The 131748-nt window shown below is 40.5% G+C and overlaps 6 protein-coding genes and 1 long non-coding RNA gene across 9 annotated transcripts; 4 read left to right on the forward strand and 3 right to left on the reverse strand.

Moving 5' to 3' along the window:
- Positions 1–39343: 39343 nt before the first annotated feature.
- CUZD1 (CUB and zona pellucida like domains 1) lies at positions 39344–49177 on the forward strand. Its single transcript, XM_072870808.1, has 9 exons — positions 39344–39425; positions 41390–41525; positions 41693–41907; positions 43035–43185; positions 44654–44877; positions 45744–45916; positions 46583–46968; positions 47306–47574; positions 49005–49177. The coding sequence occupies exons 1-9, from the start codon at positions 39344–39346 to the stop codon at positions 49175–49177; spliced, it is 1809 nt and encodes a 602-aa protein (XP_072726909.1).
- Positions 49178–50521: 1344 nt separating this feature from the next.
- C8H10orf88 (chromosome 8 C10orf88 homolog) lies at positions 50522–55897 on the reverse strand. Its single transcript, XM_072871230.1, has 6 exons — positions 55617–55897; positions 55235–55438; positions 54133–54205; positions 53326–53532; positions 52100–52566; positions 50522–51068 (listed from the first exon to the last, which is right to left on the reverse strand). The coding sequence occupies exons 1-6, from the start codon at positions 55772–55774 to the stop codon at positions 50840–50842; spliced, it is 1338 nt and encodes a 445-aa protein (XP_072727331.1). The 5' UTR covers positions 55775–55897; the 3' UTR covers positions 50522–50839.
- Positions 55898–57432: 1535 nt separating this feature from the next.
- LOC140656038 (disintegrin and metalloproteinase domain-containing protein 9-like) lies at positions 57433–77089 on the forward strand. The gene is made up of 22 exons (XM_072871233.1): positions 57433–57517; positions 60284–60381; positions 61554–61630; positions 62285–62363; positions 63330–63406; positions 65008–65227; positions 65738–65803; positions 65884–65955; positions 66579–66751; positions 67249–67333; positions 68362–68483; positions 69366–69537; positions 70519–70608; positions 71142–71337; positions 71463–71568; positions 71768–71942; positions 72353–72433; positions 73034–73139; positions 74014–74146; positions 74583–74646; positions 75147–75199; positions 75570–77089. The coding sequence occupies exons 1-22, from the start codon at positions 57448–57450 to the stop codon at positions 75646–75648; spliced, it is 2394 nt and encodes a 797-aa protein (XP_072727334.1). The 5' UTR covers positions 57433–57447; the 3' UTR covers positions 75649–77089.
- LOC140656039 (uncharacterized) lies at positions 61571–77104 on the reverse strand. Its single transcript, XR_012043940.1, has 3 exons — positions 77029–77104; positions 71737–71926; positions 61571–65412 (listed from the first exon to the last, which is right to left on the reverse strand). It is a non-coding gene; the product is annotated as an uncharacterized lncRNA (long non-coding RNA).
- A 187-nt stretch (positions 77105–77291) lies between these two features.
- On the forward strand, positions 77292–80283 carry PSTK (phosphoseryl-tRNA kinase). The gene is made up of 6 exons (XM_072871232.1): positions 77292–77594; positions 77837–78125; positions 78523–78721; positions 79175–79250; positions 79754–79847; positions 80063–80283. Exons 1-6 carry the CDS (start codon positions 77292–77294, stop codon positions 80266–80268), a joined length of 1167 nt encoding a protein of 388 aa, XP_072727333.1. The 3' UTR covers positions 80269–80283.
- A 165-nt stretch (positions 80284–80448) lies between these two features.
- On the reverse strand, positions 80449–96694 carry IKZF5 (IKAROS family zinc finger 5). 3 transcript variants are annotated; one of them, XM_072871228.1, is made up of 8 exons: positions 96531–96694; positions 94272–94337; positions 93305–93399; positions 92799–92962; positions 92326–92508; positions 85754–86632; positions 81238–81290; positions 80449–80695 (listed from the first exon to the last, which is right to left on the reverse strand). In XM_072871228.1, the coding sequence occupies exons 4-8, from the start codon at positions 92929–92931 to the stop codon at positions 80573–80575; spliced, it is 1371 nt and encodes a 456-aa protein (XP_072727329.1). In that variant the 5' UTR covers positions 92932–92962; positions 93305–93399; positions 94272–94337; positions 96531–96694; the 3' UTR covers positions 80449–80572. The 3 variants fall into 3 exon arrangements, with proteins under 3 accessions (XP_072727329.1, XP_072727328.1, XP_072727330.1); XM_072871227.1 differs by lacking the exon at positions 96531–96694 and adding an exon at positions 96059–96155; XM_072871229.1 differs by lacking the exons at positions 80449–80695; positions 81238–81290; positions 96531–96694 and adding an exon at positions 96059–96155 and having other exon boundaries at positions 81338–86632.
- ACADSB (acyl-CoA dehydrogenase short/branched chain) lies at positions 96269–117204 on the forward strand. Its single transcript, XM_072871231.1, has 11 exons — positions 96269–96329; positions 101122–101281; positions 102213–102313; positions 103110–103316; positions 103776–103946; positions 106352–106477; positions 106879–106971; positions 109559–109648; positions 111162–111299; positions 111996–112095; positions 112778–117204. The coding sequence occupies exons 1-11, from the start codon at positions 96291–96293 to the stop codon at positions 112846–112848; spliced, it is 1296 nt and encodes a 431-aa protein (XP_072727332.1). The 5' UTR covers positions 96269–96290; the 3' UTR covers positions 112849–117204.
- The last annotated feature ends 14544 nt before the right edge of the window (positions 117205–131748 follow it).

Genomic DNA, 131748 nt, shown 5'->3' on the forward strand with positions numbered 1-131748 from the left:
TGATACGGACATTTGATGAAATAGGCTTCGGGACTCAAGTATTTTACCCCCTATAACCTCTAATGCAGGAGAGCAGTCAGTGAGTTGCCAGTGCTGCCATGGGCACCAAGGGGCTGGTACGAGTGACACTGCTGCAGTGCTTCCTGAAATTAAGGGTTCATGATCCCTGCTCTTTCAGCACCTTTTAGAAGATATTTTCACCCCTGAAGCCAAGTAAAAACAAGACAACCTGAAACCAGGAAAGCTCTTGGCTCTCACCTGTGGTCTGCGAGAAGCTACTTGGGGCTGGAAAGCTTTGTGTCCCACAGCAAGTGAAGGTCAGATGGTTCAGCCCTTACCCTGGAGCCTCTACCAGCAGACATGTGGGGAGAGATCAGTCCTTTGGGCTGTATTACATCTTCCCAGGCAAAAGCCACTCTGGACATACAGTCTTACTATTGCCCAAATGTCTGTAGAAGTCCAGGCTATGACTCCTCTCCTAGTGCTTCCGAATGTATCATGGTTGGAAATGGCAGCTTAGGGCTGATCTCTCCCTGACATGGTAATATGGAATAAACAATTCATGCCAATCTGTTATTAACAAATCTTTTCTTCCTGCAGGTTATTTACACTCCGTGAATTTCACCTACTGAAAATGACTCTCTGATGGAACTTCCTATGGATAAATCCAACTGTCCAGATAATTCCAGCTGGTGAAACTGTTCTACTGTATTTTAGCAGGTAAGGAAGTGAATTTGAGTGGAAAGAAATTAATTCAATTCCAATTCAAGCTTTTTTTGAAATACAAATTTTGATTTTGCAACAAGTTTTCCTACATCATCAGGAATTAACTCTTAAATAAGAAACTCTTCCAAAGTCCACATTTTTATTTCATCTTTTAAGTGTTCATGGAGAACCAGAGAAATCTGTTTTATTTATTATAGCAATCATAGTATGTAAATGCATAGTTCATTTGCTGTAGCATCCCTGTGAAGGAAGTTACCCCAAGGCCCCAAATTATATCTTGCTGGAACCTGAACTGCATTTTTTTGAAAGCTCCTAAAATGCGTGGGAGAGAGTAGTGATCTGTACTGAGATAATACAAGTAATTTTCTTAGTCTTCACAGACTGAAATTAATTGGTCCTGAGCACGGCTTTAAATGTGTAGCATGAAAGAGGCGCATAGTTACCCTACAGGAATAAGCTACCCTACATTTTAATGTTGCATCATTGTCTAGTTTTGTATTCCTGGCCACATGATATTGACTCTGGAACAGGAGGCAAGATGTTTTAATTACTCATAAATAATTATGTAAATGTAGATAGCAATGCTTGTTGAAATTAATCATCCATTAGCACTCTGGAAAAAAAAAGAAATGGAAATCAGATGAGATATTGCTGCTGGAAGCCGAGTTGAAATTCTGTTTCATTTCCCAATCAGCATTCATGAAATGTGCTTGATGAATATTGAATTACCCTGCTGAATAAATCTGCCTGAGGGAGGAGACACTTCCCAGAGAGGGCAGGTAATATTTGTAATAATTAAAGGCTCATCAAGAGGTTGCAAAGCAACTTATGGAGGAGGATCAACTGCTTTTATTCACACTGGTGAGTAAGGAAACAGCAATGCAAAGGAGACACTTAAGTAAAGTTACTAATAAGCTACTGGACATTAAAAAACCAAAAGAATAGAGGGTATCTGCTGACTGTACCGTACCTCCTACCACGGATCACTGCCACATAACTTGCAGGGTCAGCTCGCAGGATAGGGGATGCAGAGGCTTCATTCACACCAGGGGCAACCTACGGGCATGCACTGAAAAGAAAACATCTATTCCCAGTGTCTTGTAAGATGGTGTGAAATTAATTCATAATTCTGATTTTGGCTTCTTTATCCAGTGGATGGGCTTAAGCTGGCCTTTGAGCTGTCCCACAGTGCCACTCACCTCTCCTCTCTGGGGTGCTGCCCCCTCTGATACCCACCCTGCCTTGGCAGCTGCCTGGGGAGCTCCTAGGGAAGAGCTTCGCCATTTCAGCGCAGAGGAGCTGGAGGACACTGTGAAGACCACAGGAGCAAGGCAAAAATGGCTGAGGGCCTTTTCCGACCTTTTGCCCTTTGCTTGATTGCCTGTTTCTTTAAAGTGAATTTACTTATGCGTTTTTTATTTAGTTTTTTCTCCCGCTATCCCCATGAGGCATTCTTTCCTATGAGTCACGCACACCATAAAGAAATTACTGTTTGGCTCAAAGTTCTGCTCCCATGCCTGGAATCAACATTTTTTCAGTGAGAGATAGGAAATGAGCTGAATTTGTGGGTGATTCATTATTTACTATTTTGACCCGAGATGTGTTTTTACCCCTAGCTTTAGAAGAAAAGAAAATCATACAATAAAATCCCTGAAACCCAAGGCCAAAGCTACATGTGACTCAAGACACGAAACATGCTCTTTAATGATTTCTTACATCATATACAGTAATAATGCCTTATATCTTTTGACATTGATTTTACATTTTATCAGGATTATTGATGTGATTAATTTTATTCCAGAGTGGTATCTTAGTCATTTAAAAGACCTTTCAAGAATATATTTTCTCATATGGCTCAGAAACATGGTGTTGTTTATGCATTTATATTCTTTTATGTGTGCATGATACAACATAATAAGGCACTTTTTAAACACCTATACAGCCGGGGTGTAAAAATCATGCAGATACATATAAACAGAGCAGTCCTGGGCACTAAAGCCCATCTAAGCTCAGAAACCCAAATTTGGAATAAAACAGAATTCCAGATGATAAAAGAGTAAATCAGGCCAAAACCTGGCAACCAAAATCCAATGCAATAGCCAGAGGCAGAGCTCCAGAAGCCACTTCCATTGGGGACAGCTAGAAGGGCCCCAGCAAAAAGGTTAAGAATTGGAGGAACACGCGGAGGCCTTGTCATTGGCAGGGTTTTTAAGGGTATTTTAGTATTAGTTCCAGGTGGATTATAACCACTTCCAGTTGCCAGACAATTCCAGCAGTGCTATCTGCCTGAGCTCCAGCCTAACGGGCGGACCCCAAAGGCAGCCCAGCCCAAGCCACCAAAATCCTCCTGGAAGCCAAGAAGGTGAAACCTAACCACTGCTGCCTGTAGTAGGGATATTTGCAACGTACCTGGAAAGGTCGCGCCTGGGATCAAAGGCAATCACAGTCTGCCCAGAGACAGGATTTCTTGAACCATCCGACTGCTGAAGGTTTGCTGAACACCACAGTTTGCCCATTTTTCTTCAACGCCATCAGGTGGGGTATTGAAACATATTCTCTTTCCCTACAGGCTTGCCTCTTGGTATGTCAAACCAGTTGTGGCTTTGAGGGGTTGACCCCCCTCCATCTCCATCACAAACAGTGCTGATGTGCTTATGTGAATGTCTGAGGGTCTTGTCCCATGTGCATGGGTCACAGCCCTGCTCGGCTTAGGACCCACGGTGGGGCCGTAAGTCAACAGCATCTACGTAAACGCCATGAATCAGCTCTTCGCTTAAAGGAGAGAAAATAAAATCCAGACCAAGCTCTGAAAGCCTTGCTTGAACCCATTGCAAGTCACTTTCTAAAATTAGATTTAGACATTTAGGTCATTGTAACGCAGATGCTACCACCAAATTTGTTTGGACATAACTCACTGCGGCACTTTTGCCAGTAGAAACAAATTAGAAAATGCTGGCTAGCTCATCAAATCCTACTGATTTATTCATTTCAAACTAAAGCGGTTGCAGAAAGCTCTTAAGTAGTGCATCTCCATCCCTGGCACATATTTATGCAAAAGGCAATGATTTTAATTTTTACTGCAGGAAATGGAACACATCTGGGATCAAGAAGTCTCTTTTATGGGGGCCATCGCTTCAGGTGGGAGGGGAGGAGGAGGAAGAGGAGATGAGGAAATGAATTTCCCAGAAAAGGCCACGATATATTTTAAAAAAGATATAAGCTAAAATATTGTTCAGAATGATTTCTCTTGGTTGAAGTGAACGTTATCCGTCCAGTTCTCCCAGGATAGCTTCTGGATTTGCAGATGGGTTTTTAAAGTGCAGCTGGCTGTTCCAGGTTGACTAATATTCTTGCAGCCATGTAGCGATAAGTTTGGGTGGCAATGAGATTGCCTTTCTACCCTCCATGCAAGCAGACGGAGGAAAGCAGAAGCTATCAGTGACCTCTTCTCCCATAAAAGCTACCCAATATACACACAGTGTTGCCAACTTGCAATTTTTTCACAAGTCCCATGATTTTTAGTTGGGAGGAAGAATGTGTTTAAAAGTCCCACACCCTGGAAGCAGCTAAATCAGCATGTATCACCCTAAATTATCTTGAATCACAGAAAGCCGGGGTTGAACAAGCAGAGCCCCTAAACTATAATTTACAAACAACAACATTTTAAGCCATCCCACCATTTCTGGAGTCTGATTAATGAGTCTGAATGGCGGCGTGTACAACCAGCACACAAACAGCATCTAAGGTTTTCCTATTTCTGCTTGGCTGCGACCACTTTAAACAATTACTTCAGAAGAGTTTGACATCCAACTGGGCATATGCTGTGCTGCTTGTGGCAAGGAGACCAGGGGCCTGTTGACCATCATTGGACACGTCAGGGACAATCTCTTAATTACCAGACACGTTGAGGCTGTTCTAGCTGCAGAGATGTGCTGAGGCTTCCCTCCCACTCTTCATCAGGAGTAAAGGTGAGGGGATCTCTGCTCCCTGTTCAAAGGGACTGTCCTCAGCTCAATCTGCTCGAGCTGTTAGGATTCTTTAAATTAAAAGCAGGCCCATTTTTAGTCTTTTTCATCCTGAATGAGTGATTTTGGGAAGATATAGCAGATCTTACAAACCATGACACTACTCAAAACCCAACACAGAACTGCAGCGACTGAAGCTCTCACAAGCTCCTGCACAGGAAACGAGATCTCAATGGCATTTCTGTCTCATTTCTGAAGGAGCCTGGCCCTGTTCCTCTTCCTTTTCAGAACACAAACAATGTGTAGAACGGTATATACATTGCTACTGCGAGCTGGGGTTTTGTTCATTGTTAATGCAGTGAAAAATACAGACTTTTCACAGAGTTTTCTTTGTAAAGCCAACAGTTGGCTACGAGCAAATGCTCTGTAAGCACAGGACGCACATTACAGGGAAGAACGCTACTGGACTGGCAAAGTCAGGTCCACAAAAACAATGAAATGACATGATTAAAACTTCCTATGCAATCTTAATCCAGGGCCCTTTTGCATAGGCATTATAATAAAGCCTTATAATAAGTAAGTAAAGAACCATTTTTGTCATCGCATCCCTGTTTCAGAGCACAAAAGCATTCAAAAAATGAGGTGTCTGCATGTTCTGTCTTCTTCTTGTTGCCGACTGCATCTTGCAATATGCTGTTTAAACACTTTTTTGAAGTCATGATAATTAACGTCACCATCAGGTTTGCCATGGTTCTCATCCTGGTCTTGCCCAGTGAACATCGCAGATGTTTATTAATGATGTACTTTCATACCAATTTGAAGTGTGAAGATTTAACTCCTCTAAATTCCCCCCTTGGGGAACAAGGACAGAGGTAAATGAACACCCAAAGTGCCCACCTTCTCTGCTCAGCTGCTGTCTCAGACTTGGGGTTCTTTCAGAGGATTTAGAAGTATGTAGCGTTTCACTTATTTGACAGGCAACTTTAGCTGAGCCCAGTTACAACGAGTTATTGACAGCTCTGGAGCTCTGAATCAGAGCTCTCCAGAAAGTAGACCATGAATAACTGGTGACTATGTGGGAACTGATTAAGGCACCAGGTGTTACAGGCAACCCAGCCTCTTTTCCTAAACAAGCCTGATTCATGCCCAGAACAGGTCCATCCTCTGCAGGGAAACAGGCAGGTGTCACATAGGAAAAAGAAAAAGTAGTGTCACGGAACTGCTGTTCATTGGGCTGATTTATGTGAGGCTGATCTAAGGCTGAACAAGTGCCCTTTCGGGGTATTCTTAGCTCATTTTCACATTTTAATGTGCCTTTGTGTATTCCCTTATGCCTAGTTGTGGTAACCACACGAGGAGAGGCGATGCTATCCAGAGGGACTGGGTCGCCTTTAGCACATGTGCCACTACCCACTGTCAGAGGTACAAGAGTGCACGTTCTGGGTTGAAAATTATAAATATGGGAAAGACTCATCAAAAGCACAGCTATTATATAGGATTGATGCTGAGGAGGCAGAACAGATTTGTGTTTGGACACGAGACCTGGAGTGAAATTTAGCAGTATGGTTTGGAGGGGCTGGTTCAGAACAAAAGAGAAAGAGGATCTGGGGCTTTTCCAGCGACGCTGTTGCTGTTGCAATATTTTAAAAGGTCATAGTGAAAAATCCATTTGCTGGATACTCGTCTGGGTTTCCACCACGACTCACTGGGTGATCTAGCCCACATCATGTAATTAATTTGTGCCTTGGAATTCATGTCTGCTCAGGAGAGTGAATTTCAGAGCCTTTCAGTGCATTTCTTGTTTTTCTGAGGCTGAGATTTTCCAGTGTGGCTCCATCTTTCAGGTGTGGCACATTATTCATGTTAGACTTGAGGTGGGATTCAGTAAAAACCAGCCAAGCCAGAGACACAGTGCACCTCAAAGAGAAGGGGTGCTACGAAGCATTAATGCTTATTTACCTGGGAAAGAAGCAATTCAAACAACATGTTTTCCTCCAGAGTTAAGATGAACTTGCTGTTTAACTCCTTTGTTACCAAAGGCTGCTGAATTCCCAGGCAATAGCACTGCTGAGACAAATCACCATTTCCTCTTCAGAAAATGGAAGTGGTGTACAATTGTTCTTTTTTCTTTTTTCTTTTTTTTTTTTTTGGTGGGAAAAACAACTTCTAAGTTCCTTTACCACTTTCGGAGCTGAGCTACAATGGGGCCCAGCCACCCGTGACCTTTCACAACATGGGGGAGGCGATATGACGGAGTTACAGCTCGTTTCTAATTTGTAATGGTCCCTTTGCAAAACAGTACCTGCGTTTCCAGGACCCCAAATGCACAGCTACTTGGAAAAGCAAACGATTAATCTTTCTCTTTCACCTCCTTCAGAAGCTGCGGCAGTGGCAGTGTTCAGCCAACCCATTATATATATATATATATATATATATATATATATATATATTCTTTGCAATCAGAGCATTTAGATTGCTTTAAAATGCAGCAGCAAAAGGCAGCATATGGAAAATTCTGATTGAAAACATATGGGAAGTTGCATCAGAAACAGACACTTTTTTCTCTTGCCTTCTGCGGATGTTGATTTGCTCCACTAACAACTATTTGGGGAAATAGCAGGGAAAATACATTTCGTCTTTTGCTGAGCGCCATCTAAGCCTTGTGGATTGATAACTTCAGTATTACTGTGATCTCTACCACGTTCTGCCAGCTGAGAGACTTCCTTATCTCGAATCGCGTGTTTCCTATTAATAATTACTCAACCAAAGTTTAGATATGTATTATTCATAGCTTTTTTTTGAAGTCATTGACACCACCTGCACTGAACTCTGAAAACCAGTCCTGAATCAGCTTTCACAGATCTCTGCCAGATTTGGGTGTCACCAGATGGAAAATATAACTATTACAGTAAAACAATTTTTTACTTTTTTTCCTTCCTAGAGCTAATTGTTTTAATTATTTACCACTTCATTTCCTACTAGTAACCAGCTGCTGCTTCTTGCCCTGCCTGTAATCGTGTTTACTTGTTAATGCCAGGGACAGAAAGAGAAGCTACCGCTGTAAGAGTGGAAACAAACTTAAATCATCTTCAGCCCTGGCTCACACCTCGCACAGTCCCATTCATCTAACAGAGGCTATATGGGATTGTAAATCAGACAGGGCCCTACATTCTCACACCAACAAAAAAATCCAAGTGAGTCAACTATGGACTTAGGAAAGACTGTTAATGATTACAGAAGGCTAAATTGCTGGCATTACATGTAATACAGCTTTCTTTTCATTTACATCCCAGGCTGCTAAAATTCATCAGTGTGAACAGCAAAATCTTAAATGTACCTTCCAGTTCATGAAGAAAATAAAGGTCCAATTTAACAAGGGTGGTTTATGCAATTTAATTTTCAATTTTAATTTTTTCTGCCCACAACCAAGGGGAAAAAAAAAAAAAAAAGAAAAAAACACTGATCTGGCAAGAGCAGGATGCCCGGTATCACAGTGCCTGTGCTTGTGCCGGGTCCTGCTCCTTCCAGCGCAACAGAAAAAGATGGCTGCAAACTGTGCCGCTGGATTTATAAGAACACAAAGCTTTTTCTTTCCTTGCAGGCACTCAAATTCTGGCTTGTAACAACATAGGGACCTTGGATGCCAGGCTGGAAAGCCAAGCAGCCGCAGAAGCTCCCCATGCAGCAGGGCTGAGCCCGGGCAAGGGGCTGTGGCAGGGGGGTCCGGTGGGTCTTGCGGGGGGACGTGGTGCAGGAACGTAGCCTGAAATTACCTTTTCTAGCCCGTCTGTTGGTGCATTTGTCATTCCCTTTCGATCATTTTACTACACGGGATCAAACGCCCCATCTCACAGGGCTTGTTCTAACATTAGAACGCCTTAATAAAGACGTTATTTTTCACGTGTACAAATTTCTGTGATTTTTTTTAAATTCACTTGCTTAAAAATTGTTTCTTTTCTTCCCTTCCTCTTCTTCCTCCAATATCACTAGACTGAAGTGAGCAGCAGATACTACTTAGCCATAGTTTCGGTGATAGTTTGGTAACCTGGTACCTCCTTACCCTGGAAAGACTCACATCACGAAGACGATGAGATTCTCAGTTAGGTATGAGAAGAAGAACTTTGTTGTGGACCTCAGCTTCCCCAAATCCTTACATCTAGAAGAACTAGTTGCTCTCACTTTTAGAGAGCGTCTAAATGTACTTGTTACTCTTTTATGCTCCTTCCAGAATTTATACACCTTGAGCTGACAGCAGTACAAATAATTTCTGGCCTTAAAATTAAAGCTTTAAGAAAGACAGAGACAGACAGAATGAATAAAGTTTTAGAAACTTTCCAAACCATTTGTCAGATCATTTTTTTCCGTAGCAGGAGGCTGGCAGCAGTGACCTGTGCTGGGAAACGCTTAGTGCACCAGCGTGGCCTTGGTATTTGTAGGCTAATTTTTGTTTTGAGTATAACTCTTGACTCATGGAAAAATAATCTAAGTGTTTGGGGCTGGTTCCTGACTTGATCTTCCTTGAATTAATGACTGTCTGTTTCAAAGTAAGTGTGGAGAAGCTTTTATGATAATGTTTTTATCCTCTTGCTCTCTCCCTTGCCCGCTCTTCGAGAGGCAGAAGTCACTGGAAGTCAGCTCCCAGCAGCTGTTCGCTACGTGGGTGGCTGGGCTTTTCCAGTGAGCAAAACTCAGCCATCAGCTCTACCAGACTCCTGCTGCCACTCCAGCACTGCCATCTCCAAACATGAAGTGACATTTCATGTTAACAATTAATGCCAAGATGCGAAATGAAATCAGCCAGTTTTAACCACAGTGCTACAACGGCTGCTTTAGGCAAATGGCAAACATCCCTCTGAAAGTCAGTACGTTGGGAGGCACATACACCAAACAAAACCTAAACAGCTAAATTTAGTCCGGATAGGAAATTAGCTTGAGGTTAAGTAAAGTTTTCTGCTACTTTGTTTTGTTTTTAGATTACCCAAGAGATGTTCCTTCCTGGAAAGGGAAATAGGACAGAGATACATAGCTGTTTTTCAATCCCTTCGTTTACATGGACTCATTTCAAGTACATTTTATCGTGTGTTTGTGATTGAAACCTTACCAGCTCCTATTTTCAGATGGAAAGATTTGAAGTGCCAGCACCAGGTCTGTGTGCAGCACAGCTCCTATCGGTACCTCCCTCCCGGGCAGGGGGGCACCTTTCTTCCAAACTCTTACCTACTCTGAACACAGGAGGACAATGTAAAAGTCTATTTAAAAAAAAATTCCTTCACACCTAGTAGTTAGAATCGGTATTTATTGCAAAATTACATTCCAGAACAGATGAAAAATTACGAGCTCTGCTAAGTAACGTCTAAGCCAGAGGAGACAGAGCTCCTCAATCCAGCAACTCCAGCCAAAGCTCAGTAAAATCTAACCCACAGACTTTCTGGATTCATATTTTATCATCTACCCAAACATTTTTGCTTGGGCGTCATTTTGCTTAGAGACATGCTTCTAAAGCTAAATCCTGGAGCTAAGCAGCCACAACTGGCTGGCTGGCTGTTTGCATACATCAAACCAGATCTATAATTTCTGATATTTTTCATTAAAGACACCGGTTTTCTTTGTATACATGTAATTTTTTCCTACTTGTTTTATTTTGCAATAATCAGGGTAGAAGTAACTGTAGGAAGGCATACAGTTATAGGTTTATTTACTGATCCACGATACAAATCTAGTTGCTTAAGCAAACACAAACTGTTTAAACAGCTGTTTAAGCAAACATGAAGGATGAGGTGCACTGGAAAGGATTCTAAAAATGCTCTGAAAGTTGGGGGCTTGGTGGGGTTTTTTTGCTTAACAAGGCTATACCATTACTTCTTATAACTGCTGGGGAGGTGATGGGAGAGGAAGAGGACTCTTGGCACTTGTATAATGAGGTTTTTTTGTTGGCAAGCCTGCTACCTGCGCTGCTGGGCAGCCCTCACAGGGAACTTGTACTCCTAAAGCCTCCTGCAGCCCAGCCCCTGCAGTTCCAGGGGTGGCAAAAAACTGTGCACAGGGGGAAACTGGTCCTGGCCGGGGCTTTCCCCTACCCCCCTTTGCTGGAAGCACGGCTGGGTAGGGATCCATAGGGAAAAGTGGTGAGTAACTGCTTTGGTGGCACTGAGTGCTCGGGGACTTCCAGAGCTGTGGCAAGCCAGCTTAAATGGCAAAGTAGCAGAATCTCTCTTCAAAGGTTGCTATTTATTTATGCCAAAGTTATTCTTTCAGAGGAAGCAATAGGAACATACAGTTTCAGAGCAGGAAATGCTACTGTCTTACTAACACCGTGCATCAGAATACAGGGCGTGAGGGTGGTGTCGAGCTGGACAGGTGGCTGTTGAAGCCAAACTCTCCCCCTGGCACTCTTGCAGCTGGAGGGCTTACAGGAGATTGACTTCTTCCCAGTGCCTCGGATGGCGGGGTCCTAGCCAAGCATCGCCGTGCAGCGAGATGGGAGAATCATTTGCAGAACAGAAACAGAAAATGTTGGAGGTTATTCCTTGGAACTCAGATTACTGCTTTTTTTTATCGCATCCTTACAAAGTGCCTTGAAGTCCTGGTCAGATTTGGGCCATGTTGCGTCAGAAGACGGGTGTCAGAAACACCCTCTGAACTGCAAAGCTTTTACTTTCCTGTTGCATGTATAAAATAGCTTTGGTGGTACACCTTGGGATATAAGGTACCCTATAAATAAAGCTAAAAAGTAGATGAGGACAGAAAGACAGACATTTTTAGCTTAGCGGATAGACTGCTGTTATCCTTACATGCACTTCATAAATAATTTTTTGGCTTTCTGGAGGTTTCTGAAGAGTGCATTACTCAAAATATCCAGCTATTCCTTCTGAGACTGTGTTCACTGGCATCTTATGAAATGCTCACTGTATTTAATTATTATTTTTTCAAGTAGCTATGAGTTTTTTCCACTCTGTACAACATGTGCAAGGTCAATTCTCAAAATGATAAGAAGGAAGATGAAGCTGAGGGTCTTCTTGGCCATGACACCTTTCCATTGCATTTCTTGCCAACCTCCCTCAGGACCCTTGTCATGACAGTCTGGTTTCATCATAGCGCTTTTGCTCCTGATGAGGCAACCTGAATATGATGCTTTTAAAAAGGAAAGAGAAAAAAAAACAAGCAGAAAGTGATCACTGAAATTAAACACTGAGTCAGAATTGCATTATTAATTTCTTTTGCATGTTCTGGCTTAGCAAAAAGGTCTGTCCTACAGCTCCCAATACTCCATCTCCTTGGATCTTCCATGGAAAATGGATCTGCCACTGGAAAATGCCATTACAAAATGGCAGCACTTGGAACCCTTTTCTTTGTCAGGAGCAACCACTTTCCTTTCAGCTGGAGAATGCTGATGGCACGAGAGACCACAAAGATTTTGCCTTGCGAGCTGTGAGATTTGGTGTGGTGTTTGAACAGGCACATAAAGCTGAGAAACAGAAACAATATGGTACAAGTTTCAAGATTTAGCGTGTTTTTCAGAAGGTGCCAATATGTTACATGTGTAATGTGCATATTTCTGGAAAATTATGAATCACATACTTTTTTCCTGTAAAAATGACAGCTGTTTTCTAGGATGTCAAATCTGTAACTCCTTCCAAATAGCAAAACAAATTAAGTAAGACTAGCTAAACTGGTAGGGAGAATATTTTGAACAACGGGAAGTAGAGCAGATTGCGCCCCATTTTGCAGTGCATCTGTTGATGGGAAAGGGAAGAGGGGCCGGCTCCACGCCAGCGCCGTGCGGACAACACGGTCCATGCATGGGACTGATGCATGGTAACAAAAATGATTTCTCTTATCAGACAGCAGTTCATTCTGGTGGTGACTCAAAGGGGATTTTACTGAGTATGCAAGCTTCTTTAATACGCAATACAATTAATACATCTCCCTCTTGACTTTCCTCCTGTGTGCGTTGGCTTCAGGCTGCAGCAGATCAAGTGTCTACAGCAAACCAGGCGAGAGCTGTTTCGGTCCAGCTCCAAGTTGGCAAGGACCTTCCAGCAAACACTCTCCGTCCCCCTGAGCATGAAGGAGCCAAACGCCAGCAGTCCCAAAGAGCACGTGTTGTACAGACAGGAACAAACTTGTATATACTTGAAAAAGCCTTCATGGTCTTGCAGGGCTATAAAACATGTTGCGTGTTAGTTGCTTTGTGATACTTGCCCTTAGTATTGAGATTATCTGGTACCAGTGTTTTTCTTCCTTAATCTTCTTTTAGGAGCCAAATCACCACAAAGGAATAATTCCCATTTATGAACGCTTCTTTCAGGTAGAAGCAGATAAATACGAAGCTTCATCATACAGCTTTTACACTGCAGTAAAAATTCCCATAGCGAAAATGGCGTTTCTGCCTGTTTGTGAAATTACCTTCATTTAAAGGACTAATTTGATGTTGAGAAGAATGGCAAACAATTACAGCAATCGCTCTCTGTGGTGCAAGTACGTTCATGCTTTTTCTGCTTTCTGACTGCGAAGACAATATTTACATAGGCATACAAATTGTATCACGTATTGAAATAGTGCTAGAACTGCAAATATTAAAACTGCAATGACATTCTGTTGATATTTTAGACACTTGGTGATCAGGAAATGCCAAGGCATTGATAAAACAGCTGGCTGTCAGGTGTTTTGCAGGGCCCATCTTCAGGAAGTCACTTTCTGAACACCTGCAGACATGAAGTGTCAGGAAATTTATTTCATCGGCCCCTTGCTAACAAAGCCCCGTATCACCCAACAGGGCATGACAGAAGAGATCCATCCTGGTCCTCAATGTATTTTCTAATTCTTTTCTTTCTGAGGAGCAGGTAATGCTCTGGGAACATGAAGAGGAGCACAAGAAGTCCCTCTACCTTCAGCAGCAAGTTGAACGTTGAGATGCCGATGGAGAAGACTATCATAGTACACATGTTGTTGCCATTTAATTAGTCCCTTTCCTGTAAAGAGCCTGGCTTTAATTAAATGACAAAACAAAGTAAGAACTTTTCTCCAAGCCATTTTAAAATGCTCACTTCCTCCTCTGTGTTCTGCGGTTTATTAGATTTGAATGAGTAATGGGGCGGTTTCATTTGTTTAGTAAAATTAAAGTGGTCAGTAACAATTTCCTGTCTGAGCAAACCATGCGCTGATTAATAATATTGGTGATAGTGGTGAATAGGTTTTCTTGCCGCACACAGGTTGTGCTACCAGCCTGCTGCTGCTCGGGGGTTTCCAGAGCTGCTGGTACTTACCAGGCTCAATCTCAACCCTCACCAAGACAAAAGTTGTGCTACCAGGACTGGGCTGGCACAGGAGGAGTTCGAAAGGTGCCTTCAGAACTGAACACCAAAGCAGCGTGGAGGAGATAACCTCTTGAACCAAATCTGATCTTCCTTCTTACCCAAACATTTAATAATTTGCATTTGCAGGACCAAGTCTGGGTGTGGTATGAGCACTGGAAGCACCGGCGAGGTGTCTGGGTCTGGAACGTGCATCAGTCATTCAGGACGGCAGAGAAAGTGTTTGCCTGGTCCTCTCTGGCGTGTTTCCCAGTGTTGCTGGCAGGGACGGCTGTCCCTACCAGGGAATCCCTTCACTTTTCACAGAAACACATTCTTGTTTAATCTGCACATAGCAATTTTGCAGAACTCCCATGGATCCTGGGTCAAAACTGCACAGCATCCCATGAATTTGAACTAACAGCAAAAATGGTAGGGAAATCAAACACATTGTGCAAACCCCGGCATGGGATTCGGTATTTTTACTCCTGCTGAAAACACCCTGGAGAACTTTATCTCTGTTTATACTTGAAAAAAGCTGCATGTAACCAGGGGCTTCAGTCTCCCAACCTAAATTGCAATTACCAGTTGACACAAACAATATTTAGCAGTCCGTTTTCCCATATGCGTTACAGATTTTTGCCTGAATTTTATTCATTGCCTCTTCAGAGAGTCAGACACACAGACTGGTCCTGATCAGCTCACCCAACATCCGGAGTGAGACACGATCCTCTTGCAAAAGGCATTTGGAAAAGGATGAACTCTACTGCAGTTATTCTTGCTATATCTAAACACTGATATGGTATTTGTGGCAACTAAATGCTTACTGCACATAGAAGAGCTTGGACTCTGATATGACATATAAAAAACCTAAAAAAAATAGGCATAGTACATGAATTTTAAAATGTGGTGGCAGACACGGAGTACGACAGAAACATCTGGCTTGTTGCAACACCTATTGAGTCAATGACAAAAATGCTGTCTCCAATTATTGTTGTTCAGTTGATGACAAATACAGTGCCTTTGCCATTAGTAGGCATATACAAGGGCCTGTCAGCACGTAAGACTTCAAAACCCGACATCGACATCCAGCAGTTTGTTTAAAGAGTTGATTCAACACATCGCTGGCATGGTTTTTTGCTAGACTGACTTCTTCAGCCTTTGCCCATTGAGCCTCATGCCTACATATGACCATTAACTAACACGGCTCTTTCTAGAAGCTGCAGAGTGTTTCAAGGGTCACGGTTAGCTAGAGGGTTGATAAGCAGAGATTCTGTAAATAAAATACTTTGTGCATCAACACCAGTGCTTTCTACAAGGGATGGCTGAGCATGTACAGCCTCTACGAGAATCGTTCTACCCGAGGTTCAATTCTGGAGTATTTGAGTTCCCTTAATGTTTCCTGAAACTGGTGTCAAAAGGAGATACTTAGCGCTTCAAAGAAAATGTTGGTGGCATGTGGACTCAAACCCTCATGGAAAATGCTAATAGGTTATCTCAGGAACATAACACACTGAAGTAAGGTTTTCAGCTTAGAAAAAAAAGTAAAATGACTTCTGTGAAAGAAAAAGCACATACTAAGTAGGTATCTTAAAAAAACTTAAAAGAGAAGCATACTTCTTTCCTTAATCATACTTCCTAACGCAGATAACACCAAGCCTTTGCACAGAAAGGAAGTCAGAGAAATGACGCTGTTCCACATGAACAAGCAGGTTGCGTGGGCGTAACTGAAATCAGAAATTACACTAATAAATAATGTCTCTCCTCTGACAACCCAAAGTGCTCTGCAAATGTTATTTCAGTTGAGCAGTAGAGATGGGCAAACATTTTATAGTTTTAGAGCTGAAGGTTCAGAGAAAAGTAACGATGCAAGTGTCTTGCTTGAGGTGAGACACAAGGCTAACGAAGAGCAGAAATGGTACCCCTGTGTTATGACTTGTAGACCTGTGGTCTAACCACCAGACAAGAAAGGGCTTATTAAAATTAACAGTGTTAGAAAATACCAAGTTCCTGTGAAGATCTATGAATCGCTTGCTTAGCTTTTGCAAAAAGTTATTTAAGAGACACCGACTGTGGTTCCTCTGTGTGCATCTATGTCAGGACTTTTGAATAGTTACTCAGAAGTCAAACGTGTTTCTCTTCACCTTGTCTGCAAAACTCAGATTTCAGGTATAGATTATACCCTGCCTGCTTCACGGCAGGAAAAGAAAGTGCCTAGACTTACCCTTCCTCATTTAAAAAGAAACTGTCTTTTTGCTAAAAGTTCAAAGCAAGAGGATTGCAGCTATTTTGCCAAACCAAATACTTGGCCAGAAGTCATCTTAGAATTTTAAATTACTAATAAATTAGATCAATTCCTCCAATATGGATCCTAGTTTGGGTTTGGATGTAGGTGCTGAAGCAATGGCTACCATCCGTTCCAAGCCATGTGACACATGCTCATCTTCTTCCACCTTCTTGAGTCAGTAAGTCCTAGTGTTTCCTCTCTTGCAGAACTGATTTTAGCACCTGATGGGGTTGGTGAAGCAGGAGCCATCAGTTTAGCCCATGTTTAATCATGTTAGTCACAGAGTGAAAATAAGCAACTGCAGCCTCTCCTTGTGTCACCCTCATTTGAAGGGTAAATTCGATCAACAGCCCACTTCCATTACCCATAGCTTCTTGCTGAAAATCGGCAATTTCCTCTGTATTAGGCATGGGCTCAGATGACAAAACCTGGCTCTAGATTATAGGAAAAGAAAGTTTGGGGGTGTTTGTGTCTCAGCTTTCCTGCAGTTCCACACATGTTTTTCTAATTCCTTTTGATTTAATAATACTTTCCAAGTGGGCTCCAACTTTACAAAAACCATGAATGAGCCTAATCTAGATCAATTGGGCAACTGTTTTTGCAAATCCTTATGAGTTCACATGCTACTCTGCCCTCTCTGACTCTCCAGCCTATGTCCCTTCCTCCTACCCCACTTCTACACTTTGAATTTTAGCGCACGACTCTTGGCAGCCTCTGGTCTCTGCAGGTCTGACTTCTGCTGCAGCCACCCATGCAACCCTGCTGCTTCCAGAGGGGACAAAATACAGCTTGTTTCAGAGCAAGGGATCTTGTTTGATGCCATTAGATCCACACCTTGGATATAAATTGTTCTTTCCAGGATGACTCTATTCCAACATTTCTCTGTAACAGCTGAAATATTGTGCAACATGGTTATAAAAGGAGAGGCAGGCTCAGACCAGAACTGATGCAGCAGTGCCATCCTGTATCTGGGTTATGATTATTTTTGCCTTTCAGCACATGAAACCAGCTATCAATCTCTTTGCCCTCTTCTTCTACTTTAATAATGGCAGAGACGCTACCCAAGATATTCTATGGTGCCATAATGGATGCAGATTATTTATTTAGAACCAATCATAGAATCATAGAATGGTTTGGGTTGGAAGGGACCTTAAAGATCATCTAGTTCCAACCCCCCTGCCATGGGCAGGGACACCTTCCACTAGACCAGGGTGCTCAAAGCCCCATCCAACCTGGCCTTGAACGCTTCCAGGGATGGGGCATCCACAACTTCTCTGGGCAACCTGTTCCAGTGTGTCACCACCCTCATAGTGAAGAATTTCTTCCTTACATCTAGTCTGAATCTATCCTCTTTCAGTTTAAAGCCATTACCCCTTGTCCTATCACTACATGCTCTTGTAAAAAGTCCCTCTCCAGCTTTCTTGTAGGCCCCCTTCAGGTACTGGAAGGCTGCTATAAGGTCTCCCTGGAGCCTTCTCTTCTCCAGGCTGAAGAACCCCAACTCTCTCAGCCCATCTTCATAGGAGAGGTGCTCCAGCCCTCAGATCATCTTCGTGGCCCTCCTCTGGACTCATTCCAATGGGTCCATGTCTTTCCTGTGCTGAGGGCTCCAGAGCTGCATGCAGTATTCCAGGTGGGGTCTCACCAGAGCAGAGTAGAGGGGCAGAATCACCTCCCTCGACCTCATGGTCATGCTTCTTTTGATGCAGCCCAGGATACGGTTGGCCTTCTGGGCTGCGAGCACACATTGTTGGCTCATGTTGAGCTTTTCTTCCACCAGTACCCCAAAGTCCTTCTCCTCAGGGCTGCTCTCAATCCATTCTCCACCCAGCCTGTATTTGTGCTTGGAATTGCCACAACCCATGTGCAGGACCTTGCACTTGGCCTTGTTGAACTTCATGAATTTTGCATGGGCCCACCTCTCAAGCCTGTCAAGGTCCCTCTGGATGGCATCCCTACCCTCCAGCATGTGAACCGCACCAGACGGCTTGGCATCATCAGTAAACTTGCTCAGGGTGCACTCAATCCCACTGTCCATGTCACCAAAGATGTTAAACAGCACTGGTCCCAATACCCACCCCTGAAGAATGCCACTTGTCACTGTGCTCCACTGGGACATTGAGCCATTGACCACAACTCTTTGCTTTGAGTGCAACCATCCAACCAATTCCTTATCCAGCAAGTGGTCCACCCATCAAAATCCATGTCTCTCCAATTTAGAGACAAGGATGTCAAGTGGGACAGTGTCAAATGCTTTGCACAAATCCAAAATTACTATTGCATCTCTACTAGTAAAAGAATGCAGTCAAAAACATCTACTATCTTTATTATATTAAATGAAGGAGAAAGTCTTTTTTTCAGGAAAAATAAAGGGCTATGCATTGACTCACTGTCCTGCAAAGCCCAGATCTACTTACTTTCATCAAGATTTCAGTTCACATGTTCACTCCCAATTGCTGCCAATCTCTCCTCTTCTTTTTATTTCCTCAGCTTTCTCTTGGTCTCAGTTACACCTTCTGCATCCACTATTGTCAGAGAGGAAAACGCCACACCAGCTCGCAAAATCCCAACCACAGTTTATAAAGATAAGAACAGCCATTTTGCAAGTGCTATTTAAAACAAATATTCTGTTAATTTGGGTTTTTCAGCTGGATTAAGATGTAACCATGTAAACCTGAAATATTCATAGCAGACAATTACAAATTAAACATCTCTGTGAAGGAACAACTCCCTTACAACCTCTTCACTTTTAAAACATCAGGCTGTCAGGACATATAGGAAATACACACATTTAATGATTAATACCTCTGTGCTTGTAGCTATAAATGCTACACTTACAATTTTGTAAAGTGCAAGTGTCCAGATCATTGTGATTTTGTGTCCAAGATTCATAAAAACTCCAGAAACATTAAGGAGCACAGCCAGACATTTGCACTCATCTCCCGTAGCTGGACCTCTGCCTCTCCAGTTATTTAGCAGATTGGTAAGTAACATAGTTTTTTATCACGCCTGAGACCTAAAGCAAGTCACAAGCTCCTCCAATCACACTTGTGCTTTTAATTGCTACTTGCAACCACTTAATTTCTCATCCTTAAAGCCTCCTTCGGTAGCACGGGTGCCTCCATTGCTTCCACTGTCATCCAGAGGAAATTAAGACATCAGAAATCCTGACTATGCTGCAGACAGGTAAAGGGCATTTCTGCAACATGCAGCATGTTAGAAAAACATGGTTGTAAGTTTTGGTTAGGACGGGACATCAGTGGAGATGCCAAGAAGTGTTGCAAAATCACTATCTCTCAGTGCAGCTAATGCTTGTCGATGAATTTCATCTGCTTGGTACCAACCTGCTGGCTTCCTGGCAGCATGGGCAGGCTATCACTAACACTACTATCACTCCAGTTGGGAGCTGCAAATACTATATGCAATGCCTGCTTCAAGGGAAGCTAAATGGTGCAGAATTTGAACTACAGAATCTGAAGGAAGTCATTATTTTTATTTCTTTAAGAAGCATGACTCAGGAAAATGCCACATGATCTATGTTTCTCACCATTTGTAACATTACCTATCTGGTTTCAAAACAATTCAGAAGCCTCCAAGCTTGGGCTTTCTTATCAAGCCAGTCTAGGATGAACAGCAGGTCCTGTACTCCCTCTTGAGGATTTCTCAGCTGAGATTCAGCCTCTCCCAACCTGTGGCCCAGGATGTTGCAGGCTCAGCCCAGAGAGCTGGGGATGAAAGAGCTGGCTTTCCTTTCAGCCTCCCTCCCCTCTTTGGCACAGCTCCCACCTGCTAATGGTGATGCTCCATAGCGCAAGGAGATCCAGCAGACAATTGCAGGAAAAACAGATGCTGTATTTCAGTGTCAATCCTGATGGCCTCTCCCTCCTTTCTCCTATGACTACTGTACCTCTGGGAGAAAGACTTCCAGTCAAGTAAGCCAGCAACAGCTGTAATAAACACTTCCCTCTATACAGCCAGAATACCCTTTGCTATTTCACTTTTTGAACTTCCTAATAAAATTGACAAAGCATACTCCATTGCAGTGTTGGGAAACTATATACCAATAAATGTTACTGCCAAATTACAACACACATTTCTATTTCTGTTCCTCATACTCCTTTTGCTTTTCTCGCTCTCAGTGAAAGAAGTCAGAAACTTTTTTGATGCTTGTAATGCAAAGCATTAATGTGAAGATCCATTCCTGAGCCATGTCAGTGGATGAGGACAGAATTCCTTTTCCACAAAGCCTGAAGGCAATTAAATTCATTAAGAGCTGATTTCAGTCCTTCAGCCTTACCTGAATGCTCTCACCCTCTTATTTCCATAGTTCTTCCTTCTTCTCACAGCCTCTGAAAATATTGCAAAATCATCCATTTCACCCACCCCACATACAGGAGGATCACAGAATCACAGAATCATATAGGTTGCAAAAGACCTTTAAGATCATCAAGTCCAACCGTAAACCTAACACTACCAAGACCACCACTACACCATGTCCCTAAGCACCTCATCCAAACGTCTTTTAAATACCTCCAGGGATGGGGACTCCACCACTTCCCTGGGCAGCCTGTTCCAATGCTTGACAACCCTTTCAGTGAAGTAAAATTTCCTAATATCCAGTCCAAACCTCCCCTGGTGCAACTTGAGACGATTTCCTCTTGTCCTATCACTAGTTATCTCGATGAAGAGACTGATCCCCACCTCTCTACAACCTCCTTTCAGGCAGCTGTAGAGAGCGATAAGGTCTTCCCTCAGCCTCCTTTTCTACAAGCTAAACAACCCCAGTTCCCTCAGCCGCTCCTCATCAGACTTGTGCTCCAGACCCTTCCCCAGCTTCACTGCCCTTCTCTGGACACGCTCCAGCCCCTCAATGTCTCTCTTGGAGTGAGGGGCCCAAAACTGAACACAGTATTTGAGGTACAGCCTCACCAGTGCCGAGGACAGGGGCATGATCACTTCCCTAGTCCTGCTGGCCACACCATTTTGATACAAGCCAGGATGCCATTGGCTTTCTTGGCCACCTGGGCACATTGCTGGCTCATATTCAGGTGGCTGTCAACCAACACTCACACATCCTTCTGTGCTGGGCAGCTTTCCAGCCATTCTTCCCCAAGCCTGTAGCACTGCATGGGGTTGTTGTGGCCCAAGTGCAGGACCTTGCGCTTAGCCTTGTTGAACCTCATACAATTGGCCATCGATCCAGCCTATCCAAAGATGGTGATACCTGTCAGAGGTACATTAAAACTAACTCAAATGAGGGACAAGCTCAAACAACTTTGTTTCACAAAACAGCCAAAACCACACAACACAAACCAATGAGAAACAGGGATAAACCTAAACCAATCCACACTCCGATAACATTTAACAGGTTCAAGGTGTCACTCAGGGTATTGTTACTACACAGCAAGAATTCCACATAAGAATGTTGATCCTAAGTGCACACACTCACTCACAAAGGAGAAAACTCTCATGGGTACCCAGAAAATAAAATCGCTCAGCCAGGGATGGGGTGGGCTCACCCAAGAATATATCCAAAAGAAATCACTCACCACAGGAGGTGAGGGCACTCCATCCCGGGAAGTTTCCTCACGCAGCATCCCAACCCGAGGGGAGAGGTCCCGAACACACACCCGTCGCTCCAAGAAGACCGCTCCAAGGAGCTCTCCGGCGGCGCCCCATTTATACCCTGGGTCGGCTCTGAGCTGTGGTCCTAATTGGTCATGATCTAGAAGCTTCTCCGAGCCAAGGCGCCTCATTGGCTGTGGGCCCTGTCTGGTGACCAAGGGGTCCCGCCTCTCCTGCTCCCCTGCCGCGGTGTGTACGTGCCAGGGGGCACGGCAGAGCACAAAAGGCGCGAAAAGCCGGTGATCGCCATGCCAAAAGCCCCGATCTTTATCAGATGGGGGGTGAGGGGGTGAGGCGTACCTGTCACAGTACCTCAGCTCCAGAAATCCCTTCCACAGCTGCTGAAGGTAAGAACAGACACTATGCCATAAAATCTAATAATAATAGTGTTTAAGTTTGTTTAAAATAGATTACAGTGGTAAGATTACAATAACTGTATAAAGCTTAAGATCAGTCAACTGCTAATTAATCATCTCAGTGAAGAAAGAATCCGGCTTCTAAAACCTTCATTTCTAAAACATTGGGCTGTCAAAGTTTGGGAGATATCTAATTATGAATAATTTGGGGCTTTAAGCAGCTTGTACTTTTTGCATAATTTAGGCATCAGCAAAAGTGCCCAAGTATCAGTGCTTTTGGGTCAGGGCAAAAGTGGATACTTTACAGTGGATAGCATCAGTGATTAAATCAGATTGTGACATCTTCATCTTAAAGATTCAATAATTTTTGACAGTTCTTTCCCTGTTCTGAAGACGGAGATGCTGCCACCTGACACAGAAGCTGGTTCTCTGTACTTTCCCACTCATCCCTGTTGGACTCTCTCACCAAGGAGATTGATGTTTCTCTCCAATAATGTAGTTCCTTGACTCTTTCACAGTCCTTTCAACACTCCTGTATTCCTCCTTTGCATCCACTTCAATAAATGAAGAAACCGAGGCAGGATCTACACCAGGAATCCTAAGCACAGCTTACAAAGACAAAGTTATAGTTGCAAAATCAATTTTGAGCCTAAGTAAGTGAGCAAAGGGAAAGCCATACTGTATGGAAAATGTATGCAATGAAGTTTTAGTAAAGAGGGCTAAGAACACATTGCTTCATTCTCCAGTAGCTAAGAAGCTTAAAAATCCAAATTTTAAATATTTATTTATCATGGTATTATGTGGTGATAGAGACTCAGGTAGAAGTACAAGGGATAAGTCCATGTTTGTTCTCTGAAACAAAGCTTCCTGTATTTTCACACTTTTCTAGCAAAATGACAAATCCAGATCATTTTAACCAAAAATTTAATTGTGGTTCATATTCATGTTTGGTCATTGTTGTGCATTATTCCTATTGTTTTTTTCCTCAAAGCTTCAACAGATTATTCTGTCACAGGAACGGATGACTTGATCACATCTGCCCCAGTCACAGACAGTACTGAGCCATTAAGAACTCCAGCATCACTATCTATGCTGCGCGAAGGTAAGAAACAGTCAGATAAAACCTGTGTGCCTTGCCGTTGTTTAGGAGCAAAAATGTCACTGTCCTGCATCACCACCCAAGGCCAAACAGTGCTCAGAAAGTCCCTGAGATGCAAACAAGTGGCAGCTAAGAGATGAACCTGAGCATACCTTCTATGCTTGTCCCATTCATATACTCCTCAGCACCTCTTAGTGGTCCTTGTTGGGGAGGGGAAACTAACTTACACAGGGCTTTGATCCAGCCCTTCTTCAGTGCTGATCATGCTGCAATGTGTGTGCATGTGTCCCACCTTTTCCCCATTCTCTTTGCTGGGGCAGCTCTTATTCTGGCATCTATTTTGTAAGACACTTTGCAAGTTTTTAATGAGTGAGCTGTTTTAATGAATCTATGAAATAATTTCTTAGGTATTAAAAAATCTTAAAACCAGAATATCACCAGAGAGGGCCATTTTGCATCAGCCATCAGCTGAACTGGGACCTACTTATCCACCACATGCTGTCCTACCTCCTCTTCTAATGAAGCAGAAATTTATAGCACCAGTAGGCTTTAAACTCCTATGCAAATCTCCACCAGGGGAGATGGCTATGTGTGCTTTGCCTCTGAACTTGACAGATATTTTCAAGACACACAAAAAAAATGTGTTGGATGCTATATTCAAAGTTCTTTTATTGATGAACATTTTCTGTAGTGCCAGCCGTTGCTCTTCTAGCTCTCTGTAGACTCCAGGGAGCAGAGGAACTGGTGGCCATCCTCATTAGAGCCCTCTTCAGAATAGTGAAAGACACTTCCCACATAAACTAAATTCAGCTCTTTAAATCTCTCCTCAGAGCTCATGATTTTCAAACCTATTATATTCTTGATTCATTCATCCAAGCTTTCCCCATTATCTCTATCTTTTTTAAACATGCAATCACCGACTGAGCAGCTGAGGTCTAGCGCCAAGGAGAATTAAGTAGCTCTCGTGTGTCACTGTGAGCGAGACTGAGGCTGGACTGGCTCACTGTAGCATTAACATTACCAACTTCCAGTTTTTCCAGGTCCTTCTGTGCCAGCTGAAAGGATTATTTTGCCTTTGTGCATTGGTTTTCTCTTTCCAATGAGCAGTCCATTCCACCTCTCTTTATTGAATTTCAGCTTGCTGATTTTTGACATTTATTCAATTTATGAAGATCATTTTGAATTCTCAGCGTGTCCTCCAGAGAGCACGCAGATCTTGCCTTTCCTTCTGCCACTCTAGCTGTACTGTTCCAGTTTCAGTGGCAAGGGCTGAGGATCTCATTACAGTACTGTAGCTGTGGCTGGCTGTTTAACACCCATACCATCTGTCAGTCCAAGATGCTCCATAACATGATAAACAATTACCAAGGCAACTGATAACTCCTCTCTTTACAACCTTTTTTTAACACTGCTTGTCTTCTACAGCCTTATCTATGCTGTCGGAAATTCAGAGCTGTGACTCTGTGTCAGTGGTAGCAGCACTAGAAGGTGTAATACAGATTTGCTTACTGCTCCACCCATTAACCTAATTTTGAACAATATTTTAATGTTCAAGATCTAGGATCTATCTGCCCTAATTTCTACAAATGTTATCTTAGAAATGAACAGACAAATCTTCAGCACAGTGAAGAAGAAATTTCACTCAGTGTTTTTCTACCTTTTTCCTGCCAGTCATTTCACTTTCAAAAGGATAGAAATGAAAACTTTCCTACTTTGAAGAATATTTTACAGAGTTTTGATCAGGTTTTGCTGCTTGCCTTACTTATTCAGAATATTCCAGCTGAATGAAAGAAGTTTGCACTTCTTTGCATACAGCAGTGAAACTGAGAAATGAATGTCGTCCCTCAAGATTTACTTTTATTTGCTTGGCTCTTAGAAGTTGCATGTGAATTTCTTAAATGAGTGATCTGTTGACTATTATGCAGGCTTAAGGAACCTAATACATGCTGTATATATGGCTTCCTAAGAATTACTATGGAACTATGTGCTTGCAACTATTAAGTGCTTTGCTCCTCAACCAAGTATTTGAGCAAACAATTTCATCTTATTTATGCATACTGTGTGTAACACAGATGCTGTTCAATGGTTAAAGGGAAAAAAAGGCTCTTCTATAGCTCTAACTAATAATCTCATTACTTTCATTTGTACATACTGCAGGTAAACTGTTGTTTGTGTTAAAGTCTCAGGAAAACTAAGTGCTCACTGATTCCTTTGATTATATTCTCCACTTACCTAAGCACAAAGCATTGACTTTGAAGAGATGCAAATATCGATTATTTTCTTTTCTTAATTTGCTGAAAGTAAAAAGTTGCCTTTCACCTGTCTGTAGATGCCCCCACAAGAACACATTATAGATTCTTGGGACTGTTACTTAATCAGTCCTTTATTTTCTGAAAAAGGCCCCCCCAAAATTTCAGATTGATGTTCATATTTCAGATTAATGAAATACTTCATTTACTTAGAAACTTTAATAGGAAAGATGCCTCCCTCCCAATAAAGCCATTTTTAATATCAGTTGAATCACAACAAATTTATTTCTGCCTGTAATTTAAGTCAAGATCTGGATCTGGATATAGAATTTTTAATCTGTCTCTTTCTCACTATTCCCACCTGGATTTAGATAGCTAATGTAGTCCAGTTCTTAAACTTAACACCTTTCACCATCACTGGTGAATACTCAATGCCTGGGTCAGCAGGTTAACTTTCTTTTGTCTCAATTATCTTTTTTTTCTCCCTGAAATCATATTTGGCAGTCTTGTAGAAGTTTAGACCTAGATCTTGGGAAGTGAGCCAAGCGCTTTGCTGCTGGTATTTCTTTACAGCCAGCTTTTGCAGAAGTAAATGATAAGCATGGTACTCGGACGGAAGGAGCTTTGATCATGGTCAGCAAAAAGGAATTAAGGAGAAAGGGAGCCCTAGGAAACGCGGTCCTCATTCTGAATGGATGTGCATTAGTTGGTTACAAATTGCTTCCAGGTGACAGCAAAATGTCCGAAAATAAAAACCTTGTAATTACTGACCCACCGAGGAGTAAGACAGGTGTGTATACTTGGTACAGTTTATGATGGCCACAAACTAGGAGGAACTCAATTATGTTGTCAGTGGTGTCTCTGATTTCTTTCTCTGAAAGAAAAATACTCTCCAGGCCCATAAAACTAATTTGGAACTTCAGATCTCTAAAAGCCTTTCCCTCTGAAAGTGAGATAAATGTGTGGAGTATTTCATAAGTACCCATCTCTCAGAAATGAGCCTGGTCTGTAGAAACAGCTCTGCTACTATTCTGGGGAAATGATTCTGTGCCAACCATCTGTTATGCCAGAGGCTTAGCAAGGATGGGAAAAGAAGCTGAACCAGGCATTATTTAAAGGAAGAAAAAAAAAACCCAAACCATATCCCTTAGGTTACAAAGTATCTCAGGAAAAGGTTGGCTCTGGGTATTTGTGTTCGTCCTTTAGACAGCACTACAGTATAGATGAGAATGATGGTAAAGAAAAGGTAGAAAACCTTCCCTTAGTTACACAAAGTGGGGAGAGGTGGCAGCTAGCTGCACTGGTGAGGATCGTTTTTTCCAGAGATCAGCACATTGTGGAAGAGGACTATGTCCATGCCCATTGGGTATTACATGTAGAAAGATGGGTTCAAGCATTTATAATATCTATCCTACAACAGCACTGAAATTCAGGGGAGGATCCTTTTTCAGAGCAGACTGTGTTGCGGGCTACCTGCTCCTGTCTTCACTGGGGTGGTACTTGGCCTGAAGTCAGGCTGTGCCACCGCCTTGGATAAACACCACTGACGCATGATGCGGGCTCTTTTTCCACAGCAGATACCTCCGCTCTGTCCCTGCGACTGGCAGATGGTGACGGCAGGTGCTCGGGCCACATTGAACTCTATCACAACGGCAGCTGGGGAACGGTCTGCAACAACGCCTGGGAGCTGGCGGGCGCCGAGGTGGTGTGCAGAAGGCTGGCGTGCTGAGAAGTTCTGCTAGCTGCGTCTGAAGCCCAGTTTGGTCCAGGGTCTGGGAACATCCTCCTCCATGACACGCAGTGCAGAGGGGACGAAGACAACCTGCGGGAGTGCTCCCACAGAGGGATCACTGTCCATAACTGCCAACATAAAGAGGATGCTAGCGTCATTTGCGCAGGTACGCTAGCACATCTCTCATAAACTATTGCTTCATGAGCAATGCAAGCTTGCCTGCAGCTAAGATTTTGATGCATAACTTGTTTTCATCAGTGGAATTGTTTCAGGCATGAAACCAAGACCTATGAGAATTGCTGTGTTTTACCACATCTTTTCTTTTTGTTAACTCATGCAGTTTATTCACACAGGTTTGTGTTTAAATTTTTTATTTTAATTCTCAGATCCTTTGGCTACCTGGAATATCATTGTCAATCTTTTCTGATGCCATTTCCTACTCTGTTACCTGACTGCTTTATGCATTACTATTTGAATCATAATTTTACATCATCACTATTATATTTCAGTTCTCCTAGTCCTGATTTCCGATGAATTATGAACTATGACTAGCAAATCAAACTTCCTTTTCTTGTATTTAGTAGGAAATTATTTTTAGTAACTTCCTTTAGGATTTTTCCAAATCAGTTCCCAGTTTTCCAGCAATTCTGTATTCTGACTGGAAACACATGTGCCGTTGGAGAACCCAAGTCACTGCAGCCTCTGTGCGGGTGGTGCCACGGCAAGTGGTGGTCCACGGACAAAGCTCGTCCATGTGGCAGGCAGTCTACGAGCCTGAAATGACCGAGGTGAAACATAACTGGCTGAAAGGGGTTGTGGATGAGACCTGGCACAAAGAATGCTGGTTTACAGCCTATCCTGGGGATACCTCTCCCTGGGGAAAAATCAAAGCAAATTTTTAATAGAGTTAGGTTTTTTAGTAAAGACCTCAAGTGGAGTTAAACATGCGACCCGAGCAAACATGTGTCTCTGGTGAGTATGTCCCACACCTAAAAAAATTAAAGATTACACCTGAAAGGTAACTGCAACCATTAAGATCTGACATTTAAAAAAGGGTTTGCAGCCTTCTCCCTTTTGGTGATGATGCTTCCAGAGATGAATGGGTTGCTCTGTATCACTACTGCTTTCTTTTTTTTCACGTAGTAACTGAAGAACTTTATGAAGCATCCTCTGTAGTAAAACTAGAAATTAACTTTTCTGTTTCTTTTCCCAGAGCCAGTTACTCCCCCAGTTACAACGAAGCCCATTCCAGCTGGTGAGTTCTCCCTAGATGGGTCTTGCAAAGCTTTCACAGCTGATATATTTTATATAGTAACTTAAGCACTGGTAGGAAGGCAAAAATTTTATAGGTAAAAATTTCAAAGCAAGTAAATGCATGTAAGATGAGTTCCTGAGATACTTGGGGCTTATCCAAGAGTTTTGCTGTTAAAGAATACTGGTATCAATAGGAACGGTTATGTTAGCTATGGGCATACACATCAGAGCCCGAAAGAAAAAAAATCTTTATATTTACTCCCAGGTGTATATGGCACACTATGAGAGTAAGGATTTATGATAGCTGATGAACTGACACAATGTGCCTTGTTACAATAAGATTAATTTCATGTTTTTGCCACTTTCTGTGCAACACAACAAAGTTGGCTTTTGCTATTTAATAAATGCACCTGGAAAGCCCATTTCTGAGGCTGCTGAGTGCCCATGCATTTCCCTCTGCTTTTCCAAGACATGTCCCTGAGACTGGTGAACGGAGGGGGCGTGTGCTTGGGATGCCTCAAAGTCTTTCACAAGGAAGCTGGGCAACCATCTGTGACAATGGCTGGGACATGAAGGATGCCATGGTTGTGTGCAGGCAGCTGGGCTGCAGAGGTGCTTGTCTCAGCCAAAATTGATGTTTTTTTGGGGAAGGCACAGGAGATATTCTGGACGACGAGGCATGCAGAGGGGACAAGCCCTCCTTGGAGCAGTGCTCTCACAGGGGGCTGGGCACACACGACTGCTACCACAAGGAAGACGCTGGTGTTGTCTGTGAAGGTACTTACCCTTTCCATTTTATTTAATGTGAATTCAGTTTCCTTAAGCAGAAGCCATGCATGAAAACCGGTATGGGTGAAAGGAGAAGCTTGGCACAAGGCTGGAGCCACTATGGGGACGGGAACCCTTGGCAGTGGCCATGCAGGGAGCAGGGAGGCCAATGAGAGCCAAGAAGGATGGCCAGGGGCACCCTGGTCACAGGTGGGACCAGCTGCCGCAGGCTCCATACATCCTGGGGCCATCTCGTCCTTCCAACAAGGGATTCCTCTACCTGGGTCTGGGGGAAGCAGAGAGGGAAGAGCAGGGCTATAGGCATTTTCTTCCAGAGAGGACCACCAGTAGGTTTTGGCAGACCAACCCGGAATCTGCTTTTGGGACAGAGACTATTTGCCTAAAAGCCTCAAAGTACTTGTGTCAAACTTGCAGCTTTATAAACGTATTTTCTTCTCTTCACAAATTTGTACTCATTTTCAAAGATCTGCATCATATTTATGTGAAGTTTATTGAGGAAAATGAAGAAAATTCTTGCCAGCTGAGGATGCAGAAGGAAATTGTTTTGATGGAGGTTCTGGCACTAGATTAATGTGGTGTGTCTGATTCTAGGCATCAGTACAGGCTGGCAGGCCACTGCATCTTTGTGGACTCAGCTGCTTCTGTCCAAGAGAAAGTGAGATCCTACAGGGAAGTGATAGTCATGCTGTGCTGTCATATTGTATTATAATGATATAATGAATAACAATAGCTGTGAAACTTACATATTCCTGAAGAAGTGAATAAGGCTTCTACTACCCCTCTGAAGAGGCCCATATTTTCACTTTGATTTTATTTTTGTTATTTCTTCTCCTCTCCTCTCTTTCTGGTACCATGCACCGTTCTTAGTTGATGGTTACTGATGAATAATTACAAACAATATTTGAGAAACAATTGATGTGCAAGCCCCAGGAGAAGCATTTGAGGAGAAATCCTGTTCAGACTATCAGCCTGCATTCCTAATTCACTCAGTCCTGCTCAATCCACCATAGTCCACACAGTGCAAACCATTTCTCCTCCGATGTATCAAGAGCCTCTATTGCAGCACAAGCCATACTTGCTTAAACATTTTAGTAATTTACAGAACAAAACATTTGTTTCCCAACTAACCTTCCCAACCTGCACATAATTTATTTAATTTAAAAAGGAGTTCTGGACGGCTCATCTTTCAGGCTCTGGCAGATCTTGCAGTGGTGGAGCTACTTCACTGCAAACAGCAACTCATACTGGATTTCAGCCTGGGTGAGAAGGCAGGACAGAAATTATACCTGTCCCCACCAGGTTTGCTTCTCTGCCCCACTGTCGACAGATGTACTCATTGCACAGGGTGGCAGTGAAAATGGCATGGCAGAAACACCTGCAGCCTTCTCCAAGGCTTCAGAAAGCATCACCTCAGTCACGGTTTTGGGGAGAGCCCTGACTGTGCTGCTGGAGCGGCAGCGTCTTCCAGGTGCTGTGGCTGATCGCCGCTGAAATGAGACCCGCAGGTCTCCTGTGGTTGAGGTACCTCATGCCTACCCAGCACTGGGACAGCGGCTAACCTGCAGTTTTGTTTTCTCTCTTGTCTCAGATCAGCCCCTGCAGAAAACACGACACCTGAAGCAGCAGGTATGTATGACTTCAGCTTAGTAGAATTGGTCTAATGCTTGATCCTGGGACTAAACTACTGATTCCCTCCCCATTAACAGTCCTTGCTTTGCTCACACAATAATGGAACAGTTACTGAAGCAGGGCTTTTACTTTCTCTTTGACAGTCTCGACTGAGTCCACGACAGCTGAAAATCAAGGTATTTATTTCTGGTAATTTCTTGAACTGTGGTGAGCAGTTTACTAGCTTAGCATTTTTCACATGAGTCATAGAATCATAGAGTCATTTAGGTTGCAAAAGAACCTTAAGCCATCAATGTATTTAAAACGTGGACAATGTTTAATTTCACATTTTCTCATCTCACAGTAACAAACTCATCCGCTCTATCAGTCTCGCCAACTCCTGAAGCAGCAGCAATTACCACTTGTAAGTCAGAGAGCATTACTCTGGTTTACAGCCTTAGTTATCTATCAAAGTTGTGATCTGATGATGTGTTGGCACGGCTCCCTGTCTCCACTGTGTGTGTAATCTCATGGATTTAGTATTTAACTGGGGATAATTCCTTTGGATTCCATACAAAACAAGGGATGGAAAATGCTCTTGGTATCAATATAGAAGAAATACCTGCACTGATGAAAGTACTAGGGAAGGGGAAACCACTGGGGCAGACACACTACACCAGTATAAATTCAGATTTGCTCTAGATCATCTCACTCCTAGAAAGAGAGCCTCCCTGCACTTGCCAAAGTTGCATCCCCACTGGAAGCTGAGTCAGTGGAAATCTTTCTGCCTTATTCAGTGGTATTTGGTTTGCAACTTAGTTTTCTATAATGGGATTTATCTTTTGAAAACTTTGAATTGCAAGTTCTACTCATTAATTGAAAATATTCTGCCTCAGATGCTTAGATAGCAGACTAAGGTTTTCTTTTAAAGTCTTGGCCCTATCAGCTACACATCAGTAAAAGGCACTCGGCTGCATCAATAAAACGTACGTACTTGTGTTGACAACATACAGGAAACTGAACTTCAGATGCAAAGCATGTATTTGAGCATGGGACTATCCGCCTACACAAAAGAATAAACAGAATTAAATCTTGTTCCCATTAACGCGAGTAATATGTCATCTTTAGTATTCAAGCCCATATGCTTTTCTTAATACAAGCCCTTTGTCCATGACAACTCTATTCCTCAGAACTGTTGCTTCCAACATTTCCTAGTCTTAATGCATTCAGCTGATTACAATGTGTATTAATTGATTACATAAAAGCACACATTTTCCTCATTTGGTCTCACTTTTTTTTTTTTTTTTTTTTCATTAAAAGCCCATCCAAAAACAGACCCAGCACCTATAGGTAAGGTAAGCCCAGGTAAGGTATTCTCATTCTTTCTTCTTTTTAATGACTTCTCTTCTCAAGTGCAGTATACGCTGGGTAAGAGATGTAAGCTGGGAAAGCCTGGCAGGTTTATGGCAGAGGGTATCTGAGTGCAGAAGAAGGGAGGACGCGGGAGAGGCTGGGAGCGGGCAGAGAGCTTGGGGATGCCGTGGCTTGCCCAGGGACTGCGCACTGCTGATACAGCAGCTGGCAGCCGAACCATCCTCAGTAGTAAGCATTAAGGGGATGAGCTGGCCTATGTCTGCACCATTTATGGAAAAAACACGTTTAAAACGTCCAGCCATAGCCTGCCAGGCTGCTGGCCAGTCAGTGCCCACGTGCTCTGCAGGGCTCGCAGGCAAAGAAACAGCTCATTATCGCAGCAAGCTCACCCTCGTCCCACGAGAGAACGGACAGACAGTGCTAACTTGTGTAACCTTGGGGTTAGTTGTAGGAGGGAATAGCAAGCTTTTAATGGTACACCATCAAAGAAAGATAAATTCATTTCCTCTCCACTCAGCTGCTATTTCCAGGTACAGCAGCAAGGCCCACATTTGCGTTTGCAAAGCATACTAGTATTTAATACATGCTGCATTTTACTCTGTGCTTACATATGGTTTATTAACATTAAATTTCTTTTTCTCCAGCAAACCTTACTTATCTGCCCAAATACATGCAGGTAATGTTACTAAGATTCTTAACTGGCCTGTGCCAACCAAGGAGGCCTGAAATGCAAAATATAAAATTACAAGGGTAAATATTCATGCCCATGAGGTGTCCCAGCCAAACCAGGGCACCCTGAACATGGTTTTACGCTGGGTTCTCACACCCTTCAAACGTTCAGGTACAAAACGATTTGACTAATCACTCACACCCACACTACCAATTACTAATCATAGTAAAACTCTGCAAAATAACTCTATTTCTGCAGCATTCTTTCTGCCTGTCTATTGATCCAGACGTCCCTGGAGTCAGTCTTGCTGGAGTTACTGATCTATGACACCAGATGATGCTGGGAGGGTTTCAAAGATGTGTCAGAGGGGCTGGGATGCTGGCGTTATCTTGGCTGTCCAGGGGAATCCTTCATGGACAGCTCTAAGCTTCCACAAAGCAAAGTCCTTCTTTCCAGGGCCGGGCTGTCCTTTAGTTTGTTTTGACTGAGCATGAACAATACTGGAGCTTCCAGTAAAATTCCCCTACCTCTTTACATTACAGTTTATAATGGGAACTAATATACATTAAAAAGTTAACACACTTTCATCCTCTAAAGACTGATTGATATAAGAGTTGGGGAAGGGAATTTTCATAACAGTGACCACCAGAAGACCCTACACCAATGCCAGAGGCTACTGTGCAGGGAACAGACACCTGAGCAACCCCCGATGCAGGCCTGGGATCGACTCCCATGCCATACAAAGACTGTGGCACAAGAAGGCTGGTAGGAACACATGGGTTTGAAATTATCACATGCCAAGACATTATCAAAATTATTTATGAAAAAAAAAATTTTTCAAAAGTGTTTTTAAAGATTGTTACCGGATGGTGCCACCCCATGGCTTTGTGAATGCCAAGATTCAGGAAGTTGACATGGAACATCCACAGCATAGATGAACATTATACTAACACCACAACAAAAGTATGTTTCTAAAAGTTCATTATTCTAAATTATACTGTATTATCAACGTTGCCCATTTCACACACTTCCCCACCCAGCTTCCCTTTCGTAACCTTCCCTTGTCAGGTCACTTTGTGCGTGGCTAAATGTGCCCAAAACAAAGAGACTCTGCAGGTGGGTTATGTACAGCTGAGATGTATAAAGCGATGGTGTATTCACTCCAACGTACAATGGAGAGCAGGATTTAACGAGCTGGGCGTTAGCGTGCTCACCACACCGATGAGACTCCCAACAAGCTTTTGCTGGCCAAGTGACAGGCAGGGAAGGGTCAGACTTCCTCCATGTCTCCTTGGAACAGACCCTCCACTCTGCTCAGCTGCCATTCTCGGTGGTTTTTTTCCCTTTAAGACTTTCTACCTCTCCCTGTTGGTGTTTTCCCTCTTGAGTCCTTGAGCTACTAACTAAACCCCAATCAACAGTAATTGATTTGTCAGTAATTTCACCTCTCTTATCTCGCATGGCTCTGCAGACTTTCTCACAACTCGGCAATGTCCTCGGCTGGGACCTGTGGTTGGGTCACCTCGGGTGGCCCAGGATCCTCCTAGCATGGACAGCTGAGCCCTGTTACCCCTTAGTTTGCCTGACTTTCTAGTGACATTCAGGAAAAGGTTTCAGCTGTACTTTGCAGCTCTAAACTCATAGCCCATCAAGCCATGACCTATTCCAACACAATGGAAGGATCCATTTCTGGCAACTTCTACAGCAGAAATAGGCATTCTCTTGCCAAACCTTGACTGCAAAACACACAGGAATGCTGGGGCCAAAATGATACCCAGTGTTATAGAGTCTCCATACCAGGAAACTCTGTCTAGATGATTTATTGTCAAGTTTGCCTTTTATGATTCACGATCTTTTTCAAATTCGGTGAGGGCTTCACCATACTATGTTCAGCCAAACCAGGATTCGTTTGTTCATGCTACCTTCTACAGCACAGAGCCAAATCTAATGCTATTTACAGACACATGTGTGGTCTCTCCAAATCCTCATGACTTTACAACTGTGGCATCTCATTTAGTCAGAAGAGGGTAAGGAAAATATCTCAACAACCATTTCAAAATAATTCCTCACATGTGATTGACTTCATATGGACAACAACAAATACATACACCAAAGATACACAGTCCTGAAACACATTTGAGTTACCCGCTTGCAAGAAGCAGCAGCATTTTAAATGAACTAGCTATTAGGACAAAACCCCACAGTTTTGTTAGTTGGCTTTTTATGTTTAATTCACTATAATATTCTGCTAGGGAAGAAGAATTGGTATAAATTCTCAGAAGGTGTTTCACAAATTATATAAAAAATTTAGAGAAGGATGAAGGATCTGATTAAAGGGGTTTTGGTTGATTTAGGATATGGAATTGTTTCTTCATAGCTCTTCAGAAATTCTAAGGTTGAAATAAAAAATAACTTCAGTAACTCTTTCTCACATGTTTAAATTCCATCAGGTGCTTTACGTTTATACATTTACATATGTGTGTGATATTTATCTATGTTGTGTTACATATTACACCAACATACATATTTAAATTCCTTATAGTTGCATCTGTGTTCAGGAGTTCTGTGCTGTGAATTGTGATTAACATCACAGTTAGAAATTTCTGAAGGAAAGTTTCTTGTAACCAATGAACAAATGGGCTTAGTGACCATGTCACAATTTTTGTATGACAATTATATGTGGTTTTCTTCCTTTTTCTTTTCTCGGGTGTGTAAGGGACCCAACCTGTAGGAACTACTATTCGCCAGGCAAGAGGATTGTTCAGTTCAAGTTCAGAGGTCCCATATACCCACGAGTTTGCCTATAGTGCAAAATATAAGCATGCAACAGGTGCAGTTATTCTTCCCAATGCTACCAGGGCTATATGACGAGAGGCAAAAGAAGCACAAGTGACAGTGTCATTATTATTATTATCGTCCCCAAATAATAACAGCCCCAATAATGCTTCTTCTAACCATAACATTATGTTGACCACTTATATACGTGATCAGTGTGTTGCACATCTGCTACTAATTTTTAAAAATACATTATACTAGGGGGTGTAAATCTAAAGGTATTTTAATCTTAACTGTACTTGTGTTCCTTAATTTCAGATCTTTTGGATCTATATTCCAGATTTGTAAAAGCCTAAACTTCAGTAGGTACTCTCCGTGACAAAGAGTAATTGGATCAGCTGGCTGATTTTTCTCATCAAGACTTTGTTTCCCTCTCACAGCTCTTCCGGTTCTCTCCTTTGTACCAAATAGCTCAAATACTGCGAATTCAAGGAAGATTAACCTGCCTTACAGATGCAGGTTAATTAACCTGCCTTACAGGCTGCCATCACAGTGCTGCTTTCTGAGCTCAAGAACAGACATAAATCAAAGGATAAGCATCCCTTGCAACCAATAATGTCTGAGCAATTATCTTAAATAGGAACTCAAAAATATTTGGAAAAAATGTTGTACAGGTAGTGAGATATAATCCTGCGATACCTATAAACTATTATGATCTTTCCATATGTCAGTTTTTATTACTGGAGATTAGAATTATAAAAAAATTTACATCTAAATTTACTTCATTAAAGCATTTGCCTTATCATTTTTCTTACAGTGTCTGTTCAAATTATATCACTGTTAGCCAAGAAAGCATTTCTGCACTTTAATGTTAAATTGTCCTATTTGGTATGACTTAGTGAAAAAAAGAATGGAAATTAATAATTTTCAGTTCCTAATAGAGAAAAATGCATTGTCGACTGCAGAATTGTACAGGAGTACAGCAGTCATCTCCGGGAAAGAGATGGATTAAATTTTGATAATATGGTGAACTTGGCCTCAGTGTGAAAAGCATCTTTAAGGCCAATACTCAGTTTCCATATGGTGAGTATGTGCAGAATATTCAAACTCATAATGAGATGCTCTGTATTGAATAAGGACACCTAGCATCTAGAGGCTGTGCCACACAAGACAAAAAAATCCACTTTTTTCAGCAACTTTTCCTTTTATGCTTCATTCCTTCAAAAAAGGCATTAGAGTCATTCTGAACTCAGCTTCTCCATGAAGAACTTAGCCAGCTCTCAAATGTGAAAATCACACAGATCTCCCATGAAAGCTCCAGATCAAATCTCTTACCTGGTGGTTAAGCCTTGGCATTGGCTGAGCAGGCTTGCTGCAAAAGTCCTCAACCTGCAGGACTGTAATGCCCCTCCTGAGCCAGAGTATTTCCTAATCATACTTATTTCATACAAAACTCCATCACACTCACAACCCTGCTGCTCTGCTTCTCACAGGTAATGATTTAAAGTGCTTGAAATCACATTTTCCCTGCTATTGCACTCAGCTGCAGGCAGTGAGAGAAAGTGCCTGTAAATAGCAGTGTCACAACAGCTGAATCCCTGTTCCTTTGTACTAAAATGCACAGTAATTTGTGCTGAGGATCTGCTATTTTAAAACACCTTTCCTACTTTTCAAGTCATTCTCCTCTTGAAGGACTTTCATGAAGACTTGTTGGACATTTTCTTTTGAGGTAGGAGGGGGAATTCAAAGTGGGCCATTAATATTTTGGCATGACCCGATACCTGAACACATCAGACTACCTGAGCATTGGCTTAACACACGAGATTTGAAAACAGTTTGAACACTCAGATTTGTAGTGCAAGTACACGGAGCAGCAACACAGCTGCTTAGAGACTTGTCTGCAGGTGTAGCTGCCAGCCAGCACAGGCTCAGCCCTCCAGAAACACTGGTCCAGTCCCTTAATATCAAATCCAGTCCAAGAAAATTTCCTAATCATTCATATACAAGTAATTCCAAACAGTTTGACTACCAACCTGTAACTACCAGAGTAAGTTACCAGCCTATCATAGCCACAGGCATTTTTTTCTCGGTTCTGATGGACACAGCATTGATTGGCAGGGCTCCACACACCAGTTCATGCATTAACTGCATACAAAATGGATGTTAGCATTTGAAAATGCCTTGCAAGTATGTGCGTGGGTTTAAGAAATGAAAGGCTATACAGAGTAAATGCAAATTTAGCGTTTCCAGAAGCTAAAGGGAATTCAAATGCTATCCTGCATCTTTATACATGTATTCAATGCCTCCATGTTTAAAGGCAGTATAAGTACATTGTCATGAAGACAGAGTTGCATTCAAAATCCTTACAGTGAGTTAAAAATCAGAGAGAATTGTTTTAAAGAAGCCATAGGTCTGAGATGAGAAATATAGGATCATTACTGATGCATCATATTTCAGTTTGTTTCTAAAAGAAAGAAAAAAACAGTTTTGTACAAAAAAATTGTTTTTATGAAAGAAAAGTACCTGGATGTGTTTCAAGGTCTGCATTGCTATTTGACTTTTCTAGTAAACTTGAAAGAAGACCTGTTTGCACAGCTGTGGGATACCTGCAGTCTGTATTGGAAAGAACCACACAGCCAGGGTCCTTTGCAAACCCTGGCTCTTCACACACCATGCAGGTACCACACCGAACCAAGGTCAGGGTAATAGCACATCTGTGGCACTGGCACTATCAGAACGTCTAGAAGCTGTAAAGATTGGGTATACGCTGCTGCAGTAAGAAGTACTCTGGATTTCAAGAGCTTTGGTCCTTATGGAAAGACAGACAAAGTAGCATAAATATATTGGAACAGATACTCATTAGACTCGTGCTAGAAGGAATTGAGGCTCTTGGGACTGTGCTTGTCTCCTTACTTCGGGAAGGAAAGCTTTGTAGCTTCTACTGTGGGACTAAGAAAGTTTTATCTGCAAAGTGGTTGCAGCGCAATCTTCTTCCTTTCAGTCTGTGACTAACATGAATCTGGCCTTGTTCATCCATGAATGTTTCAGCAATAGGAAATTATTATTCATGAGAGCTCTGTTACAATAGTTGCACTTTACAACCTGAGGAATCCTCAGCAAGGACAGGGAATGATTTGCCCAGTATAAGCTAAAGGGATAGGTGTCAAAATGAAGGCAGGAAAAACCAAGCTCCTGCTGACCAGTGCGAAGAGCAAACTGCTGAATGCGTCTCCCAAGGGAGTCTCTCAGTCCCTTCCAGAACATTCCTGCTCATGTCAACACACTCAAACAGACGATGAAATCAACTGAAAAATGTGCTTTGAACCCACGAGAGCTGATGAAAGCACAGTTAAACTTACTCCATGCAGTACACGTTAAAAAAATGGGCACAGCTGTTACTTTCTCATTTATATCTGTTAAAAAAGAAACAGTAACTGAGAGATTAAGCCCTCTGTCTGTGATACCATGTAATACAAGAGGATTATGAAATAGCAGGAGGTATAAAAGTTAGAAAAGCCCAACCTCCCCAGCTGCCATCAAAATGCAGGTGCTCAGGCAGTTCCTCCTCCTGCCTCTTGTAGCTGCTCTAGCTCTTGCTGAAGACAACTCAATACAATCCACGGGTATGGAAACCTAGTCTTTTCTTCATCTGTGAAATTTTATTAATTTTTGCACAATATGTATTTTATAGGCAACTGAAGGGAAAAATGTTAAACATATCTCTAAAAGTGCATCTTATTTTAATGTACTGCTGCACAATAGTAACACCTGAACGTGCCAGCAAGTGTTAAAAATGGTAAATAACAAAAAAAATTGCAATATATGACTCCCTATGGCAAATTTTTAACTTAAGAACTTGATTTTGAAGATATGTCACTCTGGAGTGGAAATTTGCATTTATAAATTAATACTGTATTAGAGTAACAGGAATAAAGTGACTTAATTGGGAAACGGTTGCCTTTTAAAAGAGATTTGTTCATTTTTCCTTTGGTTCAATCAGAAGCGATAGATAATCATTTGTTGCTCGATTTGAGATCACCATTCTGTGTTCAAATCAGCAATTAACCTCGTTAATGGTGGGTAGCTACTGTAGGATAATGAAGTATTGCTGCAGAGCTGCTCCAGTGGTGCCTGGCTACAGAAGAGTCCAGAGGGATGCAAAGGGAGGGTAGGGCAAAGCTGACCTTGTAATGCTCTTACAATTGGGAGGTTTCATATGTGACAAGAAAGGGCTCTCCTAAACCTTTCTTTTCCCTCTGGAGTTCATCAGAAAGCCTGACCTTTTTATCTAGGACTGCATACGCTATATAGGAAATTCTTCCTGCTGTTTTAGACCATTATTTTTAGATTAATATTAAAGTAGTAAGGAGATGTTATGCTCAAACTGGATTATAAACTTTTCCTAAAGTTTCCTATACCGCAACTACTTCGCAGCTTATTAACATTCATTAAGTGATGTTAGCGACGTCAGCCATTGTTGGTTTGTGTTTTTTCAAAGGAGAACCGAGTCAAAGTCCAGCTAGCCCCGCATCCTGAACCCAGTAACAGGCAACGGAGGATGCTCAGGCAAGAATACGGATACAAGCCTGCATAATACTTCCCCAGAATACTCTCCCAGTCACCAACAAACGTAGTTCAGGACTTCCGAAACAGAGAGGAAGGGCTACCTTTGTGTTTAATAGTTACTAAAGGCTTTTTAATTCATGGATTTGACCTGTTTTATGTTTTACTTTTACCATCCACATCACCCTGCAGCAAAGATCCATGTGCAAAGAACCAGTTCCTTTTGTTTGTTTCAAAACCACAACTTACTGGTTTCATTCCAGGCCACTGAGTTACTGTATTGGAAGATAATATCTCATATTAACCCTCTCCATCATTTTATAGACCTCTAGCACCTCTTTTCTCTCCTAGTTCTCCTCTTTCAGACCTGACATGCTTCAGTTCGTTTACTTATTCTTTGTCTGGAAGCTGTTATAAACTTTTGATCATCTTTGTTGCCATTCTCTGAAGTTTCTCCTCTTTAGCAGTACCCTTTTAGAGACGGAGGATCAGAATTGTATGCAGCAGTAAATATACAGTAATCCTACACATAGTCCTTTAGAAGCTCAAATCTGAAAAGTCTTTTTGATTCCCTGGGCATAGGTTCCCAAATGCTTTTAAGTAAAGGGCTGAACCTTAGAACTGGATTCAATGTTCTCTAGGAACTCAAGGTAGGGGGAAGACAGGACGCTTGAGGTGCTTGTGGTGACCAGCCTTGCCAAAGAGAGTTGCTGAGGTGTCCTGTATCCCTTGGCATTTCCAGTTTTGCCATTGGCTTCATCTGTGATATGTGTTGCCCTAACTCCCCTTTTCTCTACTACTAGGAAAATGAGGACTAAAAGTATTTTCTAATGTTCTTTTACTATTTGATCCTTTCATAAACTGCAGTAATATAAATTTAAAAAATAGTACAACATTTTGCATGTCTGTACCATGATGGACTGTCCCAGAGTTTTTTGCATAGTGGAGGATGAAACATTAATGCAAGAGAAAACTTGAGAGAGATCCTTGCAAGCTGGTTTTTGTTGTTGCTGTTCTTCAGCAGGTGTACCTCGCTGTGGTGCTTCACTTCAGGAGCTCAACAAAGCATTAAGGATTCAACTAAATGCGAATGCAAACTGCGTCTGGCAAATTCAGAGGAATGCAAATAAAAAAATTAGGCTCATTTTCTCCTCTTTTAAGTAAGTATTTCCTCCAGATGCTTTTGTACTCTTTCATTCCATTAGAATACAGCACAGAAAAATATTGCCTACAAATATTTCTCTGTATTGAATCTGTGTTGTGGACTCCAAAGAGCCTGCATATCTATCCGTGAGGTTAAGTAGTTCTCACTGTGTTTTTTAAATAGATTTGCTCCTTCTTCAAGCTGTGAAACAGAAAGTATTAAAGTATATGATGGTCCCTCAACTAACTCGCCTCTTCTTGGACAAGTATGTAACAACACTGATGCAGTTCCAGTACTTCAGTCGTCTTCAAACAGTTTAACTTTTCACATAACAACAAACTCCATGGCTTTCGCACGAAACTTCTTTGTCTTCTACTACTTCTTTTCACCAGAAACAAGTAAGTCAGAACTTAATGCAGCCATTAAATACCATTTGAATTGCACCATTAAAAGAAACTTTCCCATTAAGGGAAAGTTTCCCATTAAGGGAAAGTTTAGGACAGCAATTAGAGACTATTAACAGAATCTTTAATTAGCCTCACTCAGTTCTTCAGCCCTTAGAGAATAGCATGGGGGAAAATCAGCGGAAGGAAGGAGGCAGCAAAACAATAGTGCACTTGCTCGAGAGCCTAAAAAGTGCCATTTTACTCAGAAAAACAATTGCAAAGGCAGCATTATGGGACTCCACTTTTACTTACAGGCTTCTACTAAATTTGCTCAGTATTACAGCATTTACCCAGAAAGAGAATATGACCATCTAGTCCTGCCAAGTACATACAGGTCACTGAAGTCAGTAAGGGTTTTTATTCAACAAGCTCCTCACTTTTTTTTTCCTTAAAATGTAAGAATAGCTTGGACAAAATCAGTCTGAGCTTGTGACCAGTCCCTTTGCTCCTGCTGATCCAAGCGGCATGGTATTAAGCTCTTAAAAGTTTCAATTTTACAGAGCAGTTACCACATCCTAGTTTATGCTGCTCCAGTGTTTAACTTTGCTGCTGAAAAATTGTGCCCTATTTCTAATCTCCGTTTGTCTTTCTGAGGTTTCCAATGATGATTTTATTTTGCCTTTGTCTATCAAGTAAAATATCTCCCAAACTTGAAGATTTTGCACTTCCATATAGATCATGACCAAGGCCTCATAGATTTCTCTAATACAAAGTCTCTTGGGGCTTATTTTGGCTGGTATAGCATCTTCATTACCAGTTTTTCAAGATGGCACCTAATTTACCCAAAATGTAGTTATAACTAAATTGCTCACAGTATCAAGGCTAACTCCCCTGCAGCCATCTCAGATGGCATTACACTGTGCCTTGCAGATATACCATAGTGACAATAGACTTCATTTTGTAACATCCACCTGACCTGAAATTCTCTATAGAAGTTCTGTCTTTAGTACCTTTAATAATTTGCAAAAGAATGGAATCCTAAAGAAACAACCTTGCTAGTTACATAACTTTAGATCTTTAGTTTATTTTTTATGGCTCATTATATATACTGTTACCACTATATCTACTCTTCATTTCAGAAATTGAAAATTGTGGAGGACAATTAACTGGCCCCAATGGGACATTTACCACCCCCAACTACCCAGCATCTTACCCTGCATTTACATACTGCGTCTGGCACATACAAACAGCAAAAAACTCGAAGATAAACTTACAATTCCAGGATTTTTTGTGAGTAAATGTCCTAATGCTCTATTACTCTTTTTTCATTCTGTTTAAAGGCATTACTTTAAACACAGGAAGCAGAAGTGCTTTCAAACTTTTAGAACATCTATGCACTTTTAAAACGTGCTTTGCTGACTCTTACAATAAAGTAATTGCAACGTGTTCCACATCACTATACGTTACCCTATAGCTACTGCACTGCCAGTCAGTGATACGCAGAAAGCATTTCAGGTGACGAGCCATGAGGTGTAGGTCCATTTTAAGCTAGTCTGAATGGTCTGAATTTAAATCCATCAGTATAAATAAAGCTTTCGCTACATAAGCAACATGTTTAAAACCATCACATGCAGTGTAATCGCAATTTAGAACGGAGGGTCAAAAGAAGAATAAAGCAAATACTGCCCAAAGTATGTCTTCCTCAGTATTGCTGGCCGTTGGGCAGAGAAGATAGCGTAGCACTGGCTTAAGTACTTCCAAGTATAAATGCTAATAGATGCATTGGTATAACGAAACCATACTGGCATGGACTTTCCTGACCCATATTGCTCTTTAGCAGGGTTGGTCTCCCATATGTAGTGGGCTGGTAGCCCTTTTTTTGACTTTCCCTGCATCAGTTGACAGTGTGCATGGAGGAGAGTCTCAAGACCAAGGGAATTCAAGGGGCAGTATCTTCAAGAACATTTCTTGAGATATTCAGACTGCAGAATGCTGTATAAGAATTCAGTAGGGGATGCATAGGATTCTATAGGAAATCGTTACCTTGAGCACTACCCTCTGAGATTATGAGCTTTGCGCAGTGTGGTGTATGTTCTCGCCACTCCTGGCCAGGGTCCATCTGCTGATTCAGGAGCAGAGATGTTGTTCTGGAGGTATCCACCCACCACAGTACAGCTGGGGCTTTTCATCAAGGGCAGCAAGCACCGAGGTAAGCTCTCATGCAGACTGGTAAAAAGGGCAAGAGCCTTCCTCTGGTGACATACACAAGAGGTTTCAGAGAGCCGCATAAGTCAACCCTACTTTAAAAGCTCTTTATTTTAAGATACAGGTTTATATATATTATATAATATAAATTATATATCTATTAAAATATATAATTACATATAACTATATATATTATATATAAAAATATGTATTTGAAGGTGTGGTTATTTTTAGTAAATAAGTAGCAATCCATATATATGGCATCAGAGCTATAAAGACAGCTGATCCAGCTTCTGTTGAGAGCTATAGCAAAATGTTTGTTATTTCAATGGGAGCCGAATCACCCTTTTCTTAAGCATTTCTTGCTTTTGAGGGTTTTCCATGTTTTATTTGGTTTTAATAATGTCTGTTCATGTGTTCTTTTCTTCTCCATTCTTTTACTTCAGTTGACTGGAATTCATCAGACACGTTATCTGCACTGGATCCTTTATCCAGTATGAGCAATGTTCCCTATAGTCAGATTTCCCTGTAATTATTTTTTCTCTGTCTGCAGCCTGGAACTAGACCAAAACTGCCAATTTGACTTCACAGCAGTCTATGATGGCCTCACCACTAACACTGGCTTAATAGGAAAAGTATGTGGTCGTGCTCAGCCCACGTTTGAATCTTCTTCAAATGTCATGACAGTTGTGTTGTCTACGGACTACGCCAACTCCTACAGAGGATTTTCTGCTCAGTATACCAGTGCTCCGCTGCCAGGTCCTGTGGAGCCCGACAGTAAGTACACTTGCTACATGAATAGGAATAGGATTTCTTATTCTCACATATGGTTCTTCTCTTCCCCTATAAATATCGAAAAGAACTGATGGTTGGTACTGAGGATTTCAGCCTTTTTCTCGGTAGTCATTAACCCTCTTTACATACAAAAATGCCACATTAGTCTCACCTACACAGCATAAGTTACTACCTGACCCATCTGCGAAAGAAAGCCTGTTCTTTCACTTTTTGGTCCTTTTTCTAGCCAGCACCACTGAAAGTCTGGGTTTTTCCTTCTTTTGGAGAAAGCAGGCATTGTTACTGTCCTAGAGGTGTAAAGATAAACTTTTTTTGACTGGTCAGTTTAAATGTTTTTGTTCCCTGAGATACTCAGAAAAATGGTCTGCCCTGGTTAGTCAAACAGGGTTTAGGTGTGTTGTAATTTCCTTTCTCCCAGAGCTGGACCATTGTCTTTATTCGTTCCATATGTTTGCCTGCCCATCTTCTCATTAACCGAGGTGGAAAAGGAGTCTCTAAAGCCTCACTGTGTGCCATAAATAAATTTCCTCACCCACCATTCTGCACTAGCACTTTGATTCCTTTTCCCTTTCATAAAGGCTGCAATTTGTTCTGTGTTATTGGGTTTAAAAATCAAACTTTCAGCATGAGTTTTACATGGTTTTGCTTATCCAACATTTTTGAAGTCGAACATGAAATTTTGTTCTGACTTCTGCATGACCTCAAACGCGCATGAGCCGTTTCAGACTGACAAATCAAGAACCATGCAACAGGTTCAAGGATCTAGACCAACTGAGAAATGACCGCAGCACAGTTTGTGGTAACGTTTTTTGTTCTGTGTTTTTTTCTAATTTCTCTTTCAATGGCAGTGTTCCTTACATGCTCTTCAGTTAGCATGAAAATTGTTCTGAGCAAGTCTTACCTGGCCTCCCTTGGTTATAATGAAACTCGCCTACAGCTGAATGATCCATCTTGCAGTCCGGTTATAACAAACTCGGTGATCTTTTCCTTCCCATTAGCCAGCTGTGGAACAATGAAAAAGGTAAAGGGGGAAAAAAGTTATGTAAAGCTAACAATAGCTTATGAATGACAAGAGCTTGTAAAAGCAGTTTATGAATAGCATGTGAATAAGCTAAGATTTACTTTCACTCAGCGCATCCAATTGCGTGTTTCCAGTCTTGAAGTAGAAAGAACATTTCTCCTCTTTAAGAAGCCAATGATCAGTGAGCCCTTGAAAGGAAGTCCAGGAGAATCCACACAAATTAACCCCAAACGTTTCATTCCCTCTCCAACCCAGGTTGTCAGAAGTAGCACAGCATTAGGTGTGTAACTTAGACATTCCCTGCGAGTGATACAGCTGGCACTTATGCTGGAGACACAAGAAAAGGGGAAAAACCCTAAGATATGAAGGTTCCCAAGAGCTAGTTCATAGCATTGTTCTGATAAGGGTGACTGAAGCGTAGCTTCAGTACTTTCCACACTCTGTGCGGTATTCCTTAACCTTCTTGCTGCATGGGTTGGTTCAGTGTTTTGAAAAAACAGGAGGAGGGTTGATAATGTTTTTTTGGTTGCAACCTGTTTCACATTTCAAAGGTATCTTGAGCCTCTGATAAGTATAGCTGGGCGGCTTCATAACTTTAGTACAATTGCTTTCAAGTGCACTGCTCATATAATCACAACTCAGCACTTCATATGATTCCCTTTACAGGAAGAAGGTCAGAGCATCACTTACACCAACATCATCTCTCTCTCTGCAACGGGCAACATTATCACCCGTCAAAAGAGCATACAGATTATTGCAAAATGCAAAATGGAAAACAATTCAACCTTAGAAGTCATTTACGTGACTAAAAATAATATAATCCAAAACGCAACCGCTGTGGGAAGATACAACGTTAGCATGTCATTCTATGACTCTGCTTCATTCTCCAAGCCCATACGTCAGTCCCCATATTATGTAGACTTGAACCAAACTCTTTTTGCTGAAGTCAGTCTTCACTCCACCGACCCAAATCTTTTGGTGTTTGTCGATACCTGTATAGCATCTCCACAACCTGATTTTGGATCGCTAACATATGACTTAATCAGAAGTGGGTAAGACTCTAAACTATTTTATGACTGTCTCCTAGTATGTGAGGAAATATGACCTAAATGTCAGCCATAGTTCTTTTATTTTTGTCTCTCTTCCACTTATCTGCTTTAGTAGACTGTGGTTGGAAGCTAAATTTCATAGAAATTTAAAGGCATTACATAAACAGAGCTAGGAAAAGCAAGCACTACATTGCACCGGGGAAAGGAAAAAAACCCACATCATTGTACGCCCACATGTAAAAATAATGCCCTAGTTAAATGCTGTGGTTAGTCAATAGTAGTTAGCAAGAGTGATTATTTTATGTGGACTACTTCAACAGATCTGTAAATTCTGTTGCAGCTGCAAAAAAGATGACACCGTGGTAACCTACCCACCACTCAAACACTATGGAAGATTCAAATTTAATGCCTTCAGGTTCCTGCGGAGCTTTCCATCAGTTTATCTCCAGTGTGATATTTTAATTTGTGACAGCAACAATACAAACTCTCGCTGTACCGAAGGCTGTATCTCCAGGCAAAAGAGAGCTATTTCTTCGTACACATGGAAAACTAATACCGTAGTAGGTCCCATCCGCCTGAAAAGAGATCTCAGGTCTGCTGATCACTTAGGTAAGAGGAGTACGTAAATCAAGAACCTGGTTAAGCTCTTCCTCAGTGTAAATCCATTACCTTCATTCCACTAATGAAATAAGTGAGGTACACGAGTACTGAGCTAACGTGGCATCAGAGCAACAGGTTCAACAGAAGTTGGTGTTTTGTGAGATCACAGACGCCAACAGACTGACGGCCTTTTGGATTAAGGCGTGTTCTTTGAAGTAGAAAAAGAAGCACTCGCTCCTAGTAACAAAAGTAGTGTATGCAGGATCTGACTATGTATTCAGGAAAAGTTACGAATGGCAAGAGATTTCAGATTTTCAAATGTGACATTTTTTGATGAAGCATACCATACATAGGGACCAAGCCACAGACTACTTAAAAAACACATTCCAAAGTGTAGTCAAGCTTCGTTATAACCTGTCTATCTTCTAACAGTCCACTCAATTTCACTCAGTTTTATTTGTTGGTACTACAGAAAAGCTATGCCAGATGATAAACATAGATGTATGTATTGCCTATTAGAACATAAATATGGAGAGAACAGACACCGGAGCAGAAATCAAAAGCACCATGCTTTTAACTTCGAGCTGCAAAGCTATTTATAAGACAACTAAGCTTTAGTGCCCCCATCTGACATACTCTTTAGCACAATTTGCAGTCTGCTCTACAGTGGTCCAGATGAGTACTGAGCGCTAATGCAGAACAGACTGCAAAATATGGAAAAGCTATTTTAAAGGGCTTGTATTGTAACTCCCACTACACCCTTTGTTCCCACTTTTATTGAGTGCAAAGCTTCACCCAAGAAAAGCATGTTGTGCCACACGCTTTCAGGTGTCAGATCTAAGAAGTATTTAGCATTAATCATGCTCTTAATACTAGTAAACATTTTCTTCCCTTTTTAAATAATTATTAACCTCTTTGAACTCTAGCAGCATTTTAAACATGTTCCCATTTATTTCAATAGGGAAAGATTTGGCATCCATATGCTAGAAACTGGACACATCCGTAATGTGAAAGGGATTCAAGTGCAAATAGATCCCACTCAAAGTGTCATAAAACAGATTAATTCTCATATTATCCTGCACGATTTACAGAAAAATAGTGAGTTTTACACCAAGGACCAGCTAGTAAACCATTAGAAGGGACAGGGTTAGAACTGGAACACCTAGTTTCTTTTTTGCCCAGCTTTGCATCAGCAATATGGCTAAAGGTAATGACAGCACTTGGCTGCAGCGATACCAAAGAATTTGTTAACATTGTGATGCTCTTCTGCACAATTGTGTTATTACCAATTTTTACAACTCTTCCGTACTACGGATTCAGAATTTGCAGTGGGTGTGGGTCAACTCCTCAGAACCAAAATACATGAAAAAATGCGTATTTAATTTTAACTGAAGTGACGTGGAATTCAAAACTTCCCACCTTCTTTTTTCTCTACACAGAATCCCTCACTAAAGTAGATGCTGAAGGAACCCAGAGCCTACAACAATACAGCTTCTACACTCTTTCATTTGTGGTCCTGCTTTCAAATATTATCCTTGTGGTAGGTGTGATACTAAAATATCACAAACGCCAAACAGGATATGGCTACCAAAAAATCCAGAGCTCATATTAACAATGTCAGCATATTTTGAATTTGTGTCAACTTCTATTCAGATTTGTCATCCAAAGAGGGGAGAGGGAAAATACCCAGACCGAAAAAATAAAAAAAAAAATTAAATAAACTAACAGCCTTGACATACAACAATGCTTGGAAACATATTTCAACTTTTTTTTGTAATTAAAAAAAACTCTCGACCTAGCACTGTATCTTAAATCACTGAGTTGAAAAAGAATACAAGTGTCTACCTCAGGGTTTCTTAGAAAGCATCTAAAAACTAACTTTACAGGTGTAAAGTACAAGATAATTTAGGTCCTTCTTCAAAAAAAAATTATCTTTTTATCTTTTCAAATAACTTTGAAACTGCACCTGGCATGAGTTAAGCTGAGGGACAACTGTGAGATGTCTGTTCAAAGCAAATTATCCTCTCCAAAATCTACTCCTGTGGGTTGCTATCATCAAGATCTGACAGTCTCCAAAAAACATCAGTTTTCCTGAAGAAGAAAATATTAGGTAGACTAGATAAAGATACTGGATTGTACGTGCCTATGCTGCTTGTTCAGTCAACACTTGCTTCCCCATCAATAGCTTTTGCTCAGTGCATTTTAAAACACCGAATACAACCAGTGTCTCCACACCCAACTTAAGAGTTTACCATGAAGTCCCCATACAGTCCCAGTTAAATGGTGCACCCCAGAATTCAAAGAGCAATAAACAGAATGAAGTATGAAGCTTGACCTTCCCCAAAAGAGGAACTTCGAGTCACAGTTCTACCTCCCCAAAAGACAGCAGAACTGATCCCAACAGGTTAAAGTAAATATGATGCAATAAGGCTACTTCTCTGGCCTAAGGTCGGTGAAACACAGCAGCTCCTACCCCAGCATGTTCTGTCTGGCAACGAGGTCCCCTTGAGAGGAACCACAAATGAAGTACTTACATTTCTTAGGATAATCAAACATGGATAAATACAACTCTGCTACGTATACATTCGTTTCAGCTGTTCCTGCATTGCTCAATTAATATAGGAGGGGAAATGACATTTATAATGACAGTCTTGTTTTAGATATCACTTAAGGAGCCTAGATTCCTAACTTAGGTGCCTGTACAGCCAGCAAGGCTTTCAAAGAACCCAGGCTGGGGTTCAAGTTAGCCTGTCTCTCTAAACCCGACTCCTTAAACAGTCCACGTTAAGCAACGCCAGTACCACCCTTCCTCTTACAGATGGAGCAATAAACATCTTCAACAGGATTGCCATTAAAATAAACCAAAAGCACAAAGAAACTGCATTTTGTTCTACTGGTAATACGTTACACATCAAAAATCAAGACAACAAAGAAGTCAACTGATCACATGTAGGTAAAAAGATAAGCTGTAACTCAGTTTATTTAGAGTACTTCTCCATTGTTCAAACTGAAACTGGGAAACTGTGTTTCATATGGCTTTTAGCAATGCTCTTTAAATAAATAAGCCGCAAAGGGCATACAAAATTCTTATATTTAGCAAAACACACACATCCTTAAGATCTTTCATAAAACTGTGTACAATACTGGATAGAATTACAGTAACAAAATGCAAGTCAACAACACTGAGGTTCTTTACAGTTATAACTCCATAAATACTAAGCTTTGTAAAGTGTAATTGCCCTTACTTACATTGAAGCCCTCTATCTATATACATCTACCTCTCTCCATTAGAGAGCCCCTCATTAGAACCATAGTGCGCTTGTGAAATTTTGTTTGGCTTTGAGTTCTGAACCAAGTCCATCAAGAGAACCATTTTATTATCTATATGTGTCTGAAGAGCCTGGATTTGGCGATCAATATAGTCCATTAGTTTTCTCTCCATCAGATCCATATTTTTTGAGATCATCTTTTCCAAGTAGGAGCAAATAGGCTGTTGTTCTACTCTGTGAAAAAAGCAAATTAAGAAATAGGTTATACTTATTCTTATATGACAAGGGGCATGACAGACATCTGGGCACTTGAACTTCTTTTCAATATAAAATGTCATTTATTAGACAATAAAATTTGGATGGTATTAGTTTTTAGCACAAGTAAAATACCTTGCCTGCCTGCCACGTTTTAAATCTCAGAATTTTTTTATAAACATGCTAGGGTATGCAGTCATCTTCTTTGAACCTTATTTTTTCAAAGGCTCAATTACGCATTAGACAGCTTAGTTATGTATAACAAAAGCCACACAACTCAACAGTATACACAGAGCTCAAATTCTCTCAGTATGGCAGGCTTTATTCTTCTCAGCTGAAGTGTTTCAAGAGTTATACAAACTATGTAATTCTTTATTTTTGCATCTGCATTCTTTAAAAATACTGCACTTCCCCAGGAGCTGGAGATATTCAGGCTCTATTAGAACTGGGATTCCTACGCTACAGTCCTACATCTCACCATTTCCACTGTTGTTTCTTAGGTATCGAAGTAAGTGCCCTACTACTGTGAAGTTTGCACTGTAAATGCCAACAAATGAGGAGAGACAGGAAAGATCAGTGGGATGAGATACACCAAGTACAGCAGAAAGATCGTGGCACACAGTGCGAAAAAAGGAAGAGATAAGAATTTAGGAGGTAGAAGTAGTCAAAATGAGAATGTAATAACAGACAAGAAAGACAAACTAAATGTATATGAAACTGCAGAAAGACCATACTTTTTTTGAAATCATAAAAGGTGAAACGGAGGCAAAAGACACAGTTTAGTAAGAACAGGTGATGTGATTTCTCCTGAAAAAACTCCTATATTCAAGCAGCTCATCTGAAAAATTAATTGTAATCATGTTCGTTGCCACACAGCCTTCAAAGCCACATATTTTAAGATTCACTATTGCTGTTGAGAATAAAATGCTTACGTTATGTTTTCTATTTTTTTACACTTGTCAGTAAATAGTCAAACTACTCCTTTAGTAAGCATACCAAATTTAACTTACCCAACACACTGAATGCCTTCCTCTTTAGTCACTGCATTTTTACCAAAATGCTTATCGCCATCTTTTAGCCGAAGATGATTTACCTGACTGCATAAGTTTTGAAGAAAAGGAAGGAGCACCTGTGGATTAGCTACACTTGTGGTTTCGCTCACTTGTTCCTGCATATGCAAAGATCCCACGACTTTAAAATCATTTCTGAGGTCAACTCTATTTTGCTGAGTAGTAAGTCTTTTAGAATGAGAAGTATTCCCTCTTTCAGGTGCCTGCATGTTCAGATCACGACTTATTAAGTCTTCACATACTGTTTCACTTGTTAAATGATTTTTAACAGGCAAAGGTTCACTGGCTGATTGATCTAGTGATGTCTGAATAGCTGCACTGCGCAATCCATCTATTGCACGGTCGCCTCCAAAGTCTGAATTTTTCCCAAAGATCCAATTAAGTTTGTCTCCAAGGGGTAAACTGTTCTGATGGGAAGAAAAACAATACGATTAATATTTAACCGTTAAAATATACTGGAAATTACACAATAATAGCAATAGATACTTTATTACTCAGCATTCTACTAGTGGGATGTAAAGATTTTAAAAGTAGTTCTGAATTATATTCTCAGGGAAAAGCACAGGAAAAGACTTTTCCCTGCACATTATCTTGTCAGTCTCTAAGTAACAAAACAGTTTTACTGACTTCATTTTTACCATGCTGTGTCCCCAAGACTGAACATTATTCACATCAGATGGATTCAGGATTCTATTGAAATAGCCTACTTTGCAGGATTAGGATCTAAATCAAATAAATGCTGTGAAAGAGCACGTTCCCTTTAGTCGAGGGTGACATGCTTTTAATAACAATAAAGGAGACAAACCAGCCCATCTACCTACACCCCAAACATTACAGGGAACATGCCCACCATACTTGACAAGCAATGACAAAGGAAACGAACAAAAGGAGAGTAGGGTGGCAGTGAAGTTTAAACTGATGATACGGAGTTCTTAACTCTGGACTTGGTGTATGCACAGCGATTCCTTGAGTGCACAATCTTTATTCACTGCACTCCTTATTTAAGGGTGGCAATAACTAAACCAGATTTAAAACAGCAGCAAGTTTGGGTTTAAAAAAAAAAAAAATCTCTTCCACCAAATCAGTTTAGAACACGCTTAACTGTTACAGAAGGTAAGGTCACAGATCACTACTAGTTATGCTTACAGAAAAGCACAGTGACTTACTTTCTGCTGACATCGGACCATGTCCATGAGTTGCTGAGCACCTGGAGACAACTTAGATCCCATAGATTCCATTATAGTTTGCACTCTGTCTAGATCTATGCTTGAGCCTAGTGAAGGAACATCAGTTGCTAGTTTTGCAGACACTGTTTTCACTTCTACAGTTATTTTACTGATGAGTACTCTCTGTTTCTCACCAATGGAGAGCAGCTATTGCAAGAAGGAAAAAAAAAATTTTTGGTTAGAAAAAATAGTTTCACGTTTTCTTTGTATGTATGGGACAATGCATTATTCTTTAAGTCTTGGGAAAAACAAAGCTGAACTCTTTTCCGGGAAATTTAAGTTGATTTCTCCTTACTATCACTCTTCAGAAAATTCTGACTGGAGCAGAGGTGCCTGCATGACCCAAAGATAAATCAGGCCTAGATCTTCTAAGCACTTAAAAAGCAGTGGCCGTATAGGTTTTCATAAGGTTATTTAACCACATCAAAGTTAACAGTTCTAATTATGTAGCAACTGTTTATTATTTGCAGTTTATCTCGTTTATGAAGTTTTTTTTCTCTCTAAGAGGTTATCTTTCTCATATAAAGTCTTCATAAAAAGAAAACTGGGATACAGATTTAAAAGGAGAACTCTGCTATCAAGACAAAGTACCACCTAACAGATTAAGTGATTATATGAAGTGATGAAATGCATATATGAAGTGATGAAATGCATAATAACAATAAATTGACTAAGAGCAATGCAATTTAGTCAGTTAAGTGATTAAAAATACAAAGAAAAATAAAACAATTCTGTTCAACTCCCTACCTTAATTCTACAGGAAGTTGCAGGGCATTCGAACTTAAGGTACTTTTTATATAAAGTAACCTTTTCAGTTTCACTAGAAAAATAAAATAAACGAGCTGTGACATCACTACATAAAGTACTTTTTTCTTTAGTAGAAATACACTGTATCAGTAAACAGGTAAGAAACAAGACTGACTGGAACATATTTCTAATGTGGTATAGCAGTTTTAACACGTATATTCAACTTGTATTGAATCTTATCGGATACGTATGTAAAAAAGGATTTGTATGTGTACGTACATTATCGACTAGAGAAGCTTTTGAGGTTCAGTACGTTATTCACACATCTTCGCTGAGGCTCTGAGTCGGCTGTTTTTATTTACCTAATTAAGCAGCAGATGTGCCATGTAATGACTTAAAAACAAAAGAGAAGACATTGCTGTAATTCCCCTGGCAAAGCACAGAAGGAAGTATTGAAGGGGAAAACAAATCCTTCTTTTTTTATTTTCTCTCTTGTTCTTAAAGTGTGAGATGACTGTGTAACAAAGAGACAAGAGATCTTTTGGTAAAGATCAGCTAAAAGAGATTTGCTGAAGAGACAAGCAGATCTGTTGTCCAGAAAGATTAAACAATACAGAAGAGTTGCACCTGTCCTAACTCCTTCTGTAGTCTTCCACAACAGAATTTCAGAGTAGCACTTTATAACTCACTGACTTAAACGTTTCACTAATCACAAAAGAACAAAAAGGTAACTAGCAGAACTGCAGCCTTATATCTTTATTAAAGAGCCAGCATTTGTGCAAGCCACCAGTAACTACGAGCACATCGAGGTTATCCCAGGCGACTGCGGTGCCTATGCCCGTTCACCAGTTTTGCACAGACCTTCAAGAAAGACCAAACTGGGTGGCTTTCGTGGTGCAGTCATCAGGTCTTTACCAGTAGGAGCACTTTACAGATACACAGACAAAGAACGATGTCGCCAGTAAGAGAAGGGCCAGACGGCGTTGTGGACCCAGGAGCAAACCCTCCCGCCCCCCCGACACCCGCCACGAGGCGACGTCCGCCTCCCGCTCCAGGCAGCCCCCGGTGCCCGCGAGGGCCGCGGCCAAAGGCCGCCACTCACCCCGGGGGCCGGGCGGCGCCCAGGCTCTCGCCCCGGCCGGTCCCGCAGTACTCCTCGCCGACATACACCTCCATGTTCCGGGCCTCGCTCAGGATGCCGACGGAGACCATCTCCCCGGCGCCAGCAGGCCGGCACTCCAGGTGCAGCACGCAGGGCGCCTCGCTCCCGCCGCCCGCCCGCCTCTCCACGACGACGGCCTCGGTGCTGCGGGGGGAAGCGCCACGGCCGCGTTGCCCCGCCAGGCCCGCTCCCGCCCCGCCGCCCGCCCTCCCGCCCAGGCCCAGCCCGGCACCCCCTCACGCCGCCCGCTTGGCCGCAGCCGCCTGAGGAGAGCTAGCGGGGCGGGGCAGGGCGACGCGGTCCCCTCCGCCGTCGCCCTCACCTGGCCTCGCCACCGCCCGCGCCCCGCCGCAGGCAGACCGCCCGGGCCAGGCCGTCCGGCGGCACGCAGGGCCAGGAGCACCCCGCCGCCACACAGCACGGCTCCCGCGGGCCGCCGGACGGGCCGGCCGCCTCCTCCGCCGCGCAGCCGCTCGCCATGGCGAGGCCGCGGCCGGAACCGCGCAGCGACTGAGGCGGCACCGCCAACCGTCACCGACCGCCGCCGGGCGCAAGGCGCCTGCGGAAGGCGGCGGGGCGGGGGCTCCGCGCATGCGCGGGTGGGGCGGCGCCCCGTGGGGTGGCGGGAGTCCCTCCTGAGGTAGCGCCCGCAGCCCGGGCCCGCGGCGGCGGCGGGCCCTGGGGCCGCTAGCGGGAGGGGCCGTGCCCGGAGCCTGCCTTCCGGGAGCAGCGGGCTCTGCCCAAGCTCGGCCCTCGGGGGTGGCGGCGGGTGCGGGCTGAGGAGAGCCCCTCGCCCACCCCCCGTCCCGGCTCCCGCCCTCCCACGGGGAGCAAAGGCTGACACAGAGGGGAGCGGCGAGTCGTGGGCGGGCTCGTCGCTGCGCGCCACCCGTTTGAAATAACACCCACAGTGTGGGCAAATGCCAGCATTAGTCCTTTTTCTAATGAAAGAAAGCTATCTCGGAGAGATAGAAAAGCCTTAAAAGCATGTCGGTGCTACGGCACTTGACAAAATAGCAAAATTTGGAGCAACGGAATTCTCTTCCGAGCTGCATGCTAATACTGTACTGCGTAAGAGAGGGACTATAAATAAAAGATGGGGTTCATTTAATTTTCAGTAGGATCCCAGCTTCTGGAGCCGGGGAAAGCTGCTCCTGACACTGCGGTAGAGACAGGAACCCCGGGAAGGCGGTTATCGAGTTCTTCCACTGGGTGCCCGGCTGAGGAACGTTAATTAGGCCGGTGAAAATAGGGAGATGGACTTGAACAGGCTTTGTACAAGCTAATATTACAAATGTAGGTGGCATGTGTGCTTTTCTTCACTGAAGCCATTGTTTTATGTGATTTACTAGCAATGGAAAAATGGATTTGCTCTGTTTAATTAATTAAAATTAATTAATGTAAATGTTTGGGCATAAAAACTGTGTTGTATCAGTCTCCTTTTTGAGTTTCTAAATGTGCTTGATACTTCTGAAATGCGTTGCAAATTCATCCGGTTTTAGAAACATTTATTTTCTGCTTTTGGGGACAATGTGGTTGCATGATGCCTTCAAAGATTATTCTGATCCTGGAAGAGCAATGAGCTGCACAAAATTACAGACTTCTGGTGAGGAGAATTATCTTTAACATAGAAGGGACTGGGTAAAATCCCTGTTTTGGGGATTTCCATGTGTTCGTATGCATTGTATTTTTGATATTTTTAAAGTAAAGATGAAAAAATGGAGAACAAAGAACAAGTTGAAATTTCAGAGAGTAGACTGGTTTGTACTAGAGTTTTTTACTGAGCTGACAATAACCAACATAAACATCCTAAACATTGTACCCGTTGGTAGCAATATTTTATGTTTCTAATCTCGTATGATCTCGCTGTGGTATCAAAGTCCTTTAGAATAAACCAGTTTGATCCCGGCATGCAATCAGCATTGAAGAATGTGCTGCTTTTTATTTGTGTTAAGCTGTCTAACCAGTTTTTTTGCAAGCCTAATGGATTAAATTTTACTTCCCGTTTCCTTAGCAGAGATGAAGTATCGGAGTGCTTTTTCTGTTGTTTACCTTCGGAGCAGATGGTTCTAGTTCTCCTGTGTAGAGCAGCTAAGAGCCAGGTACACAGTGTCTGCTCGAATACTGTAGTAGTTTCTCCGGGAAATCTAGTCATGTTAAAACACAGCCTATTTGCGTTCACTTTTGGACTAACTTTAACTGGAAAACTTTTTTGGATAAAAGGTAAGCTTTCAGTTTTTGTTTCTGTCATGGTTTAACCCCAGTATTCAGAAAGTTTCTCCAAGTCTTCTTGTACTCTCTGGTCCTGATCGTAATGATGCACCACCTTTCAAATGGAGTCACCACACTCCCCAGGTATTAGGCTGTTAGCTGACCTGCTACTTGAGAAAATCTTGTTCAAGAAAAAAAGTGTCTGGAAAAGATTACAGGTTGAAGCTTTTTAGAGTTGAGCTCTTTGTGTTTTTTTTTCTCCAGGATGTAGTAGGCACGTAAATACATCGTCTTCTGTCCAGGACACTGGTTGTGAGAACTGCAGTTACTGTCACTCTCATCGACAGTAAAGACTGGAGAAAAAGATTTCTTCTTCAGCAATGTGAGGGAGATTCCTACAGTTTTGTTTTAGTTCTTCATTAACTCATTTCCATTTATGATTGGGCTTCAGATTTTAGATTTAGATGTAACACCTGAAGTATTTCTTAGAAAGTGATATTTTTCTGACTGGCATTAAAGATGGTTTCCTGCTTTCAGGTGTCAAAATTTAAATTGTTAGAACTGCATTTCACTGCATTTCAACATACACTTAACTCATGAAACAGAAAGGACTTTGTGATTTAGATAATAAAATTATTGGAGATGAAGAGCAAAGTCAGAAGTAAATATTGAGTGCTGATATTCTTTGCAGACCTGTTTGCTAACAGCAACTTCCACATTTTGATTGCAATGGCAGTCCTTAATGTTAAACATACGCTACCTGCACCTAGCTTTTAAAAATCCTGATGTTATCTAGTAGTTAGAGATCATCATTACACTGAAGAATCCTCCTCCTTGCTTTGAGTGGGTGGTTCTGTGGCTTCTTTGCAATTATGAATTCCTTTCACAGAAATGTGGGAGGCTGAGGGTGACTTTGTGCTACTATAAATGAGAACAAATCTCTTTGTTTCCTTATAAAAGAAAAATTAACACTTTTGTTTTTAAAACCCATGTTATTGTTGTAACCTGTTTAAAAGCAATGTTTGTGTCTCTGTTGACCAAAGTGAATACTCAAACCAGACTGATGAGCAGACAAGACAAAGGAAGATTAATTCAAGTTCAGGCAATTTTAAAAAAAGTCACTGAAGATTGTCTTTATAAAACTGTTTACCTGAAACCAGATACTCAGCAGACTTATCTTTAGCTTCCTGCATTAGCATGATGTTCTGGAGATAATTCTGATATAATGTAAAAGGCTACAAACCCTTTACAAAGGTTTGACTGTCACTGGAGAAAACAAAATGCAGCGTTAGGCAATGGCAGGAGGCTGCGTGGTGAACCAAGATTATGCATGCAGCAGGTGGCAGAATTATATCCAGAGGACAGCTATAAGTATTCCTCATTCAGGGCAATGGGGAAAGGAATAGGAGTAAAGGGATTTAAATGGAAAGAGAGAGGTAAAGGGGGAGTTGATTTAATCAAGGAAAGGACAGAAGGAAGTAGAGACATGAGCAAGAGGGAGAAGATGAGCAAGTGCAGGACCTAACAATAGCTAGAAGGCGATACAACAGCAAATGGTTCTGAAACCAGTAAAAAACATTCCCCAGTGTATTTAGGGACTGAATTTATTCTTCTGGAGATACAATATTCTCCAGTTCTCTGTCTAGCAAGTTCTGAAACATCCTGGCAAAGTTGGATCCACCATTGAAAATAGTTGTACTATACATCCATCAGCCACTCCTAGAGAGCCCTGCTGTAGATTTACAGATCAGCACAGTCTTCCTGGCACTGACGAGGTGATTTCACAAAGTGTGAAAGAACTTAATTCTATTTGAGATGTTAGCATCTCTTGCACAGTTGATTTTAACTGGCCAGCTACTTCAAAAATTACTGTGAGGGGACAGATGGGTGGACAGAGAAGGTAGCTGCATACATTTTCTGTGGTACATCAGGTTAAAAGTGTAGGTCATGGAAGAAAAAATGTTTCAAAAATGATAGACAAAGCTAATAATCCAGGTTCTAATATGTGAGAATTAAGACTGTGTTTAAATCATTTGATAGTTTTTCTTTGTGTGCTCCAGAAGATGCCAGCTTTAATCTGAAGTTACTTTTTTAAATCAGTTTGACCATTCCTAAACCGTTTCTTCGTCACTATCACAGTATGCAGAGAATACAGGAAGGGATTTTTTAAATTTTTCTTGTTCTTGGGATTCTCTATTATGTTACTGTCATATTCATTGAAGGATTTTTTTTTTTCAAACAATAACTAATTTGGTTTGTTATTGTCTATATGAAGGAATGAGAAAAATTTGAGCTATTATCGCAGTTTATAATGTAAATAACTAAGACTAAGAGTTAAAGCCAAGATTGCCAGCCAGTTTTGGACATGCTGTTTAAGAAAACTTTTGCTCGAATTTGCATGTTTTATCACTTTACATCAGTTGTGTTTGGGGTGGTATAGTCATTAACCTTGAATACAGTCAAAACAGCCTTTCTGCAGAGAATGAGGCCACATATATTTAGTTTAAACACTCAGAAATGAAGAATAACTTGGCCATGAATGAAAATGTTGATTTCTGTGACTTTCCCAGCATAACCCAAGAACCCTGTCAGAGACAGAATAGACCAAACTGAGCCTGGGCAGTCAGGTCCTGTACTGGTGAAATGTACTTTCACCTGTACTTTCTCCATTTATGGTCTGATCGGAATGATTTTTAAGCCATCACCACTGTGCAGATGCCAACATAATGTCTTACTTATCCCTTCTGATTATTTAGAAATTTCAAACTTTATTTTTAGGTGTATCTTCTGAACAGACATCCAGACTTTCTACATTAGAAATAATTGTTCCTCAAAGTCTGACAGACAGAGAGAAACATCACCCGTTTTTTCATGAGGTTTGTTATTCTGATTTTTTTCTTCTGATGTTGCCGTGTTTCACAATATTGGCCTATATTACACATACACAATGTATAGTGTATATAGATTATTTTTGTGAAGAAATGTGCACTATCTCTTCAGATTCTTAAGTGTTTTCAACTAGTTTAAATTTGTTCCCACAAAGGTCTGTGACTACCCTCGAAGTTAACACCTTTCAAACTTCTAGTCTCTGTTAACAGAGTGGGAAGGAACAGGAAGAATATTTCCGTTTCCTCCGAGTCAGATTAGACGTTGAACTCAAACTCAAACTAACGTCCATGCTGTATATGTTCTTTTGCTCATTGTACCTGGTCTTTGGATAGCCAGGGGATTTCAACCATGTAGCACCTAAAGACCTGATGCTCACTTTGTAGAAATGGTCCCACACAGTCGCACAGGTTAAATGAATGAGTTAAAAGAGAAAGATCTGAGCCTTAATTCTTCAGTTCCGAGGTAACTTACCTTTGTTCCAGATACTGAGTTCCATTACTGAAGTAACTGTTAATGAAATAGCATTAGTCATCTTTGTGCAAACCAATTAAGGAAGGAAGAATCTGTGAGTCGTTCATCTGGCTGCCAATGATTTACGTAAGGAGTGTCACCAAACATGATGGGGTAGTTGGGCAAAGAGTGCATCCATGGGCTGTGCCCGTCTTGGGGAACTGAGTCTGGCCACCTTCATCCAAGCTGTATCTACCACCTCTCCACTAGCATCTGAGGACCATCTGTTCCTGAGCCTATAGAGCTATAGCGTGGTAGTCTAGGTTTAGCTTTACTAACACTTCTTTTTTGTTCTTTTAATACCACAAATTTTATGTTTTCATTTTTCTGTAGACTTTATATCTTCTACATTCCCTCTACAAATCTCTAATGGCAGACATATTTAATTTCTTCTGCAGTTTGTGTACTTTTTCATTCTGTCTTCTTAGCTTAGGAGAATTTAAACTTTCTATAGGAAAGAATGTAGAGTGTGCTGCTGAGACTTTGAAAGGCATGAGGATTAGGAATGTGTGTTTTGTAAATCTGGTAAATACTTAAGACATACACAGTAGTTCTCTTGTCATACACAGTTCTCTTGTCAAAGAAAACATGGAACTGACACAACCAAGAAAATCACCTAATTAAGTGATATCTTTTGTTCTGTTTTCAGGAGCATTCAGATGACAATCTTTCTTACTCAATTAAAACCAGAAATGGAACATACCTCCTAAAACTGAAGAAAAATAAGTATGTGATAGAGTGTTCTAAGAAATCATTCCATCTTGGGATTTAGTTGCATATAGTATGCAGAGTATAAAAATACAGACAAGTATTTTTATACTGAAAAAATTCAGAAGAAACAATTTAAATGGCAGATTGTAGTAATTACAGAATGACTCTGTTAAATAGTGTCCCTGTAATGGTACTAGCTTGCAAATAGAAGGGAGTAATATTTTTTTCTAGTTGTGCAGAAATTTAATTTGATTATTTTTTTATTAGCACCACAAGATAGTAGATTTCAGAAAAACCTTATGGAAAACTGGAATTCAGTTCAAAATTAGTTCTTTATTAGCAGGGAGCAGAGGGTTGTTATGATGTTGTACTTGAAGACATTTGTCTATTGCTGTTGTTCCTCATTCCTGAGCCTGTAATAGTCCAGGCCCTAATATAACATTGTCTGTTCAGATCCTACTCTATGGATATTTTAGTTAAAATATTTCAAAATAACTTATTTTCCAAATAACGCAGCTCATTTTTGAAGTATTTTGTTTCATGTCCATGGATTTTAATAATAATTTAGCATGAGTGTGCTGCTAACAGAATGTAGTACTTACTAAGATTCTTGACTTATTTCTTGCTTTCGAGACTGTTAAAAGAGCAGTAGTTTATTTTTGCTTCCAGAAAGCTTGTTAGCGAAGACTTTATGCTATATACATATGGGGAAAATGGGAAACTGGAGGCAACACAATCAAAAAACAAGGTATTGTACATAATAAAATTCCTCTTTTGTGTAAGAGTTTCCTCAAACCAGGGAAGCCAAGCTCTAAGAATTGAAGCCATACTAACAATCTGATAGAACTGAGGATGACAACAAGGATGTGTACACATCTAAATATATTTTCAAAGCAAAAGTGAATGCACAACCATTAATTCTGAGTGTCTTCATATCTCTATAACAGGACAGTGAAAATTGCGTACATTCTTGGCAGTGGAGGGGAAAATGCAAGTGATGCACCTGCAGTATCTACAGAAGAAAAATGTATTTGCTGTGAAAGAGGCTTTTGTGAATTTTCACATTTGTAGCATTTCTGTTTAACAGTTACCACTGATACAAAACATAAGGTGCTATGTCTTACGAGGGAGTGGGCTGTTTATGGTGATGCAGCATCACTGTTTTCCAAGGTGTGAAAGGAGATGCCAGGAGATTACGCCAAGACTGAATTTGAGCTACCTGATTAGGTTGCCTTTGCATAGTATGCAATTAAAGGTGCAATGGCAGCATCAAAGCTCTATAGTTTTGAGGACCTGAATCAAACAAGCCTTACAAATGCTTTTGCATTTAATTTCAACTTTCAACTGCGTGTGAGCTCGGTGAGACTTAATTGGGTGTTTTGTGCATGGGAGAGAGATCAGCCTTTGAGAGGAGTCTCTTTAAGAACAAGATGAGCAATGTAGATGAAAAGATTTTGCTAAAAGATGGTGACGGGTTAAACTAAAAAGCTGGTTGTTTTCTAGGACCAAGGGAGCAAATGCTATTGTAGTTACTCATGTCCAGTAACATTTTACTCCAAGAAGGCTGGGGTTACTTTTAGAATAGGGAACTCTATAAATTTGTAACAGCCAGCCTTAATGTCATGCAAATAAAAAGGTTGGTTAGAAAATAAGTTTGCATTTGAAGTCAACAACCTTATTTTGTCATTAATTATGTGGTTTTGTTGCATTTCAGACACACTGTTATTATCATGGCACTGTTGAAGGAATTGCTGACTCAATGCTTGCTCTTAGCACATGTGATGGCCTTAGGTACTACCTCTTGCTTTTTACTTCAGGATAATTCATTGTGCAGTACTAAAGTAAAACAGTGAAAAAACACTTGCTATTCATCATACAGCTGGAGAGAAAACACCATCCTATCTTGCATTTTTTTTTTATATTTCACCTTTTGATGAAGCTGAAACTCTTTAGAGGTTTTGTATCTTCCCTCAACTACTACTTTCTTCACCCTTTTCCAAAATTCCTTCACAGAAAAAGATAACATGAGAGAGAGCATAATCCAAATATAGACAGAACATGGGCAATGAACTGAGGCCTCTATTACTTGACATGAATGTCTTGACCAGAGGTACCTCTGTAGAAGAAATGCTGATGAAGCTTTTGCTAAACTTAACACACTCCTGCAAACAATTCTGTCTTATGAGTGGGCATGTTTCAAAAGAAAAACCATTTCTGTGGAAAACGTTTTGACCAAATTTGAAACAATTTTTTGTGTTTCAAATGCAAGAAAATCACATTTATTTGAGAAACATAAAGGGGCCAGATTAATGCATAAAAGATGGTGGTGGTGTCCCCGCAGAATCAGTCCATGTGAGTTGGCAAAATGAGACGCCAGCACAGCAAATTGTGCGGATATTCAGAATGTGCTTAGCATGTGTCCGTATTCCCCTGCCTTCGTTGAGCTTGGCTCTTCAGCTGGGCTTTGGATATACTTGTCGGTTGTAGTAGCCTTGCTCAGTTTGATGTCTTTTTGACAAGCAGGAAGAGGCAAATGGGATAAAGTTCACCCACATATCTTTCATGTATAGCATCATAGTGAGGTGCCACTTACAAAGAATAATAACATTTCTTGGCATTCCTTTAAATGAAGCATAAAATGGTCAACATACTCGTATTTCAGGTAACACGGGATCTCACTGAACAGAACAGATATTTCATTTTGTCTGTTCTGCAAACTGACGCAGACTCAAATCCTTTGCTTACCTTGTACTCACATTTTTGAGGATCTTCTTTCGCAAGATATTAACTAGAAAATTCTTGTTCTAAATATAGTTTTGAGATTCTGGAGAACAAGATAATAGCTTCTCAAAGATTCTGGTACAGCAAATGGGCATGTACCCGGTGTTTCTGAGCCATGGACAAATGCAAAATCTTTATACTTAGCTGCACTCAGCAGTGCAATACTGCTGTTGCCCTCATAAACACCCTGGTGATTGCTTTTAGCCTCTCTTTCTGTCTTAGAAGAGATCTTTTTCTAAAATGCTAGATTACTTTAGCTGCATGGGGCGAGGAGTGAGACTAGAGATGAGGACTAAAAGACACCCTTTGCATCAGCTCTGTACCCACAGTCCAGACTCATTTAGTAACAATTTGGCTTTCCTGCTAACTGATTCAAGGAGCCCACACTTGTGTACGATCGAGTATTTTAAATAAGTTCTGTTTTGTCTTTTGAGATCCTGTTGGGCATTTGAACTTACCCTCTATATTAAGATAATTTAAGATAATAATTTATTTCAACATAGTGGTATGAACAGTTCTAGTTTTTAAGTATCCAGCTGTCATTCACTCATCTAGTCATAACCACGAGGGAAAAATTGTGGAATAATTTTTCATTCTTTTATGATTATTAGAGGAATTCTCTACATTGGTGGCAAATGGTATGGAATGGAGCCGCTCAACACATCCAGCACATTTGAACACATGTTTTACCAGTTAGAAGATATGCAGGATATCCCCTTCCAATGTGGTGTCCTGAATGGCAGCCTTCATCACAAGAAGATGTCTGTGAAGCAGTCTGTGAAATATGCATTTTTATCAAACAGTACCTCTAACAGGGAAAAGCTTTTGAGGGTAAATACCTTTCTGTTTGTCTCTTGAGTCCAAGCCATCTCCTCGGTCTGTTCCAGCAGCCAAGGGTCCCCAGAGCTCTTGCTTTGGCATGGTATCATTGCAGGTGGGTTTGGCCTGGCAGGCCACTTCCTTGTTGCTTTCACTTTCATGGACCCCAAACTGGTGGGAGTACTGCTAAGGAAATCCTGAAACAGAAGAACAGCACAATGGGAATTTAATATAGCTTGAAGCAATCCTTTAGCAGAAGAGCAGAGCTCTGCCCAAGCAGTTTTGGGTATGATGTGAAAGGCATGAAGCTGCCATTCAGCTCATGCATCCCAGCGTCTGAGCAGAAGTGAATTACTGACATAGAGATATTCATGTGGAAATCTAAGGCAAATTGATCAAGCACATTAAAAAAATGCATAATTGCTTTATAAATCCATGAAATGAAAATAATGAGAAAGATAAGTAAAAAAACCTTTAACTCATTAGTCATTATGTTAACTTATTGTGCTTTCTAATTTGCAGAAGAAGCGAGCTGTCCTGCCACAGAAAAGCTATGTGGAATTAGTTGTGGTTGTGGATAACAACAGGGTAATCATTTCATCCAATGCTACTACATTTTATTAAACCATTAAATTTTTTCTCTGATATTCTCATATTATATTTTACAGTTTTTGCTGAAGAAATCGGATCCTGCTGCAGTGCAAAAGGAAACAGTTGAGCTGATTAATTACGTTGATGGGGTAGGTCAGATAAACTGCCGAGATTCAGTAGTTTCTACTTTATCATAGTTTTCAAAACAATAGCTAATCCAGTAAATCTGAACAATTATGTTCTGAAACTGTATTTGGAAGCTATACGCCAATTTGTAACACATGTAAGGCACCTCATGAATCTATGCACAAGTCTTATAGAGATGTAGACAGAGGGAGAGATGCAAGATGTTTTTAAACCACTTCTCTGTGCTCCCAGACTTTGGGAGGTCTCCAGTAGGTTTTACATTTCCAGGAAGAGTATTTCTCATGTATGTACTTTTTTATTAAGCAAACTGTCAGTGCTGTGAACAATTCCATAAGCTCTCTGATCATCTGTTCCCAATTTCCCCTCAAGACAATTAGCTAAGGAAATGAATGAACGTGGTCTTTCCAACTTCTCCAACTGAAAGATACGTTTAGGTACCTTCATGAAGTAGATTGCCTTCAGTCATATATTCTTTCCTCACATCAAACCGTTAATTATTCAAAGAAACTAAAGTTATGTCTCAGTCATTATGTTCAGCTTAATGTTTACAGTAGTAGTGATGTAATCTTTCATAATTCAGTTGAAACAGACTGATGGACAGTAATTATAATTATATTTTTTTCAGATGTATAGACCACTAAACATCCAGATTGTTTTGGTTGGATTAGAGATCTGGACAGATACAAACCACATATCTGTAATGGATGGTTCAGCTGGAGATGTACTGGGTAGATTTGTTTCTTGGAGACAGAAAGATCTTCTTAAACGATCACGAAATGATGTTAGCCATCTCATAATGTAAGTGTTAATTCAGTGGAAAAACTAGCCATGCTGCCAGTGTTGTTAATTTATATGATTTTGGGTTTGTGTGTGAATGAAAATGTAACTCAACTAAAATTCACTCAACTTCCAAACTGTTTTAACCTGGAAAAATGTCAAGAAAGTGTAATGAATTCTTTATAGATAATCAACTCCAGGTGGCTCTGCTTGAGCAGAGGGGTTGGACCAGATGACCTCCAGAGGTCCCTTCCAACCTCAACCATTCTGTGATTCTGTGAACTCAGAAGCACTGACACAGCAGATTTAGGAGACAGGTCATTATTTTCAAGCTCTGTTATTTGGATGTTCATTATTTATTACAGTGAAACCCTGATATGATGATAAATCTCTTCTTGACTTCAAGAAGACCAACTCTTGACTTGCAGTATTTGTTTCAGACTCATCAGTGTCTTTTAGTAGAAATTGGAACTTTCAGCCCCTCTTTCAACAACACCTTCAAACTGCTTTTGTTGCAGAGGGAGAAGCTCTTATGGTGGAGCCATTGGAATGGCTTTTGTAGGTGCCGTCTGCTCACAAGTCCAGGGAGGGTCAATCAGCACTGTAAGTACATAATGCAGTTATTGGAAGAAAGTAGCACAGGAGCTGCTAAATTATCATGGATATGCTGCTAGTGAGACCAAGAGGTACCTGAACAATTGAAGGCTTTCCCCTGTACATTTACAGAACCCAGAGCTGTAGCTAGTGCTATTGCCAGACATTGCTTCCACAGAGGTACCTTCCAGAACGTCCTAAATAAATAACGTGCAATTTGTTGACCTATTTGGTCAAGTCACTCAGGTCTTGGAATGGTACGGTTTCTTTCATGGGGTTTCTGATGTAAAGACTTGTGCATATTTTTACACTTATATTAATTTTTTTTTCCCCAGTTTCTCTCTTCATCACATTCCAGTCCATTTGGCTGATTTAGTCCTGAAATAATTTTTTTATCACCTTTTTGTAATTGAGCTAGCTCAAGGTTGTATAAGGAAAGCCCATTCTTGTACCATTAACATTCAAAACCACACTGGTTTTGGGATGGGAATGCAGCTACAAAATAATGTGTATTTTTTGACTCTTTACATGGATAGACAGTGAACATAGTGCACTCTATTCTCAAGTGTCTGGAATTCTCCACAATGAGGCTGTAAATGGGCAAGAATTTTAAATTGGGCAAAATTAGCCAGAAACCATTTTTTTCTCCTTCACCCTTGGGGCAGCACCAGTATCTCCAGAGGTTCCTGTCCTCACAATATGGATGCCACAACATCATGGACAATCTTAGAGGCAGATTCTGTTCTTTAATAGTCTTTGTCTTTTTGTCGTTGAAGACTCCATTGAAATCAGTGTCCTGACTGATTAACTGTGTTGTTATTCAGAAAATGATCCTAATGGAAGTAATAGAAAGAGTGGCAGAATCTGGCCCTACTGAAAAAAGTGACAAATTGTTCTTGCTGCTTTCGCTTTGCAATACAATTTAGTATTCTGTCTTCATAGCCTCTGAGAGCTTTGTGACTTGAATAAATCAGTAGGTAGAAACACAGTATTTTCTTTAGTTTCATAATTTTTTTAACACTGATTCTCTTTATTAGTTGAGTCATGACAGTATGTTACGTCATGCTACAGTAGTTGCACATGAATTGGGACACAATCTTGGAATGAAACATGATGATAAAAGGTGTCCTGCATCCTATATTATGCACAGCACAGATAAGTAAGATTTCCAGTTATTTTATTTATTACTTGTTATTTATCTGCAGTGACTATTCCTGATAAGCTGTGAAATTCCCTTGAATCTTGAAGAACTTTTGTGAATGGGGAGTTGTTTGAAAAGTTTAATCACAGAGGTGAATTCACTGACTTGGGTCTTGACATCATTTTAATTTATTTGAAATGTTATCTGTTTTCCAATCCAGTCATTCTTTATTTGTAGCATTCCTAAAAACTTGTTTGGATTTTCTTAATTGTTTTTTTTTAATGATAGTATGTTGCCTTTTTTTTTTACCCTGCTGAGAACGCTTTACATATATTCACTGGGTTTGTGCAAACATGCATCCTTTGCGCAGATTACTTAACAGTTAATTTAAACAAAAACTATCAGCCTAGATTTCTTTCAGTTCATTTGTTCTTTGGCTTCCCCTTAAGAGAAAAAGATCATATTATTTTATCTATCCACATTTGTATTAATAAATCAGGGTAATTGAACACTGGACGAAACTACTATAAGAAGATGCATTCCTGAGTTCTTAGGGACTCCAAGTTAAGGTGAATGTCTTTCTGGAAATTATTTTTTAATTAAGCATTTTTAGACTCAGTACAGACAAGGAATTTCTAAGGCCTGTTTTATATAGGACATCAGAATGGATAATATGATGATCTCTTCTTCTGAAAGTACTTGCATTTATGTTACATATAGTATTTTTAACTTCTAGGACTGTACTCTAACGGAAAATAAAGTAAAAATTAAGTCTCTCATGACCTCCTAATGCTGTGAAACACAGTATTTATTATAGATTGACAATATTTTAAGGGCTTGAGTTGTATATTTTCCTGTAAGCAAAATATTTATAATAAAAAGTAATATTATGCTTTCCAGTGGATCCAGGAATTTCAGCACCTGCAGTGCTGATGATTTTGAGAACCTTATTCTAAATGGAGGTGGAAACTGCCTTAGAAATCCTCCCAAAACAAGCGATGTTTACAAGGAACCTGTCTGTGGTAATAATGTGGTTGATAACAATGAAGAATGTGACTGTGGCAAACCACAGGTAATGAATGAAATTCAACTGGATGCTTATTGTATATTATATTACATTATATTATACTTGTTGTATAACTCTGCCCTTTTGGGATACCTGATTTCCATTAATATCTGAGGAGTTTTCCTTGTAAATTTACATTTTTGCAAGCAATATGAAGATAAATTTTATCTATCTATAATCAAAGTATGATTTTACCTAAAATCATACTTTAAATTTGATATGAACTCAGTTAAGGGCTACTGGACTTCACAGAACTTTGAGCCAATGCCTAAGAAAGAAGAGCATTTCAGTGCAGAGTATGTGGAAACGCCATTTTTTTGTGCTGGTTTTAGCAACATGGCTATTTCTGTTACATAAAAGAGACTACTCATCTACAGAGCTCTTAAAGGCTTCCTAACTGTAACCCTTAAACTTCGCTCACAAGAAAATTACTTTTGTTGGTTATATTTGCATTGTCAAAATGTCCCTCAAATAATGGGATGTATTGACTCATTCTTTAGAAAAATAAAGGCGTCTCACAAAAGACACCAATAAATCAAAAGGCTGTCAGCAAACCCTGGTTCCATCGTATAGGCCTTCTTCTAAGTCATGAAAAGATAACCAACATTTCTCTACATCAAACTGCTAGTGTAGTGGAAAAATAGATGAGGGGAGGGGTGATAATAAGTGTTATATAGAAACTAAAGTGTTCTGCTTCTTTTAGTGTCCATTTAAAGTGTAAACCTATCCTGTACCCCTGTGCCACAACACATCAAAACAGATGTCTTCTGGTAAACTGATCAGTCATCACAAACTGATGACTTCTGGTAAAAAAATACAGCCAAACTGTATGCTGGTTTCTGTTAGAGCAGAAGGCTGTCAACCTCAGAACATGCAAGAGAGACGGTGTCTTTAAAGTTTGTCCATGCACTTGGTTTGATGATGAACTTTCCTAGCTATATAGCGAGGTAAAAACATTGTGTCCCCTTCTCCATGGTTGTTCTTCAGGAATGTACCAACCCTTGTTGTGATGCTGCAACCTGCAAACTCACACCTGGATCACAATGCGCTCAAGGACTCTGCTGCAAAGATTGCAAAGTAGGCTATGTTTTATTAAGCCAAATTGATACTATTTACTAGTATTTTTTTAATGTTTGAAAAGAGCTGTCATAGTACTCTTGACATATTTTCACATTATGAAACTACATTCACCAGTAGAGAGCATGTAAGCAGAGAATTTGCATCTAACAACTCTTGGCCAGTACCTTAGAAATGAAATGTCATCTTTGTGTCATCCCTCGGAGGAGGCAGGAGCAATCAGGGGACTTAGTAGTAGTGATCTCCATTATGCAACACCAAGCTTCTCCAAAGTCTATGATAGTTGGCTGCTTTTTAATTTGTACTTCTGTACGCATTTGTACAATCTACCCAAGTCCTCTGCAGGCTCAGCTTATAACTTTATAGCTACACCATATGAAACTGAGGGAAGTTTTGGATATTCGTTAGATACTGATCTGAAAAACCATTTTGTCTTCCTTAAAATCACAAAAGGTTCCCAGTTGTCATTGTTTCATGGTAGAACTTCCGCTGTTCCAAAATAAAAGTAGGGTGTCATTCCTCTCTGGTTCTAGTTTAAAGTGGCAGGAACAGAGTGCAGATCGAAAATGGATTTCTGTGACCTACCCGAATACTGCAATGGAAGCAATGCCTACTGTCCAGACGACGTTTATATCATGAATGGTTACCCATGCGACAACATGAAGGCATATTGCTACTATGGAGTATGCCAGAGTTTTGATTCACAATGTGAATCTGTATATGGAAAAGGTATGTTTACAATTTAATGTGAAAAAACTTGTAGTCTCCTAATAGACATTTCCGATTTTTCTTTTTCTTTCTCATATTTTTAAGGCAGTGTAGTGGCTTACTAAGATTCACTATTTTTTGTACAGGGGCACGAAAAGCACCTGATGTATGCTTTGAAAGAGCAAATATTAAAGGAGATAGGTTTGGAAACTGTGGAATGAGAGGTGGAGCGTACAAGAAATGTCCCGTTCAGTAAGTCACCAGCAAATAAAAGCTAACCCTAAAATCTTCAATGAAAAAAATATATTCTGCTACAAACTCTTAGAGCATAAGATTTAAAAGAATATTTCCTTGAAATACAAACTAAAAAGTTTGACTGGACAGTGTATTTGCACTGATACTGGTTTTTTTTCCATTCACCTTGTCTCTGAGTGTCATTCATTCCATACAGGCATAGTCTGTGCGGCAAGCTCCAGTGCACATCTGTTAGTCTTCAAAATCTTCCTGCTTGGAGTGTTGTCAATAATGCATCTGGGGTTTTATGCTGGTCTTCTGACTTTGACTTAGGATCAGATGTCCCCGATCCTGCTCAAGTTCATGATGGAACAGCCTGTGGAGAAAAGAAGGTAAGATGAGTCACAGCAGCATTACAGAATATATTCCACCAACTGGAAAGTTCTTAACTTTCAAAAGCATTACATAGCTCTCTTATTTGTACACCATAATATAATAAAAAATCTGCTTTTTGAGATATACAAACAATTAATTAGCTCTTCAAAAACTGGGATGTTACAAATCACTGAACTACATTATCAGTTATTCAAATTACTCCATCAAAATGCATCCACAGACTTAAGAAAACCTGAGACAAATACAGCTATAAAATTGTGAAGTACTGAATGTTCTATCAGCCCTTTTTCTTGACATTTAAGTAAAAGCTGTAGGCTTGTAAACATATACATTTATATAGTATATTTATAAAAGAATGGGATTTTTTGAAGTTTTGTGTTTGAAAGACACGAATTACTTTTTCCAGGCCTGCGTAGGTTTTGAATGTGTTGATGCAAGTCATCTGGGCTACAGCTGTGATGTAAAGCAGAAGTGTAATGATAATGGGGTGAGTAGATGGTGTTCTCATGCCCTGTTTCTGGAAGACAGAGATAGGTGCAAAATCCCTGCATAAAAGCAATAACCAGCCAGATGGCTTTGTTTTTTTCTGATCTGTATTAAGTCCACTTTTTTCATGTAATTCGTGTTGCCAGTATACTGTAAACCTCTTAGCACTAACATTGAAAGACATTTCTTCTGAATTTCCTTAGGGAATTTTCTAATATTACTGAGCTGTTAAATTGTAAAAGGAAAATATTCCTTTGAGGAGGAAAGTCTAGTGATTCCTGATTTATATATGTCTCTGTGAAAAATCAAAACGGAGTCCAAAGGTTGTAAAACTGAGAAGTTCTTTGGACTGTAATGTATTACAGGCAAATAAAAAAACAAAGGTTAACTTCTATAGAGGATTAACTTCTGGTATCAGTATCACTCAGTGTTTTGGGATGTTACGGAGGGGGAGAGCTTATTGCCCAGCAATACTATGCAATATTTCTTGTATCCACGTGCAATTCTTAATGTGTAACTCCAAATATATACTGGAGGTTGAAAGCGGCTGCTTCCAGAAAGGCGTTGTTCGTTTGATTAGTCCCTGTTGTATTGACGGTAGGTGTGTAACAACAACGGGAACTGCCACTGCAATTCTGGATGGGCGCCTCCATTCTGTGACAAGTCAGGCTACGGCGGCAGTGTGGACAGTGGTCCAGCTCACATAGGTAGGATACTGAAACTGGCCTTCATTCTGCCCCCAGTGTCTGCTAAAATAATCTACCAATAACTGGTTTTTCAGTCTCTTTTCAACTGTTTTCTTCTACTGCATGGGACACTTAATCACGGACTGACTTGAAGAACAAACATTTTTATCTGATGTGTAGGTTTGCAGACATCAAGGAGTTGGTCCAAGGGAGAATTTGACCTCTGTTTTGTCTGAGATAAAAAGCAATACATTAGTTGCTTAGAATTACTGTTACATTTTTAAATAGTTAGATATTTAGATATTTACTTAGGTATTTAAAACAGAGTTCCGATAAAATGGATGTAATAGAGGAAGACTGTAGCTTGAGAATGAAATCAGCAGCCTTTCTATATGGAAAGGGTCTCACAGAAATGAGAGGGGTTAAGGAGGTGCATGCAGCAAGCAGCAGTTGGCTCATGTAAGAGCCATGAAATTCTGCAAAGGGAAGATGCCGTAGGTTTTGCTGGCCTTCACACTGAGAGACCATGCAAACGTTTTGTATTTATTAAAAGCTTAGGAAGGCAAAGATGACGTACAGATCAATTGTGGGTAAGCAAATACAAAATGAATTTGTCTGCTTTAGAATTCCTGAAAAAATACATGGAAAAGGAAAAAGTTTGTATATCATACAACATGGGGTGGGTAAGGCAGAAAGAACTTGTGATAACTTAAGGCCAAATCCTACTTTTCTGATCATAGCATTTTATAAATTTCAGTGGAGTTACTAGTTTTAATCTATAATAATTTGAAGACTGTAGTTTTTACAACAGAAAGGTGGTTTTAGCAGAAAAAATGCTTTAATATGAGGTTAAATTAGATTATTATCTTACATCATTTCAATTCTTTTTCTCTAGATACATCACTTCGGGATGGTCTGCTTATTTTTTTCCTCCTTGTGTTGCCAATAGTAATCATTACTGTATTAGCAGTAATTAAGCGTGATGCAATAAAAAGAAAGTTTTGCAGGAAAAGTAGAAGACAACACAGGTATTTCACTTTCTACAAATGCATATTTCAACACTTGAGAGCATGCTCCAGATTAATTTAGCAAGCCAGTTAGACGCTTTATCTATACAAAGCATTCCATACCTGCTAAAAGAAAAGACTTCCCTGCTATTATTAGTCATAGGTAGTTTAATAGCCAGTACCCTGCTATGAGGTATTTTAATCCAGATACTCCAGTTGTCAATTCTCAAGCATTTTTTCCCAAAATACACTGCACTTTCCTAATCATTATTGATAATTGTATTGCATGGACACAGGGGCATAGCACAGTGAAACTATTTGCCAAGGCCAGAAAGGGGTGGAGTCAGAAACAGAATCCAGATCTCTGAGCTGTAGCCTCATCCCTTGAAAAACGCCGCATCCCTGATGGTAGTTAAACCAAATGGGGATTTGTCTGATGACGTGGTTTTTATTTCAGGGATAACAATGTGCAGCAACCAAAGCAAAATAACACACCAAGTCATAACACAGGAAATAATCAGGTAAGATAGACACACACTTGCATTATTTGATGTTGAGTAATCCAAAATATACAGTGCCTTTTCTCTAATATAGTTACTGATGACTCTGTGGCTTTTTGAAACCACTACGTTGAAACCATCTGAATTTGCAAGTATTTAAAATAATTTATAATGTGTTAGACAGGATTTCTGTTTGGGTAGGTATGAGCTTTATTGCCTGCCCTGTCAACACAGGCTGTGAGTGGTATGGGATGGAACAGGCTGCTACTTAACAGAGCAGCCAAAGACTGAACTCTGAATTCTGAGGCCAAATACCACAGAAGATGCTTAGCCAGGCTGTGGGTCTAGTTCTGATAAAACAAAATAAAAATTATCAAAACAAAATGTTGCAGGAGAATATGAAGAATGTCACAGGAAATGAAAATTAGTTTTAAAATACCACTAGGTTAATACCAAATAATTAGCCACACTTTGAAATCTGTGGGTTTTGTTAACGTGATTTTCTGCAACATCTTTTCCAGCCTGCCACATCAAGTCCTGATTTTTTTACCATATCACATTTCCCTGGTCCAAGGTTTGTAGTATTTAAACCTTCTTTACTTCATGTTTGCTATGTTTACATTGCTGTATCACTGTAAGTGAAGTTCCTAATGGCTCATGTCCTGCTTAGGAGGATTTTTCATGGAGCATCATATGAGATAAAATAGATTAAGTGCTTGAAGGAGAAATGCTGTTTTACTGCTTGTATAGAAAACAGCATAAAGGGACAAATCAATGCTACTAGGGAGAGGGAGAGGAAGAGGCAGAGGCAGAGGGAGGGGCAGAGAGAGTTAAATATATGTATAAATGCTAGCAACTGTTTAAAAATGGTAAAGAACCAGTTTAGAAATACCAGTTGTCTCGAGTCATTAAATACTTCACAAAATGTGTTTTCCACACCTCAGGCAGCCAGTACAAGCCCAGTTTCCTGCAGTTCCTCCAGGACCTCAACGACCCGCGGTCCCACCCAGACCAGCTGTCTGAAAAGTTTCTTGGGAACCCTCAACCAATTCTGACAAGTAACTGGTCTGAAAAAAATTAAAGATTGCAATCCTCCAGTCCTCTCCTTGTGCAGCCAAAACCCCCTCTGAAAGCATGTACCTCTGGAAAAAGACTTGATGCTAAGAAGCACTGAACACAGATTTTGTAACATCCCATTATTTTGCTAATTGCTGCTGGCTGTATTTGTGCCTCTTCTACCTCGCCTCTTGTTTTTTTTAAATCAGAAGCCTGAAGTTCAACTCTTGTTAGATTAAATCTATAACAGCATCAGAGAACAGGACTCTTCTGAAGTGTAGCCTTACTTGCAGGCCGAAGAAAAGTTAATTCAGTTATTTACAGACATCATTTATTCACCTCTAGTCATACACTGCTGTGAAAATGAGAATGTAGATTCTTGGGACCTCTTAGGAAGTCTAGAGTCTGTCTACCTCCTGGTCCGTCCTCTCAGCAGCGTGCTGCCAGAGACCTCCGTGAGCCTGCTGAAAGCAGCTGTACCCACATGCCAGCCTTGCGGACAGTTCCTATGCCTTGCTCTGAGCCCTGCCTTCCATGCAACCATATCAAAGATGGGATCCAGATCCCACCTTTCATTACCTACTAGCTGCCTTACTTTCCAGTTCAGGTAGTTTATAAAAGTAACCTCGTACAGGGACACCAGCAATGGAAAGAAACCTTGTAGATAATGTATCTGAGTCTAAAAGAAACAAGCCATCCCTGCTGCTATAAAACATGTGGTATATTGGGATGTACGTGATACAACTTAATGGTGTTTTAATGTTTACTGGTTATTACAGCTTGAGCTTTTTGCTAGAAACTGATTCCACTACAAAAAGCAACAGATAACTTTTGTCATTCTAAATGCAACAATTAGGAAGCGGTACCGATTGACAAGAAAATGCCTGAAGTTACGTAGTTTGTCAGAATGGGAACTAATGGAAAAGCAGCTGCTATGGCGAGCAAAACTCACTGGCAAGAGCAAAGCTGTGGATACTGATCAGTCTGCGTCGGAGAGGGAACCTCACACTGACCGTGTTCATGTGTAAACTTGGGGAATACGAACTAGCAAAAGGAGTGAATTATGGAATTATGGAAAATTATGGAATCGCCTGCAATCGCCTCACCAGGAAGACATTTCTAATCCCTTAGATGGTCATTTCAGAGAAGAGCTGGACGAAAGAACCCAAAATATATTGCAGGCAAAACCCTGCATTGGCAAGGAGTGTCTTCCAAAGAAGTGTTGTCTTTCTTAATTCCTTGGAATCTTAAATTATTATTATCAATTAACTATTCCTATCATTTAGACCTTATTAACAAGCATATTACAATAATATAATTTAACATAAATCATCGGTGTCAGCATACTTAGTAGCGTCTTGGTTTTATGACCGTAACAAAAACCACCGCTGCGCACACCCGGGGTCACTCAGCCGTCCGACGCTTCTGGGTTCACTAAAATGTACTATTGAATTTATTATCAAAATAAAACTGAGTAAAAACGGTTGTCACGCACACGTCACGCACACGCCACGCACACGTCACCCCGGACTCCAGAGCTCCCGGCGCCGACGTAACGAAACCTCCGCGCCCCGCCCGCCAGGGGGCCTGCCGCGGCGACGGCCCCGCGCATGCGCACAGCCGCGGCCGGCAGAGGGCGGCCCGCGGGAGCGGCGGCCGGGCTGTTGGCGGCGCTGGCGGCGGCGGCGGCGGAGGAGCAGCAGCAGGGCGGCGCCGGGCGCGCCCGGGTGGGGCTGTGCGTGCTGTGCGGGCTGCCGGCGGCCGGCAAGTCCACCCTGGCCCGCGCCCTGCGCCGCCGCCTGCCGCAGCGCCCGGGCTGGGCCTGCGCCGTCCTCAGCTACGACGAGCTCATCCCGCCGGAAGCCTTCGGCCCGCCTGAGGCGGAGGCGGGGCCGTCGGGGCCGTCCCCATTGGTCAGTGCGGCTTTCCTGCTTCCCGCTGCGCGCTGTCTTCTCTCATTGGCCAGCCGAGCGTGTCGCTCAGTAGCGTCACGGGGCGCGCGGGGGCTGTTGCCAGGCAGCGCGGCGCGTCCCTCGTGCGGGGCCTCCCCGCCCCTCAGCGCTGCCGCCGCGGCGGGGCCCGGGGCGGGCGGGCGGCGGTGGGGGAGCCGGGGCGGGTGCGCGGGCCTTCACCCCTCCGCTGCCTTCCTCCGCAGCTGCCCCCCTGGAAGCGGAGCCGGCGCGAGCTGCTGCAGTGCCTGGAGCGCTTCCTGCGGTTGCTGGTCGCCGGGGAGCCGCTGTCGGCCCCCGCCAGCGTCACCCAGCCGGCCTGGGGGCGCTTCCTGGCCTGGTGCCAGGGGCAGGGGCTGCTCTCCTCGGCGGAAAGCGCCGGAGCTGGCCGTCGCTGGACACGGGCAGCCACGTCTCGGCCGCTCTGCCTCGTCCTGGATGACAATTTTTACTATCAGAGCATGAGATACGAGGTGTACCAGCTGGCTCGCAAATGTAATTACTCTCTGTTCCTGTGCAAAAGAACGTTTTCAGCTTTGCAGGAAATTCAGTTTCTTTAACTGCCTTTCTTTTAAGCACTCTTGCGGAACACTTGTTACTCTTAAGTGCTAGATTCCTGCTGTATAGTAACCATCAACTTAACTTTATTACTGTAGTATTAGAAATAGCTAGGTCACTTAAAGCCTGTCTTATGTATGTTGATCTCAGAAATTACTACTTGAGCAGCCTTGAAGGTAAAATAGTCTCTGTTCTTTTGAGGTTTGCGTTCTTTTCAGGCTCAGAACTAGTATAGAAGTTACTCACTCATGTAAAGCCTTTCTCGTGCATGTCGCTCTCAGGAATTTTTACTTGAACAGTTTAAAGGTAAGATTGTCTCTTTATGTTCTTTTAGATTCCTTGAGCTTCTGCCAGTTATTTTTAGAATGTCCACTTGAATGCTGCTTGCAGAGAAATCATCTAAGAAGTCATCCGTTACCTGACCAGACAATATACTTAATGGCAAGAAAAATAGAAATGCCAGATCTCAAGAAAAACGCTTGGGAACAGAACAGCCTCATTCTGAAAAGTTCTGACTGCGCTTCAGAGGATAAGTATGCTACGGGCTTGATGTTAGGGTTTTCACTAAGTGCTGCTTTCATAAACGGGCGGGTAGAAGCTTTTTATTGTATCTAAACAGCACGTGAAAAGTATTCTGTATGGTGATTTTTGGAAGCCACTCAATTACACACAATACATGCCAGTTGTTGGGAGCTCACAGCCATCGTTCTTTGCAGAGTTGACATCAGCTAACTGCGCTTCTAAACTGTTGTTGAAAATTTATGTAAATTGTCTGAAACATTAAGACTGGAAATAATTGGCTGTAGTTTTAGTTGTAATTGTTTTTCATCTAACTGGCTGTATAAAGATTATTTCATTGATTGCCTCATAAATCTAACTGAAGACTTGCTTTTTTTTCTGTGATGAGGCATCATTACAAAATGAAAGAAAATTCTTCAGTGAAACTGTTTGATTAATGTGGTTTACTCTTTTGTTTGTTTTCTTAGTGAGCAGATAATTAGTTTGCTGGCCGCTGCTTTGGAAAATCCCGTGAAGCAAAATGAGGAGAACACTGAGCAAAAGGTAGCACTGCTTGTCTTTGCGGTCACGGCTCTGTCAGCTGATGGTGAATGAGTGAGTGAGTTATTCCTCAACTGGATTCAGAACACCCGTGATGACAGAAGTTGGGAAATAGCTAGTGCATTTCTTGATTGCAAAAGCATACACAGAAAAGTTAGTTCTATTTGAAATGGGTACTTCTGGCACCTTATTAAGTTAAACCACTGAACTACCTTTAAGAATACTGTTATACATTCTAGATTAGTAAAAAGAACGCCTTTTGGAGCTCTCGCATTGCACCGAGGAAAATAACGTTCACTTCTTCATGTCATACACATCTGTCTCTGGCAGACACCCGGGCATACACGTCTGCCTCCAGATTCAAAGGGGCAGGTGCGCACTGCGCCAGTCACTGAGCTGCTGCTGACGTGTTACTTGTTCTCAGAGTACTTCAAAAGTTGATGACAGTCCGAATCAATTTAATGTGCTTGCACGTATTCTTCCTTTCTCTTGGTCACCCTGGATAGGAAGCAGATCGAGCAATCTGTGCAGCTAGTACTGTCCATCAGGCTGATCAGACGTGCAGACGCATCATCTCTCAGACAATGAAGGACGCAAAAGGTACGTGTAGCGTGTTCCAGGTGCTAGCTGGCAACATAAGAATAAACCCATGAAATTCCCTCGGGGTAAATTGTTAAGGAACCCCAACCCTGCAGGTGCGACCGAGGCAATCGCCTTCAGAAGTCTGGTCAAAGTTCTTTGCAGAACACGAGTCAAAGTCTGTAAGTTTTGTCTTTACGCATGAAGTTAAAAGTTCAGCTTTAATTTTCTTTTAGATAAAAACGCGCTCCCAAGTGAGATGAAGAGCTTGGCAGAAGAACTCAACAAACTCAAAGCAGAATTTTTGGAAGACTTGCGGCAAGGAAATCATTTGAAGAACCAAATTTGCATACAAAATCAATATTCTGACCCTGCTACAAGTGTAATTTCTTCATTCCAACATGAGGCAACTAATCTAGTTAATAAATATATTTTAAAATAATGACATGGAGAATGTTGGTGGTTTTTAAGAGTCCAGAGTATTTAAAATGCAATACTGTTTCAGCAGCACTGCTGAAAACATCTGAGAGAGACAGCTTCCTTCTCTGAAGGCTTGTGCCATCTCTAACCCCTGTCCCCATATTACAGGATGGAAGTATGGTCCACTGCATTATATTTGACTTTGAAGGTCAAGCCAACAACAAACCATCTGTAGATTTTATTTAAATTTCACAGAATCATAGAAAAAGTTAGCCTAGGAGGAACACCTAGAAGTCATCTAGTCCTGTTTCCTGCTTACAGTAGGATTAACTTGAAGCTGGATCAGCTTTCTCATAGCTTCTTCCAGCTGAGGTTTTGAAGAGCACCTTGGATGGTGACCCGCTCCACTCTGTCAAACAGGTAGCTGAGCATTTCCAGAGAATACGTGCCTGGGAAGGTATAAAAACAAGAAGTGAGATGGAGTTCAGCACTTCAAGCGTGCAGCATCCAAAGTGAGGATGCCAGCACCTGCGTTTATTCCAAGTCCCACTTCAGTTTCCCCAAATCCCTTTTTAGATCAGGCTCTTGACTCCTCTGCTTGTTTCTCTGACAGAAACTTTGCAAAGAACAAGAAATTTGAGATGCAGTTAAATTAAGGCTTTTGGGAGCTGCATACATGTTACGCACACATGTAGGATTAACTCCCATGTCCAAAGCAACTTAACATTTGGTGCTGCCTTCAAAGTTGCTAACCACCTACATAGACGTTCCATATGCAGTGACAACCACCTCACCACGATAAAAACTCCCATTTCAGACATACAAGCACTCTTGATAAGGAGATAGGAGTATGGGGAAACAAAGCATTTGGAAGATGACCAAACATGCAAGATTAACAGAGGAAAGACATAAAAGAGTGTCCTGGTTCAGCATCTTCCACTTAAGCAGACTGAAACATAAACACATAAGCTTACCCAAAAGGTCAGCTTACCTTCTGTACCATATCTAGACCATAGCTGGTCATGACCAGTTCACCAGTTCCAGCTGCCAAAGCATATATAATTAAGAAGAATTAACATGAGACTTCATTAGAAAGTGTTATTTTATTCATATCTTACAAAAGCAAAGCTTCACAACATGAACCACACTAGATATAGTCGAGTTATTTCAGAATTAACCTTGTCATCTGAAAACATTCACTACACAATAAAATTTATTGTACAACTCTAACAGGTTTCATTTTTGCATACAAAATATGCTCTTTACACTGAAATACATATTATTAACAAAGCAGGTACTTAGAAGCACATACACAAAGATTGCTCAATGAAAAATGCTTCAGCAGGGAACAGATTTCCTGCAGCAGAACATCCATTTGCTGTAGATTTTCAAAGAAGCTTAAAATTAATAGAAAACTTGCCAGTGAAGACTTCTAAATTACATTCCCTTCGTCAAAAAGAAACAAAAAGCAAACCCCCCAAACATTCTGGAACAAAACAAATAGCAACAGATCATTTTGCTAGGAAACACTGCTGGAGCGTGTCTTCCAGCACGGAGTTTTATGTTAAAACGCCAAACAACATTTTATGTCAAAATGCTCTTCATCTAAACATTGTATCTGTGAAGAAACAACTATTTTTCCTCTATTAGCTGCTTCACAGTTGCTTTAAGTATTGACTGGGATAAGCTACCAAGATCTTCAGTCTAATATTTGCATGTTCATTGGAATATTCAGCCTCAAAATAATAAGTCTGTATTGAGAACTATAAATAGTGCATGTTAAAAGTGTCAAACAAATCTATAAAATAATCTATTGCAATAAAAACAAAAAACCCAAAAAGTTAATGTTTTGCAACTACAGAACTTAGAGTCAAGCTATGGAAAAACTTCAGCTCATTCCCAAACTTCCCTGTTAATATGCTAATCACCACCTTATATTATAAGGGTTTGGTTTTTTAAAAAAAACGAGTTAGTGCAGTGTAGCACATGGAGAACTCAATGTGAAAAGTCCTAACTGAGGACTCGATCCCACAATTCCTGACAAGTATCCCTCATTGACTCTGAGTAAGGCCTGCTTGTGCAAGGGAATCATCAGGATCATACCCTAAACCAATTTTCAGTACTAATTCCGGTCTTTAAATTATAGTAAATAGGACGTACAAAATCATGAAAAACTAATATGAAAATACACCTTCCAAACCTACTCAGTAGACAGAAGGAAATACATATCGTCAGGGTACTGTTTGGCACAACTGAACACACAGTATTACATTGAAAAATTAAGAATTCTAGTCCAGAGGGTGACCCTCTGTGGAGGACTAGGACGACAGCAGGGATCCACCCCTTCCTGATCTGCTTCCAGAATCAAGGGATGAACACCAAAGCCTAAGAATCCCCCCTGCAAACAGGAGCCTGGACAAGGGAAGAAGGAAAAATAGTTTTATCGTTGTTCAACAGCCCATAGAAGTTCGAGCTAATTTTCTTTTCCTTCGGTACTTCAAAGCAGAAACAATGGTGTTAATTCAGCAGTATTAAAATACTTCTAAACAACAATTTGCAAGGTTTGGGGTTCGATTTTTTTTTTTCATACTGAGTTCTATTATTAAGGACATATGTTCCCCCGAATCAGAGGATCCCCTCCTAAATGAGGGCCCCTTTTCAGTAAGATCATGCAGGCTTCCTCTTGCTACCAGCTACCTCTATTAATGACCTAACTATTCTCCTATCTAAAATTTCATTCAGGGACATCATGGTTCAGAAGTCATTTTTCTAAATTGCCAAATCATGAGCCTACACAAAAAGAAAAGTCTACCACGTTTACAGGCACTGCCAAGGAAAGTCCTAATGGATCAGAAACCGCGTAAATGGAACGGAAGGATGAAATCTCAAACATTTGCGCGCATTGGAGTTAACCTCCCTACTGATACCAAGAGGGAGAAAGGCTGGAGCTGCAAACCAAGGCAAACTTGGCTGTTGTGATCTGCATCATTCAGTACTGGAAGGTGCTCCCTGGAGCACCACCATTTCAGGAGTTTCCTTGCAGTTGCTAGAGCCTCGGAACAAAAGTTTACATCATCTATCAAAAGGCAAGGAAAATGACCTCTCTAAATTACTAATTGTAACGGTCTTCAACAGTAACGTTTGTAGTTCCAATATCGTATTTTAGCCAAATTTAGATTTTAGAACGTGTCAATATATGGTCAAAAGAGAGCTATAATTTTACGTCATTCTTTGACTGGAAGCGGCACGTTACAAAACCTGTACAGGAGCAGTAACCTCCAACTGGATTCCAGTTTAGTCAACTTCTAGTCCTTAAAAAAAGGACTCCGTAGGTTTATGCATACAGACTTGCAGTTCTGCTTATAAAATAAATTTTAAAAGTATAAAGCAACAAAGAGATATTTTGGAATTATAGAGCATCATTATGAAAAATGGAAATTACATTCTGTTTTACAAATCCACTGAAATGGATTTTGAACCAGGCCTGAAACCAAAAATATTTTTAGGAGTGATAGTGTGTTATCATTCATCTTCACTACATTGGAAATACTTCCATGACATATTTTTGACCTCGTTACTACAAGACTATGTGCAGCCAAGACTTCAGTTCCTTCAACTCGTTACTTAAGCACAGCAAATTCAACAGCAGGTAGATTAGGTAGAGAAAAACATATTTGGTTCCCAAATTTCTAATTCATTAAAGTCAAAATTGCTTCTAAAGCTAAAATTCTCAAAAGAGTGGTTTTTCCTGTGTTGATCTTACACTGAAGTCTGTAAGTTTTTCCACTGGCTTCAGAAAGCTTTAGTTCCCATAACAATATAAATTTGAATACGCCAAACATTTGCTATTCAGATTCCAACCTCTGACTTGCAGAACATTAATAAAATCTTCCTGCTTTTACCAAAACGTATTTGCTGCCGTATTTTGCTGATAGTAGAAGGGGAATATATATAAAGGAAGCTTTAATTTGTCTCAAGTAAGACAAACTAAGGTAAAAGTGCATGTCTAAATATGGGAAAAGTAACAGTTCTTCACTTTGAAACATTACAGGTTCCTGTGTAGCACGTTAAGAGCTTTTATTCATTTTGCTAGGATGTTTTATTTAGGTTTATATTAAAGTGCCTGTCCGTTAGCCTAGGTGCTTCTAAAGTAAGATGTACAGTATAAAAAAAATAAACATGTGCAATGAACTTCATGTACATCTTTAGTTACCATTTGCCACCTACAATTATTAATCACAACTTCAAACGTTGTTAGCCAGTATTCCTTTGCCTACTACATGAACAGTTCAGAAAACCCAGAAGCCCTTCCCCTTTTTTCTAGCACATCAAACGGACAACAACTCTGGGGGAGGGGACAAGACAAACTGACTTCCAAGTTAGCTGAAGTTTACAATAAACTAGATTATACAACTTTCAAACATACAGGCAACCTATCAGTTGTAGCTTGGCCCAAGATAAAACTGAACACATGATTTTTAATTTGTAAACCTCTTGTTTGTTTCTATTAGAACTTCTATCAGCAAGACAGAAGTCTAATTGTGCAAAATTTTTAAAAATCTGTACAAATTAGTTTAAGGCAGTTAACAATCTCATGGAATATATATTAGTTCTACAAGCTCTTTATTATGACTGCTTAAAAATTACCTCCTTTTAAAAAGAATGACATGTAAAATTTTGGTAAGAATAGTTTAAAGTAAGGTGTCACATTTAATTTTTCCTTTGTATAATTAGTGAATGACAAGCTTTTAACTCTTTCCTTTTTTTTCTACCAGAGTTTCATTCACAATAACCTGTTATCTTCTAGTTTTGTGACAAATTTTAAAAATAATAGTTAAATTAGTGTTTGAGCCCGAGCATGAAGAGTTTAGACTATACTAAGCAAAAACTTATTAACCTTCATCAGATTAAAGCAAGTTTTACATCAAATTGAATTTGTACGTGAAAGTTGCTTCCATTTTTTTTTCCAGTTTGGAGTAGTAGCTAAGTTTTTAAGGGTAAGTATATCTCCAAAGTAACCATATGTGTCATTGCATATAATACCTTTCGTATTTTATGGTTAATATATTTTGTCTTGCCTAGTAAATAGTATGATAATTGCATCCTACATTTCAGGACACAGGCTCTGCATCTACATTTGTAGAATGTTTATTGGGATTAAGTGCAAGCAATTTAAATTTAGCAACCAAAACACATAAACGCATTCCAATTGTTATAGCGCACTCTCAGCTTTTTTGAAAGGCTACATTTAAAAAAAAAAAATCAACCACGTCTTATACAAAATTTCCCTGGCAAGTTTTACGACAACATAGAAATAAATTTGCCTCCTTTGTCGAGCTGATTAATGTGAAGACTCCTTATGGGAATGTGCAAGCTTTCCTTCAGCAAGTATGAAAAATATACCGTAATATGTTAAAAAACTAAATGAAAGCATGTTCTCAGTCAATGTTGACTATGTTGGCCTCTTGCAAAATGGCAAGCGAAGTCATACTTATTTTTACACTTACACCCACATATGTTGCACTGAAAAGGATTTTCAAATCCATGACATCCCATGTGAATAGTATAAAGGATATTGTCCGCAAAGTACATGTCACAGTGTTGGCAGTGATGCAGAAGCTGAGGGTCCTGAACCGGAAGGGTTGGAGCTGGAGTACTTGGTTGACTGTTACTTATGCTGGGAGTACTGGTGTGGGCACTGCGATCACTGCTGGGACCTGCCACAGGACTATAGTTCCTTTGATTGTGTGTAGGCCGAGGATCTGGGCTGGTTGGAGATGAACTTTGAGGAATATTTGCTGATACAGCTGAAACTACTGCAGGTGCAGCAGGCTGCTGTATCATGAAAGGCTTTTCATCTTGACAGGAAACAACATCAGGAGATGCTGGATTTTGGTTTTCAGGTGGCAAGCTAGATAACTGTCCGGCTAACGTAGAGAGCTGGTTTAAAGGATTATCTACCATGAGGTCTTGTGGATCTCTAGGCAACCCGCTGCTCTGGGTTGTTTTTGACATGCTCTCATAGGCTTCAGTCTGGATATTTGGGATTTCATGAGTGAAATCATTAAGGTAGTCTGGTTTCTGAACCACCATGGAAGGTGGACTCAAATTAATTAATGCTCTTCTGCTGTACCCCAAATTGCTGGTCTTCTTCTGCAAGACCCCCCACATTTTCTTGCTGCTTAGGGAAGACCTTGTACCCTTGATAGGCACCATTTTATGTTTGCGCCTGCGGTGGTGAGATAAGTTGCTTCTGTCACTGCAGCGAAAGGAACACAATTCACATTTGTATGGTTTTTCACCAGTATGCGATCGCATGTGAGCTTCCAGATGACGTTCATAAGCTGATGCAAATGGACACAAATGGCATCTGTGTGGCTTCTCACCTGGAAAATTAAAACAGATTATACTAGAGCATCTCAGAGTGCTTGAAAAAGGCTGTTCATGGAACAGAAAGTAGCTAACTGGGAGCTGCTAATCAAAAGAGTTCAGCTTCAGAGTCACTGCTGGTCTTGAGTTTAGCTGGGTATTTGGTGGAAGAGTGGAGTAAATGTAGACTTCTCTGCCTCACTCAAGTGATAGTAAGCATAAGAAAAAAACATGACCGGAATTAGCATAACAGATAACCTGACTAGGAATTGCAGCAATGATGCCAAGGACTGAATGCCATGATGTCTGTCTGGTGCTCTTAACTGGATCCAAACTCTACCTCACCTATAAAGTACATAAACAGTTGGCTACAGGAATGTCTGTGTTGTAGTAGTCACTTTCTAGCTCAAACAGAATCCAATACAGAGCATTAGTAGCAAGGCTCGTTAACGCCTTAGGCTGCAAGCTGTGAATTTTAACCCAGATACGCTGACCATATACTGAACTTTTACTTAGCTACATGAAGGAAGGCTCCCGAAACCAGTGCAAACCAGAAAGATGAGGAAACTACAATCATCAGCAGAAGCTGCAGCCTTAGAGATAAGAAAAGAAACGGCCTGCCTAGAGACAATGAAAGGACCCAATGAAAAACAGGAAGACCCCAGACCCTAACATTACTATTGGTCCCAACTGTCTCGTGAGGGGAGGGGAACTTAAATTGTAAGGGTATAATTGCCATGGGATTTTTTTGTTCAGGGTCCCTCTCCGAAGGCACCCAGCTCGAGCTGTTTTTACCGCTGTACCACTCAATAAATTTGTCTGGCATATGTCGTATTGGAGACTCTGCTTCGGGAAACCTCGGGTCGAGCCTGAGGGGAAAGAAAGCGCCCGAGAGTGAGCGTGTGTGAGCGAGGAGTCGGAAAGGGGCACTCGTCGGCTCAGTGGAGCTGCCCGCTGCGAAAGGACTCTGCTCCTAGCAGTTAAAGTCTCGGGTGGTGTGTGTGCGCAACTCCCTGAATGGTGTGTGAATGCTCAGGCAGCAGCTTCTCCTTTAACAGTCTGTACCACCAAAATGTAATCATTCTTAATGATAACTGTGTTTCAACACTGAGGGAGGGTATCCTTTCAATATCTTCCAAACATTCCCACTTTTAAACATCCTGGAACTATTATCTAAATAACCCATGTACACATGCATCCACTCAAGAACTGAATTTTGAAAGAGGATCCTGTAGCTAAAAAGTTATTAAAGAAAACAAAAGCCAGCTAATGCCTGGACAGCTGTGTGCTCTCTCAGACATGATAGTACCAGATATTCTCCTTTCTGATAGGTAAAACTTTGCTCTTCTATTAAATGATATTTAGAGATATTCACATTAAACACTTTTAGAAGTACTTAGAAAACTTTCAAACATAATTACAGGCCAACACAGGTAACATAATACTTCGGGACTTTTGATTTTCCTTTCATAGACCGATCTTTTAGGAGTTTTTTAGATCCAGGTCTGCAATGTTAGAAATACCTAAAGGATTTGTTTCATTTCAGCACCTGAACATGTATCATCATCTTACCTTCCCATCTAGAATGCCAGGTCGATTTCTAAATGACTGTTATGCAACTGATTCTCTTGCCACACAGCATGACAAACTCCAAAAAAAATGTGAGTGGGCTCCTTCTCTTCAGGCTTTATGGTTTTTTTGAAGCAGTTTCTACTATTTTAAATACAGGGAAATACATCTGTTTTGTGCCTTTCAAAATCTATCCAGAACGACTGCAAAAGCCAGAGATCTGAATGCGGCAAAGGTCACTATTACACTGCAAGCACTGTACAGGCCCTGTAAGAGGGGATGTGACTGACACAGAAAGCCCTTCCCATGTGGAGCATCCCACAGTTTGGAATCACAACCTAGGATACTGAATGGATTTTTTTTTTCGTACATCACTGGCTCTTCAAGAGGAAAGAAAGCAATTTTTGTACTACCTTAAATACCTTATTTGTACCAACTGAAACCATTATTTCTCCATAAGCACATACATGTCTTCAGATAGATATATATAGATATATATATATGTCTTCAGATAGATATATATAGATATATATATATGTCTTCAGATAGATATATATAGATATATATATATGTCTTCAGATAGATATATATATATGTCTTCAGATAGATATATATATATGTCTTCAGATAGATATATATATATGTCTTCAGATAGATATGTGTAAAGATCTGGAGATTTGGTACAAACAACAATGTAAAAAGACTGACAAACTCCCTGCGTTCACAAAGAACTTGACGATCTGAATGGTCTTATCTCATTCTAAACTGGTTACACAGAGATAAAGATTTGCATCCCACATTGCACGCCCTTAATACAACACAGCTGGTGAACTACTAATTACACTGCTGTCAGACTCAGCATGAAGTTAATTCTGCAGTAAGTTGCACTTAATAATGGTTGCACGATCATGCCTGCGTTATAATTACTTTGGCAGATACCCTGCTGCACTTGCATGTTATCCAGGATGCATTATCTGTTTACTTACATTGCTCTGAGGCTAGTCAGCTATCACTTCCCTATTTTTATGCTGATTCAGTCAGTCTGAGCCTTCATAGTCCATGCAATCCACCTCTTGGCCCTTTGCCACACTTCCCCACCATGCTTCTGAGCAAAACTACACTCAGGTCTTCGATCTCCTTGCCCTTAAGTGAAAAAAAAACAAAACAAAAAAAAAACAAAAAAAAAAACCACCAAGAAACCCAAGCCAAAACAACAAAACCCTTCCTGGTTCTGGAGTCCCCTGTCTCTGTACAAAGATACAAAGCGGGGCTTTCTGAAGAGCCATTAAGGTAATGGCAAAATGGTGTTGCCATCAGGACACCATGTAGTGCTGTATTAAAATTAAGGATATGAAATGTACTGTAAAAAGGCAAAGGGGAAACTATAAAGAAAAAGGCCTCTGGCAGCCTGAGATTCTTGTCTATATTATAAAACTGAACAGATTGGTACAGGGAAATTAACTATTACCATTGTACAGTCACTGGTATTTCTTTAGGCATCAGACATGTTTGAACCAGTAACCTGGCTATAAAGCGTTCACTGTGTGAAGGTGCATCCAAATTGCTGAAGCTCTTTGATAGACAGTAGGCTGACACCCCCTGTATCCCTCTCTCATGGCTAGCTAGCTTTCTGAAATGGAAATAATTCAGACTGCATGATTTTGCAGTAGAGTGATGTGTGCCTTCGATTTGGATAGCTTTTCCCAGCACCTTTGTGAAAGTTTCTTTGATCAAATGAGTCACACATGTACCCTCTGATAACGGGAATACCTGCAGCAGCACTAAGACAATAGTCACCCCACATGTAAAGCTCTGTTCTTCTGACATAATGCTAACAGTATCATATACAACCATAAGAAACAACTCCAAATGTTAGTTAAGGCATAAACCCAAAGTATTATGCTTTGTCCTAAAAACCAAATTTGCGTAGCTCACGGAATGTTTGCTTCTGAATAATGACCACTGGGTCAGATTTTTGAGGACATTTCTCAGCATCCCGATTTTTGGTTGGAATCTTTCTTGCTTTTGTATATATTATGCTACAACCATGCCAAAATGCTCATAATCTCCAGCAGGTATTGTTCCGCTACCTCTAGCCACTTAGTGACCTCTACTCCCTGAAGTAGCAGCAGGATAAGAAAGCATTCTGAAAACACAAAAGACCTGTTAACCTAAGATCTGAGAGTATACAAAAGGTAGGCAACTTCATAGAGTAAGAGGAGGAATGCTGACACTATACTAATACCCACATTTTGATACTTAAAGAAGGAAGATATGATTTTTTTTCTCTCCAGTATGTCTAAAATTTATGACATTTGATATTAACTAACAACACATTATTTCAGTCATTCTGTTTGAGGAACCCCATGCACACCAAAGCCATCAAAAACATCTCAAGAATCAGCAAACACACAATACCAACATCTTCCAGTAGCAATTTATGTTTCCTGTCACAGCTCTAGCAGTCCATCTGCTCATATTGACAACTGGCCAGTAGTAACTGTGGGCTTGGGGATGCAACTTTTCAGATGGCAATAGCTATATGCTACTGAAAAGACATGCAATTTTAAGTTGATGTTACTTCTACATCTTTAAGTACTATTCAAAAGTCATCCCAAAGTGCTACAGTGAACTGCATAAGTCTGCAGTACAGTTTCTCCCACTACATGACCCTCATTTCACAAGCTCAGGAATAGAACTGCAGAGAGTAAAGCTGTTAAAAGAAAAACATCTCTCATTGTCCACATACCATACGAGGCAAATGGTAGGTGAAGCTGTAACCGCTTTTTGAAAAACTAGACAAAAAAATGCTCCAAAACATATTGCTGCTTTGCAGACCTGCAGCAAGCCATGGCATTAATGCTGTGTCAAATGCAAGCACACAAGACACAGTATTTTATCCACTATTGGAACTACACAAAATTTCCACTGGGAATCTGAAAACAGCAACAGCTACACACAGAGGTAGCTCACGGTAGCACAAGAGAAGAATTTACTTCAGAGTCTGAACCTCAGAACTCCTTGATTTCTAGTTGGTTGCCATTTTCTGTCCCATTATGCCTTGTCAAAACAAGCCAACACTGCAGGGCCTGTCCAAGAAGCACCGACTTCCCCAAAATACATCCTGGGAGTTACTATGTAGAAGCAATGGTTCACAGCAAACTGAGAATCTGACTAACAATAAGGGTACCTAAAGAGAGCTACAATTACATCCAAGTTACAACAATGTGTTTCCTTCAAAGTGAGTCCCAGAATGCCACATACCCAAGACCACTGAAATGATACACTTAAAAGTTTTGGGACAGTCCACACCAAACTGGTAATCTGTAAAAACTTCCATGGTTTTGCAGAATACAATTTTTTTTTCTTATTACTCTAGTTAACAGCCATAAAGTCTGAGTGTATTGTGTATTGGTGTAACATACTCGGCAGGCACCGAAGTCAGACTTCACAAGGACCTTTTGTTTGTTTTCTTTCGTTTGCCAAGAAGTCAGAGCTGACTTCATGACCATTTTAAGATATTCTAACCTTTACCGCGAGTTTTGCTTTTCAGTTTTATAAACCCAAGTGGCAAATACTCTTAAGCAAGCCACGGTAAGTATTTTTTTCTTTTCATTACTGTTATTAATCACTTATTTGATGATATGCCCTCACGTTTGAATATTCTACCAGTAAGAAAACTTTATTCTTATTGCTATGTTTTGTACTTCCACATCTAAAATATTGTACGAAACAGGAATATTTTCATAGCTAAACAACAGAGGAAGAAAAGCTCCTATATATCTCCATGTGGCAGCATGCACATTTTTCACTTTTCTGATTAGCAAGGAAAAACAAAAGGTTACATTTAGGGCTCTTCAATTTCCACTGATGCTTTCATGCTAAACTTTACTCCCATATATAGTTACTTCAAATTCAGTAGTCTGCAATAATAAATGTAAGTAAGAATTTGCATAATTTAAATAGGTAAATGGCACACCTTTAAAAAAGTCTATTAAAACCCCCCAAAAAACAGTTCTAATTGTTGAGTAACTCTAAGAACTATCACACTGATTGAAGATGCTAACTCCTCACATGCAAATCATAAAATTGAGTTAATACCGCAATGCCTCACAGCAAAGTACGGCAGAATATTTCATACCTGTATGAATTCTGATATGCTCTATGAGCCGTGCTGTTCCTTTGCTGGCGTAGTTGCAGTATCGACACTTTAACTTTCCATCAAATGTCCTTTCAAACCCATCCACTAGCATTCCTGAGTTTTCATCCAGTGAAACTTCAACAGAAGGATGATCCAGACCATTCTGATCACCTTCTGTCCCAGCTGTGAATAATGCAACAGAGATTTCAAACAAGAATCAGTGGGATACTATCTGTCACGCTGTGAAAATATGCCAGATATCTTTCGCTTCTGTATGTCCTTGGTCTTTAAATATACAGAACTATAAGAACAAAACCTGATTAAAACAAAAGTACGTACACATCTTTTGTGATATGAAAATGACTATCAGAAATGCTTCCATACAATTGTAGTAGTCTGCATAATTATCTGGAATGTAAACACTGCAGTCATTCTCAAAAAAATAAAATCTGATAGCACTGAAATTAGCTTACCTCCCTGAAGAGTCTCTGCTTCCTTGTCTCCACTAACTGATCCAGAAATCATATTTACATGGTGAGTCTGCTGTGTAAGATATTCCTGAAAATCTTTTACAAAGTCCAAAGGTTCTGGCTTCTTTTCACCCATATTCACTCTTTACATTTATAGCCTCTTGTGCCTAGAAAGAAAAATATTTTCAAAACACAAGTGTCATTAAATTTGAATGCATTCATAAAAACAAGTTTGGGGGTTTTTGGTTTGGTTTTTTGTTTGTTTGTTTGTTTTTTGTTTGTTTGTTTTTTTATTGAAGGATTACTTTTACCATACAGCATGACTCAATGCACAAACTGACAACCATAAGAATATTATTTTTAGAATTTTTAACTCATTAAAGATCACCAAATACATATTACTGGGGAAACCGTTTTCAGCAACAGTAACATAAGGACAATATCAAATTGGCTGAAGTGAAATAATAATCAAAATCAACTTGTCTTTTGATTTTTTAAATGGATCGTACCTGAATTTCAGTTCCCTGCTAAGTAGCAAACATGCTCCAAAAAGTACTCCCAATAGGTCAGATAGAAAGCACAGAACCCAGCTTCTCCACTTTCCCTGGAAGGAAAAAAAGGGAAATGTGGGTCCATTATTCTTCCCAACTCCCATGAGCTGTAAGAAAGAAATTTGAAATAATCTATATGTTTTGAAAGACAGGTTCTAACACTGTACTGCTATGATTTTTATTAAAACAATTACACTTCCAGCAAAAACTTTCCAAAGACTGCATCCACTCCTTCGTGTATCTCACTGAAAGCCATTTCTATCTCACTGATCATTTGAGTAGTTTCGCTGGTGAACACATGGCTCCAAAAAATCCCAGAGTTGGGTAAGTCAGTTATGGCAATTGTAATGTTGGGAAATCAACTGAATGTTGCTGATTAGCAAGATGGAAAGAAGCCTTACAGAGACCAGTATTTCCCAAAATTTTAGTTTCCTATCCTGCATAAAAGTCTTAATCCATTTCATTATTTTGTATTGAAATAATGAAAATATTCACTAGAAGTCACTTGTCATGCTCTTTTCTGGGACTGTAAATGACAAACCTCTTGAGTCTCAATTTGCAATGAATTTGTGAAGACAGAACTTAGGATTCAGTTGCAAAGAGGGCAATGGGTCAGTCACATGATTATTCCTACAGATTATAATCAGAAGTAACTTATAATGCTACACTTTCAAAAAGAATGTTTTTGGTTTTCAATAGCTACTAAACAAAACATCAGGTGACCTACAGAAACTCAAGTCCTGAGTTCAAGACCACATTTAAACACATTCCCCTGTATTTTCAAAGTTATTTACATGCGTTAGTTCATTTTTGGCAGCCAGATGAGTATGTTCTTTCACATCACACCTAAGTGTGCTCACCTATTATCATTATAATCAACATTAAGTTAGTTTTGAACACATCCTTATGTATCAATTTTCCCTACCCTCTTTCAGATGTCACCAGCCCCGTGTAGGCTTAAGTTAATCTGTGTTCCATTTGTTGGTGTCTCCTGCAATAAAACAAAGATATCAAGAGATGAATTAAAGATATGGAAGAGAATACCAGGACAGTGTAACATAGAGTCCTGACCAGGCCAACTTTCACCCAATTATAATGAGAAGAAGTAACAATTTAAAATTAAACCATTCTAAATGTTGAATGGTTCAACATGAAACAACGTTAAAGGTCCATATTTTCACAGAAGGATCTGTGTAGCCCTTTGTGTAAAGCACAAAAACTTAGCTGATTGATTACTTTTATAATGACTTTTAATTTTTAAAGAAAATTACACAAAATTTTAAAAATCTGATTGGGGAATAGACATTATTTTGGTGATCAACTGCATAAAACTTCCTTTCTCTACCTCATCAATTTAATTTGAAAACATTCATCCTTCTTTTTTTTATGCCAACGTAGATAAGTTGCCACAATTTAAGCCCCACCTCAAACCTCTACATTTGTATGCACAAAAGAACCTTTTGTGATTTTACATGGTATTTTTTTATAGATATACAACCAGCAGTTCTCCTTTTCAGGGAAGGATGATACAGATCAGATGCTTGCTGTGTCACTACCACAAACTAGTAAACGCAGTTTTAATTATGAGAAACCTGAGCAGACCAGCTCGTGTTTCACACACTCGAACGAGCTGATCACACCAGATGTTCCTCAAGTTCTACTTAAACAGAACATTTTCTGCACAGGCAACTGCATCTTCTCCAGCTTTATACACTGTCGGGTAGAATACTGGTTATTCATTTTCTACACAGGCACAACTGCTGGGTTTAACACTAGTTACGGTCCTGATGGGTACTAAGTTTATTGTCCAAGAAGTGCCATTGGATGTGCTAGGACGAAAGGCACTATAAATATTTTGCCTAAAGAATTATGCTAAAGAAAGTAATTCAGACGCAGTAAAACCAGTAGTTTAACATACACAGTAAGAACTCATACTGCAGTAATTATAAAAGAATAAAATAATATATAACTAAGAGCACATGTATGCATCCCGTTTTCTTTTACGGAATTAAGGGAAAAAAAAAAGGGGGGGGGAGGCGATCTCTCTGCCCCAGTCTCATCTTTTCCAGTGCAAAGTACTTAAAATTAACATAACGAAGGAGGAAGGATCCCAAACTCTATCCAAACCCTTCCTGCTCTTCTCGAGGAGTTTTGCGCGTGAAAAGGGGAAGAGGAATCGCAGCGTGGGTGTCTGCCGGGCCGAGCCCCACGACCTGTCATCAGCCACGGAAAACTGCCGGTTGCTCCGCCACCCCCTTTCCACGCCAGACGGTGTACGAACACCCCCGCGTTTCCTCCACCGTTCTCCGACCCACGCCGCCTTCACGCGTGAGCGGGAAGCGACACGGCCACGGCAGACCCCCGCGTAAACCTGTGTGTCCCCCCGGCTTCAAAACAAGGGAGAAGCCGAGGGGCTGCACCGGCCGACCCGGCGCCCCGCTCCCGGCGGGGCAGCGCGGCTCCCCCCGCCCCGCTGCCTTTCCCTCGCCGCTGCCCACCCGCCCCGCGCGGGGAGCCGACAGCAGCCTCCCCCGGCGAGGCGCCCCCGACCGCCCGGCCCCCCTCACATCAACGGGAGGCCCCAGCGGGGACCCCGCGGCCGCCGGGCAGGCGTGTTGCGGCCGCCGCCGCCGCCGCCCCGGGGAGGTGCGGGCCGTGCTGCCGCCGGGCCCCCTCACGGTGGGGGGCGCGCGAGGAGAGGCCGCCACTCACCGCCGCCGCCCCGCGCCGCGGCCGCCACCCGCCACCGCCGGTGCCGCCATGTTTGTTGTGCCTCCCGCGGCCCGGCCCGGCCCACCGCAGCCTCGCGAGACCGTGCCGAGGGCGTGGCGCGCCGTTCGCCGCGCTGCGCGTGCACCGGCGGGCGGGGGAAGGGGGGCGGTGGCCCTCGCGTTGCGGGGGCGGGACGGGGGCCGGGCCGGACCGGGCCGCGGCGGGCGCCAACATGGCGGTGGCGGGCGGTTGGCTGAGGAGCTGCGCGAAGGTGAAGCGGGGCGCCTGACGGCGGGAGAGGGGTGGGCCCCCTCTCCTACCGGGGCGCCGGCGTCCCCTGGTGTTTCCGAGCCTGCGGGTGCGGCCCTGCCCGTTGTCAGGGCGACGCCGGGGCCGCCGGGCGCCTGAGGGAGCGGCGGGCCGGGGGTTCTGGGCGCGGGGGGTTCCCGCCTCGCCTGTCAGCTCCTCTCACCTCACACCGCCAGTCAAGGCGGCCGAGGGGCCACCGAGCGCCGCGGTGGGGGCCGTGTGTGCGCGGCGCTGCCGAGGAGACCCCTGCCTGTCCGTTACGCGGCTCTCCGGTCCCGCCTGTGGGAAGGGGGTGCCGCGTTCCGCCGGCGTTCGCCACGGGCTGCGGCCTGCCGGGGACGAAGGCGGCTCCGGTGGCGCGGCCGCCCGCCGCCGCAGCGGCCCCCGGGGAGCCGCTGGCTGGGGCTCGGAGCTGGCGGGGCGCGGAGTCTGCTCGGCCGGTTCGAGTGCAGCTCTGCAGGGGGTGAGGGTGGGGTTGGAAAGCCCTCTTCTCCTTCTGCCTGGCGTTTTCTTGTACGGAGGGGTGGTGTTGGGTAACTTCTTGCTACGCAAAGTTCTTACAAATCTTTGTGAAACGGTTTGTAGTTGGAGCAGCCCACGGCTGATGTGGCTATGGGAAGACAGCACAGTTCTAGCAGCAAAGGTGCTTTGATGTCTCCTTTACTTACCTAAACAGACGAAAGGCTTGTGGCATTGTAGGGGTAAACAAAAGACAAAGGAAACAAGCGGAAAACCTGGGTTTGTGCCACACACACGCTTTTACTGTGCAGAGTGAGAAGACATGCTGGCCTGGGACCTTCTCATGGCAGCTTGTGGGTGTGTTGTGACAACTGAAGTAAAGAAAACCAACGCCATAAATGAGGGCAGGCAAGCTTCCTGTGATGGAGCTTCTCTGCTGAGAAGTAGGAACTGTTCGGAAGCCAGCTAGGACAGATACAGGAGTGGAAGTCATCAAGGAAAGCAAAGTGAGCTTAGGAAAATATATTGCTTTGGCCTTTTTTTATTTATATCTTAATGCTGCAGCCAGGTCTGCCAGCATTAAAATCTCATTTTAGATTGTAAAACAAACAGAAGGAAGCCTAAAGAACCGATCTTTAAAGAGCTGAGGTGGAGGTAAGAGTTGAGATAAATAGAAAAATCAATGTTATCAGCAACCCAGAAACCAGTTTTCAAATACATGTGTTTAGTAGGGCAAGCAGTCTGAATCTTGTAGCAGCGTAAATCATTACCTACAGAAAAAGAGGGGGAAAAAAGGCAGGGAAGCAGTACCAAAGCATTTGAGTAACGTACGTGCACTTTAAATAACTATCTGAAAGTTAGTAATACTATATGACTGCATGACTTCTAAGAATAAAAATGTAAGCAATAATGTAGTGACTTGATTATTTTTTTTTAATCTAAATGTTGAAATAAATAAATAATTTCTACACTGTGCTATTACTCTGGCATACCTGTGGGTTGCTGCTCTGTGTGGGGGTGTTGCCAATGTAGGTCCCGTCCCTTGGGGCCATCCTACTGGTTTTAAGACTTTTCAAGGTAACCTTGTTAAGAATATTCCTTTTGTCCTCTAGCACCATCACAATCAGGTATCAAACAAGCATTTATCAAACCCTGTCTGCATATGTACGCTAAGGGCTGCTTTTGTTTCTCCTGCGGCGGAAGGGCACCTTTCTCTGCCACTCTCAAGTGGGTTGGTTGCAGCGGAAGAGCCTCCATGTGAAAGCCTGGGGTGGTTTCCACCAGGGGGGAGGGATGGGAAGGGAGCTAAGGGACAGTGACTGTGATCGCTGACTTTCTCAAAACCTTTGGCATTGTTGCAAACTGCTGTAATGGCTGTAACCTGTAACAACCACCAAGCTGTTTGCTGTGTTTGAAAGCTTCTACTTGCTAGCCAGGCTGTTGGCAGGTCACCTCAGCCAGTACAGCCCTGCGCATTTGTCCTTCACCTTGCTGAGCTGCTTTTAATCAAGTTTCTCCAGCTTCCCATTTTCATGGAAACATATGAGAAAAATCTGCGTATTTTTTGTGGTCTACAAAATCTGTACTTCCCACTTGGGTCGGGGCAGAGTCTTCTGCATGCATTTGGTGATGTGTTCCCCTGTGTGGTCAATAATTCTACATCCAAGTGTCAGGTGCCATCAAATGAAAGTAGAGGTAATCCCAGAGTTGTTTCAACAGTACTGGCTTATTGCCTACCGAGCATACCTATTTGCAGCTTTTCGAAAAGTTTTGTATTCTTAGAAAGGCACCGTGCATTTTTCCTGACAGCTCTGGGTCAGTACTGGTGAAATATTCTCAGTGATTCATCTGTGGTTATGCCACCACGAAAGAAAAATGCTCTTTTCTTTGTACTTGGAAATAAAGTAGTGGAAGAAGCAGGACGTGTGTGTGATTTGTAATCCTATAACTGCTCTGGAAGCATACTGTGTTAAATATATATATATGTGTGTGTGTATACTTAGGTTTTTCCTTCTCAGACCTTGCTAAGAATATGGACTTACGCAGGTGGATGTTTAATGGTCTTACACATCTGGGTGTTGAGTGGCCTACCATAGCTGGATGTTCCGCAAATAATCCATTCCTGACTGACAGCTTCCGGAACATGGTTCCGTTGGGTTTTATCTCTATTAAAGCAACTCTTTCTTTGTTTTTCTGGGAAGACCTACAGTGACTCCAGTAACTTAGTCTTCATTTGGAAGTGTTGCAGCAATTGCTGATCATCCAAACTTTGTATTCATGAATCAGCCCCAGTAGTCAGTATGTGTTTTATGTGACCAGGGGGTGTTGAATGTGAATGAACATTGAATATTCACAGCAATATTTGTTTTCTATCTTACCTCTTCTTACTATTTTTTTTGTCAGACATGACTGGTTGTGCTGAAGTCAAAGTTTCCTTACTATAATAGACTTATGCATCTTGTCTATAAGACAAAAGGAGTCCGTAGATGTGTTTTACATCAGTTCTTCAGCCAGGGACATGACAGGTGTTGAAAGCCAACATGAAAGAGAGTGAACTATTAGAAAGATCAAAGGAATTTTTACTTCCTGACCCCAAAGTTTCTGCCATTTTTTGGGGAATGCTGCTATCGCAGCATGCATTGCAAAATTGCCCTGCGTTCTGTGAGCTAAATAGCAGTCTGGTTACAGCACAGTCAGTCGGTCTGCTCCCTGTGGGGTTAAGAGCGCATGCTGGCAAAAATGTATGTTGGCAGGCATATGCTCATATATGCATTATTTTTGTGGCATAAAATTTTTATGGCACAGTAGAGCTGTGTCTCTACTGGGGGTTTCTGTCAGCAGCTGTAAGACATTAATATCTCCACGCTTTAGACTGACACAGCAATAGTGACGGATATCTGTAGCAAAGATCTGATCTGTAGACGTTAGCCACAGAATAAGTTGGGTTTTGGGATCCATTTTTCTGTCTTGTCTCTTTTGAGATCAGTCAGTCAAACTGTGCTTCTTTTTTGAATACTGCTTTTCAGGAATACATTTTGCATCCGTTTAGCTACTTGTTAGCCTGTTACTTTTTGAGCCAGATCATACTCATTATGCTAACTTTTTAAAAAATCCTAAGAAATTATTCTGTGGTTAGAAAGTATATTAGCTTTCAAACCAAACGTGTTCCTTTCTAAAGCCTGCTGTTATCTACTTGAGTAAGTAGTTTATAGTTCTCCAAGGTACAAAACTAATTACCTGTCACAGTATCTATGTCCACCCACCTGACAATCACTATGCGTAGCTTGTTCCCAAAAGCCACTGTCTGTTCTGTTCATTTTTGTGACTTTTGCTATCTATGCTTAATGCCCTTCCCCCTATAGTAAAACGCTCTGTAATACCTCTGCTCTCTTGGTTGGATAACCAATGCTTCTTGATATCATTTGAGATTGTTGTATATCGTGGACGAATGGGGAGAGGTTAAGCATAAATTATTTAATTTTAGTTCCTTCCTGTACTTTTTAAATAAATCAACCAAATAAGACACATTAATTATTAGTCACATAGTACTATCAACATATTACCTATAGGATTTAAACTATATAGAAATTAACTATACAGAGGCATTCAAATGCCAGGGCTTTGTCTCTGAAATGTGTGCTCATTCTGAAAATCATTAAGCAGTGGATAAGAACTGAGTTTGAATACAAAAATCCACAGCAATGTTAAAAGTTATGCCCTTTCTCAGCAAAATACCAATAATCCAGATGAAGTGCTATCAGATTGCTTTAGAAACAAGAGTTGGTGGCCCCTAGAAAACCAGGCAGAAAGCCAAGTCTATCATTAAAGTTGACAGGTCTTCTGTAAAAAACATTTGTATGTCTATTTCACATTTACTCTTATATTTGTTAATGAAGATATTAATTCTATCAAAATATACACTTACTACTATGAATATTGCAGCAGACTTGCAAAATCATGTATAAAAATAAATACTATCAGCACAGTTTATTTGCTGTAAACACTAAAATTGACTAAAATTAATGTTTGTGAATACTTTGTAAAATAACATTGTGTTAGCAAACTTCCAGAAGGAAGATTGTTTGGGGTTAAAAGAAGAGTAATTAAAGATTATTTTCTTTTAGGACACTAGGGCAGTTATATGTTTTCAAAAACTTTCAAACTAGACATTGAATGTAAGTTATATTTCCTATTCATTTACTGAATAAAAACACTGGGTAAAATTGTGTATTGCTGTCTGTATACAAATACAAATTCTATTAACTGTTTGCATGTTCTGTATTTATTGTCAACAGCTGAAAAGAAATTTGCCAGCATACTTGGCTCCTTGGAGGGCTTCTCCGTGTGTCTTCAGATCCTCCAAATCGGAACTCATGCCAAATCTAGCCAGCGATGGAGTTGTCTGTGCTCCGCTTCAGACATTCACTGAAGAGGAGACGATGCTGAAAAATATGGGTACCTATTATCTGTGTGGTTAAAATTCAGAAATGTCTAATCTGAAGGGAAATTTTAGCTTAAAAATTTATTTTCATTATTTAATTATAGTTGTTGTTTAGTTAATGTTAAAACTGCTTTAGTTCGCAAGGAAGAATGTAATGTTCTTTTTCCGTGTTACCATTGCACAGTTCCACATACCACAGTGCAGTTTACTCTGCAAAAATAAATATTAACTGTTTAAAACTGTTGCTGTAGTAGAAGTGAAGTTGCCTGGCATTGACTCGTGCCCTTTCTGAAGTGTTTAGTTCATCTACAGTTAACTGCTCTAGCTGGTTTTCAGAGATTTCAGGTATACCCAGAACAGTGACAGATGTGATGTGAGTGTCTGCAATGCAGCCAGTCCTGCACGAAGACGACAGAGTTTCAGAAGGGATCCTCAGAGCAAAGGTGAAAGAGTGAGGATCTGCACATCTGGGAGAGAGCTTATAAAAGGCTCCAGTTAAACAAAACCAGCCTTATTCATAGGACTTTGTGCACTCAAAATAGCATGTGTTAAAGCCTGAGACCATCTTCCCAAACTGCAGGTTTAATTTATGAAGAAATAAGATACAGCTAACAAAACAAGGGGTGTATTTGAAATACTATCTGTAATTTTTTTGGTCAACTAACGTTACATAAGTGTTGATGAGATGCTTTCAAAGTTTCTGAATTTATAGGAAGTATTTGTTTTGGTTTAGAGAGTTGTAGCCCGGTTCAGAAAGAAATGATAATTGAGCCTTGTGGCACATTACCTTGTTTCACTCGGGCAACTTTTTGTCCTTTTATTAACTTGTCTGGGAGAGTCAGGGAATACATGCATAACCTGTCAGAAGTACCATATTACTGTTATATTGATCTTCAAGTAGGGTGTTAGAATACTTACACACTTTCTTACTTCTCTTCATTACAGTGACAAAATTTGCTCAGGAACGAGTTGCACCTTTGGTACAAAAAATGGATGAGAATTCGAAGATGGAAGACTCTGTAATACAGGGATTGTTTGAACAAGGGGTCTGCACACTTTTAATCTTTTATTCAGAAAGTGACATCATTTTATGAATCTCTAGCTGTGCACTTTTTGGATTTTTAGATTAAAAGATTGAGGGATATAATTCAAATGAACTAATGAATCATTACAAATTTTGGATTTATCATCAGCAGGGCAACTATCTCCTTTTTTTTTTTTTTACTGCATTATCACTCTCCATCTTTTCCTATAATATTCTTTCCATCTCTCCCACTCCCATACCACATTCTTTGTCTTATTTTTAAGTTCCTTATCTCCCCCCCCCTTTTTTTTTAATTGGGTAAGCATAATTGCATAGAATGCTGGGACCGCCATGATTCTGATAAGTGTTGCTGGAAAAGGGTATCAGGAGTCCTCTATGTCCTTACTGGGCAACCACAAGGACTTGTGTTGCAAATATCCTGTTGATCATTCCTGGATTTAATTTTAGCCTTTCCTGCTATCAAACCTAAATCTTGTCTGGGTTTAGAATGTCATTTTGTACAACAACAACTCTAAATATTAGACTTCTGTTGAGATTGCAGTTGTTCTGGAAAATGTACTCAAATTAGAGTGGGTCTGTATACTGCACATTAGTTATTTCTTGCATGAATTGACTATCAACTTCTGTGAAGAACTGTTAGTTTGTTAAGGGTATTGAAGGAACACAGGTCTTTGGGGAAGGATCTGGAAATACTTACATTCTGTGGGTTTTATTTTAATCTCTTAAGTATCAGCTTGGACTAACAAGTTGTTGACAAGAACTAACAGATTTATATATTTGCATCTTTTACATTTCAGCTGATGAGTATTGAGCTTGGGGAAGAATATGGAGGGACTGGTGCTTCATTTTTTTCAGTCATATTGGTGGTAGAAGAATTGGCCAAAGTTGATGCAGCTGTAGCTCTTCTATGTGAACTCCAAAATACACTAACAAATAAGTTGTTTACCACATATGGAACAGAAGAACAAAAGAGAACTTACTTGCCCAGAGTTGCTAAAGATACAGTGAGTCAAAGTCTCACTTTACTAAGCTATAATATAATTTTTAATAGTTGAGTAATGATAGTGGGGCGGTTCTTTTCAGTAACTAAATGGGTGACTGCAGCATTGGGAAATATGTGTAAACTTTGAAACACTGGTTAGAGCTGAGATCTGTGGTGATACAGATACATCCCGTCATCAGTAGCTGAGAGGTAAAAGTGGAAAGGCACTTATTAGTTTCATTAAAATTTAATTTACTATGGAAAAGAACTTTAAAGCTGTTGACTTTGAGAGACATGTAATTACATAGTGTTTCTGTTCTTAATCTCCATATCTGAAACAGTTACTTTGATGCAATAGTTTAAAATGTTTGAATTTAAGGGACTTGTGCTTGTTTATAACTATTTTTGTTGCAGAATTTGTTGTATGTTGTGCCTATATGTTCAGTAAAAAATAAAATGTATTTTTCCCTTCAATTGACAGATAGGCAGCTTCTGTCTTTCGGAGGCTGGATCTGGCAGTGATGCTTTTTCTTTGAAGACTCGGGCTGAAAAGAAAGGCGACTACTATATTATCAATGGCTCAAAGATGTGGATTAGCTCAGCAGAACACGCGGGAGTTTTCTTTGTGATGGCAAATACAGATCCATCCTTAGTAAGTTGCTAAAGAATAGTTGCATTTCAGTGACAGCTGATTATATATGAAACTATGGATTTGATATTAATAATCTGATGTTAAAGGTTAATATTCTTTGAACCTTTTCCTAGCTGAGAGCAAACCTTTAAAAATATTTCCCAACAAAAATTGAGGACTCGCCGAACAATTTAAGAATTCTTCCCACCAGGGGAAATAAAAATGTCAGAGTCATAATTGCTTAGATGAAGAGCACAGCATGCATTAGTATTATTCTGAGTAACAGAAGAACAGATAGTCTAAGTCGTTCCAACCTTTCTGACTTAACTGACAAGTTGCTGTTGTTAAAAGGCAAAATAGAACTTAGGCTACGTGCACTGGAAAACTAACAAGAATACAACAGCAAAGTATGTTCAGGTAAAAAAATACATAGATGAATATGCATGTTTCAAGTTTTGTCACTAATTTGGATATAGGTAGTAGATTCAGAAAAGTCAACTGCAGGCTTTAAAATGTACTATACCAATACGGTAGAGTGATAGTCAAATATAAAACTAAATTGTTTAAAACTTTTATTTTTTAAACTTCTTCCAGTATCACTTGCTTAAAAATGTAACTTGAAGATATTTATTTTTAAAATTAAAATTTCAGGTTTTGACTAAATAAGAAGAGGGGTTTTTCTTTCATTGTATCAAACAGTTGAACATCGTGTCACTTTCTGAATTTTTATTCATTTCTTCACAAGCTGGTGGGTGATTTGAGTACTACATACAATGAAAATATATTTGATAAGCCAGTTTCTATATTTGTTAACTGCTGTGCATTGCCTTATAATCTGGAGTTGTTTCTGTATTAGTGTAACATTTTAAAAATTTATAATAGATTGTCTTCTTAAAGTTAGAAATTTGCTTTTACATATTCAAGAAGGAGATTAAAAATCAATGCTGCTCAAAGATTAAATAACAGTTGACATCAGTATAAATGAGAGAACAGACCAGCGTAGAATTGTGTACCGAAATGTACAGTCTGCACGAGCAGCTCCCCTTTGGTGAGGTGGGCTGTCACTGAGGTGAGATTGAAACCGCAGCCTTCTCTTTAAGAAGAGGCAGCTCTTCCAGAAGAACCACAGGACTTTTCCTGCCTCTCACTGTCACCCTCTTAGTGAGAGGAGGTGCTGTGTATTCTAGGGACAGGAAGAGATGGAAACACGGCCAGGAACGCCTCGCATTTCTGTCTCATGGACCTTGTAGTATGTTGCGTAAGAGACACTGCTGTGGTTTTGGCTGGGGTTGATGCTGAGGAAGCAAGAATGAGTGGTGGAAAGGAGAGAAAATTGGGAATAAGAATTACACAGAGGGAAAAAGAGAAAGTGACAGCTATCAGGAATCACCGTTCTGTACTTCAAGAATCTACTTTAAGGCTTCAAAGATATGAAGATTTTAAGCCTGTATGTAGGAGATGCCAGAATTTAGATTGGCTATACAATCTATGTGTTCTCACATGCATTATTTAGTGCCCTGTCTAAATCATTATCTGAATACCAAATCAAGTCTTTGAGCTTTTTGATAACAACCATCATAATGATTTCGGACTACTTTATTAATTATATTCCCACTACCTCTCTAAAGTGAAGAGACAGTCATATCAATGTTCTGCAAACTGGAATCACAAGGAGAATGTGTGTTTCTTGCCTAATCTAACACCCACCAATTCTGGGTGTTAGATTAGGTCTGTTATAATACTTAGAATTATACTGCTTAGAATTATAGAATTATACTTCTATATACTTAGTATTATAGAAGAATACTTTGAATATTCAAGCACAGTTCCAAGTGACGCCACTCTCATCAGTCAGTGCTCTTACTTTGGACAACCTTAAAAGGAAGAGTATATATGCAGCCTTCCATGAGAAGAGTAGCTGAAGTAATTGGGCTTAAGTAAAATCTTGCATCCTATAGAATCATCTGACATGGGTTTAGAGCCATTATTCATTTGACCACTTTAGTCTAAAGATACCCTGTGTCTTCTTGCAGTCCATTGTTTGACTGTGACGTATGTTCCAACAGGAAGCAGTAACTTCACTGCACAGCAATGACTTGCTTTCCCAGAGATTTCCAGTACAGACAGGCAGTACAGTCCTCTCTGTTTCATTTACATAATACCAGTCCACTGGTATTATCAAGAGAACTTTTAAGGTTGTTCTGATTATGTTTTCCACATGGAATATTTTAATAGGAAGGTGTCTCTGGCCTTTGTTAAACCATAATTAGCAGACACAGAGGGAACAGATGACAGTGCCAGTGTTTTATTTAGTAATATAGTATTAAGCAGGTGTAAAATTTCGGTACCGGAATGAGATCTTTAGACTGCCATTTGGTGATATTAGTATAAAAAACAGTTCTTGATTAATTTTTAATTCATCCTAGGGATACAGGGGAATTACATGCTTCATAGTAGATCGCAACACAGAGGGACTACACGTAGGGAAGAAAGAGGACAAGCTTGGAATCAGAGCGTCTTCTACCTGCCCAGTAACATTTGAAAATGTTAAGGTATTGTAAGTTGTTTAGCTTCTGAAGCATAATATGTGTATAATTGGAGCTTGACCACATATAAGGAAAGAAAGTTAACTAAATTCCCAATATTTTTTTTTCTTTAGACATACTGATTGTTTGGCATATTTTAACTTTTTTCTCGCTATTCTTTCACAGAAGTCTTGAGGGGGGGTTGGGTTTCTTAAATTTTGATGCAGTTTTTCTCAATCGTCAGTTTATAATTGCATGTATCAGGAAAAGTTCTAATCAGATATTCTAGGAATCAAATGTCTGGTTTATGTTTTATGCCTTCACTTATGAGGAACAGTAAATAAAACGTACACTGATTCACCTGTGAACCCTTCTCGCAGTTGTGAAGCAGAATAGAAGAGGAATAATTGAGTGGTTTTATTCTTTAGGTTCCTGAGACCAATATCCTGGGACAGGTTGGACAAGGCTATAAGTATGCAATTGGAATGCTAAATACTGGCAGAATAGGTATCGCTGCACAGGTGGGTAATTTTGTTTAATACTGAATACAACCAGTATATAACTTTGAATTTGGATTGACATTTACAAAATATTTAAAGCTAATAAGAATAAACTATTTAGAAAATACTTTATTAAAAACTAAATTGCCACTAGATGTCACTATTCCTGTGTCTAAGTTATGGTAAAATACTGAAACAACTGTCAATGGTAAAATTCTCCTTCGGTGACATAAGCAATAGATTTAGAAAACATTACATGGCAATTAGTTTGTCTTTAGTGGTTAACTTATTGCTACTGAAATTTATCAACATTTTTATCTTCCATTATGCAAATTTATTTTACAAAGAAAACTAGCTTTGGAAAATATAACACACTGAAATGTATAATATCAATGCTTCCAGCTGTGATTGTATGGGATTGCCAAATGTAACCTTATGCTAACTGATGTTTTCCCAACAACTTGTTTTTAAAAGTCAACTTATTTTTAAAATAAATATGATTTTTTATAGCAGAAATGTCCTAGGTCATTGTTGTGTTTGAAAATTGCACCCTATAGCATCTTAGGGGAAAACATTTGCTGACCTTGGAGGTATTTCAAAATGTTGTATTTTGTTGTAAATTCAATTTGGATCTCAGATTGCTGCTGCTTTCAGTGGAAATCAGGTTCAGCCCTATAATAAAATGACTTATGACAAGTTTTTATATTTTTAATTTGCTTTTGAAAGTAATCTTTTCTTTGTTTCTACTTTGTTGTGGATCTGGTTGTGCTGTGTAGGGTGTAATATGTCCATACTACCAATCTCCCTTATCTTTTGCCCTAGTTTGCAAACAGACCAGAAGTAATAGTCCTCATTAAATTTAGACTTTCCACGTGGCAGTATACTATGCTGCTAAATAGGTCGGCTTTTCCATCATTTCTGAAGATTATCTGTGATTAAACTTTGTCTGATATGGCGTGGAAAAACTAGGGCTGTGGGCCCCATTGTTCCCAGAGAAATAAATAATATAGAGGCCCTTGCAGTAAAATACATGGTCTGGATTTTACTCTTAATTACTCCAAGTTACACTTACAACCTAATTAAAAGTGAAGGTCAGGTAGTTGTTATACCTTAGTTACTACTTTCTTGGCACCTTCAAATGAAGAGAAATGTACTTGAATGTACAAGAACAGCAGTTCTAAAGCCCTGTAGTATTGAGTTTAGTTTTGCAATAGTAATAGTTTTAAAAGATAATGAACACCTTATAAAATGTAATTGTGGCTGTGAAAACAGTTTCAGATAGTTTTAGTGCAAGGTAGCTGCATATATCGTTACAGGTGCTGAAGTGGATATACTTGATTTATCTGTATGAGTTTATATAAGAAGGCAACAAATCTGATTAGCAGCAGACTGTATTATTTTACTCTGTTCTTTTCCCACATACTCATTTTCCTGTGTATTGTGGGGTTTTTTTCCTAGAATCTTAAATGATTAAGGAGTAGATGTCTGAACCCAGTCAGAGTCATGTTTTTATCTTCTTGGGGCCCTTGGCTTTCAGCTTAATATGTGGGTCTATCCAAAAATACCCATACACTATTATACATCATTAAAAGCAGTTTGACATAAGCTGCTTGATGTGACAGCTGACTGCCACGTTGTAGTATCCTGTCTTGACTTAGAAAAGTTTTATGAGATTCCAATTTTACTATATACTGTTACCTTGCTTTTTGATAGTTCTTCATGCCATTCATTTCCCTTTTTTTTTCTTGTTTGATGCTTCCCCTTATCTAATTTCCTATCTTTGTTTTTCCTAGGAAAGAAACTAGGTAGAAATAATGCGTTCGGATGAGTGATGGTTGTATAATGAAACCAACTGATCTTATTTACTAATAGCTATATATTCCAAGATATATGAAAGGCAAGGTCCTTTCTTTACTATCTTGTTTGGAATGGAATACACTTCTCAAAATTTGGTAGTTAAAAAAAATGTAAAACTAGTTTACTTTCCAGATTTCGTAATGTTTCTTTAGGCTAACAAATCAGACACTAGGGTAGATGCAAGTTACTTCTTTATAAATGTTTGTGTGTAGTTTTCCCGGATGTTATCCTCCAGGATAACAATTGTGTTTTGCCATCTTTGCTGCTGAGTGAAGAGAGTGTGTGAAAAGACAATGGGTCTTCTAAAATTGTTCTGTTGGTTTTTTTCTAGAAAATGCTGGAACAAATGTTATCTCTCCTTCCACTATACTAGTTTTCTAACTTCTGAAATAAATCACTAATTCTGACAGTCTAGTGTCTTCTATAAAATGAGAAATTATTTTTATTATGAAAATAGCTTTGAATAATCATTCAAATTATTTTTCCTTTAGTAGTGTAATGTAGATCTATAGATCTTTAGTTTACAGCAATTTTCCCATGTAATTAAGAATTTTGCCAGAAACACGTAATATTTGTGCAACCACATTTGACCCATAACTTTTGTTCAAAAATTAGTGATAGTGTTTTCACAAATACTTTGCCTTTAGTAAGAAAGTTTCTTTCAGGAATGGAATAGTATGGAATAGGCTTATTCCTCAAAGTTGGGGTTTTTTTTGTCCTAACTCACCTCAGTATGTCTTATTTCTTACAGATGTTAGGTCTGGCACAGGGGTGTTTTGACCATACGATTCCCTATACAAAGGAGAGAGTCCAGTTTGGGAAAAGCATATTTGACTTCCAGGTAATTGTTAATGAACACATGGGAAGTTTCCTCCAAGAGAGTAGTAGTTACCACAGTAGATGAAGTCAGTAAAATGAGTAATCCTATTTGCATAGTTTGTGGTCCACCTTGTGTCATGTCTCTACTTCTCAAAATTTGAGAAGAATTTCAGATGAGCATTCATCTGCCATGTAAAATATATAAATTCAGTGCTATGTGCCTTTGCAAGTACCGTATAAATAATTTAAAACTTCAAAACGTTATTAACATAACTCCTGTTCCTTGATAGTATATTCACTGCCTTTGACAATAATACACGTGGAACTCCTTTCTCTTCTGATTTTAATATCACAGTATGTTGAATGTGTTCCAGTTTTTATACCCTTTCATGAGGTGTAGGGGAAGGCCTTTTTCTGGAGACATTAGAAATTATAAAAAGATAAGGAAAACTGATTGAATTATTAGATTTCCTGTGTTACATGAAGACATTTAGTTTTCATGATAATATCTGTATCTTAAAACGAAAAAGACTCTTTGTTGCAAAAATGATGTATAGTTTAATAAGGAAGATATATAATTGTAATTACTATAGTAATTTTCTTGTTAAAAGAAACCTACATCTCAGATGAAGGGAAGGAACATTAGTACTACTCATAATTTATACAAATTTTAGGAACCAGCCACAGATATCTAGGAAATTATTGGAACTGCGTCTTTTGAATGGGAAATGGAATTTATAATTGCCGAATCATTTTGTTATTTTGACCTGCATATATATTTTTGCAAATTTTAGGGAGCAGTGCTAATAAGGGTTTCTAATAAGAGGAAAGATTTCATTGTGTTTTAGGAGCAAGTTAGACAATATTTAGTTAATATTCGTTTTCAATCATCATAATGTTTGGGTCTCCTTAAATAAACCTATTCTTCTGTAATACCTACGATTTAGAGGTGAGCTCCATCACCTTTTTCCTTCCCTTTGAATCCATTCATCAGTCACATTCTCTAGACTTTTATGCTGCTCCTAACTCTTGTCTCATGGTTATGGGACATGGGAAGAAGTGGTTGTCACCTTGCTATTTCTCCACTTAAGTACTTTTTTCAAGTTTTTCTCAGTTAAGCTCACAGCTTTGACCTACCCGTGTCTCTGTGGTGCTGAGGAAAGCGTTAAGATTTGGCTGAAATTTTCCTTGATATTCATGGGTTCAAACAGGTTCACGTTGAACCCTCCTGTCCAGCCAGTCAGGAAAGAATTTCACCAGTACTCCTGAATCCAAGAAGAGGGAAGGAGAAAATGGGAGTGCAGTTCCTAAAAGGACTTTGGTGGCCCAGAGGTTTTCCAATGTCAATGGCATAGATGCAGACATGTGCAGACTTACTAGTCCATCTAGATCTTGTATTTTTATTTTAGAGTGTAGTGTTTCACCATGTGTTTAGTGTTTCACCATGTTCCTGGGTGAAAAAAATGGTTCTTGCTAGAAATTCCAGTTGAGTACCAGATACTGGTTCTGTCTGACTTGTGGTGTGGTTATTACAGGGGATGCAACATCAGATAGCTCAGGTGGCCACGCAGTTGGAGGCAGCGAGGTTGCTGACCTACAACGCAGCCCGTCTTGCAGAAACGGGAAGGCCATTCATAAAGGAGGCGAGCATGGCCAAATACTACGCTGCTGAGGTAACTTGCAGTTTCTTTATTCAGTGGATTTATTTCACTGCTCTTTAAACGCTTCTTCTGTTACTGAATGTATACCTTTTAATTCATGTTTTGCTGTGAGAGCTGTGGATGTACTTTTACCTTGTTTCTCATTCTCAGTCCGTGTATGAAATGTAAAGTAGGCCACCAAAGAATGAACTGCTCACGCCCCTGAATAAAATTTTGAAAAACAAGCGACAACATTAAAAGATAAAGTGAATTAGTATTTTCACTCATCTAGAGAGATTTAATTCTCTCAGAATTCTCTTTTTGTGGCTGGAGAATATGGCATGGTGAGGCTTCATTTGTGACCATTCAACTCTGCTGGTCACAACTGCGAGTCTTAACATGATTCAAAACTGGATTGCTTCTGCCTCTTTGTAATCGCTGCCTTGCATACCGCTGCTAGTCTTTTTCACAGTGCAGCATATGAACTATTGCAGTAATGGTTAGTGAATTCTTGATGTCCTCTGGTTTAGAAAAATGTCATCTTTATTCTAAAATGACTTGCATAAATAAGATGAATACAAAAACATCAGTCCTTCCTCTTCCCACTTGGTCTAGTTACTGCTTTAATTACTGCTTTGTTTTTGCTTTAAATAGCTACAAAGCATAAAATTTACTACCACCTGCATGAAGTTGAATCCTGAAATTGTAACTCTGAAACTATTTTCATAGGTTGCAACACTGACAACTAGTAAATGTATTGAATGGATGGGTGGCGTTGGATTCACAAAAAATTATCCAATAGAAAAGTACTATCGTGACTGCAAGATAGGTGAGTGATAGTTTCTTAACAAGTATTTCTTGTAGCGTTAGTAGTACTAAAGTTTGAGGATGAATGACTGGCTATGTTTTTAAGATATTTTTTCCCTGAGACTGTAATCAACACTGATTCAAAGGCTCAGATATGAGACGGTAAAACTTTAGGTATAAATATCCGTGTATGTAAGGCTAGTTAAAATGTTTCATTAGATACCAATAAAATACAAACACACACATTGTGTCCCATTCTATTAAGAAAATTCCAGTTCAAAAAAATTGAAAATACTTTCTTTGGCTTTAAGATCTGGATCTATGTGGAGTTTTATTTTCAAGACTTCCTTGTTTACTGTTATAATCCTTGGACATAACAGTTTGACATTTCTAACAATATTACCCTTTGACTTTTATTGCTGATAGCATTTGTAAATATTTAAATTTTGTTGGTTATTTATGAATTGCTTTTCAGGAAAATGTCTTGTCATTATGTTGTACCAGTAGAAAAGTATTTTAATTGTTGCAGATAATAAAATATGAACATTTATGTAAACAATAATTCTGTTCCTAGAACTCGCTCAGTAAAGCTTCACTTCGTAATTATAAATGTTCTAACTGGACTGTTAGAACAAGATCTTGGTCTTTCTTCATATACTCACTGTGGGTTTATAGTCTTCTAACTTATTTTCTTCTGATTTCAGGTACAATATATGAAGGAACTTCAAATATCCAGTTGAGCACCATTGCAAAAAGCTTAGCACAGGAGTACTGAAACCATAAGGACTTCTTGACCGTTAACAGAAATTATTTCACTAAACATTCATTGTGAATTACATATTTATTTGTAATTATAAAAATCATAAATAAGAATACATCATCACAGACAAAATCATAAGGAAAACCATGAATTCCCCATTTCAGGACAGTGAGTGTTTAATTCATGCAAAATCATGAATTCCACTTTCAAATCCAAATCATGGGTTAAAAGTATTTCTTTCTGCCTGAGACACTTCTAAGCTAACACATTGGCTGAAATTATTTGGTTGCTTTGGGCTATACAAACAGTGTATCTCCGCTTTGAGATTTCAAAGTGAAAAGAAAAGAAGCCAAATCTTTGGCTTGCCTGGTGTGAAAGGTTCTGTTAAGCCACCAAAGGGCTCTACGTGTGCAGCAGAACTGTTGCATGGCATGAAGCTGCTGTTTGTTCGTGATGCCCTTTATTAGCATGGGGTACAGGAGAGGTATGTGGAAAGAGGTAGAAGTGATGGTTTCCTCTCTCCCAGGTGGAGTGATGTCTGTGGAGCTGCTGTAATTGGAGTAATTTTTACAGCAGCCCTTAGTGTGTTCTTAAGTATATCTTGGTAATTAAGCCCTTCCAGCCCCAATTTGTAGTGCTGAAAGGTGGATAATATCTACCTCCCTTTCCAGCCTTCTCAGCTGTTAAGGGTTTTAATCTAAGAGGCTATTTATAGTTCTCCTTTCATAAAAGGTTGAGTTGAAATCTTTGTGAAATGGGGTTAAAAAAGCTCTAGTAGTTCTGCAAAAAGACAGAGATATAAGCCAGGTAATAGGAATGCTGTGATACTACCTCACAGTGGCCTTTCCATGTTCAACGTATTTTACAAACTTCAGTCCTCAGAGCCTTCCTGGGAGTTAGGGAGGGACTGTTAATTTGCAGCCTAGAAAACTCGCTCATGGAAGTTAGTGGTTCTCTAGCGAAGTTTTTCTCATTTTGAAGGCGAGAGAGAGGAAGGGGGGGGGGGGGTGAGAAGCATTTGCTTTTTTATCCCTCTCTGTTTACTTTAAAATTAGACATTTTATTTACGGCAGAAACCTCTTCAGTGCTGGAGAAGTAATTAACTAAGAATCAAGAGACGGAAAGCTTAATATATGAAAAATCATTATAATTGCTGTAATTGGCAATTTGTTTCAAGTGTTTTTGCGAGGGAAGGATAGGCTTTCTTGTTTTGGCTGACTTAGAAGAATCTCATTTTTAAAGCTTGCTAGTCACTGATGATTCACTTCGAGTGGAGCTTAGAATGTTACAGGCTGAGATCTCAAAGGATTTTCTAGCAAAACTAGGGTAAATGACACTTAACAAGTATGATTTTGTAAAACAAGCAGACTGCAGTGCCTTACACAAAGAAACAAGCAAGGAGGAAAAGCACTATTAAAAAGTTTTCTGACTTTCTGTCAGCTTCAAAGGGAAGTAACTACTTTAGTGAATTACTCCCCCTATATACAGACTTTGCTTTTTCATAGGTGAAGAATTAGTGTGATAATTATCCTTATGCCAATAAAAAAAGCCCCTCCCATATCAGTTTGATCAACAGCTTTGAGATTTTCAAAAATGCAAGAGTAGGAAGGTAGACTAGATTATTTCTGAAGTTTTCTTCTAGCATTATTATTATTATTATTATTATTATTATTATTATTATTATTATTATCATCATCATCATTATAATTATTAATGCATTTCAGGTTATTTGCAGGCTTTTCTTTTGGCTGAATTGAAACAACTGGGGAGATTGTTAGGGTAGAATGAAGACTACAGAGACCACAACAGTTAACTGCAGTTATTCTGCTCAACATAGTCTATCCGCAAGTCTAAAATTATCATAACCGTACTACAAAATGCTTGAGTTAGCGTTGATTAATGTGACGAGTTGTGCTAATGTGAGGCAGTCCTTAGCTGCTGCAGTTTAGCCTCCTTTGCTAACATGAGTGTCAGCAGAGATCAGGTTTTGATTCATACTGTTTAATAGGTCTCCTAGTTTGAGATACTATCTTAGCTTGGCTTCTGCAGTTTTGCATGAGGCTAGGAAGTGAGTGGCAATATTTAACTGACTTAATATAGTGCTAAAAGCAAATCCTTTGTGGAGGAAAGTGCAGAGCTCTTTGAAGGACTTAAAGGCTGGATATCCAGGATTATGTAAAAGGACTGTCTCTTTGTGTAGAACTGTGTCAGGTATCCATTTGAAAAAATAATCAGGAAAAAATCAAAATAATGTGATTTCCTACAGTCTCAACTCAGATGCCATAGTCCAGGAAACAACCTGAACAGCCTCATCAGCTACTCAACAGTTCTTCTCAGAAAAGCAAGCCTTTAACTAATGTTACAGCTGTAAATATTTCATGTGTCTCGATTCTGTATGCTGTATTCTGTACACAATAAGTTTTGTAAGAAATGTATGTATTGTATTTGATTTTTGTCTACAAAATTCTGTGGAGGAGTATGCGCACAAATTAATTATAACCACTGAGTTTCTTTCATTGTTGTTTTGAAAGGGCGCGTACCACCGTGGAGAGCATTAGCCATGCTGGTCGCTGACTTCGGGAAGAGTTAACTTGTTTCATCCCCTTACGTCTGATTCTATTGCTGCACTAATGCAGACGTTGGTTTAGTAATAAGATGTGCTGTGCTGTTGTCCAGGAGCTGTTAAGAGCTGCCTGTGCTACCCACCCCCTGTTCAGTTTGGGACAGGCATTTATGGATTTACATAAATTGCATTTCTGCATTTGGCACTGCGAGCACAGGACTGTTGATGGTGGCTGGCTGCACGAGGACGTGTAGGGCTGCAGAGCTGGCATTGTGAACTCTGTGAGGCTTTCTGTGCTAATGACAGGACTCAAAGCTGCTTTATACACCATATGTATTTATATTAGTGAGTTTTACCTTTATATGCCCTTAGCCAGCCCAGTCAATATAGTCTATTGCCCTGGAACAGCATTTTCAGTATCAAATGTTGCATCTGAGCTTCCACAGTTAGAAGAAAAGACCTGTATTGAGAATGTATTAAAAGTGCCTGAATTTTGTATTTGACTTGTGACAGTACTAATCTTGTACATCAGGTGACGGTTCTCTAATAATCTGTCATTTTAAATAGTGTCCCAGATCTTGCAATTTTTCTACTGGGAGAGAACACATGTATCTTCTGTCAGGTTTCTTTAGTATTATTGTGGTTTGTGATAAAGGCCTGAGGCAGGTTTCCACAGAAAGGTTTAATTGCTACATGGGAAATACTCAAATACAACATTATATATAATGTTTTCTATGTTGTTGGTTTTTCTTTCATATTTTCTTTTCCCCATATAAAGATTGTGTTAGAAAAGGCTTATGTGAAATATAAAGTAATTGTTCACTGGGAGCCTTTCACTATGTAAAGAATTTTCTAATTAACATGTTATTGCATTTCCATTTGGAAATCTTTTGGTGAGAGACACATTTCAAGTTCTTCCTACCAAGCTAAGCTCGATTTGAAACACAAGCTGGTTTGAAAGCAGCTGTCCGATTTTCCGGAGCTTGCTTATTGAATACATGAAAGCTGAAAAAACATTTTTCCTCAACCCCAGAATGTATTCAGTGTACCACTGTGATAGATCTTCTCCTAAGAGAATTACGTGAAAGTGGTTAACAGATATATACTGTTATCACAGTATCTGTGGTATCACTGCTACCACAAATACTTCATAAATATGTACCTGTTATGTTATCACTGTGCAAACTGTTGGCGGAGGCACAAATGAAGTGAGAGCTGATGGGCAGATGAACATGTATTGTACGATTCCCAAAGAATTTTCACGTGATTTGTCATTTTATGGTGTATTGAAATACAGTCGTTGCACAGTGTTTTGCAAGGAGTTGTCTTCTCTGAAGTCTAACTCCTTGGTCCAGGTCCAGGTGAGGAGGCGTGGTTCGTAATCTTACTCTTCTGGATTCGGCTGCCTAGAGCTACGTAGCGTGGTCGGCCGTACGGGCAGGTGAGAGGAAGCAAGAGGTCTTTCTGAGCCCACACCAGAGACAGCCAAACATCAATGCATAGTGAATCCAGAGTTCCAGGCTAACAAATAGGAATTACAATAATTATTTCAGTTAAATATGCCAGTTGTAAGATCAGTTGCTATAATTAACAAAGTCCAGCTTAGTGGCATTGAGGGAATTTCTCATTATCTGGTACTAGAGACATTATTAAGCTGCTTTGAAATCTTGGCTTTTATTATCCTCTAAAAATATTCCGTTCCTGTGCAATAACTGTCTAATACATGAGGTGACTAGAACTAACCACTGTGTTTCCTAATAGCTTGTTTCATAGATCAGAGCATTCAAATGTTGATTCGTATTGGTATATTAATGTTCAAAAGAACATGTAATGTACAATGTAACATTTTTTTTATAAAATACTTTAAATCAAAAAGTTGTACAGTCTCAACAGGCAGCAACAGCATTTTTATATATTATTCTGTCTTTCAAGATCGTTTGGATTTACATCTTTCTGAAACTATTTTCCCTCTATGTATCTTATTAGCTGTAGAGCTCCTAATACTGGAAGACTATACCTATAAAGAAATCTCAAGGTGACTTCACTGAAGATCCTAAAGAAAAAGCACTCCTACCTGACAGAAAGCTGTGTCTCGATAGCCAAGTAACCAGCACTTTCAGAACTGGCTTTATTTAATATACAAAATGAGGACTTCTGAACATGCAGAAACATTTGTCCATCAAACATTTTGCAGGGATCTCTGAAGAAAGGAAAGCTATTACAAGCTGTAACCACTCTCTTACCAAAAAAAAAATTTGAATAGCAACAGGAAACCTGAAAATACAGCAATAAATTTCCAACTCCCAGATTGCAAACCTGTGTTATTTGGGGGTCACCTAACCAGGAAATTAGCATATATGGACTGAAAAGTAAATTCTGCTCTCTAACCATCCAGACCTGGAGGTGTTACAGTCCGTTTGAAGCGTTACACAAACCATTGTCACAATTTGTGACAGTTTTTAAAACATCTGTTGTAAATCACCAGATAAGGCAGGGCTGGGCTGCTTTGGGTGTGTTTAACAGAGGAGAGAAGTCAACTTGCCGACATTAGGAGGACTTAAAATGAGCTTCGCTTCATCTAACGACGGCTGGAGGCTCATGGTGGGAAAGCGCCTGTCGGTGGGAAGAGCTGAAACGGAGCGGTGCTGCGTGTTTGGTTTAGTGCCAAATGCAGGTTGGCAGATCAAGAAATGCCTTAATGTTTGCCAGCTATGAGATGACTTTCTTTCCTAGTGTAGATAGAATGAAGGGAAGAGCAGAGCTGCGACATGGTGGGTTCATGTTGAGTTTGTACCCCCTGCCTCTCTGCGTCCTCTAAGTTTGTTTCGGTGTTGGAAAGTTTCCATTTTGCAGCCTGCAGAAGGACTCTGGTTGGGTCTCCACTTTGTAGGAGACAAGAGGCTCTGATACACACATCCAGAGCTGGTGTTCTCCTGATTGAGGGGTTGTTTCCTGCCTTCTCTTATGAACATTCAGCCAAGACTTTGAAACGATGACCCACCCATCAGATGAACAGAATAATTTTCTGATCATCCTTTTCATCTGGTTAAGTTTGCTGCAAGTTTCTTAGATATTTTTGGCCTGAATTATTTTCTAGGACATGCTGCAAGATTTTTCTGTTCACTAATTTGCATCTTCAAGCTGCAAATTAAATGCAAATTTTTCAATATAACTAGAGCAGTCATCCAGTTTTAATTTGATACTGTGTCACTGAGTTTTTCTGCCTTTGTTTAGATGGTACCTAAAGACATGATAATTACATTTTAGAAAGACACCAGCTTCTCTGGGTAGTTTTTTATCTGTAGGGATACAAAAAGCAGAGAGTGAAAGGTTAAGTCCCAAAGCTGCAAACGTTATTTATGCTAAAAAGTATTAGCTGATACAACTTTGTTTATGGAGTTACAGTATCATGCACCCAACAGGCTAAAGGACCAGCTGAAGGGAAGAAGCCAACTTTGAAATGCTACTAAGTTACAGGCACAATGTTTTACTTTTTTTTTTTTATTTGCATTTTATCTCGTCAAGAACAGCTTTGTGCCAGCTCTGCTAAACTGACCTAAAAATAATCAAGGAATAATTCAGAAATTAAAGTTAAGGTTCTGGAAATGTAGTTAAATACTGAAAAGCTCCTTGTTTTGTTAATGGAGCTGGTGAAGATATAGTTGGTACAGAGCAAATGTGTTTTAGTGCAAAAGCTGATGCTGTTTGTTTTAGGAAAGAAAATGTTAGACATTCTGTTGCTGAGATGGAGGATGTTTACACACCAAACGCAGCATTTGCTCCAATTGTTCCCATAAGAATTGAGGCAAAGCACTTTTTTCAGCTCAGGTACTTTTTGAACTTTGAAAATGTTTTATGACTCCCTATAATGTACTAGAAGATGGTTATATGATGTGAAAGCTGTATTTACGTTCATAGTCTTGTTTTCCCCATGTTCAGAGAAAAATTCCTTATGTTCCACTGTATGATTTTTATCAAACACAAACTGTTATGCTGCTGCCTTAAATTCCACATTACTTCGGTCTTCTCAATGTCTGTCCAACCAAGCTTTAGAAAGGAAGTCATTTTCTGGGTTTAATTGCAGCAATGTTGATATTTGATTGATATGGCAGGTTGTTTTGATTGTTGCTTGAATAATAAAAGCTAGATTCAGCAAGCTATTTGTCATAAAATATACTTGACTGCCACGCAGGATTCACAGTTTCCATGGTCCAAAGTAAGGTGCAGCAGTAGGTCTTCCATTTTATACCAGAAGTATTTTAGCTCTACTGTGCTTTGACTTCAGTGATTCAATCTGCAGAGATAAACAGTTCTCTGGAGGTGATATAGCTTGTCATTATTTAATAATTACTTAAAATGTGTCTTGTTACCCTTGTGTAAGAATCTGGGCCACAAGAGTTGTGCTTGTCCTCTAACTCTTCGGGGGCTGACGCAGCACTGGGTTAAAGCACCCGATGAGCTGGTGTCTCAGACTATTATAATTTAATAGCCAACCTTCTCTATACTGCTGCTTCTATTTAGAAGTGTCCAAAAGATCTTTTTTTTTTTTTGAACTGTAAAAGCCTTCTGGCACTAAATTACATCTATTTCTTGACTGAAACATATCTGCTCTATGCTAACCTCATTATCCAGGAATGATTTCGAGAAGAGGAAGTGAAGAATAATTAAATCATTCCTAACTGAAGGAAATGCTTCGCAGAACTATGCAAATTCCAATTTGGCCAAGATGCTGTGGTTTCATATTCTATTTCTGGGAAGGGCAGAGCAGAGAAACAGTTATTTTTGGAGATATGGATAGCCATATCTCCATGGATAGGTTCTGGCTTCATTTTTCTCTCTTGCCTTGACATGAGAGTGTGCTGGGACATCCCTGTTCAGGAGGGAGCACAGTACCTGCTATCGCCTGCTTCTCCATACCTGTCCTGCTGTAAGTGCTTGTAAATTAAACTTGCCCCACTTGCTCCAAGTGTCAGCAGTGGTTGACACTTGCCGAGATCCCTGAAGTGGGATATTTTGCCTGCGTGCAAAATTAGGGCTCAGCCCTCATCTGAAGTAGCGACTTCTCTGCAGTGGTCTGCTGCCCTGGCTGTCCGCACAGGGCAAAGGTACAAGGGGATGGAGCCGCTTCCCCCCGCTTCTCAGCCTGCGATACAGGGCCTGGAAAAAAAAGCAAGACTGTATTTTGGAGTTAAAAAATGAGATTCCTGTGTGTGCGCTCAGCAGGAGTGCCTGGGGGAGCCCGCAGGTTGGGCACAGCCCTCTCAGGGTTCCGGGGCTCATGTCTTTAGATTTTTACATTTTTCTATCTGCAAATCTCACTCTTACAAGGCTTAAGGCAAAAAGAGGGGAAAAAGAAAAAAAAAACCTAGCTATTTTTACGTGAGAATGTTTGCAAATACATTAGTGATGTGTAATTGAATTATTAACTGGAAAAAATGTCAGTGCTGGAAGAATGGCTTTTCAGTGCTGCACAACTTTTGTCTTTCAAGGAATCAAATTGCTAAAATGAGTTATACACTCAAGAAATCCGCTTAGAATTCACAACATATGTCCTGCTTTTCCAGCTTTTCCTTTAAAAGTTACATGTTATAATAATGAAGTGTAAATAGCGAACTTCAGTGATTTGCAAAAGGTACCAGCCTTGCGTCTTTTCTAAACCGGTTGATTTATGTGCTGTTTGCTGTTTTTGAGAACACAAAACAATTAATTTATGTGTGAAAAGAACAGTGAATTAATCCTAGAGAGCCCTGGAGCCTTTAAAGACCTGAATCATATGTTGAGCTCGTTTAAAACTTGCATAAGAAATTAATGTAGAATAAAGCCCTTTAATTTGAAAAGTGCATCTATAGTAGGTGTCCCTAGGATATCTTCTGGATCATTATTCAGAAAGGTTAAGGAGGACTTTATTTTTTTCTTTCTTTCTTTTTTTATATTCAGTATGTATTTTCCAGTTTGCAGCTCAACATGGTGCATTTCAACTTATAAAGACACAGAGATTTTAAAAAGAAATGGGGAGCTTTTTATTCACCTTCCACTTAATTTCCTTGCTGCCTTGCCAGTCCCAGCTTAATGAATGTAATTGCTACCTTTGATGAAAATACTATTATCAAGATCACACATTACATTGGAAAACAGTTTTTCTTTAAACACAGCTACTGCAGTCTCTAATTATGCATGTAACAAGTGGCTCCCGAACAAAAGAGCATGTTGTCTACAATTGCTAGGAATTGGAGCAAGGCAAATTTGAACAAAGAACAGATTAGATTTCCTCCATGCTCCACAAAGCCCATTCCCCTGATTAATTTCCTGCAAAAACTAAAACAATTCTCTCTTGAAAGAAACTAACCCTCATCCCCAGAATGATCCATATGCCATTTGTGTCAATCTATATGATGATAATGGCTACAGATTTAAATTATTAACTATTAGATGTAGTAAAATAGGAAAGCTCTTTTATAAACTTACCTTTTCATATGTAAATAAGCAGTACAAGGACTTAAGGAACAAAAAAAATGACTTTTCTGTGGAGACTAGGAGCAAGAAAGCACCCAGTAACTGAAAGTCTGAATTGTGCATCTATAATCCAATTATTTTGTCAGTTTACTCTGTGCTCCGTATTCTGCACAGGCGCTGCAGCAGGAGTATCAGGTCTCCTAACGTCGTGTTGGCTTTTCCAAGAATGACATGTTTGAGGGCTGCTTCCCATGTGCACACCTTCAGGAGAGTTCTTCTGAAAAGGATTTCACTTAATTCTTAAACGATTTTGTGAACAGGATTCGATGAGTCAAAATCAGAACTGGAAATACATTTTGCTATTATTCCATGGAAAAGCAGGCAGACACTGGTAAAGTTTTGAATTAGTACTTGGCCGCTGATAAAATCCTGCAATATGGATTGAATTGTTTTTTGTATTACTAATACAAGGAATTAGTCATAGCAATTTAGAACATAGTGTTATTTTTCATTCTTATCTGTATTGATCTAGGATCGCTAGCTGTGGCCTGTTGTACAAGATGCATATAAACCCCAGTTTTCTGGGTAAAAGCAAAAAAAAAAGAGTTCTACTTCAAAGTGTTTACAGGATTGGATGTGGACTAATGTAAACACATGCCTAGATAATTTTTAAGAAAAATTGGTGAGCAGAAGCAGTGTACTGGTAAAAAAGCCCTACATCCTCTCGCTTTGTTCCTGCGAGTAAAGGCAGATTAGTCACATAAGAACTGGTCCTGCAGCTGTAGTGAATGGTGGTGTCTGCTTGGCACTGTTCTCTGCCAGGCTGAATCCAAAGCCCCTTTACACGTAATACATGCTGCAGGTCTTGGTTCGGTTAGTCTGGGCTTCAGCTTTTTGCAGGAAGGTGTTTGGAATGGTATCCTCTCTGCCACCATAAGCTCTGCCTGGCTAGGCCATAGACGCTAGCATCTGTGAAGTCTTCCAGTGGCCAAAGCCTTCAGTGCAGTCAATAAACAGTGAAGTCTATTCATGGACTCACTGGTGCTGAAACAGTTAAAATTAAATTAATTCTCTGTCATAAGCCTATCAAATATATAAGGCGTTGAGGCCTCTGTATAGTTTTAAAGTACAGTGAACTATATCTTAATAGCATTGGTTTATACTCTTGAAATTTAGATTTCTAAGCAAGACACTGCTGAGAAATCTCCCAAGCTTCACAGCTATTGCCTGCACTCCCAGTCCCTTTACATAAAGCAATGTCCCTTCATCCACGATGTATTTTCATGACTGCATACCTATATGTCAGCTCCACCCCTGCACTGCTCTGTGATGTCTAGTTTAGGTCTCTCTTAGACTGATTAACTCTGGTCTGTAGTGTTATGCTTGAAATAGGTGATGCTTCCTATGCTGGAATGACAATATTATGCAGTGTAATGCAGGACCATAAGATGCAGTAGAAGAGAAATGATTCTAAAATTAATGATGTGCAATGGCCAATAATAGGTTTCTCACTGGGAAGCTATTTCGCAAGACAGAATGGCAGGGAGGGAAAGGAAAAGAGATACCAATTCTATTTTTCAAATGAATATTAATTGTGAGGATTTTTCGGAGTATCCACAGCCCTTCCTCTTCCTTGGGGCTCATCCTGCAAGGTCCTTTGGTTTCTTGTTCTCATATTGCTAGGGGATGAAGGCCATGTGGAAGCTTCCAGGAACAAGTGTGAGTGCTTTCAGTAAGGGCAGACTTTGCCAGTGCTGGGGAATTCAGCACTGTTGGAGCTGCATTGCAGCAAACTTGTGTGGGCAGGTAGAAGCTACCTCCTGCAGCCCTGCATGGTTTCTCATAGTTCTCTTTGCAGCTACAAACTCAGGAGAACAACTTACAAGTCTGTATGCTTCGGGAATTTAAATTTTACTTTTTTAGAATATCAGCTAAACATCAAAAAGTGGTGCCAACTGGCCAAGGTCAAAGGATTAAAATAATCCTAAATGATTTCAGAAAACCTACAAGAGTCCCAGTCCTCCAGCCTGTCATTTCAAAAGTGAGTTACGCCGCATGGGGCGTGTGTCCCACTGGGGCTGGGGCTGCTGAGCTCTGATGTCTCATCAACATGCAGCAAACCATAAGGAGCTTCTCTCCGAGAAGGAACGATAATAACAAACGTGTTGTGTTCGGCGACAGCGGTGGAAGAAGTGAGGTGGCAGAGGTATGTGTATTAGCAGCCTACTTTTTTCTGCACAACAGCTACCAGGGTCTTTGTATTCTCACAATGTCAATGCAGAGATCAGGGGGACAATCCTGCCCCTGTTATACCTGTCATTTATCCCTTCTCACTCACTAAAGGTGCTTTGTTTGCAGACTATCACAGTTCTTCCCGACTTGCATTACTTGCAGTTAATACAAAATCTTTAAAATGTACCCTGCAGATAAGAAAAAAAAACCCTCATAATTTTCCATGTGGTTAGAATTAATCAAGATGTAATTATGACACCAAATGGAATTACTTAGAACATCATAAAATCCTTGTTCATCTCAGCGTCAGTATCTTTAAGAAACTGAATAAAAGAAAATGTAAGTCCTGTCTGTGGAAATTAAAATAATTTCTGTTTCCAGACACTTTTTCTCGAGTGTTTCAGATACCATGGGTCTTCTGATGATGGGACCACTGCAGAGCCTGCACTGGTGGAAAAGAAACCTGACAACAGCCCCATATTTTTAAGGCTTCTAGCTGCAAGTATCAGTGACAAAAAGGAACAGGATTATAATCACTACCTGGGGAAGCTGGAGAACAAAGCCAATATATTTACAAAATCCATAATTACTTGTGGTTTAGTTCCTTGTCTTCCCCAAAACAAGTTGAAGGTAAGCTCATGAGTTGGGGGAAACATATTTGTGTACTTTTCTGAAGAAGTGTTAGGCTGTGAGTTTTTCTCCTTTTAGAAAGTAATCCATTGTTCCCTGCAGTGGGTGTTAGGTTCTTGTTTTACTGTAGCATTTAATGCAGCACACTGTAAAAAGGCTGGCTGGAGAGAAGACGTGGCACTTGGACAGCATGAATATTTATCCCTTCATTACACCATCCCCGCTTAGGTCTCGCATCGGCCAATTTCAGAAGTTTAGCACAATTACTAGCATAACCCCCAGCTCCGTAAGCATTCTTCCAGGTGTGACGTGGCACCTAATAATGCATTTTTTTAGCATAGATGTTGTCTGGAATAAGCATTAATTCACAGACGCCTTCATAGCCCCTAGCATGGTAGTTGTGTGGGGACGCAGGAGAGATTTCTCTTGGGGTATGATGCACGTGCTGATTGCTACGGAGGAGCTCAAGCCTTGTACCTGTCAGCATTGCTTATTTTGTATAGGCAGATCAAAGCAGAACTTCAAAACTCAAGTCCCGAAGCCTGCACGTGGTGCTACAGTGACTGGAAAGCAACCGGCCCCATTCCCTGGGCAACATCGTGTTTCTGTACAAAGTCCTCCTCGGCCAAAGGGTAGCACTGCTCCCTCCCTTTGCACAGGTACACGTGGTAGCAGGATGTCTCTGGTGATCTGTCCTGGTTTCAGCTGGGATAGAGTTAATTTTCTTCATAGTAGCTGGTATCGTGCTGTGGTTTGGATTTAGGATGAGAATAATGTTGATACCACACTGATGTTTTAGTTGTTGCTGAGCAGTGCTGACACTGGTCAAGGACTTTTCAGCTTCTCATAGTGCCCTGCCAGCAAGGAGGCTGGAGATGCACAAGAAGCTGGGAGGGGGCACAGCCAGGACAGCTGACCCCAACTGGCCAAAGGGCTATTCCGTACCATAGGACGTCCTGCTCAGCATATAAACTGGGGGAGCTGGCCGGGGGGCCAGGGCCGCTGCTTGGGATCTGTCTGAGCATCAGTCAGCGGGTGGTGAGCAATTGTATTGTGCTTCACTTGTTTTGTATATTCTTTTATAATTATTATTATTTTCCCTTCCTTTTCTGTCCTATTAAATTGTCTTTATCTCAACCCATGAGTTTTACCTTTTTTCCAATTCTCTCCCCCATCCCACTGGGGAGGAGTGAGCGAACGGCTGTGTGGTGTTCAGCTGCCTGCCGGGTTAAACCACAACATGATCACAAACTGGGATCTAACTCTTATACAGCCAGTGGTGGGGCAGGGTGGGAGGCTGGAGATGTCCCTTCGAGGGAGCAGTGGACCAAAGAGGATTGTACAGAAGGGACGAGGCGGCATCTGGTGAGCTTGAATCCAGCTCTGTCTCCTTCCCTTCATCAAGTTCTTAAAATAGAGGAGGAGCCAGATCTTGCAACTGCTTTTAAATAATTTCAGTGCAAATAATCTCTTTGCTTTTAAATAATTTCAGTGCAAATGCAAAAGGGAAAGAGTATTCGGTGCAAGAGGCCGCAGAGCTACGGAGTTCACTTGCCTCTGCCGGATTGATGGAGCTGAGAACGGGCCAGTTCAGTGCACCTTGGCTTACACGCACCGGTCGTTTATTTCATGCTCTTCTCTATCTAGATGTATGATCCAGAAAGAAGGAAAAAGTAGTTGAGGTTTAAACTCTTATCACTAAAGTGAGTCTCCCTCTACATTAAAAAACTATCCAGACATTGTAACAGGAATGGGTTCAGTTCTTATGTCATAAATTTGTGTGTGTAGAAAAAAGACTTATTGGTGAATTTAGCAGTATTTTTCGTTGAACTGGCAGTTGCTAACCATTACACCAGTATTTATTTGATTCTTAAAGAGCACAAAAGCATAGACTACAAATAAAGAAGATGGAGTAATAGCTTTTGACTGGACCACTAGCTTTAAACTTGAAATGAAGTGTCCAGTTTTGAGTTACTGTGTCCAAATGCCATTTGTACAGTTTGAAAAGTGGGGGCATTTTTCCAGCTTGTCACTGTTAGCTGTAGTTCATTCCAGTGAATGATATCACTGAAGGAGCAGTTGTTCTGCTATAAGTACTTCACTCATGACTGGAATGTATTAAATGTATTAATCTGTGCCTCAGAGTGTAATTTAGGGAAGCCCTACATTTGACACATTCTTGTACATCCTTATTTTATTGCCTTATCCTGCAGGTAACAATGTCTCAAAAGCAAAGAGACTGGATGAAGTCAAAATTACATGTCACCAAATATTATATGCACTTTTTGTTGCTCATTTCGCTGTCAGAATTACGGATTTTCAACAACATTAGTTTAAATATGTTTATGACTTGATTTACACCTCTGATGTCAAAATAAAACCCCAGGCAGGAATACAAGGCTTCTAATGAGCCGGGAGATGAGATGAAGCCATGAGGGGAACGTCCCCATCCTCACAGCTACATCTTTCACGGCAAAACTCTGTCGCAAACGGCACCTAGGCCAACCAAAGATAAAACGTGAGGGTTGAGTTATCCTGGAGAGTATTTGTCAAACCTGCTTTAAGTCAGCAGAATAAAAATGTATTTTTGCGGCAAGGTTAGACCTTATGTCAGCTAAGTGAACTTGTAAAGCGTTTATAGCCACCTCGTGACTACTACCTATCATAAATTTGAAACACTCTTAATCCATAGGTGTATAATTTTGAGGTGCTTCGAGATACTCTTACCACCTTCTACTTTCAGTGTAACAATCATCCGTATTGCTGTTGGCGATTAAATAAGGACATGATTACTAGTAATAAATACCATTTTCTGAACTGTGTTATGAGTTATGCGCCTGCGAAAGGAAGTGCATCTATTGCTGCCCAGGCCAGGTGCAGGTATCGAAGCCCTGGCTGTTGCAGGCAACTACAGAGGCATGTGCAATGTTGTGGTTATCAGCCCTGGATTCCTGGCAATTAAGGCAGTTTAAGTAGTTGGACTGAAAGTACAGCCCTAGTGACTACGTGCTGAAACTGCCTCACCTCTCATTCCTTCGTGTGATGTGGAAGGCTTTTAACGACCGGCGCATCCCTTATTTATGTTTAATCAAAATTTCCCTGGACCAGCTGAAAGCCACAGTGCCAGCGCCGCGCTACGAGCCAGCAATATTTACTCTAAACACACCGGGCTGCTTTTCTTGTATCGACAGCCGCGTCTTCCCTTGTATACATTTCTAAATAAATATCCCGAGCTACCCACAGCTTTTCCTACGGGGCGGAAAAGCCTTTGCTACGGAGCGAGGCAATTCATAAACGTAGCCAAGTGCCCCCGCTCCACCTGCAGGCATCGTTAGCTGGCAGTGATGGGGATGATAGAAGAGATGGGACCAGTGACTGAACTCCGACCTTATCGATCCAGCCACCTCCACCCAGCTGAGTTGCTGCGGTCCAGTCAGCTGAAAAGGAATTTAAAGGGCAGTCGTCTTCCCTGCTCAGCCCTCCTGTCATTAATAACGTTTTCATCCATGACAGTGATAAACACGCGGTACTTGAGGAGAGTTTATTAAGGTCAGTCTATAAATAAAAATTAAAATTTAAAAAAATGGGTTTACACAGATGAACAGATGGATGAATAAAGTGATTGGTAAAACAATAAATATGAAAATAGACAGATGGATGAAGTATCTGGCAGCGATCCTCTAAAAGCCCAATGCCTCAAATGCTGGCAATGTTATACCAGACCCTTCTCTCCCCTCTGATAAAAAACAGATTTAATGAAGCTGCTGCAGAACTTATAGGTTTTGTGGATCTATGGCCTGACTAATATTTTGTCATTTAATGCCTATTCTCCAGCCTGATAAAAAGGATTGCAGCCATTTCTCTATGTCAGGTATATAACTGAGTGCTACTAAAATTTAAATGTCTCATCTGTCCTTGGATTTAAATACAGATGGCCTTAAACCTCCGAGTTTTTCTTAATGCAAGATGGTATACAACACCCTGCCTGCCTTCTTTTATCATTCTCAAAGAGACAGAGATTTGTATCTCTAGTGGAATTCAGGCTACCAGCAAGCAAATAGTCTTCTGCACTTCCAAAATCTGAATATCATGCAGAAAAATAAAAGCAAAAAGCCCAATAACATTTCAGCCCCCATCAGCTGAGGAATGCTGGCAGATCTTTATGCTTTATAAAATGCAAGTCCACTCAATCCAAACTTTCCTTGGGGATCATTTCATGTCTTTCTATCACGTCAGTTAAATTATAAACTTAATCCTTAGTTTAGCATTGTTTAAAAGTGACGAGAACCTAGCAAAGGAGAAAAGTTCATTGCAATTTCACGTGATTTTTGAAGCGTTTGTTTCTGTGCTGGCTCTGTAGGTAGCTGAACTTGAGGAAGGGAAGGCATCATTTAGGGAAACTCATACAATCATTAAGGGTAAACACTTGACTCGGATTCAAGACCGTAGGCTTTAAGTTTGCAACATCTAAAAGAACTTTAATTGTTGCCTGCGGTTAAATATTTCAAAACTGTTACTTAGATCATTGCTATTATTGATCCTTTATTATGCCTTCATTCCTTGATGGTCATGCAGACATTAACTTGTATTAAGTGGAGTCACGTGCATCATTGTTTGCTGCAAATGAAGATTTTGAATGCAGAATCTGAACGGCAGCTCAGGACTCGTCCAGCCCGAGCCTGCCATCAATTTCCATTGAAAGCGGCTGCCTAAGTGAAATGGATGAGAAGAGAGGGTGCCCAGCGCCTCGCAGAAACTGTGAGACTCTGCATGATTTGGTCCTTAGGAAGCAATTCAGTCTAATAATGAAGAGGTGATGGGGCACATAACTACTGTTAGTTAAATCCAGGTTTAAATGGAATAAACCAAGAGTATTGCAGGTCCCTAATGAACAATCAAAAAGGTGGTTAGGATTGTGCAGAGCAGCTGTATTACTTAAAAATAAGCAACAGTTAGGGGAATGATGGCTGTCAGCCAGTTGTCAAGTAGATCTGAATGGCAGATTGGAGAGGAGGCAGAGATCCTTCCGTCAGACGTCCCCATCCAGCCCGGGACCGAGCTGGCCACAACCTGTGAGAGGGGATCCCAGCGCGGTGGCTCTGCACCCCATGGGCTCACCAGGCCAGTGGCACGGCTCCTTCTGCTTAGAGGGAGCAGAAGGCAGCCTGGGGTCCCAGCCACCAAACCCGGGAGCTGGAGGGTCTCTGCAGGCAGCAAGCCTCCAAATTCGCTGCCAGCTAGGGGAGAGTGAGCTTCCTTCCCAGCAGCAGAGAACAAGTCAGATGCAATTTAACCATCCCTGGGGTTTTAAAACATTTTTTAAACAGGAGGTTGTGTTGCTTTGACGATGGGATTATGTTCAGCATAGCTGGAGCTGAGGCTATAGGAATTATAATGGGGGGGAAAAGAAAGGATGCTTTTGAGGCTCTCTCTTCCAGCATGTCTTTGGTTCCGTTTAAGGCTCCTGGAATATTTTAGGAAGACTCTTCCAAAATTGTGACTGCACCTGAGGACTTTCAGGAGATTTGCTGGGTGCTGCCGCTGCCTTGGTGAACCTGGTACAGAACAGGTGAGTAGGACGGAGCAGTGGGAAGGGCACAGTGCCAGGCCTTCGGTGGCTTTGGCTTCTTTTTGAAAGTTAGCATAATAATCAAGGTTTCATATGTCAGGAATGTTATCTTGCTGGGCAATGCCCTGGAAAATGCCCTTTCTTCAATTTTTGCCTTCCTACTTCATCACTTAGTCTCAAGGTCTTGCACCCAGGTGGGATTCAAGGCAGAAGCTGTGGCTGTGACCTTTTAGGCATGAGGCTGGCGGTGGAGTGAGCTTGGTCTTCCTCTGAAAATGGGACTGGGATCCCATGTCCCAGTAGTACTTCCATCCTATTATCTGAATAATTCTGATCCTCTGCAATCAGCTCCTGCACCCTCCTCGCTGCCTTCCTCTCCCTGGATCTGTCTGAGGACGACTGCTAATTGCATTCGGTAACTATTTGCTGCTGACCATCAGTCACTCCGGTAATTAAGCGTTCTTGGGTGAAAGAAGAAATTCACAGATGTTTCCTTTGAAGGAGTTTCACGAATAACCCCACGAATGTACAACATGCTCTCGCCTTTACTTCTCACTCCGGCAAAACTCTTGCTGTAGGAAGGGGCCTATTCGGTGCATCAGTCATTAATCTCTTTTACAAGTCTGGAAAAGCCAAACAGCAGTAACTGCCTTTTCAACCGGGGGTACGAGATATGAAGCTGTTTGGAGAATGATCTGAAATTGCAAAGTGACCTCTCTCTAGAAACAGGGGAGAGGAACGGGGAGGACAAGGAGAGGAAGAGAGATATAAAGAATTCTTATTTGTTTGCTAATACAAATATTTGAAATTGCATGGCCTCCTTTGAGATCCCGAGGCTTTCTAATTGGCGAGTGATTTTATAGCACAGATGGAAATGTACAGTACAGGAAAAAAGGAGCAGAGAAGAAAAGAAGTCACTGACACAGCAGAAGGAGCAAATTCACTCATCAAGATTTGTGTTTAAATTATTTGAAAATATACTGCACCTGTTTAATGTTTAAAGCAAAAGAAAGTGGAAAAGTAACTGAGCATGAGATAGCTTTCAATAAATAATCATGGAGTAAATAGGTAAATACGCATGGGAGCACTGCAAATGCACAAGTAGTTTTGTGCCAATAAAATGCAAAGGATAAAAATAAAATACAATACTGCAAAAGTATTTATATAAATCATGAAAATGTAAGGAAAGGAAAAAAGAACCAGCTGCCCCATGCACATTTTGAACAAGGTAATAGAAGGAATATAACTTTACCGCTGCAGAATGTATTAGAAGCTGTGAAATAACTTAACCTGACTGCAACATAAGGTTTTTCAGGGCTGATGTTCACGTACAAGTTTTGCTGCGAACACGCGATGTTCAGGCAGGGACAAGTTGCAAAGCAAACCCGTGCTCATTAGTCATTTGTCTCAACGTTTGTAACTGAGATGTTTAATTGTGATCCCGTGCCCCAGGGTAAGAGCTTACAGT

Source organism: Ciconia boyciana, chromosome 8, assembly GCF_034638445.1.
Source record: "Ciconia boyciana chromosome 8, ASM3463844v1, whole genome shotgun sequence".
Taxonomy (NCBI): domain Eukaryota; kingdom Metazoa; phylum Chordata; class Aves; order Ciconiiformes; family Ciconiidae; genus Ciconia; species Ciconia boyciana.

Excerpts from the sequence above, each read along its gene's own strand:
- C8H10orf88 (XM_072871230.1), bottom strand. The coding sequence starts at position 55,774 with ATGGCGAGCGGCTGCGCGGCGGAGGAGGCGGCCGGCCCGTCCGGCGGC. Across the intron at positions 54,206-55,234 it reads GGCGCCGCCCGGCCCCCGGG|TGAAACTGAAAAGGTTACTT; the intron begins GTGAGTGGCGGC and ends TTATTTTTCTAG. Across the intron at positions 52,567-53,325 it reads TGGTCCGATGTCAGCAGAAA|AACAGTTTACCCCTTGGAGA; the intron begins GTAAGTCACTGT and ends TCTTCCCATCAG.
- CUZD1 (XM_072870808.1), top strand. The coding sequence starts at position 39,344 with ATGCAGGTGCTCAGGCAGTTCCTCCTCCTGCCTCTTGTAGCTGCTCTA. Across the intron at positions 39,426-41,389 it reads CAACTCAATACAATCCACGG|GTGTACCTCGCTGTGGTGCT; the intron begins GTATGGAAACCT and ends GTTCTTCAGCAG. Across the intron at positions 41,526-41,692 it reads CTCATTTTCTCCTCTTTTAA|ATTTGCTCCTTCTTCAAGCT; the intron begins GTAAGTATTTCC and ends TTTTTTAAATAG.
- PSTK (XM_072871232.1), top strand. The coding sequence starts at position 77,292 with ATGCGCACAGCCGCGGCCGGCAGAGGGCGGCCCGCGGGAGCGGCGGCC. Across the intron at positions 78,126-78,522 it reads GTACCAGCTGGCTCGCAAAT|ATTCCTTGAGCTTCTGCCAG; the intron begins GTAATTACTCTC and ends ATGTTCTTTTAG. Across the intron at positions 78,722-79,174 it reads GACTGCGCTTCAGAGGATAA|TGAGCAGATAATTAGTTTGC; the intron begins GTATGCTACGGG and ends TTGTTTTCTTAG.
- ACADSB (XM_072871231.1), top strand. The coding sequence starts at position 96,291 with ATGGCGGTGGCGGGCGGTTGGCTGAGGAGCTGCGCGAAG. Across the intron at positions 96,330-101,121 it reads GGCTGAGGAGCTGCGCGAAG|CTGAAAAGAAATTTGCCAGC; the intron begins GTGAAGCGGGGC and ends TATTGTCAACAG. Across the intron at positions 103,947-106,351 it reads CAAATACAGATCCATCCTTA|GGATACAGGGGAATTACATG; the intron begins GTAAGTTGCTAA and ends AATTCATCCTAG.
- IKZF5 (XM_072871228.1), bottom strand. The coding sequence starts at position 92,931 with ATGGGTGAAAAGAAGCCAGAACCTTTGGACTTTGTAAAAGATTTTCAG. Across the intron at positions 92,509-92,798 it reads AGCAGAGACTCTTCAGGGAG|CTGGGACAGAAGGTGATCAG; the intron begins GTAAGCTAATTT and ends CATTATTCACAG. Across the intron at positions 81,291-85,753 it reads TCAGTGCAACATATGTGGGT|CTGGAACTGGTGAACTGGTC; the intron begins GTAAGTGTAAAA and ends ATGCTTTGGCAG.
- LOC140656038 (XM_072871233.1), top strand. The coding sequence starts at position 57,448 with ATGTTAAAACACAGCCTATTTGCGTTCACTTTTGGACTAACTTTAACT. Across the intron at positions 70,609-71,141 it reads TCTGCTGCAAAGATTGCAAA|TTTAAAGTGGCAGGAACAGA; the intron begins GTAGGCTATGTT and ends CTCTGGTTCTAG. Across the intron at positions 71,569-71,767 it reads TACAAGAAATGTCCCGTTCA|GCATAGTCTGTGCGGCAAGC; the intron begins GTAAGTCACCAG and ends CATTCCATACAG.